The 144,179-nt window shown below is 47.9% G+C and overlaps 4 protein-coding genes and 1 long non-coding RNA gene across 8 annotated transcripts in view; 2 read left to right on the forward strand and 3 right to left on the reverse strand.

Moving 5' to 3' along the window:
- The window catches only part of LOC142139679 (uncharacterized), a 51,562-nt gene extending 50,480 nt beyond the window's left edge, over positions 1-1,082 (reverse strand). For all 4 annotated transcript variants that reach the window (XM_075197501.1, XM_075197499.1, XM_075197502.1 and 1 more), the window contains exon 1: positions 967-1,082. In XM_075197501.1, the coding sequence (XP_075053602.1) occupies positions 967-1,018 (52 nt within the window). In that variant the 5' untranslated portion in view covers positions 1,019-1,082. The remainder of the gene's footprint in view (positions 1-966) is intronic.
- Positions 1,083-15,620: 14,538 nt separating this feature from the next.
- TRIM45 (tripartite motif containing 45) lies at positions 15,621-32,092 on the forward strand. The gene is made up of 6 exons (XM_075197497.1): positions 15,621-16,579; positions 26,203-26,939; positions 28,594-28,720; positions 31,133-31,247; positions 31,439-31,565; positions 31,673-32,092. Exons 1-6 carry the CDS (start codon positions 16,179-16,181, stop codon positions 31,816-31,818), a joined length of 1,653 nt encoding a protein of 550 aa, XP_075053598.1. The 5' UTR covers positions 15,621-16,178; the 3' UTR covers positions 31,819-32,092.
- Positions 32,093-32,869: 777 nt separating this feature from the next.
- Positions 32,870-64,052, reverse strand: TTF2 (transcription termination factor 2). Its single transcript, XM_075197503.1, has 24 exons — positions 63,949-64,052; positions 61,316-61,371; positions 61,093-61,204; positions 54,210-54,293; positions 53,556-53,622; positions 49,610-50,782; positions 49,393-49,510; positions 48,576-48,764; positions 47,916-48,070; positions 45,208-45,289; positions 44,944-45,063; positions 43,047-43,197; positions 41,649-41,754; positions 40,265-40,446; positions 40,029-40,182; positions 39,756-39,847; positions 39,037-39,119; positions 36,309-36,442; positions 35,798-35,968; positions 35,479-35,537; positions 35,162-35,315; positions 34,691-34,773; positions 34,022-34,096; positions 32,870-33,237 (listed from the first exon to the last, which is right to left on the reverse strand). Exons 1-24 carry the CDS (start codon positions 64,014-64,016, stop codon positions 33,093-33,095), a joined length of 3,813 nt encoding a protein of 1,270 aa, XP_075053604.1. The 5' UTR covers positions 64,017-64,052; the 3' UTR covers positions 32,870-33,092.
- Positions 64,053-64,403: 351 nt separating this feature from the next.
- On the forward strand, positions 64,404-75,313 carry LOC142140558 (uncharacterized). The gene is made up of 3 exons (XR_012688548.1): positions 64,404-64,479; positions 65,112-65,163; positions 74,430-75,313. It is a non-coding gene; the product is annotated as an uncharacterized LOC142140558 (long non-coding RNA).
- A 5,857-nt stretch (positions 75,314-81,170) lies between these two features.
- On the reverse strand, positions 81,171-107,746 carry IGSF3 (immunoglobulin superfamily member 3). The gene is made up of 11 exons (XM_075197504.1): positions 107,667-107,746; positions 105,862-106,021; positions 95,752-96,129; positions 90,976-91,383; positions 89,342-89,731; positions 88,799-89,200; positions 87,751-88,155; positions 85,589-85,990; positions 83,779-84,195; positions 83,282-83,680; positions 81,171-82,662 (listed from the first exon to the last, which is right to left on the reverse strand). Exons 2-11 carry the CDS (start codon positions 105,908-105,910, stop codon positions 82,412-82,414), a joined length of 3,501 nt encoding a protein of 1,166 aa, XP_075053605.1. The 5' UTR covers positions 105,911-106,021; positions 107,667-107,746; the 3' UTR covers positions 81,171-82,411.
- Between the last annotated feature and the right edge of the window lie 36,433 nt (positions 107,747-144,179).

Consider the following 144,179-nt stretch of genomic DNA (forward strand, 5'->3'; position numbering starts at 1 on the left):
TTATATAGTGTATATATATATGTAGATGAGAGCAGTGTATATATACATAGTATATTATATAGTGTATATATATGTAGATGAGAGCAGTGTATATTTACATAGTATATTATATAGTGTATATATATGTAGATGAGAGCAGTGTATATGTACATAGTATATTATATAGTGTATATATATATGTAGATGAGAGCAGTGTATATATACATAGTATATTATATAGTGTATATATATGTAGATGAGAGCAGTGTATATTTACATAGTATATTATATAGTGTATATATATGTAGATGAGAGCAGTGTATATATACATAGTATATTATATAGTATATATATATGTAGATGAGAGCAGTGTATATATACATAGTATATTATATAGTGTATATATATGTAGATGAGAGCAGTGTATATATACATAGTATATTATATAGTGTATAAATATGTAGATGAGAGCAGTGTATATATACATAGTATATTATATAGTGTATATATATGTAGATGAGAGCAGTGTATATATACATAGTATATTATATAGTGTATATATATGTAGATGAGAGCAGTGTATATATACATAGTATATTATATAGTGTATATATATGTAGATGAGAGCAGTGTATATATACATAGTATATTATATAGTATATATATATGTAGATGAGAGCAGTGTATATATACATAGTATATTATATAGTGTATATATATGTAGATGAGAGCAGTGTATATATACATAGTATATTATATAGTGTATATATATGTAGATGAGAGCAGTGTATATATACATAGTATATTATATAGTGTATATATATGTAGATGAGAGCAGTGTATATATACATAGTATATTATATAGTGTATATATATGTAGATGAGAGCAGTGTATATATACATAGTATATTATATAGTGTATATATAGGTAGATGAGAGCAGTGTATATATACATAGTATATTATATAGTGTATATGTCACACTCACCCCGGCACTGGACGGACACAAGCAGTAAGAGGCAGAGACGGGTCCAGCTCATGTCTCCGGCGGCCGCAGCGGGTGAGACGGTCACACAGGCCCAGCACACCCTGATACGGAACTACGGAATCGAAAGTGAAACCAGGCGGTGACATCATATATCATATATATCATCCCCTTATATCATATATATCATCCCCTTATATCATATATATCTTCCCCTTATATCATATATATCATCCCCTTATATCATATATATCATCCCCTTATATCATATATATCATCCCCTTATATCATATATATCATCCCCTTATATCATATATATCTTCCCCTCACCTCTAATGTGTCCTTATACATCCCCTTATATCATATATATCATCCCCTCACCTCTAATATGTCCTTATACATCCCCTTATATCATATATATCATCCCCTTATATCATATATATCATCCCCTTATATCATATATATCATCCCCTCACCTCTAATATGTCCTTATATATCCCCTTATATCATATATATCATCCCCTTATATCATATATATCATCCCTCTCCTCTAATGTGTCCTTATATATCCCCTTATATCATATATATCATCCCCTTATATCATATATATCATCCCCTTATATCATATATATCATCCCCTTATATCATATATATCATCCCTCTCCTCTAATGTGTCCTTATACATCCCCTTATATCATATATATCACCCCCTTATATCATATATATCATCCCCTTATATCATATATATCATCCCTCACCTCTAATGTGTCCTTATACATCCCCTTATATTATATATATCATCCCCTTATATCATATATATCATCCCCTTATATCATATATATCATCCCCTTATATCATATATATCATCCCTCACCTCTAATGTGTCCTTATATATCCCCTTATATCATATATCTCATCCCCTTATATCATATATATCACCCCCTTATATCATATGTATCATCCCTCACCTCTAATATGTCCTTATATATCCCCTTATATCATATATATCACCCCCTTATATCATATATATCATCCCCTTATATCATATATATCATCCCTCACCTCTAATGTGTCCTTATACATCCCCTTATATTATATATATCATCCCCTTATATCATATATATCATCCCCTCACCTCTAATGTGTCCTTATACATCCCCTTATATCATATATATCACCCCCTTATATCATATATATCATCCCCTTATATCATATATATCATCCCTCACCTCTAATGTGTCCTTATACATCCCCTTATATTATATATATCATCCCCTTATATCATATATATCATCCCCTCACCTCTAATGTGTCCTTATATATCCCCTTATATCATATATCTCATCCCCTTATATCATATATCTCATCCCCTTATATCATATATATCATCCCCTCACCTCTAATATGTCCTTATACATCCCCTTATATCATATATATCATCCCCTCACCTCTAATATGTCCTTATACATCCCCTTATATCATATATATCTTCCCTCACCTCTAATGTGTCCTTATACATCCTCATATCATATATATCATCCCCTCACCTCTAATATGTCCTTATATATCCCCTTATATCATATATATCATCCCCTTATATCATATATCTCATCCCCTTATATCATATATATCATCCCCTCACCTCTAATATGTCCTTATACATCCCCTTATATCATATATATCATCCCCTTATATCATATATCTCATCCCCTTATATCATATATATCATCCCCTCACCTCTAATATGTCCTTATACATCTCCTTATATCATATATATCATCCCCTTATATCATATATATCATCCCCTTATATCATATATCTCATCCCCTTATATCATATATATCATCCCCTCACCTCTAATATGTCCTTATATATCCCCTTATATCATATATATCATCCCTCACCTCTAATATGTCCTTATACATCCCCTTATATCATATATATCATCCCCTTATATCATATATATCATCCCCTTATATCATATATATCACCCCCTTATATCATATATATCATCCCCTTATATCATATATATCTTCCCTCACCTCTAATATGTCCTTATACATCCCCTTATATTATATATATCATCCCTCACCTCTAATATGTCCTTATACATCCCCTTATATTATATATATCATCCCCTCACCTCTAATGTGACCTTATACATCCCCTTATATCATATATATCATCCCTCACCTCTAATGTGTCCTTATACATCCTCTTATATCATATATATCATCCCCTCACCTCTAATATGTCCTTATATATCCCCTTATATCATATATATCATCCCCTTATATCATATATATCATCCCCTTATATCATATATATCATCCCCTCACCTCTAATGTGTCCTTATACATCCCCTTATATCATATATATCATCCCCTTATATCATATATATCATCCCCTTATATCATATATATCATCCCCTTATATCATATATATCATCCCTCACCTCTAATATGTCCTTATATATCCCCTTATATCATACATATCATCCCTCACCTCTAATATGTCCTTATACATCCCCTTATATCATATATATCATCCCCTTATATTATATATATCATCCCCTTACCTCTAATGTTTTCTTATACATCCCCTTATATCATATATATCCTCCCCTCACCTAATGTATCCAAAATATCTCTTTATATCATATATATCACACCTCTAATATATCCAATATATCTCCTTACATATCATATATATTGTGGCTGGATCACTTATAAATAACTTATTGTATATATTTCAATTATTAGCGCAGTGCGATAATTTATGACATTGCAAATGTACTGATTTGGTACTGAATTCTGATGCAATAGGGATTTGTTTGAGAAAATCTGTGTGTAGATTCGAGAGGTAATCCTCATTAAGGCTAATTAAACCTTTTTTATGAGAAGTGACAAAAACCTGTTTTTTCCTGAAGGCCCAGCAGGAGATCGTTACCTGTTGTCACATCTTGTTAGAAAGACAGGAACCTGTCTGAATAATGTAGACTCAGGATACAAGTATTAGTATATCACAGATTAATGTAAATTTTGTTAAAGCTATAATTTCGGTTAAAGGATATATTACATCCTAATGGTAATTATTGAATGTGATTTATTAGTCTTTGCAGGGCAATCTAGGATCTGGGGGCAGTGTTATCCCCTGCTAACAGTTGAATCAGAATCTGTATAAAAAGGAGCTCTGTTTGATCATTAGGACACTTGAGCTAATAAAACATCACTGCTTCAAGAGCCCGCTTTGACGACTACTTACCTGTGCTATAATTCCTGTGACCTCTAGATTAGACCCAATATAATCCGTTATCCGGCTGTTCTGAGGTTGGGATCCAACATTCCAGTGCCACCACTCTATCAGCTACCTGCTGCTCTGGCCAGTGTGATAGGCCAGGGAGAACCATCCACAACAACCCTGATAAAAAGGAAGAGGTCAGGAATACCAGTCCAGGTAGTGGCGCAACTGGGATAAAGAAAAGGGGACAGTGGCAAATCAAGCCCAGCCATTCCCCAGCAACACAACAGACAGGGTGTTGTAGGTGGTCCAACCTGTCACATATTTCTGGTGGCAGCAGTGGGATAACCCCAGGCGGCTTTTCGTACACCAGTCAGGAGAGCTGAGTTATTCAGGAGAGGAATAACTGCAGCCAAGGAAACGCATAGGATGTCTGATTACACCAATGTGTCCAGGGTGGACCTTGAGAGTCTGTGCAGTGCCAAGGACATTGATATCCGGCATTCACCAAAAATGGCGGAGATGAGAGAAGCACTGAGAGAATGGCACCTACTGCATGGTAACCCGGAGGAGGAAACAGATAGCGGCAGTGGCCATGGCTGCGGCCCAGATGAAAATCGGGAACAAGTTGGACCAGACCTCCAGGCAGCAGCAACCTCTTCTCAACAGACTGTACCCACAGAACCAGTTCCTATGATGATCGCAGGGCCACATGGCTAAAGATCCAGCTGGCCGCCGTGGGGGATAAGGCAGCGGAAGCTGAGCTGGCACAGGTCATCAAGGCATGGCACCAAGTGGGAAGGGAGCCAGCCATGTAGCCGAGGGGGGAAGTGTCTCCTAGGGGATCAGAACTGTCATTTTTACCTTGCCATAAATTTGAGGACACTTTAGGAAATGTTGATGAGCACCTGCAGGTATTTGAAAGGACTTGAAGTCTGCACACTGTACCCAGAGTAGAATAGGTTAAGTATTTGGTGCCCACACTCCAAGGACGTGATATAGTAAAAAGGGCATTCCTTGAGCGGTACACTATTACCCCAGAGAACTATTGTCTGAAGTTCCGGGACCTTGTCAAGAACCTCCATGCCACCCATGAGGAATTTGCCAGCCTGCTGCGAAAGTCGGCCAGAAATTGGGTGCACGGAGCAGGTGCCCACACTGTGGAGGATGTAATAAACTTAATGTGCCAAAAGCAGTTTCACCTCCGATGCGCACCAGAGGTGAAAGTATGGGTGCTGGACAGGAAGCCAGCCACCTTGGACGCAGCCACTCAGTTGGCGACTCAGTATGTGACTTTTAGATCACACTGGCAGAAGTGCCAGGATAACAGTCAACCCCAAAGCACTGTACAATCAGGGGAACACCCCTCTTCTACTCACCCATAAGAGCAAGTATCCAACCTTTCGGGTACCTTTTGCCAGTCAACGCCCAGCCCTGTCCATCGGAGCCCAGGCTGAAGAAAAAGTGCTACAACTGCGGGAAAACCGGTGACTTAAGGATGAACTGTTCCACAGCCCCAGCACCCCAGACACGTGCCCCTAGTCCGATTCCTGGGGCCCAGCTGACTTGCTTCACTGATGAAGGTAAGCCAGTAGAGACTGTTTCCTCCCCTGCCAGCCCAACAGATTGTGGCGTGTATGAAGATGACTTATCGGAGAGCGTCACTTGTTTGTCCAAAAGACCCCCCAAAAACATCCAGAACCGAGTTCCTTCTGGGTAACTGTCGCTGCTAGTGTACCCCGTTGCTGGTGCACCTGGGCTGATACTCCTGACCTCTTACTATGGATCAGGGTTGCTGTGGATGGATCCCCTCTGGCCTATCACACTGGCAAGAGCTGCTGGGTAGCAGGCAGAGTGGTGGTACCGGAAAGCTGGGTCCGAAGCTAAGTACAGCCGGAATCAGATTAGAGTTGGGTCTAATCTGTAGGTCAAAGGAATTTCAGCATTGAAGAAGTTGTCAAGCAGGTCTTTGAAGCAAGTGATGTTTATTTGCTTTCACGCTGGTTGAAGGTACCACTTTTCAAGAAGTCAGAAGAAACAAGAATGATACATTCAGTACAAACCAGTGGTGTTTTATACAGTTTTGGACACAGCCTCGCAGGGGGTCGACAGCCCCCTGAAGTCTGAGTTATTTTTAGTATCAGGATGCACTATGTTTCCCCATGTAGTTAAATGCAATTTATACTTAACAAAATTTACACTTATCTGGAATTTCCTGCATCCTGTTTAGAGACAGAGGAAATCTAACAGCAATTCTAATTAAACCTTCCTGTGCCTTCAGGTGTGTTGGACACTCACACATCAAAAGGTCTAATTAACATGAGATTAACATGGGGTCCTTTCTTCAGACAGTTCCAGAATACACATTTCATCCCCTGAGATATGCCTCAGAAATAAATACATTTCCTCCACTCTATTGCTAACTTGGGCATTCCCAAAGAAAAGTTACAATCCCAAACAAGACATTTCCATGCAAAACACGTCCCAATGTAACACAATAAGTGCATTTATATACATTAGTGCGTGCACCGCTAATTGAAATACATTTCTACAATAAATTATTTCTACATGATTCAGCCACAAATAATTATTTATAAGTGATCCAGCCACAGCAGAGGATGTTGTTTCTGATCTTGTGGGGGTGTCCGGTTATGCTGCTGTCACTAACAATATGCCAGCTTCAGTGGTGAGTATAACTGACCACAGTGACCTCCCTTTGACTGACCCCACTTTGAGTGACCCTAGTAACTCCAACATGGACCCCCCCTGCACAGTGTCCTGACTTAGACGATAGTGAGGGCCACAGGAAAGAGTAAAGGGCAGCTCAGCTCTGATCCCTCCCTGGAAGGCAAGAGGAGTCAAGCTGGCAGCAGCCTTCCAGTGGTGGAGGTGCGTGTGACCTGGCGTAAAGGGTTGTTGTACCGTGTAGCTAGGAAAGTACATGGGGATAGACCAGTCCGGGAACAAGTTTAACTGGTGGTACCATGGAGCTTTCACTCACAACTGATGTCAGTTACTCGTGAAATCCCTATGGCTGGACACCAGGAAAGAGACCGAACACTGAAGCACCTGACACAGAACTTTTTTTTGGCTGGGAATGTTGGATGACATCCAGGCATACTGTAAGTCCTGTGATGTGTGTAAGCGTCTCGGGCGCCCCAGTGCTCGTGAACTGGTCCAGTATCTCTGGGCAAAATGCAGAGTGCGGAAACTCCGTACTGCCCCTACCATCCCCAGACTAACAGACTGTGCGAGCGGTTCAATGGCACTCTGAAGTTACAAATGCCCATAGTATGTGCTTTAGAGGGGGTGGGGGAATGGGAACGCTACCTTCCGCACCTCCTCTTTGCTTATTGGGAAGTGCTGCAGGAGTCTACCGGTTTCTCCTCCTTTGAACTACTGTATGGCCGCAGTGCCAGTGGACGTCTTGACCTGTTCTGGGAGTCATGGGTAGGGAAGCTACCCACCCAGGATGTCTCTGTGGTGGAGGTTAACCTAGCGGAAGCACACGCGAAACTGAAGACTCGGTATGATCAGGGCGCGCGTGCCAGAGTATTTGAGGAAGGGCAGAAGGTCCTTGTACTGATGCCCACACGCCATAACAAGGACCAGGTTGCCTGGGTTGGACCATACATGCTCCAAAAATGCCTCAGTGACATCACCTGCGTGATGTCATTTGATAGCAATGGTAGGCGGCATTGGACCGACCACGTGAATATGTTGAAGGCATACCACGAGCGTGTGGAGTCGGTAGCAGCGGTTTGCCGCTTACCAACTGAGGAACCAGGAAGTGATCCACTACCTGACCTCCACGCGGATGCCAGAAGTGAAGGTGGTGTAGAGGAAGTGGGCTGGGATGAATAGTTGAGTGCCTGCAAGAGGGAGCAGCTTGAGTCAGTGTGGTTCTTTGCGACTCAATGCAGTGGGAAGCCCAGTCAGACTTCCTTGGTGATGCACCATGTGGTCACTGGTGAGCATAAGCCAGTTAGGCAACCCGCTTATCGGTCGGCATTCATCACCCCATTTGACCTGTTCGAGTTTAAGTCCATGCCATTTGGGATGAAGAAAGCGCCAGCCACCTTCCAGCATGTGGTTGATTACCTGCTGGAAGGGTGTGAAGGCTTTTATCAGGTTTACTTGGATAACATATTAGGGTTAGGTTCAGTGGGCAGGTCTGACCATTAGAGCAGACAAGTGTCAAATGGGGATGCCAGAGGTGTAGTACCTGGGGGGAGGTAGGGCTAAGCCAGAACCAGTTAAGGTAGAGCCAATCCGGCCCACGACCCATAGACAAGTATTGACCTTCTTAGGGACCGCAGGGTACTATAGACGTTTTGTTCCAGGCTTTAGTACTGTAAAGGAGCCCCTGACCAATCTCACTAAGATAAAACTCCCCAAGATTCTGTTGGACCAGGAGCCAAATGGTAGGGATATGGCCCACTGGTGGCCCGCACGAACAAGGAGAAGAGTGGCTGGTTCATGTAGAAATAGCTTATTGTACCATTTATTTCAATTAGTTGTGCAGGTGCCTCTGTATATCATTGCAAATGTACTGATTTTTGGTATTAGAAATGTACTGATATCTGATGTAATAGGCATATGCTGGAGGAAATGTGTTTCTGCAACTGTCTGAAGAAAGGATCTCATTCTAATTATGTTTTTTGATGTGTGAGTGTCCAACACATCCTTTAGCCTGAACGCACAGGATTGAGTTCCTATCTTTCCAAGACAGGATGCAGGTAATTTACGAAATTACAGATTGGTGTAAATTTTGGTAAGTATAAATAGCATTTAAAATCCAAGTTAAAAGAACATATTACATCCTGATGCTAATCTTTGAATGTAATATCACAGACTTTTTGGTGCTGGTCAGAAAAGTGGCTGGCTTACCCCCGCCAACATTTGAGTCAGAAACTGTATTAAAAGAGCACTGTTTGACCATGTGTTGTGTGATTCCATCTGTAACATCTGGGACTACTTGAGCTAATAAACATCACTGCTTCAAGATCCTGCTTTGACGCCTACTTACCTGCTGTAATTCCTGTGACCTACTGTGACATTATGGACCGCCTATGCCACCCTGTCCACCCCTGGTTGCTGGGAAACGGCTGGGCTTACTTTGCCACTGTTCCCTTTCGGTATCCCAAATGCGCCCTCTAACCACAGTAGGAGGGGCTTACAAATGCTGCCAACACTGGACTCCTTACCGGCATCCAGCACCTGGTTTCTTCTGGGTAACTGACACTGTGAGTGTACCCCGTTACTTGTGCCCCTGGGCTGGTACTCCTGACCTCTTACAATGGATCAGGGTTACTGTGGATGGATCCCCCCTGGCCTATCACGCTGGCCAGAGCTGCTGGGTAGCGGGCAGAGCGGTGGTACCGGAAAGCTGGGTCCAAATCTCAGAACAGCCGGGAACAGATTACAGTTGGGTCTAATCTGTAGGTCACAGGAATCAGCATAGAGAAGTTTCAAAGCAGGTCTTTGAAGCAAGTGATGTTTATTTGCTCTTACACTGGTTGAAGGTACCAGTGAAACAAGAAGAACAACTTTTAATACACATTTGGAGACTAGTCTTAGCAGGAGGTAAACCGTCCTCCTGTCCCTTTAACCAATCTGGGTTGATTCATGCAGCCTGCACGTGAATCAACTCAGAGAGTTTAACACCTTTTAACATTGCTGCTAATGACAGGGGGGATTATACTTTCCCCCGTCCACGAGCTGCCAGGGAGAGGGCGGCGCTTCCTGACACATATAGAGTAGACCAATGTAATCTGATATCCGGCTCTTCTGAGGTTGGGACCCAGCATCCAGTACCAACGCTCTGCCCACTACCCTGCAGGTCTGGCCAGTGTGATAGGCCAGGGGGAATCATCTACAGCAACCCTGATCTAAATAAATAAATATATATATATATATACACACACATACATACATACATACATACACACATATATACATATATATATATATATATATATATATATATATATATATATATATATATGTCCTTATACCCTATACATCTCCTCATGTATCATATACACGTCCCTGTCTTTCACATACATGTCCTTATATCATATACACTGTGAAGATACTGGGTTTATCTCACCCAATTATACCCACTTCATGATGACTGGTGACCCAGTGGTGCCTTACTGTACCAGGGAAGCCTACCCAGTACCTTCTAGGGATCCTATAGTCACTCAGGCAAATGCAGTTAGAAAGGTACACAGTACATTTATTGTAATAAGAACAATCACTAGAATTCTATATACAAACAGTAAATAAATACCAGGCAGGTTTACCACATTATCATCATCATCATCATCATCATCATTTATTTATATAGCGCCAACAAATTCCATAGCGCTTTACAATTGTGGACAAACATAGTAAACTAATAAACAAACTGGGTAAAACAGACAAAGAGGTGAGAGGACCCTGCTCGCAGGCTTACAATCTATGGGATCTGCCTCTTATCCCACTAGTTTAAGGAGCTTCAGTCACCTGGATGTACTGACTTGCTGAACCCCGGCCTCTCGGCCTTACAATCTCTCTTCTACCTGCGTGGTAGGAGACAAGCTCCTGGTGTCCCTGTTAGATCAGAACCACTAAGTAACAAGACCTCCGGAGATCTTAGATGCAGATGTCCCAGCAGGATGCTCAGTCCAGGGGAGCCCAGACTTCAGCACTAGAGATCTTACCAGACTCAAAGCAAAAAGACCAACAGCCTCCCCTGGCTCACACTCTGTCCTCTATACCCTGTAGATTTCCCAGGCTCCAGGGGCTGGGTCAGGCCATAGATAGTGGGATCCTCTGAGAGTGGCTGTCTGTTAATAAGGGCTGTCCTTTCTCACCCTAATACATCCCTTGGTCCCCTGCTGGGCTGACACCAAGGTGTCTGGCTGAGTGCAACCTGAGACAATGGGGACATACTCAGGTTAATGAAGGCAAAGATGATTAAGTGACACTCCCAGTATTAACCCCTTACAACCTTTTTCAGACAGAACTAGCTTTCAGCTGATCACGACTTTCTATAGAGAAGGGAGCAGGAAATTAATGAAGCTACAGCCACAGCCTTGAGTTCATGCCGTAGGAAATCCCCATGTAATAAATATGAGTAGTGCCGTAATAGCTCATTTTGCGCCAGGAACATTTAGGAGCTAGTTTTCCGCTGTCTAGCAGGTTTTTTATTCTGCCAAGGATCCATGGATTTATTACAGATGAAGACCCTGGGTGTAGGTGAAAAATTAAGACGGTGAATGAGGGTTGTGTATGGGGTGTTTTTATTTTAATTAAAATAATAAGTTTTATGTACATTTTTCCTTGGTGCACCACAGGTCCCAGTGGTACCCACTAGGGGGAGCCCTACTGCTATCAGCATGACACTGGGTACACCTGGGGAGGGGGGTCTGATCTCACTAGGGAATCCAGCCCTGTGCTGACCGGTCCTTTCTCTGCTTATTTACATGTATTGCCGTTTTACGTCTAGTGAGTTAGGGGTCTGTGTATAGCGCATACTTGCCAACTCTCCCGCAATGTCTGGGAGTCTCCCAAATTCTGGGTAGGTCTCCCGAAAGAACAGGCAAGTCTCCCGCATCCTGCCCATTGGGAGACAAAATTACGTGATTCGCTGTGAATTGCGTCATTGTAGCCCTACCCCCAGCAAAAAAAATTATAATTTTTTTTTCAGAGGGGCGGGGCCAAAATGGCGCAATTCTGCCCCATCCTGCCCCCTTCCTCTCTCCCACCACACCCCCTCTCTGGGATCTCCCTGATGCCAACAACACAAAGTTGGCTAGTATGGTATAGGGCTGTGTGCGGTGTCGCTGTGTGCGGTGTCGTTGTCTGCGGTGTCGCTGTGTGCAGTGTTGTTGTGTAGTGTCTCTGTGCAGTGTGGCTGTGTGCAGTGTCTCTGTGTGTAGTGTCACTGTGTGCGGTGTCGCTGTGTGCGGTGTTGCTGTGTGCAGTGTCGTTGTGTAGTGTCTCTGTGTGTAGTGTCACTGTGTGTGGTGTCACTGTGTGTATAGGGCTGTGTGTGTTGTCATTGTGTGCAGTGTGGCTGTGTGCAGTGTGGCTGTGTGTGTGTTGTCACTGTGTGCAGTGTGGCTGTGTGTGTTGTCACTGTGTGCAGTGTGGCTGTGTGTAGTGTCGCTGTGTGTGTTGTCACTGTGTGCAGTGTGGCTGTGTGTAGTGTCACTGTGTGCGGTGTTGCTGTGTGTAGTGTCACTGTGTGCAGTGTTGCTGTGTGTAGTGTTGCTGTGTGCAGTGTGGCTGTGTGTAGTGTCGCTGTGTGTAGTGTGGCTGTATGTGTTGTCACTGTGTGCAGTGTCGCTGTGTGTAGTGTCACTGTGTGCGGTGTTGCTGTGTGTAGTGTGGCTGTGTGTAGTGTATCTGTGTGCAGTGTGGCTGTGTGTGTTGTCACTGTGTGCGGTGTTGCTGTGTGTAGTGTCACTGTGTGCGGTGTTGCTGTGTGCAGTGTGGCTGTGTGTGTTGTCACTGTGTGCGGTGTTGCTGTGTGCAGTGTGGCTGTGTGTAGTGTGGCTGTGTGTAGTGTATCTGTGTGCAGTGTGGCTGTGTGTGTTGTCACTGTGTGCGGTGTAGCTGTGTGTAGTGTCACTGTGTGCGGTGTTGCTGTGTGTAGTGTGGCTGTGTGTAGTGTATCTGTGTGCAGTGTGGCTGTGTGTGTTGTCACTGTGTGCGGTGTAGCTGTGTGTAGTGTCACTGTGTGCGGTGTTGCTGTGTGTAGTGTGGCTGTGTGTAGTGTATCTGTGTGCAGTGTAGCTGTGTGTGTTGTCACTGTGTGCGGTGTTGCTGTGTGCAGTGTGGCTGTGTGTAGTGTGGCTGTGTGCAGTGTTGCAGTGTGGCTGTGTGTAGTGTGGGTGTGTGTAGTGTATCTGTGTGCAGTGTGGCTGTGTGTGTTGTCACTGTGTGCAGTGTTGCTGTGTGCAGTGTGGCTGTGTGTAGTGTGGCTGTGTGCAGTGTGGCTGTGTGTAGTGTGGGTGTGTGTAGTGTATCTGTGTGCAGTGTGGCTGTGTGTAGTGTGGCTGTGTGCAGTGTGGCTGTGTGTAGTGTGGGTGTGTGTAGTGTATCTGTGTGCAGTGTGGCTGTGTGTGTTGTTCCTGTGTGTAGTGTCACTGTGTGCGGTGTTGCTGTGTGCGGTGTTGCTGTGTGCAGTGTGGCTGTGTGTAGTGTGGGTGTGTGTAGTGTATCTGTGTGCAGTGTGTAGTGTCACTGTGTGCAGTGTTGCTGTGTGCAGTGTGGCTGTGTGTAGTGTGGCTGTGTGCAGTGTGGCTGTGTGTAGTGTGGGTGTGTGTAGTGTATCTGTGTGCAGTGTGGCTGTGTGTAGTGTGGCTGTGTGCAGTGTGGCTGTGTGTAGTGTGGGTGTGTGTAGTGTATCTGTGTGCAGTGTGGCTGTGTGTGTTGTTCCTGTGTGTAGTGTCACTGTGTGCGGTGTTGCTGTGTGCGGTGTTGCTGTGTGCAGTGTGGCTGTGTGTAGTGTGGGTGTGTGTAGTGTATCTGTGTGCAGTGTGTAGTGTCACTGTGTGCAGTGTTGCTGTGTGCAGTGTGGCTGTGTGTAGTGTGGCTGTGTGCAGTGTGGCTGTGTGTAGTGTGGGTGTGTGTAGTGTATCTGTGTGCAGTGTGGCTGTGTGTGTTGTTCCTGTGTGTAGTGTATCTGTGTGCAGTGTGGCTGTGTGTGTTGTCACTGTGTGCGGTGTTGCTGTGTGTGTTGTCACTGTGTGCGGTGTTGCTGTGTGCAGTGTGGCTGTGTGTAGTGTGGGTGTGTGTAGTGTATCTGTGTGCAGTGTGTAGTGTCACTGTGTGCAGTGTTGCTGTGTGCAGTGTGGCTGTGTGTAGTGTGGCTGTGTGCAGTGTGGCTGTGTGTAGTGTGGGTGTGTGTAGTGTATCTGTGTGCAGTGTGGCTGTGTGTGTTGTTCCTGTGTGTAGTGTATCTGTGTGCAGTGTGGCTGTGTGTGTTGTCACTGTGTGCGGTGTTGCTGTGTGTGTTGTCACTGTGTGCAGTGTGGCTGTGTGTGTTGTCACTGTGTGCGGTGTTGCTGTGTGTGTTGTCACTGTGTGCGGTGTTGCTGTGTGTGTTGTTCCTGTGTGTTGTCACTGTGTGCGGTGTTGCTGTGTGCGGTGTTGCTGTGTGCAGTGTGGCTGTGTGTAGTGTGGCTGTGTGTAGTGTATCTGTGTGCAGTGTGTGTTGTCACTGTGTGCGGTGTTGCTGTGTGTAGTGTCACTGTGTGCAGTGTTGCTGTGTGCAGTGTGGCTGTGTGTAGTGTGGCTGTGTGCAGTGTGGCTGTGTGCAGTGTTGCTGTGTGTAGTGTCACTGTGTGCGGTGTTGCTGTGTGTGTTGTCACTGTGTGTAGTGTATCTGTGTGCAGTGTGGCTGTGTGTGTTGTCACTGTGTGCGGTGTTGCTGTGTGTGTTGTCACTGTGTGCGGTGTTGCTGTGTGTAGTGTCACTGTGTGCGGTGTTGCTGTGTGTAGTGTCACTGTGTGCGGTGTTGCTGTGTGCAGTGTGGCTGTGTGTAGTGTGGCTGTGTGCAGTGTGGCTGTGTGTGTTGTTCCTGTGTGTAGTGTCGCTGTGTGTAGTGTCGCTGTGTGCAGTGTGGCTGTGTGTGTTGTCACAGTGTGTAGTGTGGCTGTGTGCAGTGTGGCTGTGTGTAGTGTCACTGTGTGCGGTGTTGCTGTGTGTAGTGTCACTGTGTGCGGTGTTGCTGTGTGTAGTGTCACTGTGTGCGGTGTTGCTGTGTGCAGTGTGGCTGTGTGTAGTGTTGCTGTGTGCAGTGTGGCTGTGTGCGGTGTTGCTGTGTGCAGTGTGGCTGTGTGTAGTGTCACTGTGTGCGGTGTTGCTGTGTGTAGTGTCACTGTGTGCGGTGTTGCTGTGTGTAGTGTCACTGTGTGCGGTGTTGCTGTGTGTAGTGTCACTGTGTGCGGTGTATCTGTGTGCAGTGTCACTGTGTGTAGTGTCACTGTGTGCGGTGTTACTGTGTGCAGTGTGGCTGTGTGTGTTGTCACTGTGTGCGGTGTTGCTGTGTGCAGTGTGGCTGTGTGCGGTGTTGCTGTGTGCAGTGTGGCTGTGTGCGGTGTTGCTGTGTGCAGTGTGCGGTGTCACTGTGTGCGGTGTTGCTGTGTGTAGTGTGGCTGTGTGCAGTGTGGCTGTGTGTGTAGTGTCACTGTGTGCAGTGTGGCTGTGTGTGTAGTGTCACTGTGTGCGGTGTTGCTGTGTGCAGTGTGGCTGTGTGCAGTGTGGCTGTGTGTGTAGTGTCACTGTGTGCAGTGTGGCTGTGTGTGTAGTGTCACTGTGTGCGGTGTTGCTGTGTGCAGTGTCACTGTGTGTAGTGTCACTGTGTGTAGTGTCACTGTGTGCGGTGTTGCTGTGTGTAGTGTCACTGTGTGCGGTGTTCCTGTGTGTGTTGTCACTGTGTGCGGTGTTGCTGTGTGCAGTGTGGCTGTGTGTAGAGGACTGTACGCTGGTCAGATAATTCGCCCCTCTCCTCACAGACAGTGGTGTGGTCAGAGCCCCAGGTATTGGGGCAGTTCTCTGACCAGGGGGCAGCAGCTGGGAGGGGCAGTCACTGAGGGCTGATCTGGAATTCTAGGAATGTGCTCGGGATTAACCCTCTGTGTCCAGGCATCCAGTGACTGAGTACATGGAGAGACACTTCCTGGGAGAGGAGGGGGAGGGAGTCTGAGGCCTGTGTGAGGGGCAGACCGTCCCAGGACAGCTCCCACCTAGCAGAGCCTGTGTCTGTGTTACCTATTACTGGGCATAATGTCCGTGTCCTGAATATCCCCCTGCAGGGGGCTCTTCTCCCCGGATCTTCTGCTCTTCTGTCTGCCCAAATCTCTGTGCTTCCTGGAAGGTAAAACTGTGACTGGTAAATATCTCCCATTAGCCCCACGGTGTCGTCCAGACCGCACTGGTTGGAGGAGTCCATAGAGTGATCTGGGTTTCTGCATTACATGGCGAAGATTGGCACGCAGGATGAGACCGCGGGCAAGGTCCAGTCTCACTGCCCACAGTGCCATGAGATGTTCCTGGACGCCCGCATCCTGCCCTGTCTGCACACTCTGTGTATGACCTGTCTGCAGAAGATGGAGCCATTTGGCACCATGGAAAGGGGGCAGAAGCTGGTCACCCAGAGGAGCATCCTATGCCCGGTCTGTGACTCGGAAGTGGCACTACCTCCAGGGGGAGTCAGAGATTTCTTACCAGACATGCTGGCACAGACTGAGGTGCTGCTAGAACAACTGCGGAGCGGTGGGCACGAGATGCCATGTGACCTCTGCGGAGATGGGAAGGGAGAGCGCAGGTGCCAGGACTGCAGGGTGACCGTCTGTGAGTTCTGCTGCCAAGCACACAGGTGAGCAGACTGCGCAATATTCTTACCAGTGACGGAACATTCAAGTTATTCATTCTTAATAATTAAAAGTTTCAAATGTTCTCTGTCGTCTGCTATATTAAAGGGGAACTGACACTTATGTTTAACTGATGCAAACATTTCGCTGCAATATGGTTCCCTGAGGTAGCGCCAGTTGTTATAAGGTCTAAGGAATCGGCATATGAGGGATATTCACAGCCCAGACCTGAGAAGGATAATTAAGTTAGTCTAAGGGGCGCAAGGTGACGCTATATGTCTCAAGAACGGAGTTTTCACCGAAATCTGCGGCCATCTTACGTCCCATAGAGATGTGAGGGAGAATGAGCAGATATTTCTGTACCGTATTAGCCGGCAATGTGCGTAGCCGGACATTGCGGTCGGTGTCATCTCGCGACTATTTAAATCTGACCCACAATAAAGTGTTCTACAGCCTGAGCAGGAGAAACATTTGCACAGTTAGTAAAGAGGAAAACAAAGAGGACGAGTGAGGCTAAAAACTGAAGGGGGAGGGGGGAGGGGTGAATGAGACAAACCGCTGGCTGCCTAAACCAGTGGAGACCGTAAGGGTGCCTTGAACTGAACAAGTTTGGAATCCACTGGTCTAAACTGTTGTTACTCTGTATTTTCTTGATAATGGAAACTGCCCAGGAGCACTAGAGGGCAAACATACACCCTACTGTACTGTACCCACATATATTACTGCAGAAGCGGAGTTACCGGACTCGTACAGTTATATATAAGTAGATGAGTCAGTGGGTCCAGCCGGTACATGTACTAGAGCAGTAAAAGAAGTTAGAGCCTTAGTCAGACCCCTGACCAGATGCTGCTGCCGGGGTAGTTCCAGGGGTTGGAGAATGTACATTGCACTAGAGGCAGTATTATAGTATTATGGTGACTATGAGCCTGTGACTCTCACATTAATTGTAGGGAAACGATTAGAATCACTTCAAATAAAACAAGAGAAAGTGAAACGAGTGTAGAGGAGTTTTTGCCGTTGTGGTTAAACTGATAGAGCAGGTTGGATCAGTGGGAATAGTTATTTACAGCAGTTACTGCTGTATAAAACACCCAAAATCCCCGGCAAATCCCCCCCCCCCCCAAAACGTCTTAGTCACACACAACGGGCTGAGTCATTAGGAAAAGTAAGTAAAAAAAAGGAATACGTTTCACTCCTGGACAAACCATGTTGCAATGCAAGGGGTGCAAATTAGTTTATTATTTTGAAAATAAGTTGAATGCTGGCTTTTTTTTCATCTAGCAAACAAATACTTGATAGCTTTAATTTTACACTGAAATATAAAGTTGATCTAGGACATGTCCTACCGCAACTATAAATCTGACATCACATTTTAAATTTACCCCCCCCCCTCCAATGCAGCATGGTTTTGCCAAGGTGTAAAGTTACTCTTTTTTTTGCTTTACTTTCCTTAATGAATCAGGCTCTGTGTGTACTCTCATTATCCAGGACAGGAGGAGAGGGACAATCCGGGAACAGAGTCACTCCTGTTTTATACAGAACTCTGTGTATCTTCCCGCGTTATACGGAACTCTATTATCAGAAGCACTGTGACGGGCAGATGGGGATTCCTGGCAAATGTGTGTGACGAAGACTTCTGCAATTTAATTTAAAGTGGAAGCTGGTTAATTTAGTGTGTTACTGGCAGATAGCAGTGGGAGATCTGTGTGTGTTTATTTTCTGGATAACACCTCCAACGTCTCAGGAGAGATGTGAAGAGCTGAAAGTGTCCAGCTCACAGGAGAGAAGGGACAGAGGGGATAAGACAAAAAGTATTTATACGACAGCATCTATATAATTAATGTGGGAATCGTTAGGAGCCCCGGGCACCGCTGCGACTCACTTCCTCCTCCTCCTGGCGTCCCGGCCATCTCCATGACGACCGGCATGTCATTTCATGTATTCGGCCCGACCATTGCCAGGGCAACGGCCAGACGCCGAAGTTAACAGTTATCGTGCCCCCGCAATATAAAACAGCCGGGTGCGCACGCTGGGCCTGTGGGCTAATTAAGCAGCCAGATATTAATTAGTGGCTGCTTGGGGATGTTTTCAGGGCAAGCCCTGATTGCCCAGTACCAGTATTTAAGGCAGGGAGGGCTTAGCCTCCCTGCCGGTTATAGCGTTCCAGTCCTGTTTGCATCTCTGCCTGTATCAAGGACCTTGCCTGTGACCGTGACCTTTTGGCTGGAACTCTAGACTTTGCTATTTGCCTGTGACCCTGACCTTGTGGCCTGTATTCTGGACCCCGCTATTCTGCTACGGACCTCTGAACTCGGCCTGCCTCTGACCACCCGCTCCAGCCTGGCTAGTGCCCCTGATTTCACCTGCGCTGCGGCACTCCTTTGATGAGCTTTTACTACTCTGAGCCTAAGACCTGGGGGCATCTGAGTACCTGTGAGCACAAAAAGCTCTACGGGAAAGGCGGCTGCTATAGGTGAAGATCTCTATCCTAACTGTTCTAAAAGCTCATGTAGGTGGTTGTAGGCCATAACAGGAATAAGGGGGCACACTGTGACATTGGGGGAAGGCTGAGAGATCTCCCTGCACGTGTTGTGGGAAATTTCACAGTACAACATACTTGACATTCAGGAGACTCCAAATTTCAAGAAGGTCTCCTGGGACACCAAGCGTGGCTCTGTACATTAGTTTTAGCACCAGGTACGGCTCTGTATATTAGTTTTAGCACCAGGTACGACTCTGTATATTAGTCTTAGCACCAGGCACAGCTCCGTACATTAGACCTAGCACCAAGTAGAACTGCATATTAGTGTTGGCTCCAGGTATGGCTCTCTCAGAGCCTGTTTATTAAACCAGAGCTGAACTAGGCTAGTTGCGGCTGTTCATGTATATATATATTTATATTCTCCAGCTCAGTGAACGTATAACAAGTATATATATACAATTATAGGACAACAATTTACAGAGACATCTTTGCTGTGTTGTGCACATTATGATGACACAGGAAGGGAGAGGCTGGGGTATGTTCCGCTTATGGTGCCAATAATACTCTTATCTCACGTCTCACACATGGGAGGAGCTGCCCTCAGTATCTGCAGCTCCCGTTCTCCTATCACAGCAGATCTGGGATCTCCGTACAAGTAACCGGAGGCTGGAAGTGTAGAATCCGTTCATTCATTGCTGCCCCTGAACACTTCAGGCTGAGTCTCCTGAGATACAATTATGGAGAAATGTTATTATACAAGTGCAACATTTATGTGACAAACTCACTGGTAACATATTATCATTATTATTATATTATCCCCGTTCTTTACTGTGATCCATCATTCCCATACTTATTTATCTATATCATTAACTAGTGTTTCAAAACACAGGAATCTTTTATGTTTAATAAAACAATGCTTTAATTGAAATACATTAAAAATAGATATAATCACTTGTTATACGCTGGTTTGTATCACACCAGGTCCACATTAACCAACATTTCATCCTAGTCATCAGCAGAGCCTGCGGACAACGCAGCAGGTTACTGCGGACAGCGCAGCAGGTTACTGCGGACAGCGCAGCAGGTTACTGCGGACAGCGCAGCAGGTTACTGCGGACAGCGCAGCAGGTTACTGCGGACAGCGCAGCAGGTTAGTTGAGGATCACACCACATTATTACACTGAACTCCCTGCAGCCTGGTTCTTACAAAATATATTATTCTGCTTTAATAAAGGAGTTTTGTGTTATCAGAGGAGTAGATGCCATGATGAGTTTCCTGCTCTCCAACAGCACAATTCCCCTGGTGCAGACCTGGCCAACTTGTGACTCTCTAGGTGTTGTGAAACTACAAGTCCCAGCATGCCTTGCCGGCTATAAGCTGGCTGTCTACTGGCAGAGCATGCTGGGGTTTGTAGTTCCACAACACCTGGAGAGCTACAGGTTGAATACCTGCTGCTGGGCTAGAGGACAGGTGAATACCTGCTGCGGGTGTCACAGGGGGTCGGCTTTGCCATATCAAGTTGTGGTATCTATTCACATTACTTAATGATACTTGTACTGCGGCAGAAAAGAAGATTCCTGTTGGATTTTTAAAGGGGAAAATAACAGATGTTTGTATTTCATTTTACTTCATTTAATTTGTATTAAATTATATTTTATATGTGTGACAGGATGGACCTCCTGTGTCACCCTCTCCATGGTGCTGGGGACCAGCTGGGCTGGCCTTGCCACCGTCACCTCTCTTTATCCCATATTGTGCCCCTCTAACCGCAGTAGGAGGAGCTTGCTGCCACCAGTAGGCTCCTTCACTGGCACCTAGATCCACTTCCTTCTGGGTAACTGTCACTGCTAGAGTACCCCCTGCTGGTGCACCTGACCTCTCACTATAGATCAGTGTTGCTGTGGATGGTTCCCTCGGCCTATCACACTGGCCAGAGCTGCAGGGTAGCGGACAGAGCGTTGGTACCAGAAAACTGGGTCCCAACCTCAGAACATCCGGATAACGGATTAGTTTGGGTCTAATCTGTAGGTCACAGGAATCACCGCAGGTAAGTAGGCGTCAAAGCAGGATCTTGAAGCAGTGATGTTTATTAGCTCGTGTCCTAATAAGGACAGTTACTAGTTTGTGGTACTAGTGATCTTAGAAGGTACAGATGATCTCTTTCGGCGCTGCATGCCGGTTAACTGTCGCCGCTGCAGCACCTATACATCACATACTCTTATTTATTTAATAAACACATTAAAACAATTTATCACTAGTTGTCGGGGTTTAACCCCTTATATGCTACTCACCTAGTGCCACAGCGCACACTTTAAAATCACTTTTTATTTAAATAAATATATTTTCATTAATAACCTATTGACACGGCGGCTAGCGCCGGTGTTTTAACCCCTCCGGTGCCGGGTATTAACTCTCCCGTCGTCGGAGTCCACTTAACGATGGCCGCTGCACACGTGTCTCGACCGAACGCTGCAGGGCCCCGGCCACAGTATGGTAAATTATTAATTCCTCTGTGAAGACACTGTTGTCTGTTGTGTACATGACACTACATTGTCAGACGTTTTCAGACATATGCGTGTGATAACCGTTTACATGCGTATGTCTTTTACTGTTGTTATTTGGGGTTAAATGAGTCCAACACGTGAGCCCCATGGAGTCTGTCTGTCTGACAGGTGATGCCCCCTAATGCCTCGATCGGGGAATTTCAATGCATCACTGGTCCCCTCTATTCATCTATAACTCGGGGGCAAGTCAGCAGTTTGAAGCTAATCATCCCCATTAGCAAGTGCTGCGCTATTGTCTCTGGCAGAAGATGCCTAGTGCCACTCTGTATGCCCACCATTACCCTGGTAATTACAAATCTATTGTAGTAAAAAGATACAGCGGCACCCGCAGACATGTAATATATATATATCTGTATTCACAGCGTTGTGCAAAGGGTTTGTATTTATAATGAATCCGTTTCTTCTTATGTATTATTTAGATGGGTAGATACGTCACATGACGCGATGCGGCAGTTACAGTTGGCTGCACATTAGCTCAGCTCTTTGCCCAGGCTCCTGCTTGCCCTTATTCTCACTAATATAAAGCGTTGGTTATTTGTGGATATTGTTGGCAAACGTCACAAAGCTGTTTTAGGATCTACTGTTCATCTGCTGGACCACTGAGACTGTGACTGCTGCTGCCATCTCTGGCTGTTGGACCCTCTGAGCCTATCAGTCAGCAGCCTGGACCCCATTGTGTCAGAGCTGCACAAGCTGCCTCACTGTATTGTCCCCAGCAGGGGGCAGTAAAGTGTCACCTCTGTCCCTGCAAAATTTGGACTAATTTTTCTCTCAGATGTTCACAGATTCCAGCTGATCCATATTCATCAGCTTTCTTCCATCATGAACCTACTCAGTTATCTTCTCTCTCTCTCTCTCTCTCTCTCCTAGCCACTTACACCACACTTCTCTCCAGACAACTCTTCTCCCTCTCTAATTATGATTTTCCCTTCACTACTTCCCTCCTCGCTAATCTGTACACATGAACTGTTTGTCTCCTGCACCCACCACACTCACCAGCTACATAAACAGAAATAAACCTCACACCCACAAATCCTCCTCACATGTCCTCTTTCTCACCCTGCTCCTTCTCATGGCTGCTGGTGATATCTCACCTAACCCTGGGCCCCGTACAATCCCCATTATCTGCTCACGCTCCTCACCAAACCATTCCATCGATCCCGTACTTGCAATAATGCCAACCTTATCCACATATCTCCACTACCCTCTCTTCCCTTCTCCTGTGCACTATGGAACACCAGATCTGTTTGTAACAAACTTGCATCTATTCATGTTCTATTCATTCCTAGATCCCACGACCTCCTGATCATTACAGAAACCTGGCTCACATCCTCTGACACTACATCCCCTGCAGCTCTCTCCTATGGGGGACTCTCCCTCAGCCACACTCCCAGACCCGGAAACAGATAAGGTGGTGGAGTAGGCATCCTACTCTCTCCAAGCTGTACCTTCCAAGTCATACCCTCCCAACCTCCCTCTCATTCTCTTCCTCACTATCCGTCTATTTTATCTTCTCCACCTTTTTGTTGCCATCATTTATCTCTCCCCAGGCCAAGTTTTCCAATTTGTTGATAACTTTGCGTCCTGGCTCACTTATTTCCTATCCTTTGACCTGCCTACACTCATTCTAGGCGATTTCAACATTACCATTTATAATCCCACTGTCTTCTTCTCCCACTAAACTTCTTTCACTTCTTCCTTGGCCTCTCCCACCCAATGGAATGGGCACTCCCTTGACCTTGTCTTCTCCCGCTACTGCTCCATCTCTAGTTTTTCCAATTTAGCCTTCCCACTCTCTGACCACAATCTCATTTTCCTCAGCCTCACCTTACCTCGTGCTCTCCCCCTTGCACACATACACAGCGACACCTAAATACCCAATATACCTCTCATTTTTTCTAAAACAATTACTTTCACCTTTGACTATAATGTCCTGATCAGACTGTCTCTTTCTACAAAGAAAACATTCACTTCAGCACTAGACAATGCAACTCCAACCACCAATTATAGTCACTGACAACCCAAACCCCAACTATGACACCAAATAGGTCCGCTACCTGCAGAGGTGCTCCCGCACTGCAGAGCATCGCTGGAGGAAATCTCGTTCCTATCCTGATTTCCTGCACTATAATTTCATCGTTGCATCTTACAGCACTGCCCTATCAATTGACAAGCAAACACATTTCAAGTCTCTAAAATTCAACCTGTCTTCTAATTGTCATCACCTCTTTGTCACCTTCATTTCGGTTTTACCACCTACTTCAAAGACAAAATCTACACCATATAAGAAGTTATTCCACATGCTAAACACTCCACCCAGCCCCTACACTCCCTAATCCACCCTCAGTTTATTCTCTCCAGTAAACAAAGGTAAAGTCTCTGCACTTATCTCATCAACTCATCCTACAACGTGCTCCCTCAAATCTATTCCCTCCTAACTTCTCCGCTCCCTCTCTCCCACTGCCTGCCTATCTCATGCTCACCTCATCAACCTGTCTTTCTCCACTGACACATTTCCGTTCTCCTGTAAACACAAGCTCATCTCCACTCCTAAATGAACCTCTCCCCTTCTGTACTATCTTGTGTAATACACTGTCTCTCTCATCATGGATGTTTCAATACTACCTAAAGCTCAAAATGTCCAAAACAGAGCTTGTCATCTTCCCTCCTCCCAGAGTCACCACCTGTCCACAAATCTACCTGTCAATAACACCACGATTTCTTCAGTCTCCCAAGCTCTCTGCCTTCGTGTTACACTTGACACCAACCTTTGCTTTATTCCTCACATCCAGACTCTCTTTCAGTCCTGTAGCTTCCAGCTAAGACATATTGCCAGAATACGCCCCTTTCTACCATTGTCTCATCATTTCTCACCTTGACTACTGCAGCCTTCTGGTATCTGGCATTCTCCTCACCCATCTAACTCAACTTCAATCCATCCCAAACGCCACAACAAGACTGATCTTACTCTCTCACCACTTTACAAAACACTGGCTCCCTGTGTCCTCCAGAATCCAATTAAAATTGCTCACCCTTACCTACAAAGCCCTCAACACCACCCCTTCATACAGCTCATATCAAATTACTCTCCCTCTTAGATCTACCTCTTACTGTTACGACAACCAGTGCGGCATAAACTTATAGAACAGGTAGAAGAGGTCTTCACCTTTAGCAGCCGCCTTTCCCGTAGAGACTGGATATGCTCACAGGTACTCAGATGCCCCCAGGTCTTAAACTCAAAGCAGTATAAGTTTATACTCACACAGCTGCGTACAGGTACAGGAGATAACACACGGAACGGACCAGCGATCTGCAGACTGGACGGAGCACCGGAGGGGATGTCAGGTATCAGCACGGTCAGGGTCACAGGCAATGGATCAGGATCACAGGCAATGGTTCAGAGTCCGGGTACAGGCAATATGTCAGAGTCACAGGCAATGGATCAGATTCAGAAGACAGGCAATAGGTCAAGGTCAGAGGCAAAGGCTCAGAATCCAGGGACATGCAATAGGTCATACACAGGTAGTCAAATCCAAGGTCCACAGCAATAATAGCAGGAGCAGGCTAGGCATAGAGAAACTGAACTATAACCGGCAGGGAGGCTAAGCCCTCCCTGCCTTATAAACAGACAGTGGCCAATGGGAGCAGGATGCAATCAGCCCTAGAGGCTGTCATAATGATTTGCATCTGCTGATTAGTGCGCGCGCCCGGTTTCACCTAATTCCGGGACCCGACGCTATGTACAGCAGCGCCCCGACCGTTGCCATGGCGACAGCCGGGACGCAGGAGAGAGGAGTCGCGGCGGCTGAGCACCGCCACGGCTCGTAACACTTACCTGCACCTTGCCTCTGGTAACCACCTCTCATTCCTGCCTACAAGACGTCTCTTGTGCTGCTCCTCACTTATGGAATTCCCTAACATGCTCAATTAGACTTTCCCAGAATCTTCAAATCTTAGACGCTATGTGAAACCCCATCTCTTAAGTAGAGCTTATCCTACGCCCACCGATACTACTCACACTAATGCACCCTCACAACCATCCCAATCTCCACTCTAAGCCACACTCGCTCCTCTTGTTTCAGCTGTGCCCTCTTACACTTAAAATGTAAGGTCGATCATGAACAGGGTCATCCCTACCATTTTCTGATGTCTCTATTTAGTTTGTCTACTTTGTATGTCCCCGTTTTATGTATATCCATTTTTCCCTACTGCACGGCAATGTGGCGCATTATAAATCTACAATAATAAATCTATAATATTGTGTTCAGATGCTGGTGTATTATTGTCGGTCCCCCAGAGGTCAGGAGTGGGACGGTTAGAAAGAGGTAGGTGGAGTATAGATATGAGAGTGAGTGAGATGTGTGAAGACCATGTTGAGTGGATTAACAATATGGTTTGTATCAAGGAATGTACCGCAGCATAGAAAGTATTTTGTCATAAGTGCAATGCTGGGTGGATGTAATAGATGACAAACATTAATAAGGGTCACGTTGTTTCTGCCTTCAAGCCGTTGAGTTATAGGTGGATTTTATGTGTCAGAATGCACAGGAAATTAATGACTCTTCATGATCTCTTCCTCAGGCGACAGAAGCGAACGGCTGATCATTCGTTGGTGCCCCTGCGGGACCTGCCCCCTGGCTCCTCTCTCTCTCCGATGCCATATTGTACTCTTCATCCATTGGAGGAACTGCGCCTATACTGTGAGCCCTGCGCTCTCCCCTCCTGTCGGGACTGTGCTCTTGTCAAGCACCAAGGACATGATCTGCGCCCTGTTATGGAGGTGGTGGGGAAGCACCGAGCACAGCTACAAGGAGCCTTACTAAAGTCCGAACCCCACCTGGAAGACTTGAAGACCGTACTTCACGTTGTATACGGAGCAGGAGAGGAATTAAAGCAGAGTGCAGCCCTTCTGCGGAAGGAGGTAGAGACCTTCACAGAGGGGTATATACTGGCAGTACAAGAACACAGGCTCCGACTCCTCCGGGACATAGATGAGGAAGTGCGACGGAGAGAGCAGGCGCTGAGCCTGCAAAGAGCTCGGATACACCAGCAGCTGTCAGACCTACGTACTGCCACCATATTCACTCGAAGTCTGCTAGACCGCGGGCCAGACCTCCATGTTGTTCGAGCCAAGATCCTGGTACTGAACCGCCTTAAAGAGCTGAGTAAGGGAGACTGTAGTACAATGGAGCTAGTGGAAGCAGACAGCATCCGATTCAGTCCGCAGGAGGATGCCGGGCTGTGCCAAGACTATCAGATGTACGGCGCTGTCCAAACATGGGGTGTGGATCCCGAGAGGTGCGAGGCTAAAGGACAAGGTGAGATAATGTGTGAATCTATTTAGAAGGGATGTGCCAAATCCAGGATTTAGGTTGGAGTTCGGCCTTATAGGGTTATAGCGGGATTCATGATCTGCCAGGTCCTCGGGGATCTACACAGAAACATAGAATTAGATGGCAGAAAATAACCGGGGAGGGGGGGGGGATCTTCCTGATTTCTTTTGGATGCTGTCAATTGAAACCAATTACAATTATGTTACTGCATAGGGCGCAGTTATAGCTTCCAGGAGGTGAACTTACAAATAACATTTGATCAGTTAGGCTTCTCCTTATTTATTTTATTATTATTTTTTCATTTAAAAGGTGCCACAGAATCTGTGGCACCTTTTAAATGAATAAATAATAATAATACAGAAGCAGGTAACAAATAGATGAGGTAATACATATAAGTAGCACAGAGGAGTGTGAGTAACACTATAGGGACTCACACAGAGTGCAGCAAAATACATGACAGGATGTACGAGGGAGTCAGACAGTGGACAGACGTGGGACAATAAGTAGAGAGGACCCTGCCCACAAGAGCTTACATTCTAGAGGGAGGGGGGATGAGAGACAGTAGGACCAACTGGGAGAAGATGGAGATGGCAGGTGAAGGAAGAGGAGGTGAAGGATAAGATGGTCAGGAGGTGGTAGAACAGGCGAGCTTGAAAGGTGAGTTTTGAGTGAGCGTTTGTCGTTGGGGGAGAGGAGTGTGAGATGGGGGAGAGAGATCCAAGGATTGGAGTCTGTTTTCCTTTATATTTCAGCTTGTGTGGGATCAGACTTTGGTCAGATTTGTGCAATCAGTACATCCCGGTATTTATATTTTTATTTAAAAAAAATACGTTTTGTTTAGTTTCTGGTAAAATAATCTGCATTATATTCCCAGCAATCTGGTCCCGCACAAGCTAAAATATACAGGAAAACAGACCCAAGGTATCATGGGTAGGGACAAGCAAATCACCAGGCCAAGTCTTTGTGTCATTAGTATTACTTGCAGACTATTTAAAAACAGCAGTTTCCACTTTAGGACATCCCCTCCCCCACCTTCCAGTAGCTGCTGTAGGAGCCCAGATGCAGAATGCTGCTGGTTCCAATCCATTCCTTCCAAAATGCATCAATGTTACCTCCAGCCGGAGTCCTCCAGAGTGGAATATTACTCTCTCCAGTATTCCCCATCCAGGCTGGTACAGCTGGGACAGTAAGATTAATGGAAGGATGGGGGTCCCAAGGGAAAAAACATCCACTTAATGGCTACACAGGTTGAAAAACTACGAATAGAGCAGGAACACCTATAATACATAGAAACAGGACACAACCGTCATCGTAACTCTCAGCTATGTCTCCACTTATATATGGTCTCCGACTTTAAGGAAGAGGCTTGGAGGCCAAGAGGTAGTAGCATCTAAATGGATTGTACCTTTATAGATTCACTGAGGATCCTGGGAATAATACAGTAGCAGCATCAGCTGGAGTTTAAAATAGGCGTTAAAAATAGCCATTGGCTATTAGCCAAGACTTAGTATCCCTGTGTTATTATTAAAACCAACTATGGTGCTATTATTATATAGAAATGCGTCTTTATTAAACTAGTCACAGTATATTTATGAGTAATTGATGTATATTACTGGTGGTCTCCTGCATTTACTCCCAGGTCTCCAGTCTGTGCAGCAGGGAAAACTCTCCAGCTTCACCGTTTTCTGTAACACTAAATCTGGAGATCCACAGGAACATGGAGGGACACAGCCTAGAGTCGTCATTCTCCATGCAGAATCGGGCAGGTAACGGTGACCTTCCTAGTATGACTGACATTCAATACATTAGGCCGGAAGTTCCGGCATAGATAAAGGTCACTCACTATTGATGTTGGTTTCGAACACTCATTAATGGTGGTGGGTTCAGTCTCTATTATAGAGGACGGTCACTCATTACTGGTGGTGGGTTCTGTCTCCATTGTAGAGGACGGTCACTCATTATTATTATTATCCTTTATTTGTTAGGCGCCACAAGAGTTCCGCAGCGCCGTACACAGTACAAACAGTAGACTATACAGGGTGAGACATAACTGAACAGTAAACAATAAATATCAAAACTTCAGAGGCTCCAGGCAGGCTGATGCAGTACAGACGGAGCAGAAGAACAGGTATGGAGACAGGAGGGAAGAGGGCCCTGCTCAAATGAGCTTACATCCTAAGGGAGGGTGAACAAAACTCAAGCACAAAGGGAGCCAGTTGACGTGTAAGGGAGAGATAAGGGGCAGGTAGGATGGGTTAGGTGGAAGATTGGTAGGCTTTAAGGAACAGGTGGGTTTTATGTGCCCGTTTGAAGGAGCTTAGATTGGGAGAGAGACGGATGGAGCAGGGGAGGTCGTTCCAGTGAAGGGGGGCTGCACGGGAGAAGTCCTGGATTCTGGAGTGGGATGAGGTGACCAGGGTGGAGGAGAGGCGACGGTCATTTGCCGAGCGCAGGGAGCGGGCAGGAGTGTGAATGGAGAGGAAGTTAGAGATATAGGGGGCAGTGGACTGGGAGAGGGCCTTGTACGTGGTGGTCAGGAGTTTGAACAGGATTCTGAAGGGGATGGGGAGCCAGTGAAGGGCAAGGCAGAGAGGTGGTGGGTTCTGTCTCCATTATAGAGGACGGTCACTCATTACTGGTGGTGGGTTCAGTCTCCAGTATAGAGGACGATCACTGTTGGTGCGATTAATTCTCTCCTTTTTTACATAGTTTTTGCTCTCGGTGGTGGAACATCCTCAAGATGTTCCACCATGTTCCTCATCCTCAACATCCTCCACGACCTCAAGTACCACCTTTATGCTGATGACACTCAACTCTATCTCTCTTCTCCTCATCTCTCTCCCTCCCTCCTCTCTATGGTGTCCGCCTGCCTCTCTGCCATCTCCTCCTGGATGTCCTCTAGATTCCTCAAACTCAACCTCGCCAAAACTGTACTCATTGTCTTTCCTCCCCCTCTGACCTCTCTATCACTGTTGGCACCTCCTCTATCTTCCCTGTCTCCTCTCTCTCCTTTGCCCTTCACATTCTCTCTCTTGCTATATACTGCCGCTTCCAGCTGCGTAACAATGCACGCATCCGGCCCTTCCTCTCCCAAGATGCCACCAAATGTCTTATTCACTCTCTGATCATCTCCCGTTTGGACTACTGCAACCTTCTCCTTACTGGCCTCCCCCACTCTCATCTCGCTCCCCTTCGATCTACACTTAACGCAGCCGCTAGACTTATCTTCCTTTCTCGCCGATCCTTTTCTGTCTCCCCCCTCTACCAAGCCCTTCACTGGCTCCCCTTCCCGAACTGAATCCTGTTCAAGCTCCTCACACTTACATACAAGGCCCTCGCCAACTCCACTGCTCCCTACATCTCCAACCTCAACTCTATTCACGCTCCATCCCGCCCTCTCCTCCCCTCTGATTACCTCCTCCCACGTGCGTATCCAAGACTTCTCCCGCGCTGCCCCCCTCCACTGGAACAAGCTCCCTCCCTCCATTAGAACATCCCGCAATCTCTCCAGTTTCAAACGGGCTTTAAAAATCCACCTCTTTATCAAGCCTTCCAGTCTCCCACTTAACTTCCTACCTTATCTTCTGTCTCTTCCCCCTTACCTGAATCTGCCTACGTTCCCCCTTCTCTCCCTCTCACCCCTGTGTCTCTCTGTCTGTCTACCCCTCCCCTTAGATTGTACGCTCCCTTGAGCAGGTCCATCTCTCCTCCTGTTTCCACCACTTCTAACTCTGCTTTCCAGCTACTTATCTCCCACCCCTCTGGGGGTCTCCCCCCTCTTCCGCGCCCTTCCTCTTGGGCTCCGGCGCTTGCGGTTCTTCCCTTCCCCCTCTCTCTAGCTGTGCTTTGAGCTTATTGAGTTACTGTGCTTATTGTTTACTGTATCGCGCTGTCTCACCTCGTATTGTAATTGTTTGTCCCTGTACGGCGCTAAGGACACCTAGTGGCGCCCTATAAATAAAAATTAATAATAATAATAATCTTATCTAAACTTGAGACAGATGCCTTCACCTGCTTCCACCAGCAGTGTAAGCATACTGAAAACTGGCTATTCAGAAGTTCTAGAATTATGGAACCCAGGTTCTTAATGGTTGTCCACTGTCCCGTTGTATACAACATTCAGTCTGGAAGAAGCTGGGAGTGTCAGATTTTATGTGGTAGTTTAATTTCTTACACAGATCTCTTCAAGCCTCGATTCGAGATAACCACAACGGCACGTTCCACGTTTCTTACACCCCGACAGAGCCTGGTCAGATCTCCATAAGTGTGTATATAAAAGGGCGTCATCTGAAGGTGAGAGGTTGTGTTCTCTTTTCCAGCTATAAACATCTACTTTATTCTGTTTGTCCCATAATCAGAAGGATAAAGATATTGCTCATTCACACACCGATTATATATTTATAACAAATATATGCTTTCAACTCACAAAATCAGATTGTATTTTATTATTAATGTTGGATCATAACTGAACACATTCTCCGCAGGGGTCCCCGTTTAGCGCGACAGTGAGGGAATCCCTGCGCCAGCACCGCGGTATTTACCACTGTTGTACGTTCTGCTCAAGTGGGGGACAAAAGGATGCCCGCTGTGGTTGTGGTGGTACAATGCCAGGTAAGTGCTTCTAAGGGGTAATTGTTCCTCACTTCTCATCTGACATTAAACATAAACTTTCTGTTATACAAAATCACAAACTACTCCCCTCCTCTACCCCCCTCTAGGTGGGTACCAGGGCTGCGGACATGGTCACAAAGGTCACCCCGGCCGCTCCCACTGGTCATGTTGTGGGTCCACATCCGAGACATCAGAGTGTAGTGGGGTGAAGGACTCAGCCCCCCGCAATCTACTCAGAACAGTTGCTTTATGATAAAGGAAGATGCGGCCTCCTGTATGCGGGATTGGACCCAGGCTAGGACCACCAGCACGAAGCAGAGGGGTCGTAGAGCATCAGCGTCTACACTGCAGTGTCATGAACTTCTAGATCTTTATGGACAAAGATTTCCAATCTCTGGAACTCGAGAACAAAGAGGAATACAAAGTACAATAACTTTGTAATTGAGTTACAATAAGGGAACAATGTGGCCTCTGCAGAATTGAAGGCTTGTCATTGAAAAGTGCCTTAAAATGAATCTTCACTTGTATGTGGGTCAGTGTTATTTATGACATGTACAGGTCCATCCTTCACCCATAGCACTCAGTCCATCACCATGTAATCTCCAGCACGCACATTACTGCAGGACTGTAGAACAAAGTATTAGGTAAGAAGGTCACAGGAAGTTGCCATTAGTCCCTCTGTACCACCACCGCCAGGCTGTAATATGCACTCTACTCTAGATTATATGGATATTAGAAGTCACGGAGGAGAGATCATATGAAAACACAAGGCTGCTGGCCGAGCGCTAGATACAGGTCACAGATCTCCGAGGTGACTTCTAATATCATAATATCAGTAATAATTTACAGACGTGGCTGCGCTATTCTTTATAATACATGTTGTCCTAATGGCCCCTGAGAAGGGTAAATACATAAACTCCACACCCTCGTGCCAGTTGTATTATAGGATACGTGACTGAGGGTGCCACGAGACAAGGGGAGGAAACGTGGGGCGCTCATTAATGACTTTCCACATAAGTGACAAGGTAGGGTCGGGTGGGGGTAGGTGTGACAAGGGGAGGGGCATGTGTGATTGAAGAAAAGATGTAACGCGTGTGGGGCGCTGTATGTTGTACGATTGATATGTAATCATGACTCATGTAGGGTAGGGGCCCAGGGCCCCAGATCGTCCAAGTCCACCACTGTATATACATTACTATAATACCTATACATCCGCCAGCACAGCTGGATTATAACGCTGCTTAACGGCACTTAACCTCTTGGAGCGGTATCTGACGCAGGTAAAATAACTTGGAAACAGTCAATTATATAAAACACGCTGCTTTATTACACAACATTTATATAAACATATATAAGAAAAGACGCTTTAAAAACCTTCATAAATAAGACGGGGATGACAGATAATACTCGTCATATGCAAAATAGTGTTTTACATTCAACAGAAAAACAGTAAATCAAGTAAGCGAGCGCCTTACACAGGCTGAGCACTTATTATATAACCCTTGTATCACATGAGATATACGCTGCTCACACCCCAAACAGCAGCCGCAGGTCGGCCAGGGTGAGCTTGGTGAACGTGCTGCTGTTTCCAGAAAGAACCTTCTTGGCCAAATCTTTCTTTTTGTCTTGGAGCTGAGTGATTTTCTCCTCCACCGTCCCCTGACACACAAACCTGGGGGCAACATGAAGAATGATTATTATCAATGAAGGACAATTGCTGTAGAGACAGACGTACCGGTACTTATTACACTTGTAAACAATATGCTGAGCATCGACGACGTGTTTATGGAAGACGAAGAGAAACGCGTGGGGTCACCTAGCTATTCCTGGTAATACCACAGCTAGGCATGTTCTCATACAAAGTAATAATGGTTATAGGGGTACATTGTATAGAAGAGATCAGGACAATAAATATATAGAACTAAAACAGACTAAATACTCCTGATAATAAGAAAACAATTAGCAGAACAAAGCAGTAATTATGCATTAACAATGAATAAACCTGGGAAGAGGTTAGAAGAACATCAGACGAGAGCAATGACAAAATACACCAACTGGGCCATAGGAAAACCCTTCAGTGGTGTCACTTAAATCCCCCCCCCCTGTACAGCAAACAGCAGGGCCCCCCCTGCAGGAGCCAGATTACCGATGCTCGTTATCCTGCTTTGGTTAATGGGAGGACAACACCCTATTTGCGATACGAGAGGTCATATTATTGGCCACATGTAGTGTTGTCCTTTAAGAATAATTAAGAATACTCATTACCTCCCCATCCCCTACCACATGGTGAGCAGATATAACCAGACACCTGTGCCATCCCCCGCAGCGTCGGGTAGGCCGTGGAGTATCCGACAGATTACCCCCAGCAGTGATAGGAAAATAACAAACTACTCTAATGAGGCTCAGAAAATGACTCCTCCCATCAGCGCAACGAGGAAAGACCCCAACATTCTCACCGATGTATAACCACGTCCTTGTATTGTCCCACTCGGTAGATTCGGTCACAAGCCTGATCCTCAAGGGCTGGATTCCTAGGAGAGAAGAGGGAGACGTACACCCAGAGAAATAAATGACACCCCCTTGCTACAGCACCAGTTATGTTTTCTGCACCAACATACATTAACACGTAATAATGCTTATAAATAATAATTGCTTTATATGCCACCGGCCATTATAACACCTTCTCGGTAACACCAGATTGCTCTGTACTACAAGGGGGATGTTGTCCTGTGACAGAATCTGCTGTGATCCTTCTGTAGATCCTCATCCAGAATCACTATAGATGTCACTAACACCAGGGGCACAATATGGGAGTACCAAGATCTCTTCAAATCAGATCTATATTTCTGTCAATGTTAGGAAACGTCTACATATAAGTTTGGGAATAGAACTAAACGCTGATTTACAGGGAATTCACATGTTATCCTTTTCTTATAGAAAATTTTCTCCCTGCAGTAGAATATTTGCACCTTTAGGCCTCTTACACGCTGGTAAAATCATCCTATTAATAGTATTTTATCATTAGTAAAGTCGTGTAACTGAACCTATAACCACACGCAGTCCGGAACGTTCTCAGGTTCTGAACGCTCCGGGCACATTGACCTCGTACTCTGCACAGTCATTACCAGTGCATGTCCAACAGGAACAGGTGGTTTCCTCCAACCAGGTTTAAGCCGACGCCACCAGCACAGAGGGAAACGAGCATGACCTGGAAAGGAGAGAGAGAGCCCAAATCATAACAAGACCCCAGAACACCTCCTCCACCCTCTTTATCATGAACCCCGGTCAATTCCACAGCCCCGGAGTTATTACGCTCCATACTCCCTAATATTACAGAGCCTCCAGCTCCCACTGTATCAGAGGATGCTGTTGGACAGACAGATCCCCATAGTGAGAGCCTGGCAGCAGAATGTGCGGACATTAGGGGAGAGAGCCGAGCACCATCTGCTTCCTGTCCGCTCTATCATACGCGATTACTAAATATTATCCTACTGGTAAGATCAATAAAGACCACAAAGTAACGCTCTATAAGCAGCGATTGGAGGAGGCATTGAGGTGACATGAAGAATGCATTCTGGGAAAGCCGATTTCCATACCTGGGGTCCTTTGGGGTTGATATTAAACTCTTCCACAACTTCCATCCGCTGTTTGGGATTGACGGAACCATCAATAGTGGCGTAAGAGAGCCGGATGCGCTTCAAATGCGCAGCCACAATCTTCAGCATGCTGGTCCACTGAGACACAATGACGCTGGTAACGATACAAGAACCAGACCAATGATAACTGAATCAGGCTAACTCTGGAAACTATGTATTAGACCGGTCACAATATCAGATCCCTAATGGACATACTGACTAACTACCCATAATCCTCTAGTCAGTGATCAACACTGACACCCCAAATTCTCCCGTACCTCTTCTGGGGCTCAGCACCACCATTTATTGTTTTCAGCTCTGTGATAAGAGAGTCGATCTGGAAAGAGACAGAGGAAGTTATCTAGGAGTTAGCAGAGAGAGTAATATATCTGGGTTCATATACCGAGAGCAGCCAGCCACATGTTACACACACACGCCAGGACTCAGGACATGCACTAAACACACTTATCCACATGTTATAGACGTCCGCTAATGTCACACGTACCCACAAGTATCCTACACACACGTATCCTGATGTTGTACACTCACTAATCATACGCAGACATTGCAGACACTATAACATCTTCCATCACGCACCTTTGTGCTCTCGCTGTCACTTTCAAACAGTTCAGCCCGAAACTTGGTTCCATTCAAGGAGACGGTGGATTTGGGGTCCGGGGTTTCCAGGTTACACAGGGTCAGGGCGTTCAGCTGCTCCTCCAGGGTCAGACTCAGCCCCTCGCTCTTCAGCTCCTGTTGGTCAAGAGTCTGGGAGGAGAGATGGGGTCACAGGGTCACCATGTAACAAAGGGGGAGCTGGTAACGTGTAGATAGGGAGCACCTGGCATGGCGACTGCTGTGTATGTTATGTAATAAACAGAGGGAACGACGGCGAGTCCATCACCGCTGGAACCAGACGGAGACACAAGGACAAATACAATCTGTTTATCTAGACGTGGCGGGTATATGGGGGTATATGACCCCAAACCAGAACAACTGAGGGAGACAGGTCGCTCGATTACAAAGCTGTGACCTCCGTGCTACTGAGCGTGACCGGGACAGAAGACAATAGCGGGAATAGTGAGCACAGATCTGGGGTCACACTTACCGTCTTCAGCAGAGATAGGTGACAGCAGCACTGGCGGAGGCGGAGCAGCAGGGACAGGATATGTACCGTGCTGGAGCCCTGCGGGACCGGCTGGGGGCCAACCTCATTCTGACTGGAGCCAAACTCCCGAGCAACTGTCACAAAGAGCGCAAAGATAGTCAGAGAGAGCACAGACAGAGAGAGAGCGTGCACAGACAGAGAGAGAGCGAGCACAGACAGAGAGAGAGCGAGCACAGACAGAGAGAGAGCGTGCACAGACAGAGAGAGAGCGTGCACAGACAGAGAGAGAGCGTGCACAGACAGAGAGAGAGCGTGCACAGACAGAGAGAGAGCGTGCACAGACAGAGAGAGAGCGAGCACAGACAGAGAGAGAGCGTGCACAGACAGAGAGAGAGCGAGCACAGACAGAGAGAGAGCGTGCACAGACAGAGAGAGAGCGAGCACAGACAGAGAGAGAGCGAGCACAGACAGAGAGAGAGCGAGCACAGACAGAGAGAGAGCGAGCACAGACAGAGAGAGAGCGAGCACAGACAGAGAGAGAGCGAGCACAGACAGAGAGAGAGCGTGCACAGACAGAGAGAGAGCGTGCACAGACAGAGAGAGAGCGTGCACAGACAGAGAGAGAGCGTGCACAGACAGAGAGAGAGCGTGCACAGACAGAGAGAGAGCGAGCGAGCACAGACAGAGAGAGAGCGTGCACAGACAGAGAGAGAGCGAGCGAGCACAGACAGAGAGAGAGGACAGAGAGAGAGCGAGCACAGACAGAGAGAGAGCGAGCACAGACAGAGAGAGAGCGAGCACAGACAGAGAGAGAGCGAGCACAGACAGAGAGAGAGCGAGCACAGACAGAGAGAGAGCGAGCACAGACAGAGAGAGAGCGTGCACAGACAGAGAGAGAGCGTGCACAGACAGAGAGAGAGCGTGCACAGACAGAGAGAGAGCGTGCACAGACAGAGAGAGAGCGTGCACAGACAGAGAGAGAGCGTGCACAGACAGAGAGAGAGCGTGCACAGACAGAGAGAGAGCGTGCACAGACAGAGAGAGAGCGTGCACAGACAGAGAGAGAGCGTGCACAGACAGAGAGAGAGCGTGCACAGACAGAGAGAGAGCGTGCACAGACAGAGAGAGAGCGAGCACAGACAGAGAGAGAGCGTGCACAGACAGAGAGAGAGCGTGCACAGACAGAGAGAGAGCGTGCACAGACAGAGAGAGAGCGTGCACAGACAGAGAGAGAGCGTGCACAGACAGAGAGAGAGCGTGCACAGACAGAGAGAGAGCGTGCACAGACAGAGAGAGAGCGTGCACAGACAGAGAGAGAGCGTGCACAGACAGAGAGAGAGCGTGCACAGACAGAGAGAGAGCGAGCACAGACAGAGAGAGAGCGAGCACAGACAGAGAGAGAGCGAGCACAGACAGAGAGAGAGCGAGCACAGACAGAGAGAGAGCGAGCACAGACAGAGAGAGAGCGTGCACAGACAGAGAGAGAGCGTGCACAGACAGAGAGAGAGCGTGCACAGACAGAGAGAGAGCGTGCACAGACAGAGAGAGAGCGTGCACAGACAGAGAGAGAGCGTGCACAGACAGAGAGAGAGCGTGCACAGACAGAGAGAGAGCGTGCACAGACAGAGAGAGAGCGTGCACAGACAGAGAGAGAGCGAGCACAGACAGAGAGAGAGCGAGCACAGACAGAGAGAGAGCGAGCACAGACAGAGAGAGAGCGAGCACAGACAGAGAGAGAGCGAGCACAGACAGAGAGAGAGAGCGAGCACAGACAGAGAGAGAGAGCGAGCACAGACAGAGAGAGAGAGCGAGCACAGACAGAGAGAGAGAGCGAGCACAGACAGAGAGAGAGAGCGAGCACAGACAGAGAGAGAGAGCGAGCACAGACAGAGAGAGAGAGCGAGCACAGACAGAGAGAGAGAGCGAGCACAGACAGAGAGAGAGCGAGCACAGACAGAGAGAGAGCGAGCACAGACAGAGAGAGAGCGAGCACAGACAGAGAGAGAGCGAGCACAGACAGAGAGAGAGCGAGCACAGACAGAGAGAGAGCGAGCACAGACAGAGAGAGAGCGTGCACAGACAGAGAGAGAGCGTGCACAGACAGAGAGAGAGCGAGCACAGACAGAGAGAGAGCGAGCACAGACAGAGAGAGAGCGTGCACAGACAGAGAGAGAGCGTGCACAGACAGAGAGAGAGCGTGCACAGACAGAGAGAGAGCGTGCACAGACAGAGAGAGAGCGAGCACAGACAGAGAGAGAGCGTGCACAGACAGAGAGAGCGTGCTCAGACAGAGAGAGCGTGCACAGACAGAGAGAGAGCGTGCACAGACAGAGAGAGAGCGTGCACAGACAGAGAGCGAGCACAGACAGAGAGAGAGCGAGCACAGACAGAGAGAGAGCGTGCACAGACAGAGAGAGAGCGAGCACAGACAGAGAGAGAGCGTGCACAGACAGAGAGAGAGCGTGCACAGACAGAGAGAGAGCGTGCTCAGACAGAGAGAGAGCGTGCACAGACAGAGAGAGAGCGTGCACAGACAGAGAGAGAGCGTGCACAGACAGAGAGAGAGCGTGCACAGACAGAGAGAGAGCGAGCACAGACAGAGAGAGAGCGAGCACAGACAGAGAGAGAGCGTGCACAGACAGAGAGAGAGCGTGCACAGACAGAGAGAGAGCGAGCACAGACAGAGTTTTTACTTATATTTCCATCACACACAAGTTTGCAGACATACCTCTTTCAAAGGGATTATCTGCACCCCCAGCCGATGTGTGTGATCCCCCCTCATGTCTCTTCAAATAATTCTGCAGAGTGGATCTGTGGAATTTGCAGAGGACGAGTTATTCACAGCCATAAGTTTCTGTAGACACCCGTCCCTCCCATTCTCCCGCACTCACCACTCCCGTCCCTCCCATTCTCCCACACCCACCACTCCCATTCTCCCGCACCCACCACTCCCGTCCCTCCCATTCTCCCGCACCCACCACTCCCGTCCCTCCCATTCTCCCGCACCTACCACTCCCGTCCCTCCCATTCTCACGCACCCACCAGTCCCGTCCCTCCCATTCTCCCGCACCCACCACTCCCATTCTCCCGCACACCCACCACTCCCGTCCCTCCCATTCTCCTGCACCCACCACTCCCGTCCCTCCCATTCTCCCGCACCCACCACTCCCGTCCCTCCCATTCTCCTGCACCCACCACTCCCGTCCCTCCCATTCTCCTGCACCCACCACCCCCGTCCCTCCCATTCTCCCGCACCCACCACTCCCGTCCCTCCCATTCTCTCGCACCCACCACTCCCATCCTCCCGTACCCACCACCCCTGTCCCTGCCGGCCATCAGACCCTTTTCCTACTGTCTCTCTATATGCAAAATATACCCAGCTCTGTATCCTGACAATCAGCAGCTTCTCTCTATATCCATAGCAGACATCACATACTGTTAACGCACCTGGATCTGGCAAATATCACGTCATACACGGCCTGTTCCTGCTCAGACAGCGTCAACTGGTGTAACACACAGCTCCTCTGGGGGAGAGCCACCTGCGTGACACAGGAACACGGGGTGTCAGGTGTATACATGTGTGTGTGTGCAGTGCCCTGATTTATATATGTATGTTCATCCCTTGATATACGTGTATACATACACTGCCCAGTATATTTGTAGGTGTGTGCATACTGACACACAGGGCACGGAGGCGAGGTCACACATTCATCTACTTACCAGGGGTTTCCCCGTATGATCCAGCTGGTCCTTGGTCCTCCGCAGCAGCAGACTCTTCGTCAGGATATTCAGCCGTTCTCCTCCTTTCCTGCTGCCGTTATCCACCTGATTCTTCCACAACTTAAACTCATCGAAAGGGGAGCAGCGCAGGAACCTGCAAGGAGACATGTTTTACCTCCAGTGAGGTCTAGGAAGGCAGATCAGGCTGTATACACCTAGCGCCCCTCGTATCTCACCGCAGGAGAGAGTACAGATCCAACAGGTTATTCTGGATGGGGGTCCCCGTCACCGCCCAACGTGCTCCGGCTCTCAGCTTACACACGGCAATGGAAGTCTGCACCTTCGGGTTCTTAATGTTGTGAGCCTCGTCCAGGATGATGCGAGCCCAAGCCATCCGCAGAAGAGGGGAGGGGGCAGACTTGTCCGGAAATAAAATGGGTCAAACTTCTACATAGATAATCCCCCGGCCCACATTTTCACACAGACCGCCCCCCGCTTCACGCATGCGCACAGACCGTCCCCTGCCTCACGCATGTGCACAGACCGTCCCCCACCACACGCGTGCGCATAGACCGCCCACGCACAGACCCTCCCCTGCCTCACGCATGCGCATCAACCATCCCCCACCTCACGCATGCGCACAGACCATCCTCCACCACACACGTGCGCATAGATCGTCCCCCGCCTCACGCACAGACCTTCCCCCTCCTCACGCACCCCCATCGACTATCCCCCGCCTCACGCACGCCCATCGACCATCCCCCGCCTCACGCACCCCCATAGACCATCCCCCGCCTCACGCATGCGCATCGACCATCCCCCGCCTCACGCATGCGCATCGACCATCCCCCGCCTCACGCATGCGCATCGACCATCCCCCGCCTCACACATGCGCATCGACCATCCCCTGCCTCACGCATCGACCATCCCCCACCTCACGCATGCGCATCGACCATCCCCCGCCTCACGCATGCGCATCGACCATCCCCCGCCTCACGCATGCGCACCGACCATCCCCCGCCTCACGCATGCGCATCGACCATCCCCCGCCTCACGCATCGACCATCCCCCGCCTCACGCATGCGCATCGACCATCCCCCGCCTCATGCATCGAACATCCCCTGCCTCACGCATGCGCATCGAACATCCCCCACCTCACGCATGCGCATCGACCATCCCCCACCTCACGCATCAACCATCCCCCACCTCACGCATCAACCATCCCCCACCTCACGCATGCGCATCAACCATCCCCCGCCTCACGCATGCGCATCAACCATCCCCCGCCTCACGCATGCGCATCAACCATCCCCCGCCTCACGCATCGACCACCCCCCGCCTCACACATCGACCATCCCCCGCCTCACGCATGCGCATCGACCATCCCCCGCCTTACGCATCGACCATCCCCCGCCTCACGCATTATACATCGTAAGCCGCAAGAATACCAGACTGAACCGCCAGCCCCTCTCCCCTCTGGTGGAGGTAACCAGCACAGACATCAAGCCCACCATACATAGACCATATCACTCGGGACACTAAGTCTTTGGAACAGTGGAAGGTTTGGACCCCACAGACACCTGGAGTCACATCTTCAGGTATGAACCCACTGCAACCTACCTCCAGGTCCTGATCCTTAGCTGGGACGTCTCCTTCCTCCTTCTTGGTAGGAATCTCTTTGGATACCAGGCCGTAGGTGGTGACAACGATGTCGTACTGCGCCAGCCTAGAAGCGAGAGAACCTCTCAGTCACATGCAGCGTGAACGTGGAACAGAACGATCAGTTTCAGCTACTTGTGTACATGACTTGTCCCTGTTCTGCATAGTACAGTGTAAGGACATCAGCTGGCTGGGAGCCACCATCAGGAAACGCAGTGGGCGGGACTGAGAGTTACATTGTTACTATAACAAACATTTTGTTTCCAATGTGTATTGTAATGTACATAACAGCATACACTGAAGCTGCTGGACAGACGGCACAGTAACCGGGTTCTATATTGTCCCAATATCAGAAATTGAATTTGGGGGGAGGGGGCAACGCACTAGTTTCTCTTTCAGCATCAGTCCATAATCAGGAGATTGATCATTGTCTTTCCAATTACATGGTTACAATATTGAAATATATTATTGCAATAAGTTTATCTCGGATTCCACAAGATTGTCCGTCTGACGGTTATTCTGTAGTCCAATAAGAGACGTAAAAGCGGATTCCACAGCAATCGTGTTTATCTGGGGTAACTGAGAACAATATATATATAATTATTGTAATGGAGTTGGATCAGCATCCAGCCTGGGACCTCACTGTACGTCAGATGTCACCACCGAGGGGGTAACTGGGGCAGGTTTATATTACTGTCTCCTCCCTCTCATTTACATACTGCAGCCACTGACATCTGCCAGGATCCCATCATCTGGGTGTGACAGGTCCGAGAACCGATCATCCATAATGATCCATCAGTATCTACACCCGTGATATAAAATAATCAGCTCCGTCTCTCCCCCGAATAAAGAGGAGACGTGGTTTATATTCGCTCTTCCTGTGCGGGTGAATTTCAGCTATTTGTAACGTCCCCGCACCCATCAGTGTTCCCTGGGTATCATCCAGCACATGAGGGCAAACGCCGTCACATAGAAGTGTTATAAATCAATGATATATACAGTAAAATACAAGGGACAGCCCAGGATATCTGGAACCACTCAGCTCTCGCAATATGACTCTGTATATCCCGAGTGTGCTGCCATTGGCTCAGACCCGAGGTGACAGGGGGAGGGGGGCGGGGCGGGGGTACTGATCCACCGTCCTGGACTATGTCTCCAGTTTCTACTCATTCCCTGTAGATTTTGGGGGACTTCTATCAGTATAATTTGCAGTGTTTGTAAACTTACTGTAGAGAATAAAATAAAATGGAAGCGTAAGAACGTTGGGCGCAGTTTGTGTGAACTATTACAATAGGGATATGTCGCGCCCCCCGGGATAAAACACAATCAGTAACAGCGCCAGCCTCCGGCAGTACTTACAATGAGCAGTTTCTTTCCCTGTTGGGGCCATGATACAGACAGACCCGTAATCTGCCGTCACACACTCTCCGCTCCACCTCCTTCTTCCAGTGGTGAACCAGCGAGGCCGGGCAGATGATCAGAGTCCCGCGGCCGACTGTCAGGGTGGAATCTGGAAGCGGAGGAGAAGGAAATCCAGTTACAACCTGAGCGTCAATCCGTGTCCGAGGTGTTAGATCACACACTCGGCCCATGATCCTCTGGGCGGGGGGAAGGCTGTAATATATATATTATATATGTATGTTTACGGCAGGTATGGAAAAAGTGCTACAAAGTAAGAATGCTTTCAGAAAAAGAAGTGTTAATAGTTTATTTTTGTCAATTAAGAAAAGGAAAGTGAATGAACAGAAGAGAAATCTAGATCAAGACATTATTTGGTGGGACCGCCCTTTGCCTTCAAAACAGCATTGATTCTTCTAGGTACACTTGCACACAGTTTTTGAAGTGAGATTGTTCCAAACATCTTGGAGAACTAACCACAGACCTTCTGTCTCTTCATGTAATCCCAGACAGACTGGATGATGTTTTTTTTTTTGGAGCCAATCAATCAGACGACTCCCACCTTGCAGGCAGGTATATTAGTCCGAGGGAATGTTTATATTTGGGAAATGCTCCCAGGGAGATGTTCAGCTGGTCTCTGGGGTGTAAATGGAGAGAGAAGGGTGGGCTCCATTTACAAAGCCTAGTCTGGGCCTTCTGAAGCCTGATCTTTGTTGTGAGAAAGAAGTGCTGGAGATTCTTGTGTTTTGTTTTAGTTTGCTAGTCAGGAGTGACTTGTATTTAGTTAGTGCTGGACAGACAAGGTGTTTATTTTGAAGTTTCCTTTAATTTTCTTGCTGAACAAAACTGGCTGAGTCCAGTTGTACCCAAAGTCTTGGACTTGTGTGACCTCTTGGCTGCTACACACTACCTACCATCTATGAATGACCTGCACTGACATTAGTGTAATTAGCTGTGTTTTGCCCTGTCATGCTATACATTGTAATAACGATTATTCTATGGAAGTGGAGAAGGCTGAAAGTGGAGTATAAAATGGTCAAATATTAAAGTAATGTAAAATCTCCCCCATATTTTTATACAAATCATTTCTAGGCTACTTATCTGTCCCTTTTTAGTTCCCAGAGTCTCCTAGAAATGTAGTTAAATTAGTCCTTATTATAAAATAAGTGCCGCTAAAATATCCTTAACGAAGAGATAAAAAAAGTAATTTCCACAGTGCAGCATCTGAGGTCTTAGTGGAGGTAACTGTCAATCATGTGCAGTTTTCTGTGATTGACAGTTCCCTCCTCTCAGACCACAGATGCTGCAGACTGATTAATTTTTCGCATTATTGCCATTGATTATAAACTGTGGTTCTCTGCAAATCATGAATCAACGGCAAATCCTGCGATACTGCAAGTAAACGTGGACATACAACAATATACACAGATAAACCAACATACTTAAAGATATCACAAAGTAAAGCAGAGACGTGTAATAAAGACTCCAAATGTCCTAAATAAAGTCTAATCTGAGTGTTCTCGGAGGAAAGGGAACGTTAATGGGGGGGGGGGGGTGGTCTTAATGTGACATATTCTTGTAGACATGGTACAAAACACATCAGTCAATGAATCAGAAACCTGTTGTGCAAAAGGTCTGCAGAGATGATCAAACAAGACGCTGTGATGCGGTGGTGCTCCAAATACGCAGGGGGCTCATCCACTTCCCAAACAGTATTTACTAATAAAAGTGCTAGCTCCTCAGGCAACACATCAAAGAGATACTATACCAGGAGAGCTAGAACGCATTAAAATCTAGTTTTTCCCCCAACTACGGGGGGAATTATGTTCAAGTAACGGAGAACAACCACATTCGTTACCTGTCTTGGAAATCCAGGACTCTAATTTCTTCCCCTCGTCCTTCTCCAACTTCTGCCCTCGTTTCTGAGCCATTATGAGGGCGATCATCGTCAGCGTCTTCCCCAGGCCCATATCATCAGCTGAAGATAGAACATGTACACACGGTTAAAGGGGAACGCCCGGCGCGCGCACACGCAGGGCCAGGGGAACACCCGGCACACGCAGCGCCAGGGGAACACCCGGCACACGCAGCGACAGGGGAGAACACTGATCCTGACACTTACCCAGAATACCCCCCTGTGGCTTCTGGTTCTCTCTCCATTGCAGCCAGGCCAGGGCCTGTTTCTGGTGCAGGAGCAGTGGGACCTGGAACACACAGAGGTCTGTAATGCAGCGAGTTCAATACAGATAAATAACAGGGAGTAAGGATTCTTGTTCAGTAACAGAGATTAGGCCAAGTTAACATAGAGGACAATTAGCTCAGGATATATCATCATTTAACAAGTAGGTCCTCACTAACCCAGCATGGAGTGCATGAGGGGGCAGCGGGAGAGACCAGCAGGGAGTGCGTGAGGGGGCAGCGGGAGAGACCAGCATGGAGTGCATGAGGGGGCAGCGGGAGAGACCAGCAGGGAGTGCGTGAGGGGGCAGCGGGAGAGACCAGCAGGGAGTGCGTGAGGGGGCAGCGGGAGAGACCAGCATGGAGTGCGTGAGGGGGCAGCGGGAGAGACCAGCAGGGAGTGCGTGAGGGGGCAGCGGGAGAGACCAGCATGGAGTGCATGAGGGGGCAGCGGGAGAGACCAGCATGGAGTGCATGAGGGGGCAGCGGGAGAGACCAGCAGGGAGTGCGTGAGGGGGCAGCGGGAGAGACCAGCAGAAGGTGCGTGAGGGGGCAGCGGGAGAGACCAGCAGGGAGTGCGTGAGGGGGCAGCGGGAGAGACCAGCAGGGAGTGCGTGAGGGGGCAGCGGGAGAGACCAGCAGGGAGTGCGTGAGGGGGCAGCGGGAGAGACCAGCATGGAGTGCGTGAGGTGTAGCGGGAGAGACCAGCAGGGAGTGCATGAGGGGGCAGCGGGAGAGACCAGCAGGGAGTGTGTGAGGGGGCAGCGGGAGAGACCAGCAGAAAGTGCGTGAGGGGGCAGCGGGAGAGACCAGCGTGGAGTGCGTGAGGGGGGCAACGGGATAGACCAGCGTGGAGTGCGTGAGGGGGGCAACGGGATAGACCAGCGTGGAGTGCGTGAGGGGGCAGCGGGAGAGACCAGCATGGAGTGCGTGAGGGGGGCAACAGGATAGACCAGCGTGGAGTGCGTGAGGGGGGCAATGGGATAGACCAGCGTGGAGTGCGTGAGGGGGGCAACGGGATAGACCAGCGTGGAGTGCGTGAGGGGGGCAACGGGATAGACCAGCGTGGAGTGCGTGAGGGGGCAGCGGGAGAGACCAGCGTGGAGTGCGTGAGAGGACACTATGAGAGACCAGCGTGGAGTGCGTGAGGGGGGCAGCGGGAGAGACCAGCGTGGAGTGCGTGAGGGGGGCAACGGGATAGACCAGCGTGGAGTGCGTGAGGGGGGCAACGGGAGAGACCAGCGTGGAGTGCGTGAGGGGGCAGCGGGAGAGACCAGCGTGGAGTGCGTGAGGGGGCAGCGGGAGAGACCAGCGTGGAGTGCGTGAGGGGGCAGCGGGAGAGACCAGCGTGGAGTGCGTGAGAGGACACTATGAGAGACCAGCGTGGAGTGCGTGAGGGGGGCAGCGGGAGAGACCAGCATGGAGTGCGTGAGGGGGGCAACGGGATAGACCAGCGTGGAGTGCGTGAGGGGGGCAACGGGAGAGACCAGCGTGGAGTGCGTGAGGGGGCAGCGGGAGAGACCAGCGTGGAGTGCGTGAGGGGGCAGCGGGAGAGACCAGCGTGGAGTGCGTGAGGGGGCAGCGGGAGAGACCAGCGTGGAGTGCGTGAGAGGACACTATGAGAGACCAGCGTGGAGTGCGTGAGGGGGCAGCGGGAGAGACCAGCATGGAGTGCGTGAGAGGACACTGAGAGACCAGCATGGAGTGCGTGAGGGGGGCAGCGGGAGAGACCAGCGTGGAGTGCGTGAGAGGGGCAGCGGGAGAGACCAGCGTGGAGTGCATGAGGGGGCAGCGGGAGAGACCAGCGTGGAGTGCGTGAGAGGGGCAGCGGGAGAGACCAGCGTGGAGTGCGTGAGAGGACACTATGAGAGACCAGCATGGAGTGTGTGAGGGGGCAGCGGGAGAGACCAGCATGGAGTGCGTGAGGGGGCAACGGGATAGACCAGCATGGAGTGCGTGAGGGGGGCAATGGGAGAGACCAGCGTGGAGTGCGTGAGGGGGCAGCGGGAGAGACCAGCGTGGAGTGCGTGAGGGGGAAGCGGGAGAGACCAGCGTGGAGTGCGTGAGGGGGGCAACGGGAGAGACCAGCGTGGAGTGCGTGAGGGGGCAGCGGGAGAGACCAGCGTGGAGTGCGTGAGGGGGCAACGGGATAGACCAGCATGGAGTGCGTGAGGGGGGCAATGGGAGAGACCAGCGTGGAGTGCGTGAGGGGGCAGCGGGAGAGACCAGCGTGGAGTGCGTGAGGGGGAAGCGGGAGAGACCAGCGTGGAGTGCGTGAGGGGGGCAACGGGAGAGACCAGCGTGGAGTGCGTGAGGGGGCAGCAGGAGAGACCAGCATGGAGTGCGTGAGGGGGGCAATGGGAGAGACCAGCGTGGAGTGCGTGAGGGGGCAGCGGGAGAGACCAGCGTGGAGTGCGTGAGGGGGCAACGGGATAGACCAGCGTGGAGCGCGTGAGGGGGCAACGGAATAGACCAGCGTGGAGTGCGTGAGAGGACACTATGAGAGACCAGCGTGGAGTGCGTGAGAGGACAATGTCACGGTGGACAAGGCAGCGCTAAGGGCAGTTGCACTTGGTCGCAGTCAGCCCAGAGCTCCGTGGATAAACAGTTTGACGATTGGCTGCTGAAGGTCAGAATGGCTTCACACAATACCTTTAATCCTGGTGGATCCTGAACGGTACTTTCAGGGCCAGGACAGGACTCCAGACTCTTGTGCAGGTGATCAATGGCCTCACTTGTTGCATTTCGAACAGCGAAGAGACGTTCCTCGGTCATCCGACCTCCATAGAGGCTCTGCCATTGAGGGGCTGTTGAGGGTTATGGGACATTTACGGATCACATTTATATCACGTGTAGCACAATGTTTTACCATCTTACAGTCTGCAGATAGATGGACAGACAACCATAGGTCAGGAGACACCTGCTGGTAAGATGAAGGTATTACACTGCATTATAACCATAGCTGTAATAAAAAGCCTCTCCCAGCACTGCATCTTCAATCAGTGGCAGAATTACTACTGCTGCAGGGTTGCAATGCCGAGTCACTATCCTAGGACGGGGCCAGTGGAGGGAGAAGACCAGCAGGCCGCATCCTCATCGGAGTTTGCCATGTGGCTCAGCCATGCCTTATAAATGTATGTTCAATATGAAAGGATCAGCGATAAAAGCCTGTAGTACATGTATGTTAATGCGCCATCACTGAAGCCTTCCATAATCCTATAATCTTTATATCAGAACATGAATGTAAATCACACTGATCATATCTGTGTAACATTATAGAACCAGTGATAATGATAAGGAGAAGCGTCTCACCTCCGTACAAGCTGCCGTAACTCTGACCGGAGCTCAGTGCCGGTCCGGACCCATGAATGCCGAGAGAACTCGGGGGGAGCTCATGAAAGGACAGCGGCTTAACACCCCGGGTTTCCTCCTCTGGGCCTGGTTTGCTGAATGGGTTCCTGGGTTCAGACTGTACCTTCTGTTTCCGCTCTTGGCTGCTCTCTGGAAGCGATAAGAGACGGGGGGACTCTTCATAACCAACCAGTTCTCTCTCTTGCTGGGTGGGTCTTTATCTAGTTGTCAAAGCCCCTCCTCTGTCACCTTCCCATTCATTTCAAAAAGTTCACAGGGAAATAGCTCTGACAACCCTGAATAAAAGGTCCATCCAAGCAAGAATGGGAACAGAAGGTGCAAAGAGCGCTTACAGTTTTACTTTAGTCCCCCCCCCCCCACCAGAAACAAACGCTTTTAAACCACCCCCACATTTCCCATCACTAAATAAACTCTGGCGCCCGCGTCTAAGAAAACAAACACAAGTATAAATATTGCGCTGTTTGTAAAACACTTTGTGTCATTTCTGTGCGTTTTGTGTCCCTCAATATTACCAGATAATCACATTACTTATAGCTAAATATATTTACTTTGCTTAACAACTAAAAAGAAATATAAAATAAGACAAAAAACAAACATATTAATTGGCAAAAAGACAAGAAAAGTAGAGCGACAAATCAAAGTAAATAAAAACCCCCTTACAATATTAAAACCACCTCAGACATTGGAGGACAGGTGCACAGTCTGTAGTGGGGCAGAATAGGAGTAACACGGGGCACAATACTGCTCCCACTCTCACCTTGATCCTCCTTGGAAAGCGAGAGAGACCCCAGAGCATCTTCCAGATCCTGGACCTGCTTCAGGAGCCTTTCTCCACCGTCCGGCAGCGCCTTCAGATTCACCGATGCCAAAGTGGTCTATAACATACATGGGAGGGGCGGGGGGTAAATAACGGCACACTGGGGGTAGATATAGAGGCTGATGTTGGTACATCTTTATTATCGTGCTGTCTATACCTTCTTCTGCTGGAGCTGTGCAGAGAGCAACGAGTGTAGGGCGGCCGAGTTCTGAGTCTCTGGCGATGGGCTGAATCCTGGGAAGGAGGTGATTGTCCTCTGCGTCCCTCCTCCCGATGACCTCAGTGTGGTCACCTTTTCCTTCCCAGACTGAGAGCCAACAAACACAACATCATCCTCATCGTCCTTCTCCTTACGGATGGGTTCCTGCACCGCGTCCTTCCCGTCATCAGAACAGTGTCTGGAAACTCTCCCCCCATCACTGCTGACCACTGGAGGTTGGGACACTTTGTCAGATAACTGAGAAATAATATTTTGTGTAAGTTTTGTTTCCACAACTCCAGATCCTCTACTACAATCAGAGGACCTCAGCAAATTTGAAGGATCGCCATGTTTATAATCTATGTTTTTATTTCCTAGTTCCTTGCTATGAGCCCCTGTGACTCGTTGCTTGTGAACGCTGTCTCCTGCCAGATCTGGAAGCTTCTTCTTGACCTGCAGCCCAGGAGGAAGGTTCTTCTCTCTCCATCCTTTGAAAGAAACTTGCTCATCCCTGGTGCTCTCATCGTTCTGCTCCCTCTCTTGCTCTGTCCTCCTTACTTCAGAGCTCTGCTTTCCCTCTTTAGGTTTCCTCTGTACTATACCCTGGGTCCCCTCCTGACCAGACTCTCGTCCCACCACAGACTTCTCCTCACTGTTCTTGTTCCTATGATGACCTGACTTTTTCTCCTCACTGCTCGCCTTCCTATCCTGGTCAGACTTCTCCTCCTCGCTCTTCTTAATTCCATTATTGAGGACGTTCATCTCCTTGTGTCGGTGTCTCATCTCCTCACTGCTCGCCTTCCTGTCCTGGTCAGACTTCTCCTCCTCGCTCTTCTTAATTCCATTATTGAGGACGTTCATCTCCTTGTGTCTGTGTCTCATCTCCTCACTGCTCGCCTTCCTGTTCTGGTCAGACTTCTCCTCCTCGCTCTTCTTAATTCCATTATTGAGGTCGTTCATCCCCTTATGTCGGTGTCTCATCTCCTCACTGCTCGTCTTTCCATCTACGTTGACCTGTTTCCATACAGCAGCCTTAAGTTCCTCATTGATGACTTTAAAGGGATTTCTCTGAGGTTTTTCCACATTCTCCAAGAGGAGCTCGTCCCTTGGAACTGGTTTGTGCTTTGTTTCCTGTGAAAAGAAATAGAAGATTGAATCAGCGAACAGACCGCGCTATCGGCAGGTCAGAAGATGATTTACAAGATTCATTCTCATCTACACGAAATGATGTTGAGCAGGTAAGTAAGTAACCTGTATGTGCAATAAGGTCTCCATACCACGAGGAGAGATTGTAGCATTGAATGTGTTAGAATTATAATTACGCCTTTGTAAAGGCCGTAAGACAGACAGAACTTTCACTGATAACAGTTAAATGACGTCTGTTTTCTGGAATACGTTTTAATTGAACTCCTTGAAGTCTGTGGGGGGGGGGGGTGGGGGCTGCTGGTTATGTTTCAGCTAACCTTGGGCACTGTGTAATCCCCAATATCTGTGCACGCTCCTAGTCCCACCGTGAACTGTCCCCTCCACCTCATATCCACATATCTCCTCTACCCTCCCTCTCTCCTGTGCACCTGGAACACCAGATCTGGTTGTAACAAACTCTCATACATGCAGGATGTATTAATTTCTGAATCCCACGACCTCCTGTCTATTACAGAACCCTGGCTCCGCTCCTCTGACACTACATCCCCTGCAGCCCTCTTTTGTAGGGGGCTCTCCCTAGGCCATACACTCTCCCAGTACCCTCCATCTCTTCCTGTTATATTGCACACTATCCATCTATTTTATTCTCTCCACCTTCGTGATGCTGTCATGTATCGCCCCCAGGTCCAGTTTCCAAATTCCTTGACAACTTTGTGGCCTGGCTCCCTTATTTCCTTCTTATTCTCATACTAGGCGATTTCAACAGTCCCATCGACAATCCCACGACCTTTCTGCCTCATCTCCCACCTACTGTGATGGGCACGTCCTGGTTCTATTCTCCCAATTCTGCTCCAAGTCTAGTCTCTCCCACTAGTTTCTTCCCAGACACAGAGTGACACCCAAAATACGCTCAACAGCATCCAATTCTCATTTTCACTAAAGACAACGCCTCTCTCTATGTCTGCATTGTTCTGTCCTAATCAGGCTGCCGCTTTCTACAACAAAACACTCACTTCAGCCGTAGACACTGCAGCTCCAGCTACTACATATAATCTCCGACGATCCAAACCCCAACCATGGCACAGAGATCGCTACCTCTGCTCCAGCACATCAGAGGAAATATTGTTCCTCTCCAGATTTCCTGCACTATTCATTCATCCCTTTCTGCCCTTTCACTTGAACATACTTCACTTCTCCAATAGTCTTTAGACCCCACAGGTCTCTGCCCTCCATCTCCTGCACTCCCTTAGATCAGTAATGAGGATGAAGTCTTTGCATTCATCTCACCCTACTACCTGCCCCCTCGACCCTATTCCCCCACCAACCTCTCAGCGTCTCCTCACACCTCTTAGACTGCAAGCTCATGTGGTTGGGGCCACCGTTACCTTCTGCCTCATGTCATCGTATGTAATCTGTTTGTATCATGATCCCCTCACTGTACAACACTGCATAATATGTCAGCGCTTTATAAGTAAAGAATAATACGCAGTGTGCTGATCAAGTGCTAAAGTTGCTGATAGATTCAATTGTAAATCATTTTTGATATTGTAAAAGTAGAATAAAAAATGTAATGAGCATGTAAACCCTGTCCAAGCACAAGTGGACGTCAGTTCAACATATGTGTAAATCAAAATATGATGTCTGTTCTGTGTGCGCACAGTGCGACCCTTGAGGTATTGTTAGAATATGTCAGTTTCTTATAAAAGATCCAACCATAACTCTTATCCATTCTCTCACCATCCCACCTCCTGCTACCTGGCATTCCCTGTACCCATCTGTACCCCAATCCATCCTATATGCTGCAGCAAGACGGATCATCCTCTCTCTCTGCTCCACAAATCCCTACACTGGCTCCGTGTCCTCCAGCATCCAATTCAAATGACCCACAAAGGGGTACGTAGTACCGGTCCGTTGGCACATCGCTTAGAACTGAATCGCCCCTATGACTTGTACGTTGTTCTGCTCATCTTGGAGCAATAAAGCTCATTAACCAGAGATTTCCTAAGGGCCAGCTTAGTGCATAATAACATTATTAAGCTGCAGAATAGATTACAGTATGAGGCTCCGGGAGAGAACATGGATCAGAAGGAGCAGCCATAGCCCATTTCTTGCAGCAGAATTACTCAGATTGATCTTATAAAGACACATGTGGATACTAGGTGAGAAGATGCTTAATCCTGGGTAAGGACACCGCTCCATCCGTTCTCAGTCCCTGCTCCGCTCCTCTAGTCTATGTCATCAGACCTGTGTCCAGCTGGGTTGGTGCTCCGTCTAATGTACAGTGTGGTGTATATCTCACCTCCTTGGCCCCGTCATCGGCTCTCAGGGTCCCTCACGTTATCCTGGGGCCTCTCCTGTTCCCTCAGCGTTGTATAGTATTATATCCCTTGTGTTATTGACAGACTATGATCTCTACAGCCAGGGCCCATCTGTGTGGGGTCTGCATGTTCCCCCGTGTGGGTTTCCTCCCACAGTACAATAAATACTGATAGGAGACTTGGCTTCTGACAAAACTGCTGTGTGTGTGTAGAACGGAATTTAGATTGCAAGCTCCTCTGGGGCAGGGACTGATAATGATTATATATTCTCTGTGATTGGCATTATATAAATAATAATAGACCGGTGTCTCTTACAAGTGATGCGTTTTGATGCCATCAGGTGTAATATTATGTAGAGGATATTGGGAGGCTCCTGGGTGTATGTGACCAGGACACTCGTGGTCGCACTCTGTACCTTGCATGCAGTGTGAGCGGATTACCTGCCAGGGGACGCTCCCGCAGTACTTCTTCCCGTCGCTCTTACTCTTCACACAGCGATAATACAACCTGAGAAGACATCACAGCAGTGACAGCGGTGTCCCCTGGTGTCTCCAGTAATCCCCCCTCCCAGGTCTATAGCCAAAAACACAGCAAGTCCTGATAATACCATCACGGTGTATCCTTTATTTCTGTACCGCAATACACGGAAATATCCAACACGGCCTCTGCTTTACATTTACACACTGACCAGGCTATAAAACATACTACATACAGAGACAGACATACTACATACATACTACATACAGAGACAGACATACTACATACATACTACATACAGAGACAGACATACTACATACATACTACATACAGAGACAGACATACTACATACAGAGACAGACATACTACATACATACTACATACAGAGACAGACATACTACATACATACTACATACAGAGACAGACATACTACATACATACTACATACAGAGACAGACATACTACATACATACTACATACAGAGACAGACATACTACATACATACTACATACAGAGACAGACATACTACATACATACTACATACAGAGACAGACATACTACATACATACTACATACAGAGACAGACATACTACATACAGACAGACTGACGACCTCACCTGTAACCCCCCTTGTCCTGTTTCACCAGCGCCTGCAGATCCACCAGGTAATCCTCGTGCAGCAGACAGTAGGACGGGGGGAGACTAGAAGCAGAAACAAGGAGGAGGTGACACAGACACCATCACCTGAGAGATCTCATCCCAGAACCCAGCATGTAACATGGGTGAGCAGTGAGGACAGATCACAGCCTCTCCGTGGTCTGTAAGGTCCACCAGCAATCTGCTCCCCGACTGTTATTGTGGGTCAGAGACTGGCTGGGAAGAGCGTATCGTACATTTATACCACCCGGTACAGTCCTAATCGTATGAGTGATCTGTCCAATGTACACTGGACACAGAGCAGTCCCAACATTCATCCTCCGCATGTGAGACACAGAGCAGTCCCAACAATCATCCCCCGCCTGCGAAACACAGAGCAGTCCCAACATTCATCCCCTGCCTGTGAGACACAGAGCAGTCCCAACATTCATCCCCCACCTGTGAGACACAGAGCAGTCCCAACATTCATCCTCCACCTGTGAGACACAGAGCAGTCCCAACATTCATCCCCCACCTGTGAGACACAGAGCAGTCCCAACATTCATCCCCCACCTGTGAGACACAGAGCAGTCCCAACATTCATCCCCCACCTGTGAGACACAGAGCAGTCCCAACATTCATCCTCCACCTGTGAGACACAGAGCAGTCCCAACATTCATCCCCCACCTGTGAGACACAGAGCAGTCCCAACATTCATCCCCCACCTGTGAGACACAGAGCAGTCCCAACATTCATCCCCCACCTGTGAGACACAGAGCAGTCCCAACATTCATCCCCCACCTGTGAGACACAGAGCAGTCCCAACATTCATCCCCCACCTGTGAGACACAGAGCAGTCCCAACATTCATCCCCTGCCTGTGAGACACAGAGCAGTCCCAACATTCATCCTCCACCTGTGAGACACAGAGCAGTCCCAACATTCATCCCCCACCTGTGAGACACAGAGCAGTCCCAACATTCATCCCCCACCTGTGAGACACAGAGCAGTCCCAACATTCATCCCCCGCCTGTGAGACACAGAGCAGTCCCAACATTCATCCCCCGCCTGCGAGACACAGAGCAGTCCCAACATTCATCCCCCGCCTGCGAGACACAGAGCAGTCCCAACATTCATCCCCCGCCTGCGAGACACAGAGCAGTCCCAACATTCATCCCCCGCCTGTGAGACACAGAGCAGTCCCAACATTCATCCCCTGCCTGTGAGACACAGAGCAGTCCCAACATTCATCCCCCACCTGTGAGACACAGAGCAGTCCCAACATTCATCCCCTGCCTGTGAGACAGAGAGCAGTCCCAACATTCATCCCCCGCCTGTGAGACACAGAGCAGTCCCAACAATCATCCCCCACCTGTGAGACACAGAGCAGTCCCAACATTCATCCCCTGCCTGTGAGACACAGAGCAGTCCCAACATTCATCCCCCGCCTGTGAGACACAGAGCAGTCCCAACAATCATCCCCCACCTGTGAGACACAGAGCAGTCCCAACATTCATCCCCCGCCTGTGAGACACAGAGCAGTCCCAACAATCATCCCCCACCTGTGAGACACAGAGCAGTCCCAACAATCATCCCCCACCTGTGAGACACAGAGCAGTCCCAACATTCATCCCCCACCTGTGAGACACAGAGCAGTCCCAACATTCATCCCCCGCCTGCGAGACACAGAGCAGTCCCAACATTCATCCCCCACCTGTGAGACACAGAGCAGTCCCAACATTCATCCCCTGCCTGTGAGACACAGAGCAGTCCCAACATTCATCCCCCACCTGTGAGACACAGAGCAGTCCCAACATTCATCCCCTGCCTGTGAGACAGAGAGCAGTCCCAACATTCATCCCCCGCCTGTGAGACACAGAGCAGTCCCAACAATCATCCCCCACCTGTGAGACACAGAGCAGTCCCAACATTCATCCCCTGCCTGTGAGACACAGAGCAGTCCCAACATTCATCCCCCGCCTGTGAGACACAGAGCAGTCCCAACAATCATCCCCCACCTGTGAGACACAGAGCAGTCCCAACATTCATCCCCCGCCTGTGAGACACAGAGCAGTCCCAACAATCATCCCCCACCTGTGAGACACAGAGCAGTCCCAACAATCATCCCCCACCTGTGAGACACAGAGCAGTCCCAACATTCATCCCCCACCTGTGAGACACAGAGCAGTCCCAACATTCATCCCCCGCCTGCGAGACACAGAGCAGTCCCAACAATCATCCCCCACCTGTGAGACACAGAGCAGTCCCAACATTCATCCCCCACCTGTGAGACACAGAGCAGTCCCAACATTCATCCCCTGCCTGTGAGACACAGAGCAGTCCCAACAATCATCCCCCGCCTGTGAGACACAGAGCAGTCCCAACATTCATCCCCCGCCTGCGAGACACAGAGCAGTCCCAACATTCATCCCCCGCCTGTGAGACACAGAGCAGTCCCAACAATCATCCCCCGCCTGCGAGACACAGAGCAGTCCCAACATTCATCCCCCACCTGTGAGACACAGAGCAGTCCCAACATTCATCCCCCGCCTGTGAGACACAGAGCAGTCCCAACAATCATCCCCCACCTGTGAGACACAGAGCAGTCCCAACATTCATCCCCCACCTGCGAGACACAGAGCAGTCCCAACATTCATCCCCCACCTGCGAGACACAGAGCAGTCCCAACATTCATCCCCCGCCTGTGAGACACAGAGCAGTCCCAACATTCATCCCCCGCCTGTGAGACACAGAGCAGTCCCAACATTCATCCCCCGCCTGTGAGACACAGAGCAGTCCCAACATTCATCCCCCACCTGCGAGACACAGAGCAGTCCCAACATTCATCCCCCACCTGCGAGACACAGAGCAGTCCCAACATTCATCCCCTGCCTGTGAGACACAGAGCAGTCCCAACATTCATCCCCCGCCTGTGAGACACAGAGCAGTCCCAACATTCATCCCCCACCTGCGAGACACAGAGCAGTCCCAACATTCATCCCCCACCTGTGAGACACAGAGCAGTCCCAAAATTCATCCCCCACCTGCGAGACACAGAGCAGTCCCAACATTCATCCCCTGCCTGTGAGACACAGAGCAGTCCCAACATTCATCCCCCACCTGCGAGACACAGAGCAGTCCCAACATTCATCCCCCACCTGCGAGACACAGAGCAGTCCCAACATTCATCCCCCACCTGCGAGACACAGAGCAGTCCCAACATTCATCCCCCACCTGCGAGACACAGAGCAGTCCCAACATTCATCCCCCGCCTGTGAGACACAGAGCAGTCCCAACATTCATCCCCTGCCTGTGAGACACAGAGCAGTCCCAACATTCATCCCCCGCCTGCGAGACACAGAGCAGTCCCAACATTCATCCCCCACCTGCGAGACACAGAGCAGTCCCAACATTCATCCCCCGCCTGTGAGACACAGAGCAGTCCCAACATTCATCCCCCACCTGCGAGACACAGAGCAGTCCCAACATTCATCCCCCACCTGCGAGACACAGAGCAGTCCCAACATTCATCCCCCACCTGCGAGACACAGAGCAGTCCCAACATTCATCCCCCGCCTGCGAGACACAGAGCAGTCCCAACATTCATCCCCTGCCCGTGAGACACAGAGCAGTCCCAACATTCATCCCCTGCCCGTGAGACACAGAGCAGTCCCAACATTCATCCCCCGCCTGTGAGACACAGAGCAGTCCCAACATTCATCCCCCACCTGTGAGACACAGAGCAGTCCCAACATTCATCCCCCACCTGTGAGACACAGAGCAGTCCCAACATTCATCCCCCGCCTGTGAGACACAGAGCAGTCCCAACATTCATCCCCCACCTGTGAGACACAGAGCAGTCCCAACATTCATCCCCCGCCTGTGAGACACAGAGCAGTCCCAACATTCATCCCCCGCCTGCGAGACACAGAGCAGTCCCAACATTCATCCCCCGCCTGCGAGACACAGAGCAGTCCCAACATTCATCCCCCGCCTGTGAGACACAGAGCAGTCCCAACATTAGACCCCCGCCTGCGAGACACAGAGCAGTCCCAACATTCATCCCCCACCTGCGAGACACAGAGCAGTCCCAACATTCATCCCCCACCTGCGAGACACAGAGCAGTCCCAACATTCATCCCCCGCCTGTGAGACACAGAGCAGTCCCAACATTAGACCCCCGCCTGCGAGACACAGAGCAGTCCCAACATTCATCCCCCACCTGTGAGACACAGAGCAGTCCCAACATTAGACCCCCGCCTGCGAGACACAGAGCAGTCCCAACATTCATCCCCCGCCTGTGAGACACAGAGCAGTCCCAACATTCATCCCCCGCCTGTGAGACACAGAGCAGTCCCAACATTCATCCCCTGCCTGTGAGACACAGAGCAGTCCCAACATTCATCCCCCACCTGTGAGACACAGAGCAGTCCCAACATTCATCCCCCACCTGTGAGACACAGAGCAGTCCCAACATTAGACCCCCGCCTGCGAGACACAGAGCAGTCCCAACATTCATCCCCCACCTGTGAGACACAGAGCAGTCCCAACATTCATCCCCCGCCTGCGAGACACAGAGCAGTCCCAACATTCATCCCCCACCTGCGAGACACAGAGCAGTCCCAACATTCATCCCCCGCCTGCGAGACACAGAGCAGTCCCAACATTCATCCCCCGCCTGCGAGACACAGAGCAGTCCCAACATTCATCCCCCGCCTGCGAGACACAGAGCAGTCCCAACATTCATCCCTCGCCTGTGAGACACAGAGCAGTCCCAACATTCATCCCCCGCCTGCGAAACACAGAGCAGTCCCAACATTCATCCCCCGCCTGTGAGACACAGAGCAGTCCCAACATTCATCCCCTGCCCGTGAGACACAGAGCAGTCCCAACATTCATCCCCTGCCTGTGAGACACAGAGCAGTCCCAACATTCATCCCCCACCTGTGAGACACAGAGCAGTCCCAACATTCATCCCCCGCCTGCGAGACACAGAGCAGTCCCAACATTCATCCCCCGCCTGTGAGACACAGAGCAGTCCCAACATTCATCCCCCGCCTGTGAGACACAGAGCAGTCCCAACATTCATCCCCCGCCTGTGAGACACAGAGCAGTCCCAACATTCATCCCCCGCCTGCGAGACACAGAGCAGTCCCAACATTCATCCCCCACCTGTGAGACACAGAGCAGTCCCAACATTCATCCCCTGCCTGTGAGACACAGAGCAGTCCCAACATTCATCCCCCGCCTGTGAGACACAGAGCAGTCCCAACATTCATCCCCCGCCTGTGAGACACAGAGCAGTCCCAACATTCATCCCCCGCCTGTGAGACACAGAGCAGTCCCAACATTCATCCCCCGCCTGTGAGACACAGAGCAGTCCCAACATTCATCCCCCGCCTGTGAGACACAGAGCAGTCCCAACATTCATCCCCTGCCTGTGAGACACAGAGCAGTCCCAACATTCATCCCCCACCTGTGAGACACAGAGCAGTCCCAACAATCATCCCCCACCTGTGAGACACAGAGCAGTCCCAACATTCATCCCCCGCCTGTGAGACACAGAGCAGTCCCAACATTCATCCCCCACCTGTGAGACACAGAGCAGTCCCAACATTCATCCCCCGCCTGTGAGACACAGAGCAGTCCCAACATTCATCCCCCACCTGTGAGACACAGAGCAGTCCCAACATTCATCCCCCGCCTGTGAGACACAGAGCAGTCCCAACATTCATCCCCCGCCTGTGAGACACAGAGCAGTCCCAACAATCATCCCCCGCCTGTGAGACACAGAGCAGTCCCAACATTCATCCCCTGCCTGTGAGACACAGAGCAGTCCCAACATTCATCCCCCGCCTGCGAGACACAGAGCAGTCCCAACATTCATCCCCCACCTGCGAGACACAGAGCAGTCCCAACATTCATCCCCCACCTGTGAGACACAGAGCAGTCCCAACATTCATCCCCCGCCTGCGAGACACAGAGCAGTCCCAACATTCATCCCCCGCCTGCGAGACACAGAGCAGTCCCAACATTCATCCCCCGCCTGTGAGACACAGAGCAGTCCCAACATTCATCCCCCGCCTGTGAGACACAGAGCAGTCCCAACATTCATCCCCCGCCTGCGAGACACAGAGCAGTCCCAACATTCATCCCCCGCCTGTGAGACACAGAGCAGTCCCAACATTCATCCCCCGCCTGCGAGACACAGAGCAGTCCCAACATTCATCCCCCGCCTGTGAGACACAGAGCAGTCCCAACATTCATCCCCCGCCTGCGAGACACAGAGCAGTCCCAACATTCATCCCCCGCCTGTGAGACACAGAGCAGTCCCAACATTCATCCCCCACCTGTGAGACACAGAGCAGTCCCAACATTCATCCCCTGCCTGTGAGACACAGAGCAGTCCCAACATTCATCCCCCGCCTGTGAGACACAGAGCAGTCCCAACATTCATCCCCCACCTGTGAGACACAGAGCAGTCCCAACATTAGACCCCCGCCTGCGAGACACAGAGCAGTCCCAACATTCATCCCCCGCCTGCGAGACACAGAGCAGTCCCAACATTCATCCCCCGCCTGTGAGACACAGAGCAGTCCCAACATTCATCCCCCGCCTGCGAGACACAGAGCAGTCCCAACATTCATCCCCCGCCTGTGAGACACAGAGCAGTCCCAACATTCATCCCCCGCCTGCGAGACACAGAGCAGTCCCAACATTCATCCCCCGCCTGTGAGACACAGAGCAGTCCCAACAATCATCCCCCGCCTGCGAGACACAGAGCAGTCCCAACATTCATCCCCCACCTGTGAGACACAGAGCAGTCCCAACATTCATCCCCCACACACGGAGATAAGGATACATACTCTACAGGCTGGGTATACGGACACGGAGTGCTGCGATTGGCTGAACAGATGTAGAAACTCTTCCCCTTGTTGGGCCCATCCCGCGTTCCAGTCTTTAAGATACAAAGACATCCTGGGAGAGGGAAATGACACAACTCCGGCTTATTATCATATGTCCCTGCATATTATAGCTGCACGTACATACATGAACATCTCATATGACCCATACATACAGGGCACTTACCATGATCTGTGCAGCGGACTTTCTCCATCATATAATATGGGGGATTCAGGAACACACTGTGGGGGAGAGAAAACAGAATTAGACTCTGCAGTAACTTAGTAACGTGTGCAGTAATACCAGCGATGCTGACGTGGCTGAAATTCCACAGGGGAGGGAGGTGAACCCCAACGTGTGGAGTCAGGGTACCAGAACCTGTCCTCTCTAAAGCTGCACTGACAGAGACTAGAACATACAACACATATATATATATATATATATATATATATATATATATATATATATATATATATATATATATACGGCCTATTATTGTGGAATTCCCCATCATGCCGCCAAAATAGGTCCACAAGACCTGTGAAGGTGTCCTGTGGTATCTGGCACCAAGATGTTAGCAGCAGATCCTTTAAGTCCTGTAAGATGTGAGGTGGGACCTCCATGGCTCGTTCCTGTTTCTCCAGCACATCCCACAGATGGTGACCGGATTGTGATCTGGGGAATTTGGAGGACAAGTCAACACCTTGAACTCTGTCATGTTCCTCAAACCATTCCTGAACAAGTTTTGCAGTGTGGCAGGGAGCATTATCCTGCTGAAAGAGGTCACTGCCATCAGGGAATACCGCTGCCATGAAGGGGTGTACTTGATCTGCAGCAATGTTTAGGTAAGTGGTACGTGTCAGAGTAACATCTACATGAATGTCAGGACCCAAAGCTTCCCAGCAGAACATTACCCAGAGCATCACACTGCCTCAGTCGGCTGCCTTCTTCCCATAGTGCATCCTGGTGCCATCTCTTCCCCAGGTAAACAACTCACGTCTACCCAGCCATCCACATGATGTAAAAGAAAACGGGATTCCTCAGTCCACCTTCTTCCATTGCTCCATGGGCGAGATCTGGTGCTCACATGCCCATTGTAGGCACTTTCAGTGGTGGACAGGTGTCAGCATCGACATCCTGACCGATGTGTTGCTACGCCACCCATACGCATCAAGCTGCGATGCTCTGTGTGTTCTGACACCGTTCTATCATAACCAGCATTAACTATTTCAGCAGTTTGTGCTACAGGAGCTCTTCTGTGGGATTGGACCAGACGGGCTTCACTCCCCACACACATCAATGAGCCTTGGGCGCCCATGACCCTGTCTCTGGTTCACCAGTTGTCCTTCCTTGGACCACGTTTGGTAGATACTAACCACTGCATACAGGGAACACCCCACAAGACCGGCCGTGTTGGAGATGCTCTGACCCAGTCTAATCATCATAATTTGGCCCTTGTCAAAGTCGCTCAGATCCTTACACTTGACCATATTTCCTGCTTCCAACATATCAATATCAAGAACTGACTGATCACTTGCTGCCTAATATATCCCACCCCTGACAGGTACCATTGTAACCTGATAATCAATGTTATTCACTTCACTTGACAGTGGTTACTGATCAGTGTATATACAAAACTATATATAATGATAATAATGGGGGAAATGTTGTCAGAGTGTAAGCTCCTGGGTCTAGTCTCACATGCTCTATATATAATGACATTAATGGGGGGACAGGCTGTCAGCGTGTAAGCTCCTGGGTCTAGTGTCACACTCCATATGTACTATATATAGAGTGTAAGCTCCTGGGTCTAGTGTCACACTCCATATGTACTATATATAGAGTGTAAGCTCCTGGGTCTAGTTTTACATGCTCTATATGTACTATATATAGAGTGTAAGCTCCTGGGTCTAGTCTCACATGCTCTATATGTACTATATATAGAGTGTAAGCTCCTGTGTCTAGTGTCACATGCTCTATATGTACTATATATAGAGTGTAAGCTCCTCGGTCTAGTGTCACACACTATATGTACTATATATGGAGTGTAAGCTCCTGGGTCTAGTGTCACATGCTCTATATGTACTTTATAGGGAGTGTAAGCTCCTGGGTCTAGTGTCACATGCTCTATATGTACTTTATAGGGAGTGTAAGCTCCTGGGTCTAGTGTCACATGCTCTATATGTACTATATATAGAGTGTAAGCTCCTGGGTTTAGTCTCACATGCTCTATATATAGAGTGTAAGCTCCTGGGTCTAGTGTCACATGCTCTATATGTACTATATATAGAGTGTAAGCTCCTCGGTCTAGTGTCACATGCTCTATATGTACTATATATAGAGTGTAAGCTCCTGGGTCTAGTGTCACACACTATATGTACTATATATAGAGTGTAAGCTCCTGAGTCTAGTCTCACATGCTCTATATGTACTATATATAGAGTGTAAGCTCCTGGGTCTAGTGTCACATGCTCTATATGTACTATATATAGAGTGTAAGCTCCTCGGTCTAGTGTCACACACTATATGTACTATATATAGAGTGTAAGCTCCTGGGTCTAGTGTCACACACTATATATACTATATATAGAGTGTAAGCTCCTGGGTCTAGTCTCACATGCTCTATATGTACTATATATAGAGTGTAAGCTCCTGGGTCTAGTGTCACATGCTCTATATGTACTATATATAGAGTGTAAGCTCCTGGGTCTAGTCTCACATGCTCTATACGTACTATATATAGAGTGTAAGCTCCTCGGTCTAGTGTCACACACTATATGTACTATATATAGAGTGTAAGCTCCTTGGTCTAGTCTCACCTCTCTCCGTCCGGCGCGGCACTGTCGCTTCCTCCGCTCTCAGCCAATAGAAGCGCGGCTCCGGGCATGCTCCTGACGTCACCTCAGATCCAGCCAATCAGATCCCCGCACAGAGCTGAGGCTTTAAATTTAAACGAGCAGGATGTGCAGTCTGGTTCGAAGGGGCGGAGCTATGTGTCACATGTGTGAGGGAAAATCAACTAGCCAATGGGCGCGAGGGAACCGCCTACAGAACCTCTATTGTCCAATGACGTGTGTTTATCTATTTGCCGCAGCACAGTGTGACTGACACATTAATCGTCCAATCATCACATAGAATGTACAAACACTAGAGATCAGAGTGTGCAGCACATCTGTCTCCGAACTGACGTGTAGAAGTCTGGATGATCGCCGCCATTGTTGAATAGATCAAACCCTCAATCCCTTTGTATCTGTCCTCAAGAAAATGGCGGCATGCTGGGCACAGCCTGGTATATTCTACACTACTGGGTCCCCAGTAACACAAGAGCATTAATGACTCACCAGCCTCCTGTATGTATGTGTGTATCAAGAAATATATGTATATTGTTATGGTTCTGATGCAGAGTGGGACATACGTCAGTTTGCGTAGCGTATCCTGCATGTATCTACCACGTACACTGCGTCTGCCAGTAGAGAGGGGCGGAGGTGATAAGTATCTACTCTCCCGGAATGTCTGGGAGACTCCCGAATCCTGAGCGGAGGTGGGGCTTATGTCACAATTTGCACCATTATGCCCCACCTCCATTGTGCAAATGTCAGCATTGAATGGCGCGGGGTGGGCCAATGGTGATGCCCTCGGGTCGCCTCGCCCCCTCCCCGCCATATGCAGTGAGGGCAGGGCTGGCTAGTAAATTTTAGCCCAGGGTGAGAGATTTGGCTCAGCAGCCTAATGGGAACATATGACTGGCAAGATGCCCCCCGGCCATGCAGCCAGCTCCTGAGTCAGGGTGTATTCACACAATTGCAAACAGATACAGACGTCGATAGAGATGTACATGTGTGTGAGAAAGTCTTATTACTTGTGTGTGGCGAGGGACAGGTAAATTAGAGGTGGATAGAGGAGATGACGGTCTCCTGTACTAGTGACCAGCTTGTGTTTGCAAATTATTATTTTTTAATTATTATTATTTATTTATACACAGATTCCGTAGCGACGGATACAGAAGCAAGTAGCAAATAGATGAGGTAATACATGTAAGTAGCACATACTTACCGACTTTCTTCAGCTCTCTTCCGGGAGCCAGCCAGTGCAGGTGGGCGTGAGGGGGGCGGGGCATCCAAAATTGCGTCATTTTGGCCCCGCCCCCTGTGACGGCATGACGCAAACGCGGGGCCAAACGCCACGATTCACTGGGAATCGCGGCGTTTGGGATCTAATTCTGCCCACTTCACTAGGAAGTGGGGTACTTCCTAGTGAAGTGGGCAGAATTCGGGAGATTGCCACACTCGCCCGGGAGTCCGGGAGACTCTCACAAAATGTGGGAGTCTCCCGGACATTCCGGGAGAGTTGGCAAGTATGAAGTAGCACAGATGAATGTGAGTGATGCTATGGGGACTCACACAGAGTGCAGCAAAATACATGACCAGATGTAGGAGGGAGGATAGGATCACTAGGATATAATTATTCACTAGGTTGGGATGATATACATATCATTACTACATACTTGCCAACTCTCCACTATCCTAATGGATGCATTTTGTACTCATCGCAAACTGCTCATCACGTTTAACTTTCATAAACAGAATGAGAACTAACAGACTTATAAACATATAATTCACCAGACTTTGTATGCCCTTAGACTGCCTGATTACAGGCTTGGATGAACCGGCGACGTATATTTATGAATGAATGAGAACGATGATTGACGGTGATCCATGCGGTTACAATACGTACTACAAGGAATGACATCATAGAAGGGAGGTCCCTCATGTTATAAATAGCCAATCTAAAGGCCAGGTCGGGTTGCCTTGACAAAGTCTGTATTAGCGAAACGCGCAACGGCTTGACACGCGCCTCCAGCTTATACCTCGTTCTTTCTTATTATCATACTATATCTTATATCTAGAGACTCGGGAATCTAGCATTACTTACACTGCATCATGGGGTCATACCTTTCCCGTGGTTGGATTTTATAGAAGAATCCTCACAGAGGTTGGCAAATAATCTGACTGTGATTTACCCCACTATAAGCACACAGGACAGACACTGCTAACCTCAGGCCCACCTGATATAGAGCTTCCATCGGCTTCTTAGTGTGCATCTGCTCATATCAGTATGGATGCACTGCTCACAGGGATTAAACTGTTACGTTTATTAGTATGAATTGGATTCTAATGGGTCTATATAAATCACTCAGTTATCTACCTATTTCATAATATATATATATATACTAATAAGGCAGATTTCATTATAACTACATACTATCTGATCTGTGAGATGCGCTCTAGCTGTCTTTTCTGATAGTTTTATCAGTTCAAATTTCTGGTTCATTACTACTCTCTTTTTAATATTTCGCTAATTTGTCTTATCATTTAATACAATGACATTATTTTAATGTATATCAATAAAAATTGAATATATTTTATTTCAGGGGTTCCCTGAGTGCCCCGTGTATACACACCCATTTCTTCTGTTTCATGTCTAAGGATGTAGGAGGGAGTCAGACAGTGAACAGACGTGGGACAATAGGTAGAGAGGACCCTGCCCGCGAGAGCTTACATTCTAGAGGGAGGGGTGGTGAGGGACAGTAGGACCAACTGGAAGAAAATGAAGATGGCAGGTGAAGGAAGAGAAGGTGAATGATAAGATGGTCAGGAGGTGGTAGGATAGGTGAGCTTCAAAAGGTGAATTTTGAGTGATTCTTTGAAGGACTGAAGGTTGGGGGTGAAGTCGAGTGAGACGGTTTAGGGGGTTCCAAAGAATGGGGGCAGCACAGCAGAAGTCTTGGAGGCTCGTATGAGAGGAGGTAATGAGAGGTGAATTGAAGCGGAGTGGCCGGGTAGGTATGTACCCCGAGACAAGGTCAGAGATATAAGGGGGAGAAGTGTTTTGTAAGTGAGAGTAAGGAGCTTGAACTGAGTTCTGAAACTGATAATAAAGGGATTTACGCAGCGGAAGAGGAGTGACGTGAGAGGAAGACCAGTGAGAAGGAGTTTGTAATAGTTGAGGCGAGAAATGATGAGTGAATGGACTAGGATTTAGGTTTCCTTCCTGAGAGAGGAAGCAAAGGACTTTCGTAATGTTACAGAGGCAGAAGTGGCAGGATTTGGTGAGGGACTGGATATGAGGGTTAAAGCTGAGGGCAGAGTCAAGGGTGACTCCAAGGCAGCGGGCTTGGGTGACAGAGAGAGTTATGTTGTCAACCAAGAGGAAGATATTGGGAGGGATAGTAACATTTGTGGGCGGAAGGATGATGAGCTCGGATTTGGAGATTGAGGAAGCATTGTGACATCCAGGTAGTTAAAGCCGAGAGACAAATTAAATGTTTAAAAACATGGGCACAAGTGGGGCATAAGTTGTCTGTGACATGCGCCCGGTGTAAGCTTACCTTCTGCCCAAACTACCATCTCTACTCCCCACTGAGTGCCACCTTATCTCCTCCTTCCTCTACATACCTCCCAACTGTCCCGACTTCAGTGGGCCAGTCCCCAATTTAGAGCTCTGTCCCTTTGTCCCGCTGGTGGGAATGTTGTGGGAAGGGAGATAGCTTTATAGCGCCAACCCTCTTGGGATGTGGCCACATTCTCTGAACTGCTGCCGAGAACTTGCGGGTTTCTCTCTCCTTGTTTTCTCCGTCTACCACTACACCTCTAGACCCGTATCCCCGGCACTGTGTCTCCAGCCCATGCTCCAGGCCTACATCACATACTTATCACTTATGCTGAATGTCTTGTCAATAGCAATACTATTCATGGCAGAGCAGCGGTTATTGGGTGCTGTGCGCACAGCATTGAAAGGGGAGGAGAGAACGGGCAGCCTAGTGCTTCAGAAGTGTTACGCATACCCCCTGGTCACCCCCTTTGTGATGTGGGCATGTCCCCTGTCACTCTGCCACCTACCCAAATGATGGGAGGTATGGTAACAATTATATGCTACTGGTATAGACCAGCACGGATCGTTACCGCTTTTCATATGGTCACAATTGCGGCTTTTTAATGAACACAAGTTGCACCTACGATTTGGAGGATAATTGTAGCATCAGCCTGAATGTGTGTAATCTCTTCAGCTATAGGGCATCATTGTAATCATCTCCTTTTTCTCTTCTCACTCACTCCTTGACCCACTTCAACCCGGTTTTTCGCACCCTCCACTCCACCGAAACTGCCCTCACTAAGTTCACTCATGACCTTCTCTTTGCTAAATCCAAAGAACACTTCTCCCTTCTTATCCTTCTTGACCTCACTGCTGCCTTCGATACCGTTGACCACTTCCTCCTTTTGCAAACTCTCAAATCTATAGGTCTCTGTAACACTGTCCACTCCTGGTTTTCCACTTACCTCTCCAACTGCTCCTTTTCAGTCACCCGACTCCACATTTTCTTTCTTCCCTTACCTGTCGAGATCTCCATGGTTCCGTTCTTGGCCCCCTGCTCTTCTCCCTCTACTCCTCCTCCCTTGGTGTCCTCATCCGCTCCTTTGGCCTCCAGTACCACCTCTATGCTGATGATACCCAAATCTATCATCCCCTGACCTCTCTCCTTCCCTTATGTCTCATGTCTCCTGCTATCTCTTGGCCATCTCATCTTAGATGTCCCAGCAATTTCTTAAACTCAATGGGCCTGAGTCATTAAGGAGAGCAAAGCATGAAAAATGAGTAACACTGCACCTGGGTAAACCATGTTGCATTGGAGGGGGAAGTAAATTTAAAATGTGGGGAAAAATTTATAGTTGGGATAGGACATGTCCTAGATCAACTTTACATTTTGGTGTACAAATAAAGCTATCCAGTATTTATTATTATTATTATTATTATTATTTATTTATAAGGCGCCACAAGGTTTCCGCAGCGCCGAACACAGTACAAACAATGGACAGTACAGGGAATAACAGTACAGAACAATAAACGAGTAGTACCAAGACTTCATAGGCTCCAGGCAAAGCAAATATAATGGAGTTGGAGCAGAAGAGAAGGTAGAGAGACAGGAGGGAGAAGGGCCCTGCTCTTAAGAGCTTACATGAAAAAACAGCCAGTATTTATCTTATGTGCAAAATAATAAACTAATTTACACCCCTTGCATCGTAACATGGTTTGTCCCAGAGAACATTTACTCCTTTTTTTGCCTTACTTTCCTTAATGACTTAGGCCCAGTATTTCCAAGACTCGATCGCTTCCCTCCCTGCCAGGGCGCCCTCACCTCCCCTGTGACAGGATGGACCTCCTAGGCCACCCTGTCTGTTGTGTTGGGGACCGTCTGGGCTTGTCTTGCCACCATCCCCTTTATCCAAAATTGCGCCCCCTCCTGTCACAGTAGGAGGAGACTACTGCCACCACTAGGCTCCTACATCACTGCTTAGAAACGATTCCTTCTGGGTAACTCCTGACCTCTTCCTTCAGATCAGGGTTGCTGGGGATGGTTCCCCCTGGCCTATCACACTGGCCAGAGCTGCAGGATAGCGGACAGAGCGGTGGTACTGGATGCTGGGTCCCAACCTCAGAACAGCCGGATAACGGATTAGATTGGTCTAATCTGTAGGTCACAGGAATTACAGCAGGTTAAGTAGGTGTCAAAGCAGGATCTTGAAGCAGTGATGTTTTATTAGCTTAAGTGTCCTAATAAGAACAGTTACACACACCAGTTTGTGGCACTAGCGATCTTTCCAGAAGTTACAGATGGAATAATGATACATGGTCAAACAGAGATCCTTATTATACAGATTGTGACACAATTTTTAGCAGGGGGTAACACCGCCCCCTGATCCTAGATGGCTCCGCAAAGACTGATAAATCACATTCATTAATTACCATCAGGATGTAATATATCCTTTAACCGTGGAGCTAAAACAATTTAAGCTTTAACAAACTTTACATTAATCTGTTATTTTCTAATACTTGTATCCTGAGTCTACATTGTTCAGACAGGTTCTGTCTCTCCAACAAGACGTGAGAACAGGTAACGACCTCCTGCTGGGCCTTCAGGTTAAGCAAGTTTTTGTGACTTCTATGATGAAAGATCTAATTAGCCTAATTGGGGTTCATTCTAGCAAAGTTATAAAACCAAATCATGACATACTGTCTCCGAAGTTACAAATCTCAGAAATGAATGCATTTCCTATACAGAAATACAACACTATAATAAAATTAGTACATTTACAATGGTATAAATTAGTGCACTGTGCTAATAGTTTAAATATATTTACACAATAAGTTATTTTTAAATGATCCAGCCACACTTTTCCAAGACTGAACTAATAATCTTTCCCCTGCCAGGGTTCCCTCACCTCACCCCTCTATCTTTTTGTTAATAATACTCCCCTCCTTTCTATCCCTCAAATCCAGGTCCTTGGGTCCATCCTCGGCTCCTCTTTCTTGAAACCTCCAAGATACGGCCCTTTCTCATCACGGGAGCCACCAAAACTCTTATTCACTCTCTTGTAATCTCCCGCTTTGACTACTGTAACCTCCTTGTTTCTGGCCTGATTCTCACCTTGACCCTCTTAAGTCTATCTTCAATGCTGCTTCCCACCTCATTTTTCTCTCCCGCTGCTCTATCTCTGCTGTTCCCTCCAACAGTCCCTATCCATCTCCCCATGGCCTACAGAATTAAATTTAAACTCCTCACCCTCACCTTCAAAGCTATCAATCAATCCTCCCCTACCCTTCTTCTCCAACCTCATCTCTCCCACGCTCCATCAGGTTACCCTCTACTCTCAAAGGCTTCAAGCGTGCCCTTAAGACTCATTTCTTTATTCATGTCTATCAGTCCTCTTCCTAACTTCCTTGTCCTGGCTCTCTCCCCCAGTTAGTACCATCCTATTTGTGTCTCCCCCCTTCCTTTAGGATGTAAGCTCTCAGGAGCAGGGCCCTCTTTCCTTGTGTGCTCCTTCTACTAATCCATCACCCCCTGTACCTCTTGGCTGCTTCCCTAGCCCTGTTTCCTTAAGCTCAGTCCTACTTCTCGCTGGAGATTACTACCATCACACTCACTCACTGTCCCACAAATAATTGAATCTACATTACCATGTTACCTGTACTGTATACTATTTGTTTATTCAGTATGTCTGGTCTTTGTACCTTGTTTTTCATGTAATATTCTATGGATCATTGCAGACTTTATATGTTATGTACGGCGCTGCAATTATGTGCAATGCAGTACCTCATAATGTCCACAGGGGGGAGACAGAGAACATAAGTCACAGACTTATGCTAAATCCAGTGATCAAATGGAAATTTAGAATTGGGGGTATGATACACCCCCATATAACAGTCCACATCCACCACTTACTAAATAATTATACAGTAGTAAAAATCAGTATAGGGCAGTATACAGCTGCTTAGAGCAGTGAGGTTGGTAAAGAAGGTACTGACATTTGTATAGTGAAGTACACAGAGAAAAGAATGTTTCTTCAGTGCAGTATAGAGTAGTACAGAGCAGCATACGGCAGTGTAGAGTAGTACAGAGCAGCATACGGCAGTGTAGAGTAGTACAGAGCTGTATACAGCAGTAAAGAGTAGTACAGAGCAGTATACAGCAGTGTAGAGTAGAACTGAGCAGTATACCGCAGTGTAAAGTAGAACTGAGCAGTATATGGCAGCAAAGAGTAGTAGAGAGCTATATATGGCAGAATAGATTAATTCAGAGTAGTATACGGCAGTATAGAGTAGTACAGAGCAGCATACGGCTGTATAGAATAGTACAGAGCAGTATACAGCAGTATAGAGTAGAACTGAGCAGTATAGAGTAGTACAATGTAGTATACGGCAGTGTAGAGTAGTACAGAGTAGCATATGGCAGTATAGAGTACTACAGAATAGTATACGGCTGTATAGAGTAGTACAGAGTAGCATACGGCAGTGTAGAGTTGTACAGAGCAGTCTAGTGTTTTAAAATAATAGCTCATCTTTGTCCTCTTTATAATTACATTTTTTAGACCAATAGCGTCTTCTTTGCTAATACAACTCCCTACTAAAATGACACTATTGGTTAGATATATTCTCCATTAGAGTGAATCTAACAGGCAGCTGAATCTGATAAAAATGATTAAACGTGTTTGTGTGTGATGTGTGGGGTGAGTTGCATGTGAGAGATGAGTTTGTGGGATATGTTTGACATGTGTTGTGTGACGTGTTGTGTGAAGTGTGTGTGATTTGTGTATGTTATGTGTGTGATTAGTGTGATGTGTGTGTGAGGATGATGAGGTCATACTACCGGTGAACACTGTGATTAACCAGCCATTGTCTTGTGCACCTGGCCAGCTTCAAAGGATCAGATTACCACTAATCGGTGCCCATTGATCCCACTACAAAGGCCAGTCTGAGATATGGGTGGGGGGAGGGAGGAATGTATAACATACATATAATATACAGCTGCCACCTGAGCCCGCAGCTCAGTGTTCGGGACCCCTGGACCTTTCATTACATGTATAATATCTGACACTATTATATAATATAATCCCGGGATCATTTACTTATCATCGTTATTATGTGACAGTTATAATGAGGCAGCAGTGACATCATCAATGTAAGGTCACTCTTCTTACAGCTCATTATAATATAATAATATAACCGAGCTAAACATGAATAAACCAGAGCACATGGATAAACACATGTCACACACATGGATAAACACACGTCACACACATGGATAAACACACGTCACAGTGTCACCATTGTCTGATATATCCTGACTGACAGTCTGAGCTGGAAGCTGAGAAATGAGCAGCCGGGAGCTGAACTGAGATCAGTGATCTGATTATCCGTCTCCTGGGGAATATCCATGTTACTCTCCATGTAAGAGTGGGAGGCACGAGGCATCACACTGAGGCATCACACAGAGGCCCACAGCCAGCTCTCAGGATCTCATCATAATATTGTAGTGATGTCAGTATCATATATCGGAGTATGTGAGGGTGAGATAATGTGGCCGATTGTCTCCACGAGTCTGGGATTCCCAAGATCTGAATCCATCAAACACACAGTCTGGAAAATGTCCTATAAGTGTTTTATTCCATATACTGTATCACTGCGACACATTGACATCACTGTTATCTTTCCACAGACATTATGAAGCTGACAGGTCCCCGTGTAACATTCTTCTCACAGAACAAGCTGTGAACACCCTTCTGTCCTCTATGTCAGTAATTATACCGCTTCCTAACAGTCCTGCACAGCTGTCCCAGTTCCTATACTCCCTTCTTGCCCTTGCCGAGTTCAAATGACTTTATGTATTAAAACATGGTGTCATGCAAAGCTGTCAGAGGCAGAAGAACATTTAGGGCCTGATTCAGAGTGCAACGCCAGTGTAGGTAAATGTGCGCAGTATTTAGAGGTGACGATGCGTCAAGGTCTGAATGAGCAGATGATGCGTCCACTTGACAACAAACATACCTCTCAAACCCCCCCCTAAGACACCCCCCCTAGGCACACCCCTCAGACACCCCCCCTAGGCACACCCCTCAGACACCCCCCCTAGGCACACCCCTCAGACACTTACGAGCTTTTATTTCATATGCTGCAAACGCAATTGCTATGAAGCATCATTTCAATTTGAATAACCAACTTGTGGCTGGATCACTTATAAATAACTTATTTGTGGCTGAATCACATAGAAATAACTTATTGTAGATATTTACTTTGATTAGGGCTGCAGGGCACCTCTGTATATCATTGCAAATGTACTGTTTTATATATTGTGTTGTATTTCGGTATAGGAAATGTATTTATTTCTCAGACAGTGCCAGGGGTGGAAATTGGATTTGCGTAAATCTTCTAAAGGAAGCCTCATGCTAATTAATTATTTTTTATGTGAAGTGACCAACACGTCTTTTTCACCTGAAAGCACAGCAGGGAGACGTTACCTGTTATCCTGCCTTGTTAAAATGAAAGGAAACCTCTGAACAATGTAATTTAGGATATCACAGGTTGGTGTAAATTTTGCTAACTTTACATTGCTTTTAAATCCATCTTTTGGAGAACATATTGCATCCTGATACTAAATAACTGAGTAATATCTCAGTCTTTGCGGAGCCATCTAAAATCAGGAAGCAATGTTATATGCTGCTAACATGTGTGTCAGAATGTGTATAAAAGAGCACTGTTTGACCATGTAATGCATTATTATACCATCTGTAACTTCTGGAAAGATCGATAGTACCACAGACTGGCGTGTAGCTGTCCTTATTAGGACTACATGAGCTAATAAAACATCACTGCTTCAAGATCCTGCTTTGACAACTACTGACCTGCTGTAATTCCTGTGACCTACAGATCATAAAAATCTAATCTGTTATCCGTCTCTTCTAAGGTCGGGAGCCAGCATTCCAGTACCAACGCTCTGCCCGCTACCCAGTAGCTCTGGCCAATGTGGTAGGCCAGGGGGAACCATCCACAGCAACTCTGGTCTGAAGGAAGAGGTCAGGTTTACCAGTCTAGGTGCCCAGCAAGGGGGTATTCTAGCAGCGACAGTTATCCAGAAGGAACCGCTTCTAGGTGCCGGTGAAGGAGCCTACTGGTGGCAGCAGGCCTCTCCTACTGCGGTTAGAGGGGCACAATTTGGGATAAAGAAATACAGTGGCAAGGCAAGCCCAGCAACACACGGACAGGGTGGCATAGGAGGTCCATCCTGTCACGCAACTAATACAGCAGAAACAATCTACCGAAATCGGCAAATCCTAATCTATGGGCAAGAGACTCAATAAGTCTCAAAGGTCTGTGAATCATTAGCCAACCTCTAATTACAAGCGCTTCGCTGGTTTGGGTGTTCATCATTGGGATCTGCAAATTGCTAACGTTAGAATAAAGTTAATAAAATGAAGACATATAAATAGACCACTATAGATTGATATAGAGATGGAAAACTATTGTAAAGCGACAGCCTGGAAAACTAACAGCTTCGATTCACAACGGTACAAAACTTGATACTTAAAAAGAACTGTACTGTATATATCAGATTGCAGCTTTAATGGAACAACTAAGTACTGGAACAGATTATGGGAACTCATGCTGTATGTGTTATATTGTGCAGTAAGGGTGAATGTGGGCAGCTGCAGAAGCTTCAGGCTCTGATGTATTCACACAGCGAGTAAAGATAATAGTGAGCAATGTCCAGCTGTGTATACACACACGTGTAATCCGAGCACACAGGATGAGCCTGGTCTATGTACTGTGCACAAGCCATGTGATGGTGGAGATGCCAAACCTCCAAGACATCCCATTGTCTGCCCCTTATGTGCGATGACCACTGAATAAGAGCTGTAATTAGAATGAAGGGTGGCTGGACCACTGGTCTGTGACTGACGAGCTCGGGAAGGCGTTAGAATTACGTCCGGCTTCCATGTGCCCTCAGAGCTGACACTCCCACCCAGTTATCTTCAGTTGTCTATACGTGTCCCCTCCAGGCTGGACAGTACGAACAGAGTGTTACTCTCTAATGCAGGACTATTGCTGGACATTTTGTCACTATGGACCATCCTGGTGGTCACAGCCACAAATAGTTCAGTAAACTGGTACGTTCCGTCTCCGAGCCAGTCGTGGGAGATGGATCTACAACCGAGCGTACCTGGTGCTATAGCCACATTCGTGCTCACCCTCGTTATCTGGGCAGTACTTACCGCCACCGTCGTGGCCTATGTGCCCGTGTCGCTTCCCAGCCCGGACAGACTTCCTGCCATTAAAATGCATTTGGGGGAAATCTGTAAAATACGAGGAAGCAGAAAGTAGAGATAAACGTTGGCAAAATAACTCCATAGTCTATAAAAATGTACCTTCACTCTAATAGTACCCTGAGTTACTCCTAAACAGATGTGAACACCCTGTGGCTGAGGATCCCAGAATCTGTTTTTGGGGACCCTTGATTATCAGATATGCAGTGCAGTCAACCCCCCCCTTTCCATGGTCACCTCAATCCTGAAGACATCTCAATGGGCCTCATTTCCATGATAGTTTTTCCAGACAGTATTTTGTATAGTAGTTTCCATACTGCGCAGCAGCTCAGATTATAGGTGTCTGCTCCTGATTGATGGGGAGACTTCTCAGCCTCTCAAGACAGCAGACGTTTTCCCTGGGAGGGGGCAGGTGAAAACGTAATACGTCATCACCCCTGGGGAACAGAGTGGGCAGCGACATGATGATACAATTAGCGTAGTAATATGCTTTGCACACCCACCTACCAGGTGCTGCATCAAGCTGAACGTGGGGATAAGTGCATCTGGTTTTAACTTTATGGTCCATTTTTACTTGCATAATTTTGCTGAAATAAATATAAATAATCCATTATGGAAGTAGCTCTTTCTTCTTTGTAGACGTCTGGGCCCTGGGCTAAAAAATAGATTCAGATTTTGGACCTTTGTTTATGGACTATAACACTCAGGGCCTGATTCATCAAGGGACGTATCTGCCGATATTGAGTGTATTATACGTAAAATCACTCTGCGCATGTCCAGATCTGGGACTTACGAGTGCAGCCCTTTCCACTACGTCTGTGAATGTAAAGGACACTTACTTTCAGGGAGTAAAAAGGGTGGGGAAGGGGCATTGTGTCGTAGTCCATGTACAGTAGGAGCTGCCAAACTCCAGCGCACTCAGGCACGTCCAAATCAGGCTCTGAGCATCTCAAAGTTACTTGTTCTTCTGCCGTATCTCTTGCACCAGCTACAGGATAGTCCAAGTCCAGATCAGTAGTGATAACAGTATCGTATGCAGGTTATAACGTCCTTGCAATCAGGAGCAACAGTAATAATGTATTATATGCTCAGTAGACAGTAACAGCACAGTAATAAATGTATTATATGCTCAGTAGACAATAACAGCACAGTAATAAATGTATTATATGCTCAGTAGACAATAACAGCACAGTAATAAATGTATTATATGCTCAGTAGACAGTAACAGCACTGTAATAAATGTATTTCATGGGGGGGAAAAAAAAAGATTAAAAAAGAACAACTTTTTTTTTTACTGTCCATTAATACTGATCATTAATACCTTTGTTATTAACTTGTGGCATTAATATATATATATATGTACTTTTTTCTCTGTGCGGGCTTTTGCGAATTTATAATCTCCCCAGGTATTGGACGTAGTATCCTGCAGCCTCTGGTGTGGTAGAGTTGAGGACATATCTTGCGATCTGCGCTTTGATGAATTCGGTCATGGGCTAAGCTGAAATACATGTGTTTGAAACCAAGCGCAGGTTGCGCTCAGCATACGTACCTTCACGGATCAGGCCCTCGGTGCACACTGATATTCTTTATCATGTTTGTTACACGGGTAACTCGAACTTCAGGTAGTAGAAATACAACATATAACACTGTTTTATTGTACAAAACATATTTACCAGTTTACTTTCATATGACTTCCTGTATAAAACAGGTTCTGTGGGAAAACAGACAAGGTGAAAAGTCCAGAGAGGAGTCATCAATCACCTACTGATAACAAGAATTCTCCAACTTGTCAACTGATCTCACCTGGGGCTGTGTATAGACAGCTGGGAACAGTCTATAGACGGAGGAATAGCCTCAGACTCCGACGCGCTGGGAATAGTCTATAGCCGGAGGAATAGCCTCAGACTCCGACATGTTGGGAATAGTCTATAGCCGGAGGAATAGCCTCAGACACCAACACGTTGGGAATAGTCTATAGATGGAGGAATAGCCTCAGACTCCGACATGTTGGGAATAGTCTATAGACGGAGGAATAGCCTCAGACTCCGACGCGCTGGGAATAGCCTCAGACTCCGACACACTGGGAATAGTCTATAGACGGAGGAATAGCCTCAGACACCAACACGTTGGGAATAGTCTATAGATGGAGGAATAGCCTCAGACACCAACACGTTGGGAATAGTCTATAGATGGAGGAATAGCCTCAGACACCAACACGTTGGGAATAGTCTATAGATGGAGGAATAGCCTCAGACTCCGACGCGCTGGGAATAGTCTATAGACGGAGGAATAGCCTCAGACTCCGACGCGCTGGGAATAGTCTCAGACTCCGACATGTTGGGAATAGTCTATAGACAGAGGAATAGCCTCAGACACCAACACGTTGGGAATAGTCTATAGATGGAGGAATAGCCTCAGACACCAACACGTTGGGAATAGTCTATAGACAGAGGAATAGCCTCAGACTCCGACACACTGGGAATAGTCTCAGACTCCGACATGTTGGGAATAGTCTATAGACGGAGGAATAGCCTCAGACTCCGACACGCTAGGAATAGTCTCAGACTCCGACATGTTGGGAATAGTCTATAGACGGAGGAATAGCCTCAGACTCCGACACGCTGGGAACATTTATTAAAAGACCACCGAAAGGCGTATGGGAGAGATACAGTCTTCCATGGTAAAGATACTGTCCATGGGACATTAGATCTACACTTTATGGGAGGGTGGCCAAAAGAAACAACACAAAAAGTCAAGAAGAAAAGCTGATCCAGTGTGTGAGACCCTCGTACCTGCTGGAGGAAGATCCTATGGTCGGATGAAGCCACGACTGAACTTTATGGCTTAGTGGTGCAAAGCACTGCCCATAATCCCATGAGCACTATCTGTCCCATGGGGACGGGAGCAGAACACTAAGAACTGGAAAACTTCTCACAAAGGATAGAGTGATATAAGACCAATCTTATAGGAAGACCTGCTGCCATCTGCCAGAGAGCTAGGACTGGGGAGAAGATATATATCGCAGCAAGAGAGTAACACAAAGTATACAGCAAAAACCATATTGGAGCAGCTTAAATACAAATACTGAATGTCCTGGAGCAGCCCAGACCTCAGTCCCATCCAGAATCTGTGTAACGATCTCCGCATCCAGCCCGATGAACGGAGCAATTTTACCAGGATGGATGAAAGTTGCAGCAGACAGGTGAATAAAGCTGATAGAGACCCCGATGGACTCACTGCTGTAATGACAGGTTTACTATAAGGGGGTGAATACTTGTGTGACCATTACTGGCGGCTTTTACATGGATGGAAGATTTTGTTTTCCAGTTATTTAACATGCATAAAGGCATGATTTGTTGTCTGTACACGCGTGTGTATGTGTTTAGACGTCGGAGTCTCCTGCATAATTAATACACACAGAGCTGCATAAAGTCATTAAGTCCTGGCTCTCCAGCAGCTCCGGATCTGCAGATAAATCCCGTCCGTCTGCTTTCTGTTTATGCAATTTAATATTTTATAGTCAGTGAGCGTCCGGAGGCCCCGCAGGTGCAGTATCCGCACATATTACATCTTCAGGTCTAATTGCTGGGTTTTCAAGGTTATAGAAAAGAAGTTCTGTAAGTCTTGAATAATTTGCATTCTGTACACAGCAGTTATCACTCTGATAAAGGCCCAATAATGGTATAAACATATGAGCTCAAGAGTTTATTAATTATAACATCACATGACCAGGCAGTGGATGATGGGAGTTGTCAGTCCGGATGGTGATCAGACAATGTATCACCTGTGACATTAGTGCTTCCAGTGTACATGATGTGCGCTAAGGCCTCACTCTCTGATATACCAGGTATCACTGACCCATCTGCAGCATGTCCAGGGCTGTACCCCCCCCCTTCTCCCTCCTGTACCCGGCTGCCTCCCGTCAGCCAACTTCTATACCTGTAAAATACACATTATCTCTATCCACCTGTGATGTGTGCAACCATTCTCCTAGTTAATGTGCTGGACTAACCCTAACACACGTATGATGTGCCAGCTTCCCTAGCGGCCTGGGAGGTCAAGTGGGGGTGTCCGTTTGGAAAGGGTACAGACATCTACATCTCCGATAACCACTTCATCCCTGGACTGACACTATACAGGGACCTCAGTGTGACCCTCACGTACAAGGCCCTCTCCAACCGATACATAGAACCACCTGTCCTCTGCTGTCGGCCAATGACCGTCACCTTTCTTCCCCTCTGGTAACCACATCTTAAGGGTTAGCCCCCTTAACCAAGATTTCTCCTCTGCTGCCCCACCAGTGAAACGATTTCCCTTGTTCTAACAGACTCTCCCCTAGGGGGTTTTCAATGATTGAAATGGTAATTGAAAAACCACCTTTTTAGAAAAGCCAACCAGTCCTCTGTGTAACCATCTCGCCATATTGTATAACTCACCCTCATTCATCCTCCATCTCTGCCACTCTGGCTTCTTGCCCTCATATCACCTTACATCGGCTCATCCCCATCTGTCAACCACTTGTCTGCCCCTTTCCCTTTAGATTATAAGCTCTAGTGTTCAGGGCCCTCTTCCCTACGGTTCTCATTACCTATAACTTTTGCTCACCAGCTACACTGTGCACCTCCTCCGTGGGCTCTCTGCCCATTGTCTCCACTCCTCCACTGTCTTTGCACCTCTTTCAGTGGCTCTAAACCTGTTAGTGCACCCACGCTAATGGGCACAGGTTTCAGCCTGCACTGTATATACCCCTTCTACCCCAGTAGCTGTGTTGAGAGTTGTAGTGTTATTTATTTACTGTATTGTACTGTTATACCATGTACTGTTGGTGTTTGCTCTCTGTACGGTGTTGCAGACCTTGTTGCGCTCTATAAAGGAGAATAATAATTTCAGATCTGGTCACTAGAGGGCGACATCTGATACTAGAATCTATGGAGAACATTGGTTACACAATGCCAGATTTTTATGACTAATAATAATACTAAATGATGCAAACAGCAGAGACATCGCCCCATTATTTCACACATTTTCCATTATTCTCAGATATGTATTTATTATACCGTGTAAAGTTGTATGTTATGTGGAGAACTTCCAGGGGAACACAGTAGTGTTGGGTACAATCGTCTGGTACAAACCAATCTACTGCGAGGAGACCCCCTTACTGGAGGTGTGAGGGATCGCAGAAGTCATCTAGTAAAGAAGACCCCACCCCCTTCGTGTGATGTCATAGCTCTGCGAGGACGTGATGTCACGGGGTGGGACTGAACCTTCTTTATTTATGGGGACCCTTCTGGTATATTGATTGGTATTCATCTCCCCATCAGCTGACTGACCACCCCCAATCACCCGCCACCCATGAGGAGCAGTACAATAATCACCAACATAAGAACGAAACACATATTTTACTATTGTCAAACAAAGATCATAAAAAACAAGCTCAGTGCAACATATTACATATGGTTTTGGAGGGGGAAGGGGGGGCAGGAACAGAGGGTCCCAGCAGCCGCTCTTATGTACGGCACACTAGGACATCAGTAACGTTGTATTAACAGGTTCACACCCAGAAATGAAACCAGTGGCACCAATTTAGAATTGTTACAGTAACTGGACTCTCTGAATACTGAGAGCGCTCGCCCATGTGACCCCCTCCGGCTACACCAGAGGGACGGCCTTCCAATGTGAAATTGTGTTTTTCGGGAAGTTAGCCGTATTTACAACCGTATGAAAAGGAAGACTAAGTTGAGGGTGCACTTGGTGTACGCAGCGGCACTGGTTTCATTTCTAGAATGTTTCTCTTTAAAAATGCTGCAACTTTCGTATTCACTGAATGTCCAGTGCCCGAGCCATTGCGCAAGCTGAGATCCTTACCCGCCTGATACAAGATGGCCACCCTCTGGGCAAGCCGCAGGAAGACCAGGCTGATCTCAGGGAGGAAGCAAGAGTCACCGGGAGCTCCTGAAAACGCTTCCATTAACACTTTCACTCCTGGAGTGTATTTACAGACTGGACTGTTTGGCAGAATGCGCAGGTTACCCATAATTCCACAGTGCAAACAAATAAAACATACAGAAAAATATTCAGGGTTAAAAACCAAGATGTACATTAACGATCCACAGGCAGATGGGGACTGGATACAGCTGGGTGGGTACAAAAGCCACCTGCCCACCGGAAGCTTGGCGTGAACTATTAAACATGACTGCGCTAGTCTGTATGGACTGTGCTAAGATCCACCAGTACATTCAAGATAATAGACCAGCACTGTCCAAGCCGGGCCCACAGTGGCCACAAATGTCCTTCATGTGAATGAAATGCACTTTTCACATATAATACAATCTCCTGCTGCTTGAAGGAACATATCCCCCAATTTTTCCACCCCGGCTACCAGAGCGGGGGCCGCAGCAAGCCGCTGTAATATCCATTGAGGTGGAATGCCGGAAATTAACCATCGCTGCTAAGGAATGATATGTCCCAGAATCCTTTGCCCAATTCCTAAAGCGAGATTATCTCTCTGTACAAGGCTTTGGCTGGGGCAAGAGAAACATTTCCAGCATAAATAACCCCAGGTCCAAGTTTGTATGTTTCTTCCTCCCCCCACAGAGCTGGTACAACGCAAAGCATCAGTTTCTCTTTAATCTATGGTGCCGGGATGGATGCTCAGCACAGGAGGCTCCAGGCAGGTGGGAGAATAATTCAGGTGTGGTTCCTTGATCCATAGAAGGGGCACCCCATTCTTCCCCTCGCCCGTCTTGCCTGAGGGTCGACTGCGAAACCTCACCAGCAGGATTGTGATGATGAGGATGCCAAATATGGGGAAAGGGTAGAAGAAGACCAGGTAGAAGAGGGCGTCATTGGAGCAGATCACGGACTGTAAGTTGGATTCTACAGGAGACACAAAGGACAAACCAATGAGACCATATACACAGCCAATGGTCAAAGACCGACCAGCTAGGAACTATTACAGAGGCACTGGTGTAACGTGGACCGGTCTACTGATTAAACCCAAAAACAAAGTGTTTGGACAACACTTGAACTATGGACAGGGCTCAAAATAAAGAAGAAGCAGCTGATGCCCAGGTGTCAACAGCTAACGGTGTATGGAACATCCCTAAAATCATATCATATATGTACACAATATAAAGGAATGCTCAGTGTCGGACTGGGGTTTAAGGGCCCGCTATAAATCGCTTAGGGGCCCACTGCAAAATATAAAACAAACGTTGTGCAGCTTATACATCTTAGATCGGAAACAGACTTATTTGGCAATTATTTAGGACCATCAGGGGGTAATTAGCACTTGTTCTATATTAATTTGTAGAACAGTTTCCCAGGAAGTAATACGCTGAGTATTACCGCTCACTTTCCAGCATGTCCTGGGCGCTCTTCCCGTATTAACCCAGCACTAGGGGGTCCACGGGGGTAACAGCCAGCCCAGTGCTTTTCAGAAATCTTGTATTTTAGTCCAAAATAAATACTTAAATATTTGCCCCCTTCCACGGACCTTTGCTCTGCACGGTGACCCATCCTATCAGGGTGTCGTCCTGGGCCAGAAGATACCAGTCGCCACGTGGTCCCAACAGCCACTCTTGTACGGAACACGTGTAATTCCCAGAGTCCACCGTACTAGCCAGAGGAACCCTCAATGTGAAGACCGTGGGAGACAGCTGGAGTTGCTGAAGGCGGCCCTCCCAACGTGGGGTGAGTGGGCTCCACACCCCAGAGCGGTCTGTACTTAGTATGGTCTCAGGATCTGCTCCCCGACTCCCCCTATAAAAGGACCAGGACACTGCCAGCTGGGAGTCAGGGCGGGAACGGGTTAGGATGGTACAGTCCAGATTAAAGTGCCCGCCCTCCATCACAGAGATGTTTAGAGGATTGACGTCCAGCTGCAAAGCGGCATCTGCAAGAGAACAAGACAGGATTACATCTCTGTATTGAGGTTCACCATGAGCCCCACAACCTTCTGATACAATCAGATATTGACGCTAATTTTCTTACCTGGCCGTCGCACACTCACGTAGGTGGCAGCTGACCGGTCGTCTGCCCGCTTGTACCACTGTCGGCCTGGATCCTGCAGCCATTCTTGCACTCGGCAGCTGTAGGCTCCACTGTCTTGTTCCACCGCTGTATTCAGAGTAAGGGTGTAGAGCCCGGTGGACAGCTGGGAGAGATGCAAACGTCCGGTCACATCAGAGTTTCCCCTATATTCCTCTTCGGAAGGAGGCAGAGTGATCCCGTCTGTCGACCACCTGGCCAAAGCCCTCCTCTCGGACTCAGCCGCCGGCCAGACCAGCCACTCTAGGGACAGACGAGACTCCGGCAGAGTCTGGTTCAGCACCTGGCAGGTCACGGTGAGGCTTTCGCCCTCTAAGACGGATACATTCCGAGGGAGTTGGTCCAATTGTAAGTTGTTGTCTAGAGAAAGGAAGCAGAAGAGGCGACATTGGTCTCTGCTCAGTTCTTCTTACACCATCTTGTCCTAACCCCTCTGCTCATTCTCTCTCTTGTCCTCACCCCTATGTACTCCCCGTACTCTCCACTCACAGACCCCAGACTGGTTATGATTGCTGCTTCACAGCACTGGGGTCCAAGCATGGATTTATCGTATGTTACACATACTAGTGGATTATTTTGCTGCTGATTAAAAGCTCCAACGTGTTGCTGGTAACCGTGAACCGATGATCAGATACCAGATGTATATACAATGTCAGTGAAGGGTTTGATGTCACTGTCTGGGAATGGTGAGTTCTGGTGAGCTCATAGTTAAACTGTGCAAATTTTTAACAAGTACGTAAAGGGAACATTCCTTTGTGGGACTGAGCAGATGAAAATCTGTTTTCTTAGTAATTCTCAGTGTCTGCTGGTATGCAAATTAGATTTCCATTTATCTTCCCAACACAAGTCTATTGCCTCACTGTGGCCACAGTTATCTGTATTTACACATCAGCACTCTGACCTCCTGTACTGCATCAGTGGGAGATCCCGTCCTATGACATCACTGACATGACCTCTGCTCCCTACACAATCATCCCCTGGAGGGACAATGGGAGATCTCGTCCTATGACATCACTGTCACATGACCTCTGCTCCCTACACAATCATCCCCTGGAGGGACAATGGGAGATCCCGTCCTATGACATCACTGTCACATGACCTCTGCTCCCTACACAATCATCCCCTGGAGGGACAATGGGAGATCCCGTCTTATGACATCACTGTCACATGACCTCTGCTCCCTACACAATCATCCCCTGGAGGGACAATGGGAGATCTCGTCCTATGACATCACTGTCACATGACCTCTGCTCCCTACACAATCATCCCCTGGAGGGACAATGGGAGATCTCGTCCTAGGACATCACTGACATGACCTCTGCTCCCTACACAATCATCCCCTGGAGGGACAATGGGAGATCCCGTCCTATGACATCACTGTCACATGACCTCTGCTCCCTACACAATCATCCCCTGGAGGGACAATGGGAGATCTCGTCCTATGACATCACTGACATGACCTCTGCTCCCTACACAATCATCGGCTGGATGCCCAGCACTTGCACTGATCGTTGACCCCCTGTGTCTTCAGTGTGTAAATGGAGGGGGCAGATAAAGGACTAGAACACCCCAAACCATTACCCTGCGGTCTCCACTCACAGTATCCGCTCTCGCCACTACCCATGAGTCTCCTCTCCAATTGTAACCCCCAATATACTCCCCCCAGCAGTCTCCTCTCACAGTGTTGTCCCTGTCTCTCCTCACAATGTCCAACCTCTTACACCCCGGGCAGCAGCTGAGACCCCCTCCTTACCGGGCATTTTCACGGCGAGTTCGGTGAGCCCCGATGCGTCCTTTGCCAACTGGTACCAGGCCTGGTTGGGGTCAAGCACCCACTCCTCCACGTGACAATAGTAGCTGCCGCTGTCCTCGCGTCGAACACCCAGCAAGGTGAGCGTGTACTGGCCGGGGGAGAGCACTTCCAGCTGCAGCCTGTCCTTCAGCGACGCCTCCTCAGCGTAAGTGCCGTACTCCATTCCAGCCCCGCTGCGCACTATTAGCTTCCCGTCAGCACCAGACAGTCGGTGAGCGAACCACAGCACCGAGAAACGAGAGTCTGGGCTGGTCTGAGAGCGCACAGCGCAGGTCAGAGAGACAGAGGAACCCTCCAACACGCTGAGAGTGCGTTTCACCTTACTGATCTGCAGGTGAGACACTGAGAGAAAGAGACACAGTCATTACAGGTCAGTGTGGAACTACAAACCCCAGCATACCCAGTCTATAGTGTACAACATTTGGAGAGCCCCCGTCTGCCCGATCCTGCACTAGGGAGATGATTACAGTTTATACTTGTGGTCCTGTCCCATTACAGCAGGCCGCTGTGAGCCTACAAGTCCCAGCATGCTTTGCAAGCCTGATCTAGAAACGTTATAACGACCCGTTCTCTCCGTCAGCAGCGTAGGGGCCATCTTTCTTTTTATCCTACTAGAATGTCTACTGGACCCGTCTCCTCCCTGTGCTGCAGCCACTGGTTATAGGAAACCTAAGCAGTGAAGAGAGGAGACGGTACCATATAGTATATATAATAGGGGATTAGAGCCTGGCGCACAGCCCGTTATGTATTAATCCGTCATTACAGAGGGAGCTCCGATCTAATCTATTCATAGCACTCCCACGCGCCCCATTTGTACGATTCTGGTACCCACAGACTGCCATCACCTCCTTCCCAGGCAACTGTTGCTAAGGAGACCCACGTTTCCAGGGGAACCACACGCACAAGCAGCGGGGAGTGGGAGTCCGGGATGTAGGACAGTAACAGGAATACCACAACTCACCGACATATTATGTAAATTGGGAATGGTGGGACCAGCATGCACTGGGCTCTATATAAGCCCAGGAAAGGACACAGCATGTTCCAGGTACAGAAGATGAAGCATTGCGGTGTATTGTGGTGTATTGAGGTGTACTGCCGAGCCTTGTGGTGTATTGTGGGGACTTGCAGAGCATTGCGGTGTATTGTTGTGTACTGCGGAGCCTTGTGGTGGTACTGTGAGGACTTGCAGAGCCTTGCGGTGTACTGCAAAGCATTGCAGTGTATTGTGGTATACTGCGGAGCCTTGTGGTATACTGCGAAGCATTGTGGTATACTGCAGAGCATTGCAGTGTATTGTGGTGTACTGCGGAGCCTTGTGGTATACTGCGAAGCATTGTGGTATACTGCAGAGCATTGCAGTGTATTGTGGTGTACTGCGGAGCCTTGCAGGGCATTGCAGTGTATTGTTGTGTACTGCAGAGCATTGGAGTGTTTTGTGGTATACTGCAGAGCCTTGTGGTATACTGCGAAGCATTGTTGTGTACTGCAGAGCATTGCAGTGAGGAGTTCTGCTCTCAGGGACCTCGCAGGGAGGGGGGATGTTGTGTATTTCTAATAAACGTCGATCTATGCCTAGAAGAGTCATTTGTGTTTATTACTGTGCGAGAGCTGCACAAGGTATCCGGGGGGACAACTAATGGCTTCCAGTTTATGAGCTGCGGAGGGGGGAGGGGGCAGACAGAGAGGAAGAGCGAGGGAGCGAAAGAGAGAGCTGGAGCGACAGACACACACACAGCATAGAGACGCATGTTATTAGAGAGAGATCCTAACAGAGTGAGACAAGTTAAAGTGAGAGGGCAGATAGGGGAGGCCGGGTGCAGCAGGGGCACGGGGGTGACCCGGTGCAGCAGGGGCACGGGGGTGACCCAGTGCAGCAGGGGCACGGGGGTGACCCGGTGCACAGTAGCTGTGTACAGTGTTGGTGATCACATTAGAGCTGGGTGGGTTTTGCATATTGGTGTCAGGTTCACACAAACACAGGGAGTTGTCCAACTGGTTCCTCTGCTTCTCCTGGAGGGGGATGTACATCTAGATCTACCAGTCTGACAGTGTCGTCCTCCCGCCCTGCCATGTGCACTGTATACAGACTGGCGTGCTCTCACCTGGCCGCTGCACTCTGATCTCCAGTAGGTTGGACGTTCTCTCCGCCAGGCGGGTCCAGCTGGCATTGTGTTCTCTCCTCCACAGCTCGGCCACACACTGGTACTTGCCAGCCTCAGACTCACTCGCCCGACTGACGCTCAGCCGCACATTGTGGCTGGAATCCGCCTTCTCCACTATGCTACGACCACGGAAATTGCCAGCTCGCTCGCCCCACTGAACCCCACCAGAGCGGCTGAACGTCACCAGATCATGGGTATCTCCTCCGCCAGCGGACTGGAATCGCCATGTGACAGATACACCCACCCAGGAAGGGTAGTGAGGCTTCAAAATACACTGGAGGTCAAAAGAGTCGTAGTAGGTGACCCCGGGCGTGCGGGAAATGGCCGTCACTGCGAAACCCGATTCTGGAACGAAAGGAAGATTAGAGGAGCAATAACCAGATGATCCCACCTTCAGTGTAACATACATGACAGTAACAATAGGCGATACAGACATGAGCGTCACATGTACCACCGCTACCCCCTAGTGCACACTGCTCACTATTACCACTAATCCCTTCTAACTATTGTAGTATTATCACAGAGGAGACGAGAACGGAGCGCTGTATCCAGCTCTCACCCCAGGCCTCGGCGTGGCTCTATGAGTGACACGAGTGTGGTGAGAAAGCGAGAGGAGAGTTGTTGTTTTATTACGAGGCTCATTTCCAGCTACAAATCCCGAGTCAGAGTCATTCAGATATACAGCGTCACTCACAGACATTATCTCCAGAGGCAATCCAAGCGTACACTCCCCACCTGCAGCCACTCGTCATACACAATCTGAGGGGGATCAGGGGGCTAGAGAGAGTATCAGAGAGTAATAGTGCGGGGTCAGGGGAATATATCAGACTATTACTGCCGGAGGCTCGGAGACCAGACAGATATTTGCACTTTTATGGTAGAATCTAGTTCTGAAGGGATCGCAGGCTATAAATCTCTCTGTTACCCTACACTATATATTATCTCCAGGGAATGACGAACCGTAATAAGTAGAACGGTGACCACTCACCTAGCGAGATGACCTCCACGCTAGTCTGGGCTGACCTCTCACCCAGCATCTGCCACTCTCCATCGGAAGCCGGCACCCACTCTGCCACCCGGCATTCGTATGACCCAGCGTCTGAGCGTTGGCTGCCTTCCAGCTCTAGGGTGAATGTGTCAGAGCCGGTCCTCACCATCCGCAGCCCCCCGGATCCAGAACGATCCCTGTACGTCTGACTCGCCCATGTGACACCATCGCGGTCCTGCCGGATCACCTCCATCTGGATGTTTTGCTTGTCCTTTAAGTGCCAAGAGGCGGAGATACGGCTGTGCGGACCAGACAGGGAGGCCACTGCGCACGTCAGGGTGATACCAGCGCCTTCAAGCACAGAGCTGGAATTCGCCACCACGGTGACTGTGAGAGACGTCTCTGAGAGGGACAAAGGAGGCAGTTAGAATTTACATAACGATATTCAATATTTCCCTTCCAGATTTACCATGTTAAACTACCAAATTACCATAAAATCCCCTTATAAGGGCCCCACCCCCATTCCCACTCAAACACACATACTTAGAGGCAGCACAGTGATGGGGATATTCTTCGGCCTCTTGCTCTCGCGGTCGGTCATCTCTCCCGACGCCGAGCGTTCCCTCTCGGTCACCCTACAGTTGTATTTCCCACTGTCCTCTGGACGCAGGCGGAAGATCTTGAGCGAGAAGGTGCTGTCGCTGTCCCTCCCCACGCGCAGTTCCCCTCGAATCTCTCGTTGGCTGTATTCTCCGATTAGGGAAGCCACGCCCCCGGGGCTCAGGCTGGCGATCAGGGAGCTGTTGAAGGCCCAGGATACGGCAAACATGCGGTCGGCGGTGTTCTGAGCGTCAATAATGCACCGCAGCTCTGCGCTATCCCCTGCGCTGTAAGTACGGCGGTCTGTGTCCAGACGCACGTTGAACTCCTTATCTATCAGAGAGAGGATTAGAGCCATGAATCCAACGTGTACATAGGACAAGCCGGCATAATATTAACGCAGTACAGACCATCACTGATAGAACATACTACAGCTATGAATTGTCACCATTAGTTTAATGAGAATATTAAATCAATTTCAACTGGCGATAAGTGCAGTATAACATATCTCATGCACAATGTGATTTCTGTATGTTTATTATCAAGATGAATCCATCCGGAGTCATAAGAAGAGCAAAGCAAAAAAAAAGGAGTACATTTGCTCTTGGACAAACCATGTTACAATACAAGGGGTGCAAATTAGTTTATTGCACAAAGTTAAATACTGGTTGATTTTTCATTTAGCACACAAATACTTGATAGCTTTATTTTTATGCTGAAATATAAAGTTGATCTAGGAAATGTCCTACCCCAACTATAAATCTGTCCCCACGTTTTAAATTTACCTCCCCCTCCAATGCAACATGGTTTTGCCAAGGTGTAAAGTTACTCCTTTTTTATACTTAGTTCTCCTAATGACTCAGGCCCATCATGTCAGAACCTGAAGATGACGAAGGAACAAGATTAGGATGGAGGTTTCTGCACCGGAAATCAGTATGATAACCACGTTACCTTTTATATAAGGTTTGATTTAAAATAAATTGTTAAGCTGGGTACACACGGATGTAAATATTGTGCAAATCTCAGGGTTCACAAGCGTTACAGAAATTGCATCAGTGAGTACCCAGCTTTACTTCTGAAACAATTTACTGCAATATTTACAATTCACAAGTTGGATAATGAAATCCTCACTTTCCGAGACCAAATACAACCCCAAAAGGAGAACAGACTCTTCAGAGCTCAACAAACAGGAAACGCCACTGTGTCATTATTTATATAAGCAAAGTAGGGATTAAATCCTTCCTTTGTGCCCAACCAGCACAAAACGTCCTCTTCATCGGTCACGTCCGAGCCTGGGACTGGATCTGTCATGTCACTATTAATGCAGTCTATCACCATGTGCATCTCACACACACACACACACACACGTTATCTTCTCTACCCAACGGTGGATGATACAGAATCTATGTTGCGATGATGTTACATTAAGTGCAATTTCTAATCTGCGTTCACTGGGCATCCAAACTAGCAAAATGACCCTTATCCTGTCAGGGGGGAGATTACAACAATTAAGCTGTGCTTACAGCGTTCTAGCTCCGCTATAGATGTACCATCCTCTAACACGGCTTCACTCTTACCTGCCGGCTGGACAGTGACCTCTGACCCCTCCGATTCCTTCTTTGTCATGGCAAACCAGGACCCATCCGGGTCCTCAATCCACTCGGTTCCCTGGCAGAAGAGCTCGCCCTGGTCAGATGTCTGCAGGTTGTACAGGGTGAGACGGAAGGTGCTGTTGCCCACTTTATCCAGCCTCACGTCCCCCACAGAGAATCGCTGAGTGTAGGACGGCCCAGGCAGCAGAGAGAAATCCCGAGTTAGAGAGATGACCTCGTCCGTCTGTTCCCCCGCCCGGCGGTACCAGGAGACAGAGAGGTGGGTGTGCTGAGAGGAGCTGCGGGTCACCTCACAGGACAACTGTAGAGAGCCTCCCTCCACCTTCTGTAGGGTCTGAGCTGAAGATGAGACAACCAGGGAATCCGGAATGACTGCGGACAGAGGACAAGTCATTAAGTGCTGTATGGACAGAAGTTGTTTAACAACGAGCAGTAGTGTATTTCTATCGTACAAAATGCTGTGATTAGGCATCATGTGGGGTGTAACCTTCCATCACCAAAACCACACCAAGATGACTGACCAATCAACTTACCATGACTCCCCCCCCCCCCCCCCAATAATATCTGACTGTACCCCACTACCATGTACTGCACACAGATGGCTGAATCCTCCCGGTTACATAGTTCTGAACCCCAATTATATTTGAATCCCCTAAATAACAGACTGAGCCCAGATAATCTGTGAATCCCCCTGTCCCCTCCGCGAACAACCAGCACTGTGGGAACCTGAGTCATGATAAGTTTGAATATCCCAGTTGCATACAAGGACCCCAATAATAATTTGGACACCTTAGTAACACACACTGGACCCCAGTAATTCCACAGTGATATACATTATGTGTATGACAAGGAGGAGACCTGGAGCACACAGGAAGCTATATATATATATATATATAGATATAGATATAGATATAGAGAGAGAGAGAGAGACCGACCAGTGGGGGCCGGGGGGGGGTTATAAGCTCCAGAACGATGTGGTGGTAGAAGAGGAGGGGGGAGGACAGATGTTGAGCAGCGCAGGGACAGGTGGGATTACAGTAAGCAGCCTGTGTGACAGGTGGGCATCAGGCAGAGGAAATAATCTGATGTGCCCAGGGGCGAGGCCAGCACCACTCCTTAACCCCTTCACTGCCGAGGACATCACATTCCACTATCTATTATCAGATAATAGACCTGGGTACATGTACTGCTCCCTGACAGCCAGACCCACCACCACTCCTAGGAGAACTCCACAGCACAGGGCCCAGGGCCCGGGGCCACGATGTGTGAATCATATGTCAGTGATCCACAGACACCACACAACGCGTCTGGGGTAGCAGAGAGGCACAGTGCACTGTGGCGCAGACATTACACACTCGTGCCGGTTTAGCAGAATACAGGAATATAATCCAGCATATTACGGTGTCTGCTATCTGCCCCCCTTATCTCTGATCACACACCAGGGTCCCCCAAGCCTCAGACACAGCTTCTGCCAAGAAACAAGCTCAACATAACGGCCCATTAACTATTTATGTGCAAGCAGGGAAGAATGCATGTGGAATGCCGGGGGAGACCTGATCCAAAAACTCTGGGGCCCAATGGACATGACAGGAGGGGAAGAGAGAGAGATGGGAGCAAGAGAGCGAGATAGACACTCGCACAGAGGAGAGCGAGCGAGCGCCACAATCGCACAGAGGAGAGCGAGCGAGCGAGCCAAATCGATCAGAGGAGAGCGAGCGAGAGCGCCAAATCGATCAGAGGAGAGCGAGCGAGCGCGCCAAATCGATCAGAGGAGAGCGAGCGAGCGAGACAATCGCACAGAGGAGAGCGAGCGAGCGAGACAATCGCACAGAGGAGAGCGAGCGAGCGAGACAATCGCACAGAGGAGAGCGAGCGAGCGAGACAATCGCACAGAGGAGAGCGAGCGAGCGAGACAATCGCACAGAGGAGAGCGAGCGAGCGAGACAATCGCACAGAGGAGAGCGAGCGAGAGAGACAATCGCACAGAGGAGAGCGAGCGAGAGAGAGACAATCGCACAGAGGAGAGCGAGCGAGAGAGAGACAATCGCACAGAGGAGAGCGAGCGAGCGAGACAATCGCACAGAGGAGAGCGAGCGAGAGAGAGAGACAATCGCACAGAGGAGAGCGAGCGAGACAATCGCACAGAGGAGAGCGAGCGAGCGAGAGAGACAATCGCACAGAGGCGAGCGAGCGAGAGAGACAATCGCACAGAGGAGAGCGAGCGAGAGAGACAATCGCACAGAGGAGAGCGAGCGAGAGAGACAATCGCACAGAGGAGAGCGAGCGAGAGAGACAATCGCACAGAGGAGAGCGAGCGAGAGAGACAATCGCACAGAGGAGAGCGAGCGAGAGAGCGAGACAATCGCACAGAGGAGAGCGAGCGAGAGAGAGAGACAATCGCACAGAGGAGAGCGAGCGAGACAATCGCACAGAGGAGAGCGAGCGAGACAATCGCACAGAGGAGGGCGGGCGAGCGAGCGAGACAATCGCACAGAGGAGGGCGGGCGAGCGAGAGAGACAATCGCACAGAGGAGGGCGAGCGAGCGAGAGAGACAATCGCACAGAGGAGGGCGAGCGAGCGAGAGAGACAATCGCACAGAGGAGGGCGAGCGAGCGAGAGAGACAATCGCACAGAGGAGGGCGGGCGAGCGAGAGAGACAATCGCACAGAGGAGGGCGGGCGAGCGAGAGAGACAATCGCACAGAGGAGGGCGGGCGAGCGAGAGAGACAATCGCACAGAGGAGGGCGGGCGAGCGAGCGAGACAATCGCACAGAGGAGGGCGGGCGAGCGAGCGAGCGAGACAATCGCACAGAGGAGGGCGGGCGAGCGAGCGAGACAATCGCACAGAGGAGGGCGGGCGAGCGAGAGAGACAATCGCACAAAGGAGGGCGGGCGAGCGAGCGAGAGAGACAATCGCACAGAGGAGGGCGGGCGAGCGAGCGAGAGAGACAATCGCACAGAGGAGGGCGGGCGAGCGAGCGAGGGAGACAATCGCACAGAGGAGGGCGGGCGAGCGAGCGAGGGAGACAATCGCACAGAGGAGGGCGGGCGAGCGAGGGAGACAATCGCACAGAGGAGGGCGGGCGGGCGAGCGAGCGAGACAATCGCACAGAGGAGGGCGGGCGAGCGAGCGAGCGAGACAATCGCACAGAGGAGGGCGGGCGAGCGAGCGAGACAATCGCACAGAGGAGGGCGGGCGAGCGAGCGAGAGAGACAATCGCACAGAGGAGGGCGGGCGAGCGAGCGAGAGAGACAATCGCACAGAGGAGGGCGGGCGAGCGAGCGAGAGAGACAATCGCACAGAGGAGGGCGGGCGAGCGAGCGAGAGAGACAATCGCACAGAGGAGGGCGGGCGAGCGAGCGAGAGAGACAATCGCACAGAGGAGGGCGGGCGAGCGAGCGAGACAATCGCACAGAGGAGGGCGGGCGAGCGAGCGAGAGAGACAATCGCACAGAGGAGGGCGGGCGAGCGAGCGAGAGAGACAATCGCACAGAGGAGGGCGGGCGAGCGAGCGAGAGAGACAATCGCACAGAGGAGGGCGGTGCGAGCGAGCGAGAGAGACAATCGCACAGAGGAGGGCGGGCGAGCGAGCGAGCGAGACAATCGCACAGAGGAGGGCGGGCGAGCGAGCGAGAGAGACAATCGCACAGAGGAGGGCGGGCGAGCGAGCGAGAGAGACAATCGCACAGAGGAGGGCGGGCGAGCGAGCGAGAGAGACAATCGCACAGAGGAGGGCGGGCGAGCGAGCGAGAGAGACAATCGCACAGAGGAGGGCGGGCGAGCGAGCGAGAGAGACAATCGCACAGAGGAGGGCGGGCGAGCGAGCGAGAGAGACAATCGCACAGAGGAGGGCGGGCGAGCGAGCGAGAGAGACAATCGCACAGAGGAGGGCGAGCGAGCGAGAGAGACAATCGCACAGAGGAGGGCGAGCGAGCGAGAGAGACAATCGCACAGAGGAGGGCGAGCGAGCGAGAGAGACAATCGCACAGAGGAGGGCGAGCGAGCGAGAGAGACAATCGCACAGAGGAGGGCGAGCGAGCGAGAGAGACAATCGCACAGAGGAGGGCGAGCGAGAGAGACAATCGCACAGAGGAGGGCGAGCGAGAGAGACAATCGCACAGAGGAGGGCGAGCGAGAGAGACAATCGCACAGAGGAGGGCGAGCGAGAGAGACAATCGCACAGAGGAGGGCGAGCGAGAGAGACAATCGCACAGAGGAGGGCGAGCGAGAGAGACAATCGCACAGAGGAGGGCGAGCGAGAGAGACAATCGCACAGAGGAGGGCGAGCGAGAGAGACAATCGCACAGAGGAGGGCGAGCGAGAGAGACAATCGCACAGAGGAGGGCGAGCGAGAGAGACAATCGCACAGAGGAGGGCGAGCGAGAGAGACAATCGCACAGAGGAGAGCGAGCGAGAGAGACAATCGCACAGAGGAGAGCGAGAGAGACAATCACACAGAGGAGAGCGAGCGAGAGAGGCAATCGCACAGAGGAGAGCGAGAGAGACAATCGCACAGAGGAGAGCGAGCGAGAGAGGCAATCGCACAGAGGAGAGCGAGCGAGAGAGGCAATCGCACAGAGGAGAGCGAGCGAGAGAGGCAATCGCACAGAGGAGAGCGAGCGAGACAATCGCACAGAGGAGAGCGAGCGAGAGAGACAATCGCACAGAGTTGGGACACACTAGTGCCGCGGATAACAAGTCGCAAAAAGCCATATACACCCCACTTCTTATTTCTTACCGCTCAGGTTCATCTTGGCGCTGTAGCTGCCATGATACGAGGGGTCGGTGTTGGGCGTGTGACATTCGTACTCTCCGGCGTCTCGTTCCTGCAGCTGTTGGATGTGTAACACCGTGTGGTCCCCGGACACTCTCTCCACATATACGTCCCCGCTGTGGACACGCTGGGTGTATATCGCGTAGGAGAAAGAGGGGTCTCCTGTGCCCACCACCTGGACCTCTCTGTCAGGGGCCGATGGCAGGTAGATGGAGTAGAGAAAGTTTTGCTCGGAAGGGCCCTGGTAGCCCCTCACCTTGCACCAGATACTAATGTGAGAGCCCACGGTCCGGTACAGGGGCCCCTGCTGAACGATGACCTGTCGCTGGGCCCAGGACACGCCTGTGAGGAAGACACATACAGAGAATTGGCATACAGTGTAAACATGATACCTTCTGCATGTTAATAAAGTTATATAGATTCCCTTATAACAAATCACATTACTATCCAATGCATCTGTGCAGTGTGCCCCAGGGCGTGCGGAGACAGCGGCTGATCTCACCCCAATGTGGGTGCTGGTCCTTATGACATAACAAGGGCTAAGTACATGTCACCTATTATTAAGTAAATATTTCATCAAATATATCCGACAGATTCATTTAACGGTGCTCGTAAGACCGCTTTACAGACAAGCATGGAAGGAACGATAGAGATCTCCTTGTGGGCAGATTAATAGACGCAGTGTATCGGCTTAGGGTCTATAAGAATATACAGTACATATTAACAAAACCAACTTCCACTGGTGCTCACGAGGGATTGAACAGAATGGTCGTCCTGCGTATAACTCTCCAGCTAATTTAGGAGCCAGCTAAGTGCGCTGTGTAACATTTACATTACTAATAAACATGGGATTTACAAAACACGGCTCTTATTTGTAACAGAGGTGACCAGAAAAAACAGAGCGATTTAATGAAAATTTCCTGGGAATTGGGCGACATAATTGATAGTAACCAGCGAGTTACACAGGAAGAAGCAGCCTACAGAGCAGGGTGTGGAGAACAGTAATCAGGGGTGTAACTAGAGTTAAGGGTCCCCATGGGTTCTAGTTTAGTGGCTCCCCAACCTTTCTGTGAGTGCTCCACCTTCTGCTGAGAGATTTGGGGAACACCAGAGATCCATTTCCCTCCAAGCAGAATGTGGGTTACATGGACGCTGTGCTGAGGGTTCAAATCACCGGAGAGGGGAGCAGGGCCCCCGGAACAGCACCAGTGGCAGCCGAGGGGCCCACTTGGGTAGTTACACCCTGGAGGGTGAGGGAAGGGGCACATTGAGATAACATGGCACAGAGAACACCCAAGGGTTAAGCACAAGAGTAAGAAATCACCCTCCAGCCCAACGCATTTGATAAATAATACAAGATCATCTGTCATCGCAACGATCACAGATGTTTTTTCGGGCCCATTTAATAAAAAAATAAATAAAAAAATCATCCTGGGAGAGCGTGTCCGATAGGTGTAATGTAATAGGTAGGGGTGCAGCGCTCTCTGATAGGAGGCTTCATAAAGGCTCTCAGCCATCATTTCACTTACCATAAAACTCCCGCTCTCTCCGGTCCCTATGGTGGCGTTGCTTTGTACATCCATGAACAAGGTCACTCGGGCGCTAGTGATTGGACAGGAGATCAAGTAAGCTGTGGTGAGGGATCCGGACAGCTCTCTACCGCAATGCTCTCCCCATAGGATTCAATGGCCAACGCCATCTGAGGCCTTGTTAAATCACGCTAAACAATAGTCCCCACAGAAGCCTACATGGACTGTTTTGTGTACGACATCAGTGGGACCACAGCCGATATCAGAGACATCTGCTGTGATCCTTTACTTATAAATAAACTTCAAAACTTTATTTTGCGGTTATCCAGTGAAAACGTCAGGGTATCTAACGCTAACAGCAGCTGGTGCAGGGTATGTGGTGTGACTAGAGCATACAGTCCACTAATTAGGCTGGTCCAAGACGCAGAATGTGACCTTTACTCTCCTGTATCAAACTCCTACTGACAATAGGCCATTGTCCTATAGATTGTAAACTTACAAGCAGCGCCCTCTTACCACTTTGTCTGTCTGTCAATTTCCAGTATTGTTTTATTACAGTGTTTGCTCCCAACTGCAAAGCGCTATGGAATATGCTGGAGCTATATAAATAAATGTTAATTAAAAAAATATATATACAGACGACATTGGTTGTGTAAGATACTGGTGGGGTTAATAGAAGCACGGTGGAGGGGAAGTTAAGTATAAATCATATTATAGAACTCCTATACAGTGTACCCCAAAACAGCTCCTGAGATACCGCCGGTGGCATGCCAGCTACGCTTCCCGTTCTACAGTCACTGGTTCATGTATCCGGTCTCCACCTCACGTCTCTCCTCATTCCCATGAGTTCGATTCCCGACCATGGCCTTATCTGTGTAGAGTTTGTATGTTCTCCACGTGTTTGCGTGGGTTTCCTCCGGGTGCTCCGGTTTCCTCCCATTCACCAATAACATACTGGTAGGTTAATTGGCCACTATCAAAATTGACCCTAGACTCTCACTCTCTGTCTGTCTGTCTCCCTGTCTTTGTGTGTCTATAGTAGTAAATTTAGACTGTAAGCCCCAATGGGGCAGGGACTGATGTGAGTGAGTTCTCTGTACAGCGCTGCGGAATTAGTGGTGCTATATAAATAAATGGTGATTCCCAACACACCTACCTCTGGTCAGTATAAAGTGAGAGAGGGAGAGAGACAGGTGAATAGATGACAGCTCTCTATAGAGAGTCACACAGAGACAGCTCCTACATGGTGTGACAAGACACAGGAGACGGGGTGACAACAGGTCACGTATAATATACAGGACAGGGCGTATTATCGCCCTGATGCTCAAGGACACGGATTCCTCACTGATGTGTGTGAATGTTCTCACGCCTGTGTGGCCCTCCCCCCAACACACAGCTGGAGGATGGGGCCCAGGGGGTTCGAGAAAGAGGGGAGGGGGCCAGGTCAAAATTTGTGAAACCAACAAGATACCGGCACATTATTTACATATAACGCTCCCAGAACCTGTACAAATAATAGACAGACACAGGGAGGGGACACGGCCCAGCAGCCAGAGACCCTCACTCACATTATCACTGGTAACTACCGGGGTCATGGATGCTGCCACAGACGTACGCACATACAGCGTATAAATATATATTTATTACACCCACATACTGTATCAGCCAGAATATTTGGGACTTTTCCAGAGAAGGGTTTTTTCTGCAATCTGGAGCACAACGCTTAAAATAAACTAATTGCATTTAACCATCTCAATTCCCGACCACGGCCTTATCTGTGTGGAGTTTGTATGTTCTCCCCGTGTGTGCGTGGGTTTCCTCCGGGTGCTCCGGTTTCCTCCCACACTCCAAAAACATACTGGTAGGTTAATTGGCTGCTATCAATATTGACCCTAGTCTCTCTCTGTCTGTCTGTCTGTGAGTGAGTGAGTGTGTGTCTCTGTGTATATTAGGGAATTTAGACTGTAAGCTCCTATGGGGCAGGGACTGATGTGAGCGAGTTCTCTGTACAGCGCTGCGGAATCAGTGGCGCTATATAAATAAGTGGTGATGATGATGATGAACCATTTCCCGCCCATGACCACACGGCCATACCATTATCTTATTAGCTGGTTTATGACAGCTCCTCACAGTGGCTGCAGGAGGGGTAAACCATGCGACGTTATCACAGAGGAGTAATATATACTTTGTTCTACGTTTCCCCAATGCCTGGTAACAAGATAATGTACATGCTAATCTGTGGGTACAATTACATTGTACTATACACGGAGTACAAGCCTGTACGCCCCAGATCACACAACCCTTCCAATCCCAGCAGATAAACCATCTCGAATAAAAAGAATTAGATATATTATCATTAAACAAATCACACACCGCTCATTACCATAACTGAGACACCGAGCAGCACTGGCGTCCTGGGGAAGGATGAGCCGTTGCTATGGGAACGCAGAGCGCACGGCATATGAGCCAACAGACTGATATATAATGTGATTTTATCTGCGGTCCCCTGTGATCTACTGATGGGGGATACGGTACCGCGCTCCGGGGTGTGGTGGTTACAGCGCAGCCAAAGTTCTCTCGCTCTTTCCGTTGCTGCGTTCAATAGAACAATCCCAGAGAGGATGTAATCAGCGCAGACCAGGACTCGGATCGGTTTACAGAGGTGGCGGGGGAATCGGATACGGGACAAGGACGGATAATACGAGGAGAGAAGCCGTAATAACGGGACAATCAATAAATACAGTAGTGAAATGCTATTCAACAGTGCTGCATTAAAGGGCTATAAAATATTACAGCTATTGAGCGCTGATAGTTAGCGCAGGCGCCAGAACGGAATAATCGCCCCCGGGTCTCGGACATGGCGCAAACATCACCTGTCCGGAAACACAATACAGGTGTTATAATAACACTGCAGTCAGATAGAAAAGGAGAAATAAAAATGCATAGGAATATGTGACAGCGTGGAGGCAGCCATGTTGTGCCCTCCAGCAATATGAGCATGCAGCCTATAAATGAAGCAGAATCCAGCGACAACCAAGAGCAAACGGCCTCCAAGGCGGCTCACAAAGCGCCTCCGTTATGTCACCAGCTTCTAGGATTATGACTTATATGGCGCTACCATACTAGGCAGCGATGTACAGACGATATTGTGTCATTCACGTCAGTTTCAGGAGGTATAAAAGACAAAGACAAGAATTTTGGAGGAGGTGGCAGCACGCGCCGCGCTCCTTCAAACCAATCCGCTTTGTTCTGCGTCTCACATGTTAATAAAATAAATTAAAATATGATAAGTAACGGAGCCGATCTCACAATTCTAGATTTGCGCCGTTCTTGTTACGTTAATGGATGCGACCAGTAGAACAAGAACGTACTGGGAAATGCACACATTCGTTCCCGTGCGCTTGTAGCCATTTTCCCAGGACCTGTGTGACTGAGCCCTCACATAATTGTAATAAACTTGTAAACGCCATCTAACTGTCCCCTTTCCTAGATTGTAATACATTTAATTGCCCATAGAGCGATGACATAAGTTCAGGATTGCAGACCGCCGCAAAGTGTATGCAGACGTCCATAAAATCTGGATTATAACTCTCCCAAGTCATCGAATATTCCCCTATATGCATAAAGACTTTGCCCACTTTATTATAACCTCCCATGTGTAGTATACAGGGCATCCCACTGGGAACGCCAATCTTCCTCGAGGACGGGAACTCATTCCCTAAAAACTGCTTCATATTTTTCTTTACTACACCCTTAACGGGAACGGCGATGGCGGAAAAATGTGGATTTGTAGAAATTCTGGAAATGTTAATCTATATCCAGGGATTCTATAAGTGACATATTTAACACCCACCCCCTGGGACACATACACACGGAGCTAAAAGCTCTTCCATAGATTACGCTACATTAAATATTCATGTCCCAGCAGGAGACGATCAATTTTACTCTCGCAGCATTAAAGGAAACTTCCCTCAGATTCGACTCCCAACATCTCGCCTGCGGTAACCTAACCAAGGTCAAAATACCCAAACACGTTCTTTAGACGGGGCCACGTTGTATGTAATAAGATCCCCTTCATATCCAGCATGGTGTAATTTATAAATCACAGCACGTTCCGGGGTAACGGGGACAGCATATTAGGTAATTATAGCCAGGAAGTGATACGGACCAGGAATGCAATAGTCCAGGAGGGAAGTGATCAGGACAATATGATGAGCGACACGGATCGTGAGCAATTCTGGTATCACCGAGAGCGAGTCGGTGTTACTCCATTACATATGGCCATCCCTCGGTATTACAGACCCAGTAACCACTAATGACCAAAGACTGAGGGAATCCATAAAACCTGACCTGTTTACCACAATGTCTGTGTGTCCCTGTGCATGTAGTGTAATGTTACACAAGGCCTGATGGGGTGTAGGAGTCAGGTGAAAGGAGAACGCACAAATGCAAATTTAGGGGTATCATCTTATGTACGTGCAGGGCCTAATTAAGGCTTCAGGCCGCCCCAGGCTAATATGCTCATAGCACCCCCCCGCCTTCTATGCCAGACTAATATCATCATCATCATCATTTATTTATATAGCGCCAACATATTCCGTAGCGCTTTACAATTGGGGACAAACATAGTAAACTAATAATCAAACTGGGTAAAACAGACAAAGAGGTGAGAAGGCCCTGCTCGCAAGCTTACAATCTATGGGACAATGGGAGTTTGATACAGGAGGTTAAATCTACATTTTGCATTTTGGCCCAGCCAGACTGCAAAGGTAAAAGTGACTCATAAGCTAAATGATCCCGTCACACAACAATGTTGGTCAGGGGGTAGTTGTCTTGTGTAAAATTGTGCAACGGGTGGTAATTGGGTAATGTAGTGAGGTTAACAGGGTGGTTGAGGAATATTATAAGCTTGCCTGAAGATGTGGGTTTTCAGAGAACACTTGAAAGTTTGTAGACCAGAGGTAGGTAAAAATGAACTTGTCCTTAATTTCAAATCTGGCTTCCTTCACCCCCCCGCCCATGATGTTTATATGCCCTTCTTCTCAAAAGTCAACTCCCCTTGGCTTTATAAAAGGGTCACGGCGATCTAAGCCACTCATTCCCTCTTCTGTATAGCAGAACAGAGGTGTGAACTAGCACTTCTGAGGGTGAAGGGGGCTGTCACTCCTGCGCCAGTCGCCATTGTTTCTCCTACTCCCTTATCCGCAACCACCTGCCCAAGGATGACTCACTGTCTTCAGCCTTTACCATGGCAATACGACAAGATTAAGACCTTACTACATTTTCCTTTAATGTTTTCTATATACTTTGGAGAAGAACTGCTCTTATATTTTAAAATTAATTTCAGCTTATACCTCTGCCTGTCACAATTTGTCACTGTCAAAAATATGGAGAACCCTTCCCCTCAACCCCAAAGACCTTGCGCCCTAGGCTACAACCTAGTCAGCCTATTGGATAATCAGAGCCTGTGTGTATTTACAATGTGACATGAATTCAGAGGACAAAGCGGCTTTATTACTGGGTAATGAAGACAGAAAGTGAGACATATGGACATCAGTAGTGACTGCCATAACATTACACACAGGAGGCCCATTTTCCTCCTATTCATCAATAATATAATTACTGGCTGGCGCTTAGTGGATGAACAGGCCTCTAGATGTAACATATGTGCCCCCTGCCCACGTTTCCGTCATGTCGCCTCCTCCCCACCGGCATACGCTCCATGGCGCTAACCTCCCTCGTCTGCGTGTGTAGAACAAATACGTTTAGTGTAGCAGCCATTGTTCATTCATACGGGAGCTAGACAGTGAAATAGGGGTCAGTCCGGCATATAAACACCAGCAGAAATCTGCCTCTGAACATAGAGGAAGGATCGCAGGGATGAGAATACCAACGACTCACAGAAAACAGAATAAATTCTAAAGAGGGTAACGTTCCTCCATCTCACCCACAATAACAGCGTTAGAGGGAGAGGGTAACACTGGGAGAGACGAGGGGACGGAGCAGAAACAAACTAGGAGTAAAGGAGCCAAAAAAACGGGCGATACGGAATTGTGTCTGGGAAACCGCAAGAATTTAGTCCATGGACGTGTGATAAGGAATCACGGAGATGGAATACACTAGTCTTATTCTGACAATCTACTGCAATTTTGTTACAATGTAAAGTATGATGGAGTACTTCCTACAATTCTCAAACAGTTGGTAAAAGGGAGTGGATTTTTGACAATAGCTCAAATAGCAAAGTGCAGCACGTTTGAGTCTTGGTGTGACAACACTTGTCAATTGTAAATCATCCCAATCTGCTCAGAACTGTCCTGTTACCTAGAAGACTGCAAACTTGTCACTCAGCCCCTGAGTAATGCAAGATAGAGAAGCTCTACCCTCCTAAGCATTTTAGGGGCATCAGAAAAGGGAAGAGCATAAACACTAAATTATTAAGCTCCCTGACAGAGGTGTTGAGATATTTATACACGAGAGACGTGGACACACTGGGCTGGGGCGGACATCTGCGCCAGCAGCCATCTCTGCGGTCACATGTTATAATGGGTCTGAAATAAACAGGAAACTGAGAAGCTGACATTCCTACACAATAAACATCCCGTATTTATAAATCAGAAGCCAAAATGATCAACATTAAATCACACATTAATCACACTCCATGAAAGTACACCATCTCTAGAAATCACAAGACTGGGGCCCAAACCCAACGTCCAGGGCCACAAGACCATGAGACATCCAGCGATTGCCACTAGACGGCGTGACATGAAATAAGGATTTGTCCAGCAATGTGTTATGAATAAATTGCGTTATATTTACTGTGTCGCCCAAGAGCACCGACGCAAACAAGAATCTTCTGTCGTACAGAACTAGAATGTCGCTTTATCTCTCATTTATGTACATTACGTATTTCTGTGCGATATAATCAGTACACTGTACATACCACCGGCAAGGGGGGGGGGGGGGGGGGGAGTAAAGCACCATTGAAGCGATAGACTGATGATTAGTAAATGTAAACAGACCTTGTGCTATGGGCTCTGTTCCTCTAATAGATCAGAGAAAACTTATAATTTGTTACAGTTTATGCAAGTGTGGTGGAGTAACGGGTAATGGGGTGTAAAGGGTTAGTATAGGTGCACGGGGCAGCGGGTGATCGGGTGTGTAGGTGCACAGGGCACCGGGTGATGGGGTGTACAGGGTTACTATAGGTGCACAGGGCACCGGGTGATGGGGTGTACAGGGTTACTATAGGTGTGCGGGGCACAGGTACAGTAACCTGTCTGCACACTACATATTGACAGGAAGTACTTACCTGCCCTCAGGTGTTTGGTGATCAAACTAGTGTGACCCTGAGACAGTGCTGGGGGTGGAGGTGGTGACGGGGGAATGACGGATCCAGTGACTCAGTCAGTGAATCAGAATTTTCTGTGAACCTAGAATCCGGTCTCCTAACCCCTTCTGTGCCAGTCCCCAGCCAATCCCAGCATCCCTTAGTCGTGTTAACCCCTTCTGTGCCAGTCCCCAGCATCCCTTAGTCATGTTAACCCCTTCTGTGCCAGTCACATACAAATCAATGAATTACATATGCATATTAACCCCTCCTTTGTCAGTCGCCTTCAAAACCTGACACCCCCCATATTCATATTAACCCCTTCTGTGCTAGATGCTCACGTAGACCAGCATCTTGTATTCTTATTAACTCCTTATCTGCCAATTGCCTTCAAAGCCTGGCATGTTGTATTCATATTAACCACTTCTGTGCTAGTTGCCTACAAAGCCCCACAATTCATATTAACTCTTCAATGTCAGGGGCTGCATTTTGTATTCATATTAACCCCTCCCATACCTTGCACAAACAGAACATTACATTGTGTATTCATATTAACCTCTACTGTGCCAGGCATCTGCAGAGCACTGCATCTGGCATTCTCTATTCATATTAACCCCTTGTGTATTAGGCCCTGCATCTTGCATTCATATTATCCAGTTTAATGTCAGGAACATAAAGAGTATAGGACCATCTGTCCACAGTAACCCTTACTACGCCAGACACAAGCAGAGCATTGGATCCTGCATCCATATTAACCTCTTCTGTTCCACATAACAGAGCACTGTGTCACCATTGTCTGGATGGACCCATCGTGTGTCATACACAGATTATTGTATCTTCTATACACATTAACCCCTTTCCTGCAGACAATACACAGAGTAAAGCAGCCTGTACTCATATCAACTTATGTCACACACAGCGCTGCAGAACATTACATACAGGAGCACAATGTGCAGCACATCTCACTACAGAGCAACTAGTTCCCCAAAAATATCTGCCCCGCCAGTGTCACAATCTGCCCCGCCAGTCAAGGTTTAACTCTTCCAGCATCAAATTAACCAAATTAATGCCAATATATTGTAATCCCCTTAGTCCCTCTGCACTGGATCTACTGCTATTAACCCTTTATAAGCCAGAATAACACCTTTATATACAATGAACGTCACACAGCATTCCTTCTAACCCTCTGTATAAGTAGGTACAGAGGGGCGCACTTACCTACTGCCAGGATCCCAGTAAGGAGCAGCCAGATGCCAGCGATGCCCATGATGGGTTGGGATCACAGTGCCATGTGCTGCCCTAATGCTGGTGGTCTCCGGGGGCCACAGAATATAAATCCAGCAGAGGTCCAGGGATTAGAGGTCAGCAGCACTCAGTCCTAGGGGACACCAAGGGGTGGAGGGGGCACATTATACACATGTAACACAACATTACACCATAACACACAGTGACACAACCTTCACTGACACACAGCATGCTCAACACATGTGCTGTATACACAATAATATCACACACAGCATAGTGTCAGGAGACATATGCACAGGGTCACACATGACACATACACAACACACAGGGTCACACATGACACACACAGTATCACATACACACAGTATATAATATACACACAGGGTCACACACAGTATATAATATACACACACAGTATATAATATACACACAGGGTCACACACAGTATATAATATACACACAGGGTCACACACAGTATATAATATACACACAGGGTCACACAGTATATAATATACACACAGGGTCACACAGTATATAATATACACACACAGTATATAATATACACACAGGGTCACACAGTATATAATATACACACACAGTATATAATATACACACAGGGTCACACAGTATATAATATACACACACAGTACACAGTATACACACACAGTATACACACACAGTACACAGTATACACACACAGTACACACACAGTACACAGTATACACACAGGGTCACACACACACAGTACACAGTATACACACAGGATCACACACAGTACACAGTATACAGTATACACACAGTACACACACACAGTACACACAGTATACACACACAGTACACAGTACACAGTATACACACAGGGTCACACACACACAGTATATAATATACACACCCAGTATACACACAGGGTCACACACCCAGTACACACACAGTACACACACTATACAGTATACACACACCCAGTACACAGTATACAGTATATACACACAGTACACACACACACAGTATACAGTATATACACACAGTACACACACACACACAGTATACAGTATATACACACAGTACACACACACACAGTATATAATATACACACACAGTACACACAGTATATAATATATACACACACAGTATACACACAGTACACAGTATACATATACACACACACAGTACACACAGTACACAGTACACACAGTATACAGTACACAGTATACAGTATACACACACAGTATACAGTATATACACACAGTATACAGTATACACACCCAGTACACACACAGTATACAGTACACAGTATACACACAGGGTCACACACACAGTACACACAGTACACACAGTATACAGTACACAGTATACACACCCAGTACACACACAGTATACAGTATACACACACAGTACACACAGTACACACACAGTATACAGTATACACACACAGTACACACACAGTACACACAGTATACAGTATACACACACAGTACACCCAGTACACACACAGTATACAGTACACAGTATACATATATACACACACACACACCCAGTACACACACAGTACACACACACAGTATACAGTATACACACCCAGTACACACACACACAGTATATAATATACACACACAGTACACACAGTACACACACAGTACACACAGTATATACACACAGTATACAGTATACACACCCAGTACACACACACACAGTATATAATATACACACACAGTACACACAGTACACACACAGTACACACAGTACACACAGTATATACACACAGTACACAGTATACACACCCAGCTCTCTCACAACAGCCACTGATGAAAGAGACTCAATCCCGACTGACAATGAAATCCCAGCCAAGCCCGGCCCCACCCCCAGGACCCAGCTCCTCCCCAGGACGGCCCCACCCACAGAACTCGGTCCCACCCCCAACAATAGACATCCCACTCCCATGACCCAGCCCACCCCAATAACAGACAGCCCGGCCCCACCCCCAGGACGGCCCCACCCCAGGACCAAGCTCCTCCCCCAGGACCCAGCCCGCAGCCGCCCTCTCACAGCTCCGTCTATCTCACCTGGTGGCCACAGCCCGTCCCCGGGAGGAGACCTCACATCTCAGTATGACCGTCTCATGTCTGTCCGGCTACAGCTCTAATGCTGTCCCTGAGACTGATATAAAGATATCCCAATACCCCAGAGAGACAGTCCTGTGAGACAGACCAGCCTCAATACCCCTGAGAGACAGTCCTGTAACATGAGACCCACCCTCACTCCATAGAGACAGTCCTGAGAGACAGACCAACCTCAATACCCCTGAGAGACAGTCCTGTGAGACAGACCAGCCTCAATACCCCTGAGAGACAGTCCTGTGAGACAGACCAACCTCAATACCCCTGAGAGACAGTCCTGTGAGACAGACCAACCTCAATACCCCTGAGAGACAGTCACTCCAGAGAGACAGTCCTGTGAGACAGACCAGCCTCAATACCCCTGAGAGACAGTCCTGTGACAGTGAGACCCACCCTCACTCCAGAGAGACAGTCCTGTGAGACAGACCAGCCTCAATACCCCTGAGAGACAGTCCTGTGACAGTGAGACCCACCCTCACTCCAGAGAGACAGTCCTGTGAGACAGACCAGCCTCAATACCCCTGAGAGACAGTCCTGTGATACAGACCAACCTCAATACCCCTGAGAGACAGTCCTGTGAGACAGACCAACCTCAATATCCTGAGACAGTCACTCCAGAGAGACAGTCCTGAGAGACAGACCAGCCTCAATACCCCTGAGAGACAGTCCTGTAACAGTGAGACCCACCCTCACTCCAGAGAGACAGTCCTGTGAGACAGACCAGCCTCAATACCCCTGAGAGACAGTCCTGTGACAGTGAGACCCACCCTCACTCCAGAGAGACAGTCCTGTGACAGTGAGACCCACCCTCACTCCAGAGAGACAGTCCTGTGAGACAGACCAGCCTCAATACCCCTGAGAGACAGTCACTCCAGAAAGACAGACCAACCTCAATACCCCTGAGAGACAGTCCTGTGAGACAGACCAACCTCAATATCCTGAGACAGTCACTCCAGAGAGACAGTCCTGTGATACAGACCAACCTCAATACCCCTGAGAGACAGTCCTGTGAGACAGACCAACCTCAATACCCCTGAGAGACAGTCCTGTGAGACAGACCAACCTCAATACCCCTGAGAGACAGTCCTGTAACAGTGAGACCCACCCTCACTCCATAGAGACAGTCCTGAGAGACAGTCCTGTGAGACAGACCAACCTCAATATCCCTGAGAGACAGACCAACCTCAATATCCCTGAGAGACAATCCTGTGAGACAGACCAACCTCAATATCCCTGAGAGACAGACCAACCTCAATATCCCTGAGAGACAGTCCTGTGAGACAGACCAACCTCAATATCCCTGAAAGACAGACCAACCTCAATATCCCTGAGAGACAGACCAACCTCAATATCCCTGAGAGACAGTCCTGTGAGACAGACCAACCTCAATATCCCTGAGAGACAGTCCTGTGAGACAGACCAACCTTAATACCCCTGAGAGACAGTCCTGTGAGACAGACCAACCTCAATATCCCTGAGAGACAGTCCTGTGAGACAGACCAACCTTAATACCCCTGAGAGACAGTCCTGTGAGACAGACCAACCTCAATATCCCTGAGAGACAGTCCTGTAACAGTGAGACCCACCCTCACTCCAGAGAGACAGTCCTGTGAGACAGACCAACCTCAATATCCCTGAGAGACAGTCCTGTAACAGTGAGACCCACCCTCACTCCAGAGAGACAGTCCTGTGAGACAGACCAACCTCAATATCCCTGAGAGACAGTCCTGTAACAGTGAGACCCACCCTCACTCCAGAGAGACAGTCCTGTGAGACAGACCAACCTCAATACCCCTGAGAGACCGTTCTGTAACAATGAATAAACCCATTTCTTGCAGATCTTCCAACCACATATATCCCATAGAGACAGTCCAATGACACCCAACATTTTAGAGACAGCCTGAGATATCCCAGAGGCAATCTTACAACAGTCCGCTGGTGCACACAGTGATCTGACCTGGCGCGGGGTCACTGGACGGTCTGGACCCCATAGACGAGGTAAGTTAACGCCATCCTGAGCTTTGCTTTTTGCTGTTTGATAAATTACTCAGCTCACAGTCCACAAAAAGGTCTTTGGATACTGCGGTAACTGACTAAAAGTAAATTAATCTCTGATTTCTCCTGTGTTAACCCCTTGATGAATGGAAAGAAGAGCTTTACCAGCCAATCTCTGGAGGAAGCAGCCATTATATATGGTCATCGCTGATTCATAAATAGACCCCAGTGTGTGAGATATATACAGGGCAGAAATCACCATTGTTATTACATTTACTGTGCAGATGGAACTAGGGGATATTATCATATTTACCCTGATATATAGTATGTAGCATCATCAATATGCACAACAGATCAATACAGCATGCAGAAAATGTATATCTGCCTATGCTGCCCCTTGTCCCAAGTCTGATCGTTTCTGATGTCGCTGCTGCAGGAACATGGCGGCACACACAGGCCCATCCTGCCCCTTGGTCCAAAAGGGACATTATTCAATGTCACAGTGACCAGATGATGAAAGCACACACAGGCCCATCCTTCCGCTTAGTCCAGTCCGGACCTATTCCGATGTTACTATGACCAGAAGATGACACACACACATGTCCGTCGGCTGGAGCCGGATCTTATCCGATGATACTGTGACCAAGAAGTGGCGGCACACACAGGCCCATCCTGCCTCATGGCCCAAGCTGGGTCTTATCTGATGTCACTGCAACCAGAAGATGACGACACACACAGGCCCATCCTGCCTCATGGCCCAAGCTGGGTCTTATCTGATGTCACTGCAAACAGAAGATGACGGCACACCCAGGCCTATCCTGCCTCATGGCCCAAGCTGGGTCTTATCTGATGTCACTGCTACCAGAAGATGACGACATACACAGGCCTATCCTGCCTCAAGGCCCAAGCTGGGTCTTATCTGATGTCACTGCAACCAGAAGATAACAACATACCCAGGCCTATCCTGCCTCATTGCCCAAGCTGGGTCTTATCTGATGTCACTGCAACCAGAAGATGACGGCATACCCAGGCCTATCCTGCCTCATGGCCCAAGCTATGGTCTTATCTGATGTCACTGCAACCAGAAGATAACAACATACCCAGGCCTATCCTGCCTCATTGCCCAAGCTGGGTCTTATCTGATGTCACTGCAACCAGAAGATGACGACATACCCAGGCCTATCCTGCCTCATGGCCCAAGCTATGGTCTTATCTGATGTCACTGCAACCAGAAGATGACGACACACCCAGGCCTATCCTGCCTCATTGCCCAAGCTGGGTCTTATCTGATGTCACTGCAACCAGAAGATGACGACATACCCAGGCCTATCCTGCCTCATGGCCCAAGCTATGGTCTTATCTGATGTCACTGCAACCAGAAGATGACGACACACCCAGGCCTATCCTGCCTCATGGCCCAAGGTGGGTCTTATCTGATGTCACTGCAACCAGAAGATGACGACATACCCAGGCCTATCCTGCCTCATGGCCCAAGCTATGGTCTTATCTGATGTCACTGCAACCAGAAGATGACGACATACACAGACCTATCCTGCCTCATTGCCCAAGGTGGGTCTTATCTGATGTCACTGCAACCAGAAGATGACGACATACACAGGCCTATCCTGCCCCTCAGGCCAAGCTGGACCTTATCCGATGTTACTATGACAGAAGACGACAGGCCTACAGTGGCCATCTTCTGATCTTATTTATCATCATGTCTGATAATGATCCAATTGATTTGGAACAAACTATTACCAGACATTGTGGTTGTTTTGGGTCCAATTGCCCATTCTCTCTACCCGTGTTACAGCATGTGGGAATGGCTTAATTTCTTCATTTACATTTATGTTCCTTATCCCTGACATCATATGAATCTGTGATCTTGGTGGTAATAATACTATAATACAATATGTAATCGTACACACTTTTCCCATAACTGGACACAATATTGTATTTCACAGAGCATCTCATACGTAGAAACCAAGAATAATCCCCAAACTGGATCTGTTTTAACTCTTTATTATGAACGCCAGTGTGCTCACATGATGGAATTTGCGCCTTTTGAAAAGGACATACATGGAACTTACTCTCCCGCCGTGCTGCTTGTTCTCTTCCCTTGACATTATAGTTTTACATGGTTTTCTGGGAATGTAAAAGCAAATTCTCTATTTATGGATTTTACCATTGATCTGCATATTGTTCCACTTGCTGTTTATTACAGGAGACAGGATGCCCCTTCCCAGACAGGTAATCAGTCCAATCTATCACTCTGTGCCGATTATTCCCAGAATCCACCACGAGTGTGTACCGGGGGGCATAGACATGATGGAGTGATAGTAGCACTGATTAGGGGGCCCATATACATAATGGAGTGATAGTAGCACTGATTAGGGGGCCCATAGACATGATGGAGTGATAACAGCGCTGATTAGGGGGCCCATAGACGTGATGGAGTGATAGCAGCACTGATTCGGGGGCCCATAGACGTGATGGAGTGATAGCAGCACTGATTCGGGGCCCATAGACGTGATGGAGCTATAGTTGCACTGATTAGGGGGGCCATAGACATGATGGAGCGATAGTTGCACTGATTACGGGGCCCATAGACATGATGGAGCGATAGTAGCACTGATTAGGGGCCCATAGACATGATGGAGTGATAGTAGCTGTGATTCGGGGGCCCATAGACATGATGGAGTGATAGCCGCACTGATTCGGGGGCCCATAGACGTGATGGAGTGATAGCAGCACTGATTCGGGGCCCATAGACGTTATGGAGCTATAGTTGCACTGATTAGGGGGGCCATAGACATGATGGAGCGATAGTTGCACTGATTACGGGGCCCATAGACATGATGGAGCGATAGTAGCACTGATTAGGGGCCCATAGACATGATGGAGTGATAGTAGCTGTGATTCGGGGGCCCATAGACATGATGGAGTGATAGCAGCACTGATTAGGGGCCCATAGACATGATGGAGTGATAGTAGCACTGATGAGGGGGGGCCCATAGACATGATGGAGTGATAGTACCACTGATTAGGGGGCCCATAGACGTGATGGAGTGATAGTAGCACTGATTAGGGGGGCCCATAGACATGATGGAGTGATAGTAGCACTGATTAGGGGGCCCATAGACGTGATGGAGTGATAGTAGCACTGATTACGGGGCCCATAGACGTGATGGAGTGATAGTAGCACTGATTACGGGGCCCATAGACGTGATGGAGTGATAGTAGCACTGATTACGGGGCCCATAGACGTGATGGAGTGATAGTAGCACTGATTAGGGGGGGCCCATAGACATGATGGAGTGATAGTAGCACTGATTAGGGGGGGCCCATAGACGTGATGGAGTGATAGTAGCACTGATTAGGGGGCCCATTAGACATGATGGAGCGATAGTAGCACTGATTACGGGGCCCATAGATGTGATGGAGTGATAGTAGCACTGATTACGGGGCCCATAGACGTGATGGAGTGATAGTAGCACTGATTAGGGGGCCCATAGACGTGATGGAGCGATAGTAGCACTGATTATGGGGCCCATAGACGTGATGGAGTGATAACAGCACTGATTAGGGGGGCCCATAGACATGATGGAGTGATAGTAGCACTGATTAGGGGGCCCATAGACGTGATGGAGTGATAGTAGCACTGATTACGGGGCCCATAGACGTGATGGAGTGATAGTAGCACTGATTAGGGGGCCCATAGACGTGATGGAGTGATAGTAGCACTGATTAGGGGGGGCCCATAGACATGATGGAGTGATAGTAGCACTGATTAGGGGGGGCCCATAGACGTGATGGAGTGATAGTAGCACTGATTAGGGGGCCCATAGACGTGATGGAGTGATAGTAGCACTGATTAGGGGGCCCATAGACATGATGGAGTGATAGTAGCACTGATTACGGGGCCCATAGACGTGATGGAGTGATAGTAGCACTGATTAGGGGGGGCCCATAGACGTGATGGAGTGATAGTAGCACTGATTAGGGGGGGGCCCATAGACATGATGGAGTGATAGTAGCACTGATTAGGGGGGGCCCATAGATGTGATGGAGTGATAGTAGCGCTGATTAGGGGGCCCATAGACGTGATGGAGTGATAGTAGCACTGATTAGGGGCCCATAGACATGATGGAGTGATAGTAGCACTGATTACGGGGCCCATAGACATGATGACGTGATAGTAGCACTGATTAGGGGGCCCATAGACATGATGGAGTGATAGTAGCACTGATTAGGGGGCCCATAGACATGATGGAGTGATAACAGCACTGATTACGGGGCCCATAGACATGATGGAGTGATAGTAGCACTGATTAGGGGGCCCATAGACGTGATGGAGTGATAGTAGCACTGATTACGGGGCCCATAGACATGATAGAGTGATAGTAGCACTGATTAGGGGGCCCATAGACGTGATGGAGTGATAGTAGCACTGATTAGGGGGCCCATAGACGTGATGGAGTGATAGCAGCACTGATTACGGGGCCCATAGACGTGATGGAGTGATAGTAGCACTGATTAGGGGGCCCATAGACATGATGGAGTGATAGTAGCACTGATTAGGGGGCCCATAGACGTGATGGAGTGATAGTAGCACTGATTAGGGGCCCATAGACGTGATGGAGTGATAGTAGCACTGATTAGGGGGCCCATAGACGTGATGGAGTGATAGTAGCACTGATTAGGGGCCCATAGACATGATGGAGTGATAGTAGCACTGATTAGGGGGCCCATAGACGTGATGGAGTGATAGTAGCACTGATTAGGGGGCCCATAGACGTGATGGAGTGATAGTAGCACTGATTAGGGGGCCCATAGACGTGATGGAGTGATAGTAGCACTGATTAGGGGGCCCATAGACGTGATGGAGTAATAGTAGCACTGATTAGGGGAGGCCCATAGATGTGATGGAGTGATAGTAGCACTGATTAGGGGGCCCATAGACGTGATGGAGTGATAGTAGCACTGATTAGGGGGCCATAGACGTGATGGAGTGATAGTAGCACTGATTAGGGGGGCCATAGACGTGATGGAGTGATAGTAGCACTGATTAGGGGGCCCATAGACGTGATGGAGTGATAGTAGCACTGATTAGGGGAGGCCCATAGACGTGATGGAGTGATAGTAGCACTGATTAGGGGGGCCATAGACATGATGGAGCGATAGTTGCACTGATTACGGGGCCCATAGACATGATGGAGCGATAGTAGCACTGATTAGGGGTCCCATAGACATGATGGAGTGATAACAGCTGTGATTCGGGGGCCCATAGACATGATGGAGTGATAGTAGCACTGATTACGGGGCCCATAGACGTGATGGAGTGATAGTAGCACTGATTACGGGGCCCATAGACGTGATGGAGTGATAGTAGCACTGATTACGGGGCCCATAGACGTGATGGAGTGATAGTAGCACTGATTACGGGGCCCATAGACATGATGGAGTGATAGTAGCACTGATTAGGGGGGCCCATAGACATGATGGAGTGATAGTAGCACTGATTCGGGGGCCCATAGACGTGATGGAGTGATAGTAGCACTGATTAGGGGGCCCATAGACATGATGGAGTGATAGTAGCACTGATTACGGGGCCCATAGACGTGATGGAGTGATAGTAGCACTGATTACGGGGCCCATAGACATGATGGAGTGATAGTAGCACTGATTAGGGGGGGCCCATAGACGTGATGGAGTGATAGTAGCACTGATTACGGGGCCCATAGACATGGTGGAGTGATAGTAGCACTGATTACGGGGCCCATAGACGTGATGGAGTGATAGTAGCACTGATTACGGGGCCCATAGACATGATGGAGTGATAGTAGCACTGATTAGGGGGGCCCATAGACATGATGGAGTGATAGTAGCACTGATTCGGGGGCCCATAGACGTGATGGAGTGATAGTAGCACTGATTAGGGGGCCCATAGACATGATGGAGTGATAGTAGCACTGATTACGGGGCCCATAGACGTGATGGAGTGATAGTAGCACTGATTAGGGGGGGCCCATAGACGTGATGGAGTGATAGTAGCACTGATTAGAGGGGGGCCCATAGACATGATGGAGTGATAGTAGCACTGATTAGAGGGGGCCCATAGATGTGATGGAGTGATAGTAGCACTGATTAGGGGCCCATAGACGTGATGGAGTGATAGTAGCACTGATTAGGGGGCCCATAGACGTGATGGAGTGATAGTTGCACTGATTAGGGGGCCCATAGACGTGATGGAGTGATAGTAGCACTGATTAGGGGGGGCCCATAGACATGATGGAGTGATAGTAGCACTGATTAGGGGGCCCATAGACATGATGGAGTGATAGTAGCACTGATTAGGGGGGGCCCATAGACGTGATGGAGTGATAGTAGCACTGATTAGGGGGCCCATAGACGTGATGGAGTGATAGTAGCACTGATTAGGGGCTCATAGACGTGATGGAGTGATAGTAGCGCTGATTAGGGGCCCATAGACGTGATGGAGTGATAACAGCGCTGATTAGGGGCCCATAGACGTGATGGAGTGATAGTAGCACTGATTAGGGGCCCATAGACATGATGGAGTGATAGTAGCACTGATTACGGGGCCCATAGACATGATGAAGTGATAGTAGCACTGATTAGGGGGCCCATAGACATGATGGAGTGATAGTAGCACTGATTAGGGGGCCCATAGACATGATGGAGTGATAGTAGCACTGATTACGGGGCCCATAGACATGATGGAGTGATAGTAGCACTGATTAGGGGGCCCATAGACGTGATGGAGTGATAGCAGCACTGATTACGGGGCCCATAGACGTGATGGAGTGATAGTAGCACTGATTACGGGGCCCATAGACGTGATGGAGTGATAGTAGCACTGATTACGGGGCCCATAGACATGATAGAGTGATAGTAGCACTGATTAGGGGGCCCATAGACGTGATGGAGTGATAGTAGCACTGATTAGGGGGCCCATAGACGTGATGGAGTGATAGTAGCACTGATTAGGGGGCCCATAGACGTGATGGAGTGATAGCAGCACTGATTACGGGGCCCATAGACGTGATGGAGTGATAGTAGCACTGATTAGGGGGCCCATAGACGTGATGGAGTGATAGTAGCACTGATTAGGGGGCCCATAGACGTGATGGAGTGATAGTAGCACTGATTAGGGGGCCCATAGACGTGATGGAGTGATAGTAGCACTGATTAGGGGCCCATAGACATGATGGAGTGATAGTAGCACTGATTAGGGGGCCCATAGACGTGATGGAGTGATAGTAGCACTGATTAGGGGGCCCATAGACGTGATGGAGTGATAGTAGCACTGATTAGGGGGCCCATAGACGTGATGGAGTGATAGTAGCACTGATTAGGGGGCCCATAGACGTGATGGAGTGATAGTAGCACTGATTAGGGGAGGCCCATAGATGTGATGGAGTGATAGTAGCACTGATTAGGGGGCCCATAGACGTGATGGAGTGATAGTAGCACTGATTAGGGGGCCATAGACGTGATGGAGTGATAGTAGCACTGATTAGGGGGGCCATAGACGTGATGGAGTGATAGTAGCACTGATTAGGGGAGGCCCATAGACGTGATGGAGTGATAGTAGCACTGATTAGGGGGGCCATAGACATGATGGAGCGATAGTTGCACTGATTATGGGGCCCATAGACATGATGGAGCGATAGTAGCACTGATTAGGGGGCCCATAGACATGATGGAGTGATAACAGCTGTGATTCGGGTGCCCATAGACGTGATGGAGTGATAGTAGCACTGATTACGGGGCCCATAGACATGATGGAGTGATAGTAGCACTGATTAGGGGGGCCCATAGACATGATGGAGTGATAGTAGCACTGATTCGGGGGCCCATAGACGTGATGGAGTGATAGTAGCACTGATTAGGGGGCCCATAGACATGATGGAGTGATAGTAGCACTGATTACGGGGCCCATAGACATGATGGAGTGATAGTAGCACTGATTAGGGGGGCCCATAGACGTGATGGAGTGATAGTAGCACTGATTACGGGGCCCATAGACATGATGGAGTGATAGTAGCACTGATTACGGGGCCCATAGACGTGATGGAGTGATAGTAGCACTGATTACGGGGCCCATAGACATGATGGAGTGATAGTAGCACTGATTAGGGGGGCCCATAGACATGATGGAGTGAAAGTAGCACTGATTAGGGGGCCCATAGACATGATGGAGTGATAGTAGCACTGATTACGGGGCCCATAGACGTGATGGAGTGATAGTAGCACTGATTAGGGGGGGGCCCATAGACATGATGGAGTGATAGTAGCACTGATTAGGGGGGGCCCATAGATGTGATGGAGTGATAGTAGCACTGATTAGGGGCCCATAGACGTGATGGAGTGATAGTAGCACTGATTAGGGGGCCCATAGACGTGATGTAGTGATAGTTGCACTGATTAGGGGGCCCATAGACGTGATGGAGTGATAGTAGCACTGATTAGGGGGGGCCCATAGACATGATGGAGTGATAGTAGCACTGATTAGGGGGCCCATAGACGTGATGGAGTGATAGTTGCACTGATTAGGGGGCCCATAGACGTGATGGAGTGATAGTAGCACTGATTAGGGGCCCATAGACGTGATGGAGTGATAGTAGCACTGATTACGGGGCCCATAGACATGATGGAGTGATAGTAGCACTGATTAGGGGGGCCCATAGACATGATGGAGTGATAGTAGCACTGATTCGGGGGCCCATAGACGTGATGGAGTGATAGTAGCACTGATTAGGGGCCCATAGACGTGATGGAGTGATAGTAGCACTGATTAGGGGGGGGCCCATAGACATGATGGAGTGATAGTAGCACTGATTAGGGGGGGCCCATAGATGTGATGGAGTGATAGTAGCACTGATTAGGGGCCCATAGACGTGATGGAGTGATAGTAGCACTGATTAGGGGGCCCATAGACGTGATGTAGTGATAGTTGCACTGATTAGGGGGCCCATAGACGTGATGGAGTGATAGTAGCACTGATTAGGGGGGGCCCATAGACATGATGGAGTGATAGTAGCACTGATTAGGGGGCCCATAGACGTGATGGAGTGATAGTTGCACTGATTAGGGGGCCCATAGACGTGATGGAGTGATAGTAGCACTGATTAGGGGCCCATAGACGTGATGGAGTGATAGTAGCACTGATTACGGGGCCCATAGACATGATGGAGTGATAGTAGCACTGATTAGGGGGGCCCATAGACATGATGGAGTGATAGTAGCACTGATTCGGGGGCCCATAGACGTGATGGAGTGATAGTAGCACTGATTAGGGGCCCATAGACGTGATGGAGTGATAGTAGCACTGATTACGGGGCCCATAGACATGATGGAGTGATAGTAGCACTGATTAGGGGGGCCCATAGACGTGATGGAGTGATAGTAGCACTGATTAGGGGGCCCATAGACGTGATGGAGTGATAGTAGCACTGATTAGGGGGGGCCCATAGATGTGATGGAGTGATAGTAGCACTGATTAGGGGGCCCATAGACGTGATGGAGTGATAGTAGCACTGATTAGGGGGCCCATAGACGTGATGGAGTGATAGTAGCACTGATTAGGGGCCCATAGACATGATGGAGTGATAGTAGCACTGATTAGGGGCCCATAGACGTGATGGAGTGATAGTAGCACTGATTAGGGGCCCATAGACGTGATGGAGTGATAGTAGCACTGATTAGGGGCCCATAGACGTGATGGAGTGATAGTAGCACTGATTAGGGGGCCCATAGACGTGATGGAGTGATAGTAGCACTGATTAGGGGCCCATAGACGTGATGGAGTGATAGTTGCACTGATTAGGGGGCCCATAGACGTGATGGAGTGATAGTAGCACTGATTAGGGGGCCCATAGACGTGATGGAGTGATAGTAGCACTGATTAGGGGCCCATAGACGTGATGGAGTGATAGTAGCACCGATTAGGGGGCCATAGACGTGATGGAGTGATAGTAGCACTGATTAGGGGGCCATAGACGTGATGGAGTGATAGTAGCACTGATTAGGGGGCCCATAGACGTGATGGAGTGATAGTAGCACTGATTAGGGGCCCATAGACGTGATGGAGTGATAGTAGCACTGATTAGGGGGCCATAGACGTGATGGAGTGATAGTAGCACTGATTAGGGGGCCATAGACGTGATGGAGTGATAGTAGCACTGATTAGGGGGCCCATAGACGTGATGGAGTGATAGTAGCACTGATTAGGGGGCCATAGACGTGATGGAGTGATAGTAGCACTGATTAGGGGGCCCATAGACATGATGGAGTGATAGTAGCACTGATTACGGGGCCCATAGACATGATGGAGTGATAGTAGCACTGATTAGGGGGGCCCATAGACGTGATGGAGTGATAGTAGCACTGATTACGGGGCCCATAGACATGATGGAGTGATAGTAGCACTGATTACGGGGCCCATAGACGTGATGGAGTGATAGTAGCACTGATTACGGGGCCCATAGACATGATGGAGTGATAGTAGCACTGATTAGGGGGGCCCATAGACATGATGGAGTGATAGTAGCACTGATTAGGGGGCCCATAGACATGATGGAGTGATAGTAGCACTGATTACGGGGCCCATAGACGTGATGGAGTGATAGTAGCACTGATTAGGGGGGGGCCCATAGACATGATGGAGTGATAGTAGCACTGATTAGGGGGGGCCCATAGATGTGATGGAGTGATAGTAGCACTGATTAGGGGCCCATAGACGTGATGGAGTGATAGTAGCACTGATTAGGGGGCCCATAGACGTGATGTAGTGATAGTTGCACTGATTAGGGGGCCCATAGACGTGATGGAGTGATAGTAGCACTGATTAGGGGGGGCCCATAGACATGATGGAGTGATAGTAGCACTGATTAGGGGGCCCATAGACGTGATGGAGTGATAGTTGCACTGATTAGGGGGCCCATAGACGTGATGGAGTGATAGTAGCACTGATTAGGGGCCCATAGACGTGATGGAGTGATAGTAGCACTGATTACGGGGCCCATAGACATGATGGAGTGATAGTAGCACTGATTAGGGGGGCCCATAGACATGATGGAGTGATAGTAGCACTGATTCGGGGGCCCATAGACGTGATGGAGTGATAGTAGCACTGATTAGGGGCCCATAGACGTGATGGAGTGATAGTAGCACTGATTAGGGGGGGGCCCATAGACATGATGGAGTGATAGTAGCACTGATTAGGGGGGGCCCATAGATGTGATGGAGTGATAGTAGCACTGATTAGGGGCCCATAGACGTGATGGAGTGATAGTAGCACTGATTAGGGGGCCCATAGACGTGATGTAGTGATAGTTGCACTGATTAGGGGGCCCATAGACGTGATGGAGTGATAGTAGCACTGATTAGGGGGGGCCCATAGACATGATGGAGTGATAGTAGCACTGATTAGGGGGCCCATAGACGTGATGGAGTGATAGTTGCACTGATTAGGGGGCCCATAGACGTGATGGAGTGATAGTAGCACTGATTAGGGGCCCATAGACGTGATGGAGTGATAGTAGCACTGATTACGGGGCCCATAGACATGATGGAGTGATAGTAGCACTGATTAGGGGGGCCCATAGACATGATGGAGTGATAGTAGCACTGATTCGGGGGCCCATAGACGTGATGGAGTGATAGTAGCACTGATTAGGGGCCCATAGACGTGATGGAGTGATAGTAGCACTGATTACGGGGCCCATAGACATGATGGAGTGATAGTAGCACTGATTAGGGGGGCCCATAGACGTGATGGAGTGATAGTAGCACTGATTAGGGGGCCCATAGACGTGATGGAGTGATAGTAGCACTGATTAGGGGGGGCCCATAGATGTGATGGAGTGATAGTAGCACTGATTAGGGGGCCCATAGACGTGATGGAGTGATAGTAGCACTGATTAGGGGGCCCATAGACGTGATGGAGTGATAGTAGCACTGATTAGGGGCCCATAGACATGATGGAGTGATAGTAGCACTGATTAGGGGCCCATAGACGTGATGGAGTGATAGTAGCACTGATTAGGGGCCCATAGACGTGATGGAGTGATAGTAGCACTGATTAGGGGCCCATAGACGTGATGGAGTGATAGTAGCACTGATTAGGGGGCCCATAGACGTGATGGAGTGATAGTAGCACTGATTAGGGGCCCATAGACGTGATGGAGTGATAGTTGCACTGATTAGGGGGCCCATAGACGTGATGGAGTGATAGTAGCACTGATTAGGGGGCCCATAGACGTGATGGAGTGATAGTAGCACTGATTAGGGGCCCATAGACGTGATGGAGTGATAGTAGCACTGATTAGGGGGCCATAGACGTGATGGAGTGATAGTAGCACTGATTAGGGGGCCATAGACGTGATGGAGTGATAGTAGCACTGATTAGGGGGCCCATAGACGTGATGGAGTGATAGTAGCACTGATTAGGGGCCCATAGACGTGATGGAGTGATAGTAGCACTGATTAGGGGGCCATAGACGTGATGGAGTGATAGTAGCACTGATTAGGGGGCCATAGACGTGATGGAGTGATAGTAGCACTGATTAGGGGGCCATAGACATGATGGAGTGATAGTAGCACTGATTAGGGGGCCCAGCATTACAGGGGTTACCGCACAGATACAGCATCTTCACATCTAATGGCTGAGCAGCAGCTGCCCCTTGGGGGCTGTAAGGGAGAGCAGCAAAGCTTAGATGCTGCGTTTGATATCTTCCAGCGCTGACATTTCCCAGCAAAGTGTTTGTAACTTGGTTTCCTTCTTTGCTCCACTCGGATATTTCCTAATGATGAGAAGACGAATGCGCTGGGGAGAGAGCGAGGGGGGTGGGAGAGAGAGATGAGAGACTTTCACATACAGGGGTGAAGGATTCCGAAGCAGAGAGACTGACGGGGGGAGGGAGAGAGAGTCAGGGAGGGAGAAGGAAAAAAACTAATTGTCTCGTGGAAGATGAGATATGATTATAATTAATACACAAATAACTGCACAGCACAAACACATCGGAGGGCCCAGGAAATATGATATTTATTAACCCCGCAGTGGCTGCAGGAAATTATAGAATCAGAGATTCAGGAGAGAGGAATAGACTCAGCTGGTACCCCTAGTACCATAGATCTATCTATAGAAGCAATTCAGCAGGTATTGTTGTTCATTGTGTATCGCCTGGTGGGTGGTGTAGTCCCCTGCTCACCTGGTGGGTGGTGTAGTCCCCTGCTCACCTGGTGGGTGGTGTAGTCCCTGCTCGTCTTGTGAGTGGAATAGTTCCTGCTCACCTGGTGCCTGCCTCTGTTCATATGTGCATAATGATCCCTGCACAGTGCTACTTCTGTGTTTATTTTTGAGACGCTCAGACTAGGTAGTTTCGCGTGCCCTCGGACTTGAAAAAGAGGCAAAACTTTGTTACATCGTCGGATCTCGCGAGTTTTGGATTCATTTTTAAGATCCAACATAACGGTTGGTGGGAGTTAGGGTGGTCCCAAGGAAAATTCCATCTTGCACCATTTGTCTTTTCTGCCACTGCTCTGTCGCTTAGCATCCAGCCAGGTCGCTGCAGTCTTTGTTTGAAAAGTGTATGAAAATAATATTGTGACTTGTGAGGTGCTCAAAATTGACTGCAAATGACTTGAAATTAGTGTTATTGAGGTTAATAATAATGTAGGAACAAAAAAAGAGCAAAATTATGTGATTTTAGCATATTTTAGGATTTTTTCTAAAAAATACAAAACCGAAACCAAAACACAAGAGGGCGGTTTTGCCATAACTAAAACCAAAACACGAAACTATTCCAGATCCAAAACCAGTTCACGGGGGTCAGTGAGCACCTGTAGTTTATTTAGATGTAATTCTCAATATCTGTTACTCTTCTGTATAAAATGATGCATGCACAGTTTCACTTCTCTCGTTCCATTTGTGGTATGTAATTCACAGATTCCATGTTTATTTCTACATATACTGTACCAGTAAATCCTTTGGTGGTTCTATCATCTCCAACATACACCGATCAGCTACAACATTAAATCCTCTGACAAGTGAAGTGAAGAACTTGATTATTTCATCCACTCCCACCAAAGAACTACTGTAGCACAAATATTTTAAAAAGTTAATGCTGGCTATGATAGAATGGTGTCAAAACACAAAGTGCATCACAGCTCGTTGTGTATGAGGCTGCATAGTCGCAGTCTGGTTAGAGTGCCCGTGCTGACTCCTGTCCACCGCAGAAAGTGCCTACTATGGGCATGTGAGCGCCAGAGTTGGTGTTACAATTCTAAAGAAACCTGTGTCAATCCCAATTGGCACTAGCAGGCAAGAGACGTGGAGTCTAATGAGTTCTGCAGTTTTTACCAAGAACCGCTACAAGGAAGGATTGGCTTTGGTGCTGAGAATTCGCAGGTCGCTGGCCCCTGGACTGCCTTAGGATGTAACAACAGGGTCTAAAAGCGAAAGAGGTGCTTTGCAAACAGGAACACAGTAGCTGTAGCGGAATGGTTCAACAGGCCAGGATCTGTCACCCGGAGAATCGGGTGGAGGATCATCAGACATGCTTGAATCTGGTACACGGTAAGTCATGGAAGGGTGTCAGGTTAGCTCACGAATGATAGAGTGAGATCCTGCTGTCTCAATGGGTATTGACTAAACTTTCCTGGAGGCGCGGAGTCTAACAAGATGAAAGGCGTTCACCAGTGATTCCCGCAAGGTAATTTTGGCTTCCGTGTTTTCCAACCTGCAGGTTGCGGCCCTCTAGGGAAGCTCCCAGTGAGACAGATAGAGAACAGGTTACACAGAAGAAGAATGATCCAATTCAGACATCAAATGGTGACATCGAAGATTACCATTTTATTATAAAACATAAATACAAGAGTTCAATGAAGACTTGAATTATTGCAAATGATGATCACGAATATATGCAAGAGTAGTAACCGTTAGCAACGTTCAATAGTACAAACTGCATACGTAATGATCAAAGTCACAACAAGTGCCACTAAAGAGTGGAACACAATACACAGTTCAATGAAGATCACAGAAGATGAGCAGATCTACGGAATCTTGATATGTAGAAGATAACCCCCAGCTCACCACTGAGATGTAACATTAGCCAGCAGTTGGGCACGATGCAATAACATAGCGAGAGATGATCACAGCAATTATCACAAGTAGTAGAATTGATGCACAGAGATCAGCAAAGTCCAAACCTACACAGCCACGATGAAACAGCTTACCACGGATTGTGGCACAGTATATCAGTAGTCAGCAGTGCAGGCCGAGTAGGTAACAGATATTGATCATAGCGTTTACCATAGACAGTGGAACAGGTATGCGGAGATCAATGGAGTTCAAACATACAGCAGCGATAAAGCACAGCTTCCACGGGATATGCATCACAGAAGAGGCATCAGAATCAAATCAGGTATGACTTGGATAAACAGCCATTAGAAGGTGAAAGGAGGGACCTTATAAAGAGAAGCCCAATGGCAGAACTGGCCAACACACAGGTGAAGTAATCACAGGTGCAGACCGTGACTGATAGTCTGTATTAGGAAGAGTAGTTTAAAGTGACAGTCAGTGTTTAGAGGCTCGGGTGGAGATACCCCTGGAACGGAGTGTGACAATACTCCCCCCTTTAAAGGTGGTCACCGAACACCTAGGGCCAGGCTTCCTGGGAAATTTGGAATGAAATTTCTTCAATAGAAGAGATGCATTAACATCCGATGCTCTTACCCAAGATCTCTTCTCGGGCCCAAAACCTTTCCAGTCAACTAGGTACTTCAACACCCCTCTGGAGTACTTGAAATCCAATAACTGCTTGATCCCAAGCTCTTCAGTTTGCTGGATCTCAGGATGAACATGAGAGGTAATAGGAGAAGAAAACCGATTTATGACCACAGGTTTTAGAAGAGTGATATGGAAGGTGTTAGTAGTCTGAAGGGCTGAAGGAAGTTGGAGTTTAAAGCACACTGGAGAAATAACTCGAGAGATCCTATAAGGACCAATTTAACGAGGAGCAAACTTCATACAAGGAACAATAACACGAATATTCTTTGTTGACAGCCAAACCTTGTCACCAACTCTCAAAGGAGGCACAGCTCTGCGTTTCTTATCTGCAAATAATTTATACCGAAAGGAAGATTTCTTCAATGCTCTTCGAACTTGTGCCCATATAGAAAGAAAGTCCTGCCTCAATAAATTAACAACTGGAACATGGGTAGATGGTAAGGCCGAAAACTCAGGAATTCGAGGATGTATGCCATAAACGTTGGAGAAAGGAGTTGCAGAAGTTGATTCATGAAAAGCATTGTTATGCACAAATGCAACCCATGGTAACATATCGACCCAATTTTCTTGATTACTAGATGAAAAAATCCTAAGAACAGTCTCCAAATCTTGATTAACCCTCTCTGTTTGCCCAATAGTCTCAGGATGGTATGAAGAAGAAAACTTTGCCGAAAGCCCAAAAGATGACACAGAGATCTCCAAAACTTAGATACAAATTGAACCCCTCAAACCGAAACAACTTCTGAGGGGCAACAATGAAGACGAAAAATCTCTTTTACAAAATGTTGGGCCAAAACAGCAGAAGAAGGCAAACCAACCAGAGGGACGAATTGTGCCATTTTGGAAAAACGGTCAACAATAATCCAGATGGTATTATAATTTTTATTAGCAGGTACATCAGTAATGAAATCCATCGAAATATGAATCCATGGTTTAGAAGGCACAGGAAGAGGTTGAAGAAGACCCAACGGAGGTTGGCGAGGGGACTTATGTTGGGCACAAACTGCACAAGTAGCTACAAACTCCTTAACTTCATACTGAAATTTGGGCCACCAATATTGTTGATAAATTAATTCAAAAGTCATCTGAGCCCCCAAATGTCCAGCAAAACGTGAGGCATGAAACCAAATCAATAATCTTTTCCGTAAATTGAGAGGAAGAAAAGATTTCCCTGGAGGAGGAGTAGGGTTCTTGGAAAGATTGATGGCATTAACACATTTGAATGAAAGTAGAGCAATCATTCAAAAGATTATCATTCCGTTCCCGCAGAGGGGAAGCCCAGGCCAATGCTTGCCCAGATAAAAGAAAGATAATATATGCAACTTTAGTCCTTGAAGAATTAAAGTTAAATGGAAGAAGTTCAAATTGAATAAGACATTGATTCAGAAAGCCTCTGCAAGACTTAGGACTACCATCAAACTTAGAAGGTGTTGGCAGACGTAGAGCTGAACATATTGAAGATGTCTCTGGGACCACAGGATGTACTGATGAAGAAGATATTGATCATAGCGTTTACCATAGACAGTGGAACAGGTATGCGGAGATCAATGGAGTTCAAACATAAAGCACAGCTTCCACGGGATATGCATCACAGAAGAGGCATCAGAATCAAATATGGTATGACTTGGAGAAACAGCCATTAGAAGGTGAAAGAAGGGACCTTATAAAGAGAAGCTGACTAATGGCAGAAGTGGCCAACACACAGGTGAAGTAATCACAGGTGCAGCAGACCGTGACTGATAGTCTGCACTAGGAAGAGAAGTTTAAAGTGACAGTCAGTGTTTAGAGGCTCGTGGAGATACCAGGGGAGGGGAGTGTGACAAAGGGATGGTCAGACAAGCCGAGTTCGGTACACAGGAAATTCAGTAAAACAAGGTCAGACAGGCAAGGTTTGGTACACAGGAGATCAGCAGATATCAACACTAAGGGAGCATCTCCGAGGTCACCAGCACTACAAACAAGTTGCACTGACACTGTGCAAGTGTCAGTGCTAGCATTAAATAGAGAGGCAAATGTGAAAAACCCGCCCCGAGAGATGTGTCATGTGAGCTGCAAAGCGGAAGTGCCGCGTGCGTCACGAAAAATTCAGCAATGGAAGAAATTGGCCTGGTCTGATGAATCACGTTTTATTTTGCTTTATCATGTGGACAGCCGTGTGCACCGTTTACTTGGAGAAGAGATGGCAACAGGATGCACTATGGGAAGAAGGCAAGCTGGGAAACCTTAAGTCCTGGCATTCATGTGGATGCTACTTTTACACATACCACCTCCATAAACATTTTTGCAGACCAAGTGCACCCGTCATAGCAAAATGTATTTCCTGATGGCAGTGTCCTCTTTTAGCAGGATAATGTGCCCTGCCACAGTGCAAAAATTGTTCAGGAATGGTTTGAGGAACATAATGCCAAATACCACAGGACACCTTCAGAGGTATTGTGGAGTTGATACCTCGACGGATCAGAGGTGTTTCGGCGGCAAGAGGGAGACCTAAACAATATTAGTTAGTTTTAATATTGTGGCTGATGGGTGTATTTCCGCATGGTCCCTTATAAGTGAACAGAGTTTGTGTAGGTTTTGTCACGTGAAATGTGACAAGTGTTGAACATGTGGGGCATCTCCAGATCCTGCAATATTCCAGGTATTCCCAGCGTGCAATGAATGGGGTATCGGCATTCTGCATATTCCTGGAATGCATCCGTTTAATTGAAAGCTTATTTTAGTACTTCAACAGAGGGACTATGTATGTGGCAGCTGTCTGTGTCATATGGGAGGGGGCATCCTTCTATCCTTGTTTATCCATCTGTTTGCAAACAGGTGAGATGCCTGATACATGCTGGTTTTCTCTATGCACAACCAGGTAGACATGGAACAGAGCCTCAGCGCAGAAGCAGTTTTGAGACATCACGAGACATTGTTTGTGCGAGTCTGTCTATTTTTACAGGGAAGCCCATGGATTAATGGCTGCCTCTGAAAGGTTCAAAAAGAAAAAGGTGATGGGAGAAATTGGACAGATAAAGTGCGTTCCTCGCTAACTGCGGATTAATCTCACAGGAGCACACATTACTGAACTGGAATGAACGAGATTTCGTTCTGTGGGACGGGATTATACAAATGAGATAAAGGATTGAAGTTGGTGAATTAACACTGCGTTCCCTTCTGTGTGAGAGGGCGTCCAGCTTTATCCTATGCGCAGAGCGACTTGAATTCTCCAGCACCTCCAGATTTGGGCTTCCAGATTCAATCAAATTAAATAATAAAGTGAATTTAAAAAAATAAATAGTTTTATTGATTTTAATAATAAATAATAATAAAGCATTTTGTCCCCAGGAGAAGGAGGATTGTGGCGGAACCTGTATAATAGGCTTCCCCGTGCTTTGAAGCGAGACCTGGCAAACCTTACCACCACCGTAGGATGCTGCCAGTGACAGCACTGCTGTTGCACTCAGTGGCCCCTTAATTATAAAGCGAACCCCTTTCTTCAGTGAAAACTCCAGTTCTTCCCAGAGATAGGACTTTGCGCCCTTTAATAAATTGACCCCAAAGTTCTGATCTGCCCTCAAATCGGGACTGTCCTGGTAAATCAGGGCAGTTGGGAGGTGGGCAGTTACTCTGCTGACTTGGTGCTGCCATGATGATCTCAACCAGAGAAACCAACCAGAAATCGGTCTACCTTGCACCAGACCGTGGCTGTGGTTCATATTGAGCGCCTAGTTACAGTGGATCTCATCTACAAAAGCACAAAATTGGCGAGGCGCAGAAATCCTCTTCAGTGATGCTGTGCTCCTCAGTCTGCGCTGGTTCACCAAGATTTCCAGAATGAGTTTCCAGAGCAAGTTAACGGTGTTCGGAGGAGTTTTCCAAGACCATAGTAGGTGTAAATATACATCTGCACACTTCTGATTCCACTTCAGTATTTTTGGGTTATAAGCATGTTAACATACATGTAACCTTAAATATAGTGTACAGAGCAGGCCTGGCCATCCTGCGGCTGTTCGGGGTTTTGGAAACTATGAGCCCCAGCATGCTTTGCCAGTAGATATCCAGTCAATAGCTGGCAGAGCATGGCTGGGACTAGTAGTTTCACAACACCTGTAGAGCCACAGGTTGGCCAGGCTTGTAATCCAGAGTAAATATGTGCAACCGTTATCATCAGTTCGTTAACTGTACCCGTCTTGAGACACAGAAGATATGTGTAACACAAATAAAGAGTCTTCTCGAGGCATGTGCGTAACTTGTGTCTGCACTCCCTTAGCGGACAAATTAGTTCAGCGTGTGGCTCCATAGGAGTCTTGCTCGATTTGTGGCTGTGCCTGTTTTCTGGTATTATGATACCTAAAATATTGATGATTTTTGCTTGTACCTCTAAGAGGTGCGAGCAGAAATGAGCAATGTTTTAGGTGTGGAACATCCTGTGGAGTCTCATCACCAGAGACTGCAACGGGTCTTCCCTGGAATTGATTTCGCCCCTTGTTCTACTGCATTTGCTCCTCATCTGCATTTCCTTTCTTGAAACGCAGTGGGCCACAAAAGGTAGATACATCCAACTCAAAGATGAAGCCCAAGTTGTTCTCAGTGCAAAGAATTCTATGTGATGTGCAAAATTATGACGCATTCAGGTCCAACCCCCTCCCCATGCGTTCACCATATATATATATATATATATATATATATATATATACATAAAAACCTCCTTATACATTTAATGATATTACCGACAGCAGAAAAACATCAGATGATGCACGTATTCTCCAGGTCTATATTATTGTATTTATTGTTTCACTTCTCAGCTGTGTGTTTTATTATGTCACATATTCAATTATCTATAATATAAATGCTTAGTGGCCTGTGTTAGTCTGTCTGTGTGTGTGTGTGTGTGTGTGGAAAAAATAAAACCAAGCTGCAGCGCCACCTGCTGGGCGGAGTTATACACTGACCTACTAAATTCTTAGTGTGTGTGGAAAAAAAAATTCAGAAAGGGCTGAAATTTGGTATACTAAGATGTTTTTAATTTGTTAATTTAATTTGTTAATTGTTAAAAGTGTTTATAAAGATTTTAAAAAAATATATATTTCTTGAAGGTAAAGTGACAGTTGGGAGTGGTTGGTGGTTGCCGGGGGTGACAGTAGGGAGTGGGTGGTGGTTGCCGGGGTGAGAGTGGGGAGTGGTTGGTGGTTGCCGGGGGTGACAGAGTGAGAGGAGTGTGATACTCAGGACCGCTGAGAGAGATCCCTGTGTCTGGATAGACATCTGGATAGATGTGGCGATGAAAATGAAGGATGAGGTGATGGAGAAGAATGATGAGGTGGTGACATGTGGACAAAACCACGTTAAAAAAGGACGCTTACGTCGGGAAGTAACGCTCTTCCCCTGAGGAGGCCTGGCCTAGCCCCAAATGCATGACAAGAACCTTTTTAACACCTTAAGTAGCTTGATTTGACTAGAATGCATGAGTATCATGCACGGGTTAACTTATATGCTATAAGTTTTGATAAAAACAAGATCCAGTTAAAACGACGTCAAGGCCTCTTGTGGATAAAAATTTTTTCATACAAACACTGTGTAAGTTACAGCCACCTAATGTAGCTGTGACAGCTCCCTTGCTGGAAATGGCTCCTCTCTCCTACAGCTACAAAAGGGTCCTCCGGGGAACCCAGCCGGAATACTTAACCCCCAGGACACAGAAGAGCCGGATGGAGACAGAACATAAGGATAATCGATAGGAGTGATTATAAACATGAAGACTTGTAGTGTATATATGTGTAAATCTCCTGTTTATTTCATTGAACGAAATATCAACCTGAGATGTCTGGAAGCACAGTGGACATATTACCTACGTCACTGCTGGAGAGTCTGGGGGTCCCCGGGGGTCTGTGTCATACAAGGAGTAGATATGAGGAGAAGACAAGAAAGGACATGTTCTACCCAGGCGATAAACAAGTTCCATTCACAGCTCGTGTCTAAATAGAGAGGCGATAGTTTTCCCACCCGTTGTTCTCACCCATCATAAAAGCCTGAGGGATGAGGGGGGTCACTGCTGTGTGATGGAATAAGCAGTGAGTCAGTGTTGTGCTGCAGACCCCCCCCCCCCCCCCCAAACCTCTGTTCTCTTTAGATTTAAACCAGAGGAAAAAGTTTTCATATTTCTATCTGGACCTGAACTTCTGAAAAACCTTTTGAACTAAACTCCGAAACTTCATTATCTCCTCTCACTCAAGTTAAGTTCCTATACAGAAAATGCTGGTCATCTCACTTTCACTAAATAATTCCTATCCTTTATTTAATTAGTGCCAACATTATGCAGCACCACTTTACTGAGAATGTTCAATTATTCACGCCTGTTCCTGCCCCACTGGAACTTACAATCTAAATTCTCTATCACGCACTAACATTATCTTACTGATAAGTTTTCAGGGGTGGGGTATGGCATATCGATGCTGAGTACCCCGACAAGACTTACCCAACATCTTGACTCCGAACACCTCCTTCCCAACGAGTATCGATGACAACTCTTCTGCTAAGGACTTGAACCAATCCCGATGAAGGAAGAAGCCGGCGCCACTTAATAATGTCACTGACAAAGGTGACGGTATTATCGCTGCTGTTAAGGGGGTAATGTAAGTATGTGCCCATGTACAAGGCTTTGTAAACTACATTATCCATAGGCGCATACTTACATTATCCCTTTAACAGCAGCAATAATACCGTCGCCTTTGTCAGTGACGTCTTGAAGTGTTGCCGGCTTCTTCCTTAATTGGGATTGGTTCAAGTCGCTTAGCAGAAGAGTCGTCATCGATACTTCTCGGGAAGGAGGCGTTCTGAGTCAAGATGTCGGGGTAAAGCTTGTCGGGGTAGTCAGCATCAATATGCTGACTACCACTGGTGTTCAGACTGTGAGAGGAGAAAACCCACACAAACAGGAGGAATATACAAACACCACACAGTGTCCTAGTTGGAATAAAGACCATTGCCCCAGTGAGGTAGCAATGCTAACCTGTGTGCCAGCCGTGCCACACATGAATCCATGGAAATCTCATTCCTCTTTTTTTCTGTATTTGTAATTAAATAATTCTGTGTTCTTGATACAAGTGCAAACAGACTGGGTTCTTATACTTATACTTGCATCCCTACAGAGCGAATGAGAATATATTTCCGCCTATATCTAACTCCATATAGTTTACTTATTACTTTAGTATATTAATATGGTATAATATGTTGTGTGGTCTTAGTGTACAGATCACAAAGGTCAGCTTTTCTTTAAATGGACCTAGCTGACGTGTTTCATGCAGACAGAACCACAGTGACGATGATCCAAGGTCTAGTTTCTGTTGGATCTAGTTCCAGATATCGCTGAGAACAAGAAACACCTGAGGCTATGCAGCTCTGCAAATCTCTTGTAATCATCCTGTGTCTGTAAAGTAAAATTAGAAATGGTCAGTACAATGTGACTTATGTGAAAGACTTCTCCATGGTGCCTCCGGGAACAAGACGTCTGTGGAGAATCCTCTTGTTGGGAAGATGAATATATATCTAGATAAATGCAAAGTCTTTGATAGAAGTCTTTCATTATTACAGGAGTCTGTGTTTTCTGTATGATATCTGTGTACAGTCCAGAGATGTCAAATAAAATGTGAGTATTTACCTTAATGTGAATCGGTATTGTGGAAAGGGACCTTAATATTAATAGCAGAAACCTCACTCCTTGTATGGAGAAGATACTCCTATTAGATTGAATCTGGCAGAACTCAGCTGTGCGGCATCAGCAGGATGCTGGGCTCGTAATAAAGCCTTACATCATTCCCCTGTCCGCCAGTAAGATAATACTGATCATTTATTGCCGTATGGTTGATGGTCTATATTTGTATATGGTGTTTTATGTGTTCTTAAATGTGGCCAGGTGGGTTCTTTAGGTGCCGTTAGCCTTTCCAACATGTCCTATAAGAGATCTATTGTCACGTGGGGCTATCGGGGAGCCCAGTGACCAGGAGGCACCTTGAGATGTTCTGTCGGTTGCTGCCTAAGCTGTTCATGGGACTTCCTCCACCAGTGGTCGGCCATGTTAGGCTGGTAGTGTCAGTCAGTTGTAGGACCACTTTCAGCTAAAAAGACAGTCATGGGTTAGCTGAGGGTTGGGACAGAGAGTTAATAAAGTTATCCTTTATTGCCTGACAAATGGGTGTCCTTTCCACTGAATTCAGCTAGACTTCCTGGAGCTTCTCCCTTCACGGTGCCTGTTGCAGCTGTGGCCGTCCTCATAGATGCAGGTACATCTAAAACCAGAGTGCATGCACAGTGTGGACCAGAGCAGGTTAAAAAAGAAGACGAGTAACTGCCTAGTGGGGCTTCATTCTTCGGACAAGCTGACAAGGGGTTGTAGCTCCTGATGGACTGGTCCTTTGTGGTTAGCACTTCTGCCTCACAGCACTGGGGCCATGAATTTGATTCCCGACTATAACCTTATCTGTGAGGAGTTTGTATGTTCTCCCCATGTTTGCGTGGGTTTTCTCCGGGTGCTCCGGTTTCCTCCCACACTCCAAAAAAACATACTAGTAGGTTAATCGACTTATATTAAATTGCCCTTAGTCTCTCTCAGTCTGTGTATGTATGTTAGGCATTTAGAGTGTAAGCTCCAATGGGGCAGGGACTCATGTGAGTGAGTTCTCTGTACAACGCTGTGGAATTAATGGCGCTATATAAATAGCTGATGATGATGATGAGTTCCCGAACATTGGATCGTCAAAGTCTCCATGGACTCTGCTATTGTGTACCTGTAAAAAGCAGGTGGACATTTGGCTTGGTCCCTGCCTTGTTGGCAGTGAAATGCTTTATGACTGGGACAGAGTTCAAGCGATGATGGTGACTACTGAGATTGGATATACATAGATCTATTTTTGATCTAGAATAAACATTTGTACTTTGACCAGTTCTCCTATATGATTCTGAATTCATAGAGGTACCGGGTACCCTCAGCCAGCACATAAGATGGACTTGTTGCTGACCAGCTAACCCTGTGTTGTCAAAAGAGCTACACATAAGTCCAGTATCCTCACAGGCTGACCCTATCTGAGAAGAAGGATGACAAACAGGTGGAATATCCTGCCTGTAGCTGAAATTCCCTCTTTGGAAATAGATGTCTTCTTCAACTTGTTCTTTAGACTAGGGGCTAGATTTACTAAGCTGCGGGTTTGAAAAAGTGGGGATGTTGCCTATAGCAACCAATCAGATTCTAGCTTTCATTTATTTAGTACCTTCTACAAAATGATAGCTAGAATCTGATTGGTTGCTATAGGCAACATCCCCACTTTTTCAAACCCGCAGCTTAGTAAATCTAGCCCTAGGACTGGTCATGAACTCAGCAGCCACTTAGTGGACACACTGCACAGGTTACACTGGACCCTTGTACCTGGTCCGGAACTATAAAATTACTGTGGCCAGAGAGAAAACTTTTATAGTAAAGTACTATACCTGTATTCCCATTTACTGCAGGTCAGAAGATCAGCTATAGATGGTCTAGTAGAATCTACAAGATTGAAGCTGAGACACTATATAACTATTTGTACCTGGAACTAAATAGGAAATAGAGGTATATGGGAAGAGTGCGGATTACTGAGATTACTATAGAATCTGTAAATAATGGTGTTAAACCGTAAGTGTGAAACATAGGGGGTAGATTTACTAAGTTGCGGGTTTCAAAAAGTGGAGATGTTGCCTATAGCAACCAATCAGATTCTATCTTTCATTTATTTAGTGCATTCTACAAAATGTCAGCTAGAATCTGATTGGTTGTTATAGGCAACATCTCCACTTTTTCAAACCTGCAGTTTAGTAAATATACCCCATAGTCTTGACATCATTTCCAGGTCATACTGAACAGCAATGACACTGGGTCATCCTTTGGGTTCAGGAAAAGGCAGAGACATTGGGCCTGATTCATTAAGGAAAATAAGGCAAAAAAAATTAGTAAGTTTTCTCCTGAATAAACCATGTTACAATTCAAGAGATGCAAATTAGTTTATTATTTTGCACATAAGGTAACTACTGTCTGTTTTTTTCATCTAGCACACAAATACTTGATAGCTTTATTTTTACACTGAAATTTAAAGTTGATCTAGGACATGCTCTACCCCAACTATAAATCTGCCATCACATTTTACATTTACATTCCCCTCCAATGCAACATGGTTTTGCCAAGGTGCAAAGTTACTAATTTGTTTGCTTTACTTTCCTTAATGAATCAGGCCCATTATGTTTACTTATAAATAGGGTACATGTATCATTGGTGCATCTTTAGATTGGGACTATTGTGATCCTTTCAAGCTCTGTGACCAACAACGTACCAGTCTAGAGCATGGCAGAGTACTGCTGATAAGGTGGTTACCTACTAGGGATGGACTGTCGGCCAATAGACCTGACCTGAGGTCTGCATCATCATCATCATCAGTTATTTATATAGCGCCAACATATTCTGTAGCGTTTTACAATTGGGGACAAACATAGTAAACTAATAAACAAACTGGGTAAAACAGACAAAGAGGTGAGAAGGCCGCTGCTCACAAGCTTACAATCTATGCTGAGTCAGGAGGACGCTTACAGGAAACAAAGGTAGATAACTGGGAATATTTGTTATTTATACCATGAGACATTTACCATCCATGTCCTTCGTAGTTGATCTCCTATATTTCGTATAGGAACAGTCCAGCAGCAGTGACTGATTAGCTTGTTCTCTATTAAACTCCTTACAATACTGAACCATCGAGATGTAAGCTCCAGTTAGAACAAATTGTACAATGAATCCTGGTATTAAAGCCTTGTACAGTTCCCAAGGCTATTCTGTCCCTGGGTGAGGATTACATGGAGGAAATACAACAGAGTCATAGAAAAAAATCTCTAAGATGTAATAAATTACACATTTTAATATCTAGATAATTAAGTAATTAAACAAAAAAACGTTATGTTTTTTTTCTGGGTTTGTAGAAATTGCATAGGGGTAATCTACGGAGCCGCGGGCTGTTGCCATAATTTAATATTGTTCCATAATGTTTCCTGTATATTACAAATAAAATTTCTTTGCCAATCTGCGTAAATAACATTCTACGCTACATTTGTAAAGTCTGCATTTCACAGGATTTATAGTGTGTGTGCGGGGGGGGGGGGGGGGGGGGGGGATGGAGTCAATTCATTCTGCTCCATGGTTTGGTTGGGTGTAATAAGAGTCGTGTCTCAGTGGAACAAATGATTGGGAGAGTTTGTCTGCAGCCACATTCCGCCAGAGAAACGTGCAAAATTATAATGAATGCAGTAGGTGCTCTTACCCACCTGTAAACACGAAAAGTGATTTAAGAAACTCTGGCCAACAAAAGGTTAATAAACCTATTAAAAGATTTAAAGCATCTTTAGTGCTTTGTTTTCCACTGACTGGATGTTTTCTGCGATGGTTAAATTGATGCAGGGATGTATAATCCCAGTGTTTTTTGCATTGTATTGATTATAGTATAGTAATAATTTAGATATTTCCTGAGTCTCTCCTGGACCCCTGTGTGACCCCCTGTCTGTTGTTACATTATGACAGCCCCGTTGTGACCAGGGAGGTCGGCGGCTCCATTCCTTCAAAGAGAATGGGGAAGGAGCTTGGATAAGTGGTGTTTACCCCTCGGGGTAGATATGAATATGTAATGACAGCTCCTGTGCGCTGGAGGTGTAGTTATCACTGGAGTATACTGGGGGTCACATTGGAGGGAATGTACATGGTGTAAAGTGATTTGTTTTCTATATAAATACTCTGCCTGAAGCCGATTTCCTGGTATGAGGTTATTGGATTACAGCAATTAGCAGTGTTTGAGATGAGGTGTAATTTAGCTAATGAAGACTGAAGAACTTCACACTGGCAGACAGATCTCATAGATCCACCTGACCTTTCCTATAGTATGGGTCGTTACTGCAGAAGTGCAAAACCGCAGCGTAAATACACGCATCTGACATTACACAAGTGCGCTTAGTTTTACGGGAAGCGTATGTATTGATGCCAAAGATGGCGGCACCTGCGCATGTGCGTTTGGGGGGGATTATTATTATTATTATTAATTTTTATTTATAGGGCGCCACTAGGTGTCCGTAGCGCCGTACAGGGACAAACGAAATTACAATACGAGGAGAGACAACACAGTACAGTAAACAATAAGCACAGTAACTCCGTGAGCTCAAAGCACAGCAAGGGCGGGGGAGGGGAAGATCTGCAAACGACGGAGCCCAAGAGGGAGGGCACGGATTATAGGGAGACCCCCAGGGGGGGAGAGGAGGGAGCGGGAGGGGACGGGGGGAAGAGGGTCCTCGAGGAGGACGGCAAGGTTGCTGGAGAGCAGAGTTAACAGTGGAGAGACAGGAGGAGAGGTGACCCTGCTCAAAGGAGCGTACAATCTAAGGGGTAAGGTAGACAGACAGACAGAGAGACACGGGGGAGAGAGGGAGGAATGGAGGATAGGGGAAGGGGAATGAAAAGGAAGAGGCAGAAGAAAAGGTAGGTAATTAAGTGGGAGACTGGAAGGCTTTACGAAAAAGGTGGGTTTTTAAAGCCCGTTTGAAACTGGACAGATTAGGGGAAGTTCTGATGGAGGGAGGGAGCTTGTTCCAGTGGAGGGGGGCAGCGCGGGCGAAGACTTGGATACGCGCATGGGAGGTGATCAGGGGAGAAGAGAGGCGACGGTCATTGGCAGATCGGAGAGGGCGGGATGGAGCATGAATAGAGAGGAGGGTGGAGATGTAGGGTGCAGTGGAGTTAGCGAGGGCCTTGTAAGTAAGAGTGAGGAGCTTTAAGAGGATTCTGAAGGGGAAGGGGAGCCAGTGAAGGGATTGGTAGAGGGGGAGACAGACGAGCGGCGAGAGAGGAAGATGAGCCTAGTGGCTGCGTTAAGAACAGATCGAAGGGGAGCAAGATGAGATTGGGGGAGGCCAGTGAGGAGGAGGTTACAGTAGTCCAAGCGGGAGATGATCAGAGAGTGAATAAGACATTTGGTAGCATCTTGGGAAAGGAAGGGCCGGTTGCGAGCGATGTTACGCAGCTGGAAGCGGCAGGATTTAGCAAGAGAGAGAATGTGGGGGCCAAAGGAGAGAGAGGAGTCGAGGATGACACTGAGGCAGCGAAGTTGGGGAACAGGTGAGATAGAGGTGTTCTCGACAGTGATAGAGAGGTCAGAAGGCGGCGAGGTGTGAGGGGGAGGAAAGACTATGAGTTCAGTTTTGGCGAGGTTAAGTTTGAGGAATCGAGAGGACATCCAGGAGGAGATGGCAGAGAGGAAGGCGGACACCCTAGAGAGGAGGGAGCGAGAGAGATCAGGAGAGGAGAGGTATAGTTGAGTGTCGTCGGCGTAGAGGTGGTAGTTGAGGCCATAGAAGCTGATGAGTTCACCCAGGGAAGAGGTGTATAAAGAGAAGAGCAAGGGTCCCAGAACAGAGCCCTGAGGGACCCCGACTGGAAGGGTGGACGGGGGGGGAGAGAGACCCAGAGGTGGTGATGGAGAAGGAACGGTCAGCAAGGTAAGAGGTGAACCAGGACAAGACTGAGCTGGAGAGGCCAAAGGACTGGAGGGTGTGGAGGAGGAGGGGGTGGTCGACAGTGTCGAAGGCTGCAGAGAGATCGAGGAGGATGAGAACGGAGAAGTGGCCCCTGGCTTTAGCAGAGAGGAGATTATTGGTGACTTTAGCCAGGGCAGTTTCAGTGGAGTGAAGGGGGCGGAAACCAGAGTGTAGAGGATCGAGGAGGGAATGTTCAGAAAGGTAGGAGGAGAGACGGCTGCAAAACTTTCCACTGACTAATGGCAGGAGATGGATGATTTTTTTTTTTTTTCTTGTAAGTGCAAATTAGGTGCAGAAATTATACTTTATTTTGCAGAGTGGGATTATGTGCATGTTAGAAAGGTGTGTGTGTGTGTGGAGAGGGGACATAGTTACAGGGCCGTGGAGTTCACACTGCACTTTATCCTCATAAAATTACTTGAAGTCAGAGGGACAAGGTGAAGTAACACTTAATAAATAAGAGTAAAATTGACAGGTGTGCCCTATTGGTGCCATGTTCATGTCCAGAACCACTTTGCACCAGACTGGAGTCATCTGTGTTCTATGCAGGGCATCCCTCTGTGTGCAAGATATTTAGTATGGCCAATATGTTTTACTGAATATTGATAAAAAATATTGATAAACCCAGGTCTTAGAGAATGAGATAATGTTACTCTGTTACACTCACTTAGACGAAAAGACAATTGCTTCTGTGCACTTCCATAGACTGTATATAACATCTTGGTGCAACCTCTCTGTAGCTGTTGTGGAACTACATGTCTCAGCACGCTACATGGGGCTTATATTCTCTTTATAAAACAAGGAAAACATTTGAACATGACAGGACAGGTTGGTTCTCTGACATCATAACCATGGCACAAGGTTTGGCTCATTCCCAGTGTAATTGTAGTGAATCCAGATGTTTAGTATCAGCTGTAAGAGAGGACACAGTGATTTGTAGCTCCCTATCCTGGGGGGCGGATGGTGCAGTGGGTAGGACGTCATTCCCTTCAGATGTGACCTTTGGAGGCTGTAATTGTCCACAGTGCTGTGAGTTCTGTTATCTGAGAGGCTCATTACCAATGATTATCCCTCTCCTGGGATCAGTCTGCTCTCTGTTATCTTACTGACAATCAGGGCTGCCAAGAGGAATTCAGGGCCCCGGTACAACAAATTTGTGGGGCCCCCCCTTATAGTTGAGCATGCAAAAAAATTTTTTCAAAGTTGTAGTTAGGCATTTGGGGGCGTGGCTAACATCAAAATCACTAGGCACTCAATTCGCCGGAGCGTCACATATGTCCAAGCACTCCTGACTTTCAGGACATCTACCACCACAGTGTAGTATACAAAGAATGCAGTGTGTACACAAACAGTTCAGTCTTGGCCTGCACCTAACATTGGGCACAACACTCACCAAAAATTGGTATTGTCCCTACTAGAATCACAACATTTCACACACTGTGCTGCTCTCTCCTACCTGTTCTTCTCACTTTCTCCACCCGAGGCTGCTGGTTTCTTTAGTTGTGGCTTGTCTGGATCCTGGAATGTTGAAGGACCTATTTGGAAAAAAAAATGGCTACACTTAGAAAATTACAGCCAGCCCCGGCGTTAAATCAATAGCACCCACAATTAATAATTAGGCCTTCCTCCAGCCCCAACATTAAAATAATAGTATTCACATTTAATAAATAAACCTATTCCCTTCCTGCAAACAGCAATACCTATTTCCCGCAACCATCACTGCCATTAAATAACTCATAGTCACATTTAATAAATAGACCTCATTCTCCCCAAACTCATCCCCACATTCAATAGCCCCCAAACCACCCCATCTTAAATTAAGTCCCCACTATTAAATTGCCTCCCCATCACCCTACAAACAAAATAGCACCCATTAATTTGCCACCATCTACCTCACACTCACTACATTGCAACAAGCCCCCTGTGCACATTACTGTGCCCCTTCATCACTACACTGTGCCCCCTTATGTTCACACTGCGCCCTCCATGCTGCTTCCCCTCCTTTTTATTCACTCTGTACATTTCTCCCACTTTTTTTTCATTCTGTACATCTCTCCCCACTTTTTTTTCATTCTGTACATCTCTCCCTGCTTTTTTTTCATTCTGTACATCTCTCCCCACTTTTTTTTTCATTCTGTACATCTCTCCCCACTTTTTTTTCATTCTGTACATCTCTCCCCACTTTTTTTTTCATTCTGTACATCTTTCCCCACTTTTTTTTTCATTCTGTACATCTTTCCCCACTTTTTTTTTCATTCTGTACATCTTTCCCCACTTTTTTTTTCATTCTGTACATCTTTCCCCACTTTTTTTTTCATTCTGTACATCTTTCCCCACTTTTTTTTTCATTCTGTACATCTCTCCCCCTTCTTTGTCACACTCTCCCTTTCTACTTTCCTTCCCTTGACTCTCTGTTCTTTACTTACTTGTTAGTTTCTTTCTTTTCTTCTGTGTTCTCTTCTTTCTTCTTGCTTGGTCCCCTCTGCGACGTTCCTCACTGACTGTCGGGCGTGACTTGATGACGTCACGCCCGACAGTCAGTGTGAAACGAGCAGAGAGGAGGGAGGGCGGCGCGATCAGGTGAATATGTAAATTTTTTTTTTTTTTAACTATCTAGCTCCCCCCACCAACGGACGGGTCGGACACCCCAAGCCCCCCCCCCCCCCCCCCCTCCCCGGGAAAAAAAAAAAAAAAAAGAAGACAAAAATAAAAAAAAATTGCAATAAAGAAAAGTGTAAAAAATAAAATAAAATTCAGCGGTGGGGGCCCGGTCCGGGCCCCCTGGCATGGCCGGGCCCGGGTAAATAGTACCCGCTCCCCCCCCCTCTCGGCGGCCCTGCTGACAATACTCCCAGCTCAGGGAGACAGCTCTGCTGGAGAGGAACAAAGTTGTCGCAAAAGCTGATGCGGATTGAGGTTCACGGCGGAACAGGTGTGAAGGTCCCGGTATACAATCTACAAGTTCTGCTTTATATGTAGTTTATTACATTATTTATTATCTTTTATTTATGTAGCACCAGCATATTATGTAACACTTCAGAGAACATTTCCACTTCCTGGAGGAAACATGGAGAGAGCATACAAACTCCATACAGATAGGGCCATTTTAGAAATAAACCCAGTGTGTGATGTGGTAACCACTGCAAACCTCCGAGTTGTCCAGATTTTGGAGGGACAGTCCTGATTTTAGAGCTCTGTCCCACAATTACACCCATGTAATGTTGTGAGGTATCTTCTGTTCACTAGATACTGGTGTGTGCTGCATTGATTGGAGGGGAAGGGGGGTTTCAAAGGGACAGCCTAGAGCTTTACAGAGCTAGGCAGCCCTCAACCCCATCGTGCTGTTCTGATGCCACCCATTGATCTGTGGTCACAACCCCTGCCCTGAAATGTGTACACACATGTTGGAAGGTATGGTCCAATGTGTTTATGTGTGGAATACAATTACATGCTCTGGAGAGTTCCTGTTTCCCACTGTCGGAAATAGTCATGACCTTTCAAAAATATAATTTGTCCTGATTTTCCATACAGATCCACCCTGTGGCTGGATCACTGATAAATAAATTATTCTATAAATTTATTTAAATGCGCCAATTTCTATTATTGCAAATAAACCAATTTTTCTATCGGTATGTATTCTGTATGGAAATGTATTCATTTCTGAGACAGTTTGTCAAGATTTGGTTTTGTAATGTTGCTAGAGGAAATCCTAATTAGGTTAATTAGGCCTTTTTTAATCTGTGAGTGACCTACAGGTCTTTTTATCATGTCTTGTTAAAGAGACAGGAAACCTCTGAATGAAGCATATAGCAAGTTTTAAAAAAATCACAGATTAATGTAATTTTTGTTAAAGTTTTAATTACGTTAGCTCCAAGGTTAGAGGATATATTACATCCTAATGGTATTTATTGAATGTGATATATCAGACGTTGCGGTGGCAACTGGGGCTGGGTTACCACCTGTCAGCATTTGTGTCTGTATAAAAAGAGCTCTGTTTGACCATGCACTGTATTATTTCATCTGTAACTTCTGGAAAGATCACTAGTACTATACACTGACGTGTAACTGTCCTTTTTAGGACTTCCTGAGCTAATAAACATCACTGCTTAAGGATCCTGCTTTGAAGCCTTCTTACCTGCTGTAATTCCTGTGACCTACAAATTAGACCAAATCCAGTCTGTTACCTGGCTGTTAAGAGGTTGGGACCCAGCATTCCATTACCAACGCTCTGTCCGCTACCTTGCAGCTCTGGCCAGTGTGATAGGATGGGGGAACCATCCACAGCAACCCTGACCTAAAGGAAGAGGTCAGGGGTGCCAGCCCAGGTGCCCAGCGAGGGGGTACACTAGCAGCAAAAGTTGCTCAGAAGGAAGTTGTTCTAGGCACCGCAAAGGAGCCTAGTGGTGGCAGCAGAAGCCCCGCCTACTGCGTTTAGAGGGACGCAATTTGGGATAAAGAAAGGGGACAGTGGCAAGGCAAGTTATAGGAGGTCCATTCTGTCACACAACCATTTTCAGTGGGCTCCAAGTAACTTGGGGATAAGACAAGACAGCAGAGTGTTTGTTTATTGAATAGAAGTGGTTGGCACAGATGATGCAGCCTATTTTGCAGCATTTAACTCACTTTGACCAAACATTCTTCATCTAAGTGAACTTGGATTAGTTGTGATGAGTACGTGATGGTACATAGCAAAACTTAAAATGAAGTCTACTCCATCTGTACCATCAGCCAGATGTACAGAGGTGCCTCTAATTATATGTTGTGCTGTCAGCTTCTGTGAACTCTACAGATCCCCATGA

Source organism: Mixophyes fleayi, chromosome 2, assembly GCF_038048845.1.
Source record: "Mixophyes fleayi isolate aMixFle1 chromosome 2, aMixFle1.hap1, whole genome shotgun sequence".
NCBI lineage: Eukaryota > Metazoa > Chordata > Amphibia > Anura > Limnodynastidae > Mixophyes > Mixophyes fleayi.

Coding starts and splice junctions, on each gene's coding strand:
- TRIM45 (XM_075197497.1), top strand. CDS start 16,179: ATGGCGAAGATTGGCACGCAGGATGAGACCGCGGGCAAGGTCCAGTCT. Junction 16,580..26,202: donor TTCTGCTGCCAAGCACACAG/GTGAGCAGACTG, acceptor TCTCTTCCTCAG/GCGACAGAAGCGAACGGCTG. Junction 31,248..31,438: donor TAAAAGGGCGTCATCTGAAG/GTGAGAGGTTGT, acceptor CATTCTCCGCAG/GGGTCCCCGTTTAGCGCGAC.
- TTF2 (XM_075197503.1), bottom strand. CDS start 64,016: ATGCCCGGAGCCGCGCTTCTATTGGCTGAGAGCGGAGGAAGCGACAGT. Junction 48,765..49,392: donor GCTTTCCAAGGAGGATCAAG/GTGAGAGTGGGA, acceptor TATCGCTTCCAG/AGAGCAGCCAAGAGCGGAAA. Junction 35,969..36,308: donor ACCTATCTCTGCTGAAGACG/GTAAGTGTGACC, acceptor CTCTCCTCCCAG/ACTCTTGACCAACAGGAGCT.
- IGSF3 (XM_075197504.1), bottom strand. CDS start 105,910: ATGGGCATCGCTGGCATCTGGCTGCTCCTTACTGGGATCCTGGCAGTA. Junction 91,384..95,751: donor CGCCAAGATGAACCTGAGCG/GTAAGAAATAAG, acceptor CTCTGTCCGCAG/TCATTCCGGATTCCCTGGTT. Junction 84,196..85,588: donor ACTCGCCGTGAAAATGCCCG/GTAAGGAGGGGG, acceptor TCCTTTCTCTAG/ACAACAACTTACAATTGGAC.